Below are 144179 nucleotides of genomic sequence, written 5' to 3' on the forward strand. Positions count from 1 at the left end.
AAGAGAATTCGACTTCAGCCAACACGGGAACATGTTGGGTTTAGTAGCATGTTCCCCTCTTCTATTATCTTCAAATGATCTAAAAGCAGAAAAGGGGTCAGTCACCTTTTCTAGTTTCTCTTTAAAACAATCATCTGAAGGAATTTAATGAATTAATTTGTCTTAGACTTAAACTTGTTCTAACCAACTTTTACCACAAATTTTCACCCTTAAGGGTTATGTTCAGGCCAGTTGAGGCTAATGTCCTTCCCAGTGTGATTGGGAGACTCATGTTCCCAGGTTTCGGGAGCACTTTTGACTTCAAGGAATCACCATGTGGTGATCTGTCCTGGAAGACTTGATTGGGACATGAAGAGTTTTTTCCTTCCCCTTTGAATCTGTCAATCTCTTTTCTACTTCATTGGTAATCATACTGCACATCTGCATGGCACAATTTCATTGTTAAAGGCTTCACTCTATATTGTTACATTAGATCTTTATAACAACTCTGTAAGGAGTGGCCATTATTTATGCCCGAAATCAAGATGAGAAAACTGACTTCAGTGGCTTCCCTAAAGTCACAAGCTCATTCCTTTCAGTGGCACCCAGATCACCTACCCCAGGGACAGTATTCTTTCTGCTCTGGTAGACGAAGGTGAAAAGTGACCCCATAACCCAAAACTAAGCCTGAGAGCAATTGAGTGCAGGATTCTGGGGAAAATCCAGGAGAAATCCTGGTAAGACTTCAGCTCACAGCCTGGCCTGGCTTGGCTTCTAGAAGCAGAGGGGGCCTGAGAATGGAAGGAGAGGCCGAAAGGGAACAGGTCCTGCCTGGGAGGTGTGGGGTGTAGGGTGAGGAATTCAAAGGCTGGAGAGTGATGGGGAATATGCTTTTGTATAAAACTTGTCATTATCTTTAATGGGTCTGAAGTCTTTTCCAACTCTAATTTCTAAAGCATTGATAGACGTATGACTTCAGGGGAACATAAAAAAAATATATTATTAAAGGAACAGCCATGGACCTCCCAGCTACCTCTAGGATGGCATCAGACTTGAGCCCTACAGGAAGAAAATAGTCATTTAAAGGGTTCCTTTTTGCTGATTATACACCACAACCATAGACTCACAGACCTGATATATTTGCAAGTATACACACAGCACTGAATTTTTCATGCTCACATTTGTCTTAGCCGTTAAACTTAAAGCAGTTAGACACCAATCATAACACATGTGTCTCTCAGGCATTTCTTAAGTCCTTCCTGCAGACAGTGAGATGGTTGTCTAAAAGGTCAATAATTGCCCAGGGCCCGAATTGGCCCAATGTTCAAATAAACTTTTAATCACTGAATGGAAGAGGAAGAATATGTATGAAAGATGATGTAGTTCAATGCCATCAGTTTAAATTTATCAATTCAATTAATTTGACAAATATTTACTTATGTTCCTAACTGGAGCCCAAACAGGTTATGTGTCACTGACAAAGTCCTAGAGCCTGTGAAGCAGCAGAGCGTATATGTTGGGTGATATAGTTGCTGTTAAAGTCCCAAATCTCAGGGGCTTAACACATGGAAACTCATTTCTTCCTCACATCAAGTCCAAAATGGATGTTTCCACAGTGGATTATCACCAACAAAATTCAATTGTTGCTTCTATAGCTCCAACTTCTTCAGACTTTGTGACTGCAGCTAAATTGATCATCCACTTTTGAAGTATTCTGACTTGGACATGACTAATGCCTTTTTGTCAATCTATTTCTCACCTAGGATGGGGCAAGTAAAGGGACGAGCCTTTCTCCCTTCCAGGGGTGACTGCACTGATGACATTATGCTGATAGGCTCCAATGAAGAGCAGGTGGCAGCAATTTAGCAGTAGACTCTGACTCATCAGTCCCGAGGAGATCAGGGATCAGCCATCCAAGTCAATTCTTGGGAGTCCTGTGGGCTGAGGCTCAAAGGCTGATTCCTGAGACAGTAAAGGAAAAGTTACTCACCCTACAGACCCCACGACCAAAACAGGAAGCCCAGACCTAGTTGGACTCTTTGGGGATAGGAGATAATATGTGCCACATCCAGATACTTTGTTGAGCCCTGGGTACTAATTGACCAGAAAATCTGCCTAATTTACCTGTGGGTTGGGTAGCAGGTGTGCTAGAGGTAGTCTCCAGGCTACCTACCCTGGGGCCCTGTAAATCCCAAGGATCTTGGTGAAATCTCGTCTCCGAGTCTGAGAACTTCGCTGAGTGGAGCCTCTGGCAAAGGGAAGCAGCCTCTGCCCAGTCACCCCTTAGGGTATCAACTTCTTGCAGATGTGGCTCTCAGCTCTACTCCACTTGAGACACAGATGCTGGCCTGCTCTTGGGCCCTTGTGGAGACCAAGTGGTTTAGAGAGGACTGCCAGGTATCACTGTGTCCAGGTATCCCCACCCTGCATTGATCCCCTCAGATGCTAAAGATAGAGGTGGAAAGGCAAATAGATTTCTCATAAAAAATGGAAATGGAACAATCCAGAACACCAAGTCTGGTCCCACAGATGAGTACTCTTTACACAGTAAGGTTGAGGCCATATCCTTAGGGACCCATTGTATTTCCCTTAATTAATCACAGGGACAGCCTTTGTCTACTTGGAGATGGCTCCCAGGAAGCCCTGAGGATGCTCGGGTCTGGATTTCTGAAGGTTCATTCCAACTAAAAGCTGATGGAGTCCACTAGGTGACAGCAGCCTTCAGCCCCAGTGACAGCTCTAGAGGACCTACAGTGGTAGGAGCCCATGAGCAACTTGGCTCAATTGAAAGCTATCACCGTTGTCTTAGACAATACTCCTAAGGACAAGGCATCCCATTTCTCACCTGTTTTGGGGTTCTGGCTAGGAACCTAGCTAGTGGTTGACAATGAGAAGTATATTAAAGACACTTCTCTGTGGAGCTGTGCACTCTGGGAAGACTCTGCTGCAATCTGACGAAACATTTTTTGTACCCAATGTGAATGCTCACAGGAAGGGGCATGCCCAGATGAGACTGAATGGAACAATGTGGCTGATCAGGCCTGCACAGCCCAGGTAGCCAGCATCAGTACCTCCGTCCATTATTGGACTGGGTATGGTAATCCTGCCACTAACACAGTGGACAGTAAAGTTGGGCCTCCATCTGTATGTCAAGGAGACTGAGATGGCCTAACAGGACTATGGTACCTGTCAGCAGTTGATCTGTCTGAAGGTGAACAAAGACCCCTAGGTCTAGGATCAGACCTCGTCCATTTCTGGCGTATGGAACACACTTGTCCTCTACTGCCATCATGTGGCTACTTCTGGCATCTCTTGGCTTTTGCCACTTTACCCCTTAACTAGAGTTGACAATCTGTGCGAGTGGCAGATTTTGACTACCCCATAGTAGCACTAGAGATCAGGCTCTGCCATATTTCTGGACATCTCAATCATTTATGGTCCTATGCTGCTACACCGTTCATAGCAAAGGGGTCCCGACAGTGGGTTAATGAACATGACATTCAACAGGCATTTCATCCCCTTCTCATTCTCACACTGGTGGCATCATCAAGAGGTGGAAGGAATTTAAAAGACTTGACTGGAAAAGATTTCTGGATAGACTGTGTTATCAGCATTGTGCACTACCCACATAGCCAGACAGCGTGAGCACTAATGCAGCTGGACCTCAGTGGGAGTGTAACGATGGCTGCCCACTTCTGTGTCTGCACTTCTGTGATTAGAAGCAGCAATCAGCGATCAGAACACAGATCTCCAATATCTGAAGGACAGGGTCCTTATTGTCCGTCCTGGCACTCAAAGTCTATGTATAAGCTACTCCAGGAACATATGCACAGGTGCCTGACATCAGACTAGGGTGAATGATGGGTAAGGGCTGCAGAGCTAAGTGTTGAAATTGACTAAATTAACTACAATTTACCATCCAAGACTTCCCCTGGAATTTGCAAGCCTTCAATAGACTTCAGAGTTCCAAAATAGTTGAATCAGACAGATTCTGCCAGTGCAATTATTGTCTAGGTGCAAAGACAGATTCTGATGCTTCTTCCTCTGCCATCCTCCCTTTCTTTTCCTTTTTCAACTGAATGGAGATGCGTCCTCATGACATCTCATGGGTAGGTTGACTGGCCTTGCTTGAACCCCAGTGACAAAAAGTTCACTGCCTCACAGAGAAACTTGATCTGCAATTTATTGGAAGCTGACTGGGCAGGTGACATTGGCTCTCCTTTATTGAGTCCTACTCAGTGCCAGGCATCATGCTGACCATCACACCCACCCAATGAGGTGGGTGCAATCCCCTCCCCATTTAACTGAGAGGGAAATTAGGCTTAGGGAGCTTGTGTTGCTTCTCAAGGGAGAACCACATTTGAACCAAGGTCTTCTGAGTCCGATGTCCCTCCATACTGCCTTTAAAGGGCTGTAAGGAATCAAAGGAACTTAAGACATGGGCTTTGTGCACAAGTGTTTGAGATCTCGTTGGGAGAGAGAGTAATGAAATAAATGTTCATTTAGAAGAAGACAGGGAAGTGGTGGGAGTCAGGCATCTGACCTAGGGGATGATAGCAGTAGCTCAGGAAAGAATTGAGGGCATGCAGGAGCCCCTACATGGGGAAGACAGGAGTGGAGAGGGGCATTTCAGACTGACGGTGGGCTTCGGGTCTAGTGATTAGCTCTGTAAAACTCCCCCATGGACATATTCTCAGGACTGGCTCCACCTTCTCCCTTTTCTTGGATGGCAGTTTCAGAGGCACAGATGGCTTTGCCAACAATCTATAGTTTGCAATCAGGCTTAGCCACATTTCTTAGGGAAATTATTTTCTAAGACCTTTGCTTTTAGGGTGATTTGAAATATTGTTTGGCTAATTTTACTGTGCTTCGAACTCATCTGGAAAGCTTGTTAAAATACACATTTGTGTGCCTCACCCTCACAGACACTGGTTCAGTATGTCTGGGGTGGGGTCTAAGAATTAGCATTTCAGGAGCTCCCCAGTGATCCAGATGCTTCTGGTCCTCAGGCCACACTTTGAGTAGCACTGGTTTACATTGCATTTCATCATTAGAAAATATTACACAGCTATACAGTGGCATTAGTTTGAAATGTTGTTAGGAAATGGTCTGTGTTGAAACTCACCCTAGCCCATGATGTGTATGTACGGAGAGCCAAGAGCTGGAGAATCGGGGGATCTGGATCCTCTTCTGGCCCAAACACGTACGAGTTGTGTGATGTTGGATGACTCACCTCTCAAGCTTCAGGCCACTTAGTTTATAATTAGGAATAAAACTGCTGACCTCATAGGGATGTGGTGAGGATTAGAAGAGGGAACAAGCAAAAGGCACAGAGCCCTTATAAGAAACAAGTTTGATAAGTATGTCATAGTAGATGCTTGATGTATATGTACTTTTTAGAAACTCAACTGCAGCAAATCTCCCCTGACCCCACTGCCCTACAGCCATCTGTGTTGTCTCATACCCTCGTGAAACGTGTCGTCTTGGTTTCCACCACTGGTGCTGAGGTGGGACCAATCTGTTAGCTCACCTCTCCCCTATGCGGTGTCTTGCACAGTGCTCGAGACATAGTAGATCATAAATATTTGTTAGGTGTGAATGCCTTTAGAGGCTGTTAGTAGTTCTCAACCCAGGTTGCACAGGAGAATTACCTGGCATATATCCCAGAAATTCTGATTTAATTAATCTAGGGCAGTATTTGTCAACCTTGTCTGTACATTTGAATCACCTGAGTAAATTTAAAAATCCACATGCTCAAGCCACATCCCTAACCAACTACATCAGAATCCCTGGGGTGGAACCCAAGCATCAGTATTTTTAAAAAGTTTCCCTAAGTGAATCTGCTGTGTAGCAGGGGCTGGGCATCACTGAGTTAGACTGAGAGACAATTTATGTACACAGGCAATGGATGGTTAACATGTTCTCAGGTAAAGACAAACACAAAATTAAGGGGGGAGGGTGAGTCACTATTTTGCATATATCTAATAAAATTTTTTATTTTCTGTCCTTTCCGACTTTGTTAATTTAATTCAATTTCTGTGTGTATAGTGTTGCTCTCTTTCCAGTTCACTTTTCTAACTTGTTGGCTACTTGCTATTGCTGTTGGATGACTGTGTTGGGTTGAATAGTGTCCCCCCAAAATTCATGTCCACCTAGAACCTGTGAATGTTTGGAAATAGATTTTTTGCAGATGTGATGAAATTAAGATGAGGTCATTCTTGATTAGGATGGGCCCTGATCCAATGACTGGTGTCATAAGAAGAAGGACATTTGGACACAGACACACAAAGGAAAACTCCATGTGAAGACAGAGGCAGAGATTGGAGTGATAAATCTACAAGCCAGGGAATGCCATGGATTGCCAGCGATCATCAGCATCTAGGAGAGAGGCATGGAACAGTTTCCCTCAGGCCCTCGAGGAGGAACCAACTCTGCTGACATGTTGATTTCAGACTTCCAGCCTCCACAACTGCGAGAGAATAACTTTCTGTTGCTTTAAGCCACCTAGTTTGTGAAATTTGTTATAGCAGCCCTAACAAAATAGTACAGTACCTTAACTGATATCTATAGTATCTAGGTATATTTTTCAATAAGAAGATTAGAATCATATATCTGAAGTCATTCTTTTATTGTTCACACACATATCTGCCATCTGCTGAACGTTGTCTAACTACAAGTCTAAGTTCTTATGCAATAAAATGTGACAAAATTTATGTCTTGTTCCAAAGGGTAAACTGGAAATTAATGAATGTGTTACATATTTAAACTTTCTTAGAAGGTTCAGATGATTAAAGCAAAACTTGTAAAGATAAAAAATGGGTGTGCCTACTCTTCTCTCTTGGGCCCATGAGTCCGCGTTCCATATGATGTCAAGGAACTCTGTAAACTCCTGAAGGGAAAGTTTCTTTTCCAATATTTGGAGGTGCTGCGGATCAAGAACTCGTGCTGTTGGATCTGTTTAAAAACTTTTTTCATACAGTCGGGGTGAACTGATGTCTACGAAAACCAACATTACCATTTTCCATACTGAAACAAAAATAAATATATCAAAATCACCATGTCATCTCTAAGACGAAGTATTTACATCATGGATTACAAAGACAATGTAATGAGAAGTATCTGACAATTTGTTAAATCTACAAAGAAAGTTAAAGGTATATCTACATTTTGCTCCCTTTCAAAACCAAATACTGAAACAACCATTTTATTTATTAATAAATTTAACACATAAAATTTTCATTAATTCAACAAGTATTTCTTCAGCACCCTCCACGTGTCAGCCCTCATTTCAAGTGGCATCAGCATTTATTTTTATCTGGGCATATCTGTTGTTGCTATGTAATTTTAAGATGTTATAAATTTAGTTTAAAAAGTTTGTCATATAATAATAAAGGCCTCCCCAGTCCCATCTTATGAATAAGGTTTAAAAAAGAAAAGGCTTACTTTTTCACAGGTACAGTTTCAACACTATAAAATACAAAAAAAAGGAGATATACAATTATTTTTCTTTACTACTACAGCTCAACCGCTGCATCCCCCACATTTTTACTCTAATATGGATGCTGACTGCAAATTCAGGAGAAACACATATGGAGAAGGAGGTGAGTGAAGTAAAAATGAAGCATACAATTTCACCAGACAGAGCGAAGGGCAGATTACAGAGTCAAAATGAAAACTAGTCAAAACAGTTATAAAGTAAAGTGCCAAGTCCCCGACACAGAGGAGCTGCAAACGAGAAAGAAGAAGGCTGGTTAAGTTAGCTGAGAAGACTAAGCAAGAGGAAAAAATAGTTAAGACGAGCATAAGAAATTCAGTACAAAGAAAACACCTGAATAGGATGACCCACTACTCAAAAAAAAAAATCAAGCTCATCAGAGCTCATCTTCAGCAGCTCTTTGAAAGCAGCACCCCTGGGAAAATGATCCCCAGCCTCTGTGGAAACTCGCCTACTTACTCATCATACACATCCTCCGAGTCCATCCGACGATAGTACTTGGCCAACTTGACAGCAAATATGATCGCCGGAAGTAAAAATATGGTAGCTTCTCCTATGCCAAACCAAAACAAATTCTAGGGAAAAAAAGAAAATCAGGAGGATTAAATGCTTGAAGATGGGAAATGGAAAACAACAGTTGCTTGTGGGAAATAAATTTATTTTGCAATTTTTTTAATGAGTTCTAATTTTGTTTATTGAAACCATTTGTGGGCCGGCCCCGTGGCTTGGTGGTTGAGTGCGCGCGCTCCGCTGCTGGCGGCCCGGGTTCGGATCCCGGGGACGCACCGGTGCACTGCTTCTCCGGCCATGCTGGGGCCACGTCCCACATACAGCAACTAGAAGGATGTGCAACTATGACATACAACTATCTACTGGGGCTTTGGGGGGAAAAATAAATAAATAAATAAAATCTTTAAAAAAAAAACCATTTGTGAATTTAATATGAGCCAGCCACTGTGTGAGGTGTGACCTATTATTATAACTCATTAAATCTTTCTAAAAACCTTGTATAGATCCTATTATTATTATTATATTTATTTTACAAATGAGGAACAAAGGCAGCAGGTAGTGAAGCAAGGTCTGCATCTACGACACTCCAAAACAACCGCGAACCCCCCAACTAGATGGCCTTCCTTTGCTGCCAACCATAAGGGCATGGACGGCCAGCAGGCCCGAGCCCAAATCCCTTTGATGAGTTGTTTTGATGTTAGGGTGACTAATGAAACTTTCTGGCTTTGTTCTGCATTGAACAGTGGAACAGCAGCCTCCTTATCCCAGAACCTTATTGAGTGAAGGAGACGGAAGCAATGCTTAGTGCATACTGGGCTCTCAGCAATCGTTCCATGTTTAATTTAACCAATCTTCGAGGTAGATCATAGGCAGAACCCAATCCTGTTTTGTCTAAAAAGCAATGTTAAGGTACTTTTTTTAAATAGTTGCCAATATTCATGTCAGATTTCACATAGAAACCTGGATTTATGTCTTTTCTTGGAGAGTCTGGAGTTCGATGTCATAATGCTGAGCCCTAGTTCTCACAAGGCAACATCAACTGCAGCTCAGTGGGGGTTCTTCCTTCACGAGGGGCATCTGTCCTCAGTTTGCCACAAGCCACATCACTAGCTTTTGCAGGGGTAACATCCAACATTATTTAACCTTATCCACCCATGAGAACAGACAAAGCTGTGCACAATCAGCATGACCTTGTGGGTACCAGACGCTGGCCAGCATCTTACACTTGGCCTGGTTTGTAAATCTACAACCTGCCAGGTTGCTGTAGAAGTTCAAATCTGTGGCCTCTGCCTTAGGATAATGCTGTAAGTAACACTAGAGCAGCCCTCCCCACCCTACAGTGACAAAAGGTAGCTTGAATATAACAACAACCGCCCAGACCTCACGGTTCAGCCACTGCATTTCTGCTTTGCTCCTGGCCCGGTTTAGTGTTGAATGGGAGTGGCACCTCTTCACCCAGAATTTCCAGTAAATTTGTGATCCTTTCCCCTCACATTCTTTTATTGGTAGATTTCTATGCTTTCAACCTTGTTTTGAGACGCTTTAGAGCATTATGACAACTGTATCCTTTTACTGGAAGCTGCCTTAATCCTTCGGGGAACAATCAAGATAGAAAAGAACATGTTAGTCAGCCTGGAGTCTATTTTCCTGGCGAAGTCAATGCTCAGAGCTCTTCCTTACTATTTAAACCACCTACTATAATGCTCTAGCCTATAATCTTCCTGACAAGCCTCCAGGCCATCCCTCCATAGGTCCCTGATTATTTGTGGAGAGGCATCTGGTAATTGGGTGGTTTTATTGGCTGGGGGTAGGCAGTGAAGACTGGATGCAAGGGGATCAATTGAGAATCAACCAGGCTAACCTAGGACTTCCCTAACGAGGGATTCAACCAAAGCTATCAGCAGGGGCTCCACGCAGTAGGACAAAAGGGGTAAGAAGTTAGAAGAGGAGGGAAGCAGCCAGGAAGCCAAGGCTTGGGGTCTGTACGGCTGGAAAAGTGGCAGGATTGTTTCCTTTCAGGTACAAAAGTCCATCCCGCAGACAGATGGACATGTGGACATGGGACAGGGAGATGGACGGATAGAGCAATACCTGTTCACTGTGAAAGCTATCTGATTATCCTTTATTCATTCAGTTGCCTGTGCCAGGCAATATGCCAGATGACAGGGAAGCAACAGTGAACAATGTTGGCTCTGTGCTCATGGAGTTTAGAGTCTAATGTATGTCATGGGGAACCACACAAATGTATAATTCAAACAGCAATAACATCTCTAAAGGAAAAGCATTGAGTTCCATGGGAGTGTAGAAAAGGGAGCCCAATCTAGTTGAGAAGATCAGAAAAGATTTCCTAGAAAAAAAGATATGTTTGCGCTAAGACCTGAAAATTGAACAACAGCCAATAACAGCGAACATTTATTGAGTTATGTTAATGTACTGGGAATGATGTTAAGGGCTTTACATGTTAATCACTCACTGAATCATCAAAACAACCCATTTACATGATGAAGCTCAGAAAAGTTCAATAGTTGTTCAAAGTCATAGAGTTCAGAAAATGTAGAAGTGGGATTTGAATTTGAACTCAGAGTCTGTGTTCTCAACCACTATATTAGAGGAGGTAACTGAGCGGGGGTGTGGGTGCGGAGGGGAAGAATGAGAGAGAAGGAGGAAGAGCATGTGTCCAGAATAGAGCTGAGGAATAAACTTGATTAATTGTAACTTACCACCCCAATGGTAACATCTCAAAGGGCTTTTTTTTTTTTTTGTGAGGAAGATCAGCCCTGAGCTAACATCTGATGCCAATCCTCCTCTTTTTTCTGAGGAAGACTGGCCCTGGGCTAACTTCCGTGCCCATCTTCCTCTACTTTATACGGGACGCCGCCACAGCATGGCTTGACAAGCAGTGCGTCGGTGCGTGCCCGGGATCCGAACTGGCGAACGGTGGGCCGCCGCAGCGGAGCACGCACACTTAACTGCTTGCGCCACTGGGCTGGCCCCTCAAAGGGCTTTTAAATCAAAAATTAAATTAAGTTTGCTGTAACTTTGGGGTTATATATATACATATATATAGCTTCACTAAGAATCCTTTTGAATATTAGCAATCTACACACCAAGGACTGTTCCTTTCCAATTATTCTGGACAAACAGGAGTTTTCTTCATGAGGGCTTCCTGACTTCTGTCAATATAATTTCTAGTAAGGAATGAAGATATGCACCTAGGTCCTTGACTTTTCCAGTCTATTAGGTATCAGAACACATTCATCTATATTTTATTTGGGGTCTTGGATTCTACAACCATAACAGAGCCAAGCAAAAAACTATTTTATATTACCACGTGTACTACAATCTGGAAAAAAAAATCAAAGATGATGAGTTTATTGTGTCTCCTTATTTTGAAAGATAAAATTCTTACCACGGGGTCGATAATGTAGCTACACAGAAAGACGTCAACAGCAGAATCTAAAGCGGTGGCCACAGGTTTGCAGGCTGCAATGTGCTCAGTGATCTATGGGGGTAAGAAACAGGCAAACTTTGGCTGAGCCACACCCACAAAAATCCACAAGAATTAGACATGCCTTCTACCTTCGGCCCATTTTCACAAAACACATCTCGATACCCTCTAAGATAGGAGCTGAGAGCTGATTTCTGTGGACGAGTTCTACGATGTATAAGAGTATCTACTTGAAAGCAAGACCCTGATTCTCTCTGAGCCTCGGTTTCCAGTTCCGTCGTTTGTTATTTGGAACAATAAGACCCATCCTACTGGACTTGTGAGAGAATGAAAAAGTACACGTGTACAGCACAGTCTGGGTCTGAATTTCTTGCCTGACAACTTTGTGATCAAGAATGTAGAAAGAAAATGGAAAGTTAGTTAATTCATAAGTGTACATTTTAGAACAAGTGTTGGCAAACTTTTTCTATGAAGGGCCAAGAGTAAATATCTTAGACTTTGCAGGCCAGACTGAGACATGTCTGTCACACCTGCTCAACTCTGCCATGGTAGGGCGAACACATCCATAGAAGATATATAAACAAATAGGAGTGGCTGTGTGCCAATAAAGTTTTATTTACAGAAACAGCAGTACCTGCTGATCCCATTTTAGAAGACAGAAAACACTGTACTAATTAACAAGGTGAGAATAAACAAGATGATCCAATCCCATTGACTTAAGAAAGCTATATTCATGCAGTTAAGAACACTTTGAAGTACAATACGTAAGCTGGATGCTAGCTTTTTTGGGCTGGAGTGTGTCTTATTTCTTTTCCTTTATTGGTTGGCTCACCTTCCCCTTTTCTTCCACCAATACCTTATAAGGCAACTCATGTTAATAACCTTATGTTTCTCTAAGCTCAAACAACCCTATATATTCTCTTTATAGGCTTTTTCACTGTAAGTTTCACAAAAAGTGGGGCAGGGCTCATGTTCTGTATGTTTTTCTGCATCTTGCTTTTCTTTCTTGTCTATACCCTACGAAAATCTCTCTGAGTCCTGTGGTGTAGCTCTAATACATTTTTTACTAACGGCCACCTAATATTCCCATGGCGTGGCTCCTGTATGCCTTTACGGTTCCTGTCCAGATTGGCTTTGGTTCCAGGGAGTTTGTTTTGTATTCTGGGTATAAATGTGACTGAACTGTGGTCCTTGGTCTAGTGCAGGTAACTCACAGTGGCAATGGTGGTGATGATGATAACATATTTCCTCTGCCACTACTCACCCATGTAGGTACTTCTTGTGCTAGCCCCGAGAAGACCCTGAGGTCTTCACATCTGCAGAGTGGGAGGAGGTGTCAGCACAGACATTAGGAAGCTGGGCCTTGAAGGAGAACCAGGCACATGGCCCAGATGGTGGGGACTGGAGGTGCGAACTGGGGAGGAGGATACAACACAGAGGGGATCACACAGAGAAATGTAAGTTTCAGGGACTCAAGTAGTTGAGTGTGGCTGGAATATGGGGTGGGGCAGAAAAGAGGGATGAGATGGCCAGGCAGTTTAGGCTCCCACGGTGAAGGGCCAGGAATAGGAGTGGAGAAGTTCATGGCTGCTCAGGGGTAGCCTAAATTTTCCTGAGTCTAGTGAGGAAGCCCATCTTGGCTAGCTGTACCTACCCAAGTAACTCGGCTGCAGGCATCCCCTCCAATGGAATAATCCTCAGAGGGCAGCCAGCCCAGAGCCCAAAATGACAAAAGGCGTTTTCCAAGATACTATAATTCTCCATACGCTGGTTGTTGGGAGCAATGTGCTGCTTTAAAACCACTGAAAACTTCACTCGGCTCCTCCACTTTCTCTTCTGATACTTTCATGGAGACTCAACTGTCATGGATTGAATTGTGTCCCCAAAAGTTCATATGTTAAAGTCCTAACCCCAGTACCTCAGAATGTGACCACATTTGGAGATAGGGTCTTTGAAGAGGCAATTCAGTTAAAATGAGGTCGTTAAGGTGTGACCTAATCCAATATGACTGTTGTTTTCATAAAAGAAGAGGAAATTTGGACACAGACACCTACAGAAGGAAGACCATGTGAGGACACAGGGAGAAGGCGGCCATCTACAAGCCAAGGAGAGAGGCCTCAGAAGAAACCAACCCTGCTGACACCTTGATCTCAGACTTCCAGCCTCCAGAACTGTGATACAATAAATTTTTGTTGTCTAAGCCACCCCTAGTCGACTAATACACCAAAAATGTAGCAGGCTCGGTGCTGCCCAGGGCATGCCCTTATCTCCTACCAAATCACCAGGAATTTATTTTTATTTCCTCCTGATTTTATCCTAGAAAACGACTATCCTAACACATGGCCCCTTATGTTCACAAAAGACAAATTACTTACAGAGATCTTGACCCACTGCAGATAACGTTCAAAGTATCCTATTATTGTATTTGCATACTTCTTACTTTCCTGGAAAGAAATCAAAGAGTAGTAAAGACATTAAAATGACCATATGTTACTCTATTTAATCATGTAGTTATGGTCACACACACACTTATTGGCCTACTTATTTAAAAAAAGAAAACTTACTTCAACAATAACAGAGGAAGTATAGTTTGTGAGGAAGTCCTCAGCAGAATCCAAAGAGGAGAGGATCTTGTTCACTTTCACCTGGAAACAGAGCAACAATCATATGGTGTCAAGTGATAAAGGATTTCATTGGACAGTTTGCATATCAACACAAGTACTGTTAACACAACCCCACACCACAACTTGCTAGTTAAGAAGATGACAGGCCATCCCAGTCCTGTGAGGGCAGGGGGAAGGAGGCAAGCACATATCAAGCACTTCCTTTGTGCCAGACACTGGGCTAGGTCTTTTGTCTGAATCTCCTCATTGGATACTCACAAGGCCAAAAGGAAGTATTGTTAGGCCCCTTCACAGGTAAGGTAGCTGACTACCTTGGAGGTAGTCACCAAGCTGGATAGCATAAGACCTGGGATTTGCACCTAGTTTTGTTCACTCCCAAGTCCACACTCTTTGCACTGTCACACAAATGAGGACAAGGTCACTGCCAACCCACATGGCAGCTTAGTGCAAATTAGAAAAGGTGCACTTTCTGCCCAGAGACCTCAGAGCACACAGCCTGGCCAGGGGGTCAAGGGCTGATTTCTGCCCCCACTCACTGCCCACGGCTGGCCCTTGTGGAGGCAACGCATGACAGCACACTGGCACCCTGAATGTCAAGGTGCGGAGGAATAGCAAACAGTCAACAGTCTGTCACAGTCAACAGTCTGTTTCCAGGTTCCCTTGGCAGGGGACACACACTCGTGAAATGGCAACTGTGATCAGAGGTAGAGAAATGGTCCCGGAGCAGAGTAAACCTAATAGTCTTCAGAGGAACTAAGTCAGGAGCTTGGTACGCCAACAAAGTAACAGGCTCAGTGCCGCCAAGGGACTGCGAATGGACTCTAACTTAAGGAGCTCACGGTTCACTGGGGAAGACAGTCAAGTGTGGCAAGAATTCCTGTGACGAAAGTGAGCAAAGGGAGCTCTGAGAAAAGTGAAGGGAAGAATGTAGTTTTCTGTTGTGGGGTTGACAACCAACACCTCTCTTGGGCAGTCTATTCCACTCAATAAAGAAATGTTTTCTGAGTTGCCTGTTGGCGTTGCAGGTAGAAGATGAATACAACACAGCCTTGGAACTTGGTTTCTGTTGTGGGAATGTTTGCGGCCCAAGGAAGTCCCCTGTGGTCGACTGTATTAGCTGTTCATGATTAATGTGTGTGCTTTTATAACAAGACCCCGTGACAGAGAAAGAAAACAAATCCTTACCTCCAATTCGCTGCTTTTGTGCTGAAGTTCCTTGATGCTTTGGTATGCCATGTTCTGGTGAACAAACATACATAATATTTTCCAACTTGTTACATGAAGCAGCAAGATCACGTGCCTTATGACCCCCCTCCCTCTCCCAAGTCAGCCATCAAATCCGATTTTACTCTGTAATACTTTCATTCTAGAAAAAACAGATGCAAGTAACAGTGTGCACCTCACATAGCTCTGGTATGAGAAACCTGAAGAGAAAAATCAGGATTCATGTTCTAGAGCTTCAAAGAACAGCACATCACATACAAGGTATCCAAGAAACCCCTTTGACTCAGGTTTGCTCAAAGTGGCAGGCATTACTTAAAATAGAGCCCGCCCAACAAGAGTGGCTTCCTCTGCATGGTCTAGATCAGAGATTTGCAAACTTTATTGGTTAAGGGCCAGATAGTAAGTATTTTAGGCTTTGTGGGCCATACTCTTACCCAATTACTCAACTTTGCCCTTGTAGCCAAAAGCAGCCACAGATCATCTGTAAATAAGTGGGCGTGGCTGTGTTCCAGTAAAACTTTGTTTATAAAAACAGGCAATAGTCCAGATTTGGCCCATAGGCTATAGTTTTTGGGGTCGTAGTTTGTTATCCCCCAGTTTAGACTGTAGGTCACGTGTACAGAACGACTTGCTTATTTGTACACAGGTTGCCTCAGCTATGAAAAGGCCTAGGAACCCTGTCTACTTGAAAAAAAGCATTTAAAGAACATGCAAAAACCAGCTTAAAATATTAACAAATTTGAGCTAGACATAAACAAGTACAGCAGAGAATTGTCATGAGTACAGCACACAAATTAAGAAAATTCAATAGGAAGTAGGAGGACTTTATGAATACTGTAATGAATTAGAAAGTCAGGAGACCAAAAAAAAAGAAAAAAGGGGGGGGAGGGATGGTTAAAACTAGTTCTGGAAGGTTCTGAAGTTGGAGTCAAGTGAACTAAGATGCTTCTCCAAACTGGAGCAAGCTGACTGTGTGACCCACTTTCCATACAGTCTTCCCCTTGACAACTGCAAACATGACCCCCACACAAGCATAATAATAATTCCTCCTCTTTACAGAGTCCCTCGGGGACGTCAGATCCTTCTCCAGGAACCAGGTAACAGCCAGTAGGATTTGTTCCCACCATTTTTAATGAGGAAACTGAAAGCTACAAGACTTGGGAGAGGCAGAAGCAGGATTTGAAACCGGGTCTGCCTGACTCCAGAGCCCACGTTCTTTCTCTGCTACAAACTGCCCTGGGGGCATCAGGAAAGCCAGAAGGTGGGAAGAAGTAAAAGAAAGGAAAGTCAGACAACAGGGTGGAAGAGAGGAGAAAGGAAACACGCTCATCCGAACAGAGAACGGAGCTAAATGGAGGCAGACAGAAAAGGACTTACCCTGGCCTTCACATATTTCTTGGCAGGGTTTGGAGAAAAAGCGTTTGAGAATAAGTAAGAGTGAGTTCAGAGCAACAGCATCAGCACTTCAGCTAAGTGTGTGGCTTAGGGGGCCTGTTAAAGGTGACAAATCTCAAGTGAAGTGTGTCAGACAGCCACAGATTTAATCTAACTATTTACACTCAAATGGAAAAAGGCAAGGAAATAGGCAGAAAAGGAGTGATGCAATTGAAAGTTTGTCTTCTTTAAAGCCCAGCTACTATCATTTATTTTTAAAGTAGCTCAGTTTCTTAGCCCGAGGCCAATCAGATTTGGCCTTCGTGGAATGCAAATGTATCATTAGGCCCAAGGAAAGCCAGTTAGGGAAAATGGATGTTGCTCAGGTCACAGTGAGATACCAGAGGTTGTTGGTTGTTACCATTGATTGTTCCAAAGGAACGACTAGGCCACGGTGAATCGTTTGAATAGTTTCTGCATTACTTTTCAGGGACTCTTTCAAATTTCCTTGGGGCTACAAGGAGAATAAAATAAACAAAGATCAACACCATCTTCCAGACTCTGGAGCACGCTCTCTACCCACAGCAGCTCTCGGCAGGGCAGCCGTGACATCAGCATGAAGCCTTCCTCGTACCATGACGGCTGTGGGCATGGAGGCCGGCCGGGAGGGGCAGCACCATGACACCAAAAATCACAGAGCCGTGGACACTCAGCAATAACCCACTCATTAGCCCTTCCCGAGTGCCAGAGGCTACATTCTCTCTTTCTCTGGCCTCACCATGATAGAGCCACTGTTAAGTTGCTTTACAGTGGATGTACTCCATTTTACAGATGAGAAAAGCAAAGCTCAACTGAGAAATTTTTATTTAACCCACACTTAAATAATGTTTAGTATATTGATGTATAACAATCCTATTGACCCCATTTCACAGATGAGGAAACTAAGGCACAGAGGGGTGAAATATCTTTCCCAAGCTCCCACACTTAGGAATTAGCTGAGTGAGGATTTAAATCTCAATCTTCCTTGAGAGCCCAGGTCCCTCATCACGAGGCTCTGCTGCTTCTTTTCTTTTTTTTTTTTGGTGAGGAAGATCAGCCCTGAGCTAACATCCATGCCAATCCTCCTCTTTTTGCTGAGGAAGACTGGCCCTGGGCTAACATCTGTGCCCATGTTCCTCCACTTTATGTGGGACGCCGCCACAGCATGGCCTGACAAGCAGTGTGTCGGTGCGCACCCGGGATCTGAACCCAGGCTGCCAGCAGCGGAGCGCACGTACTTCACCGCTACACCACGGGGCCGGCCCCTCTGCTGCTTCTTGAAGGGGGCCAGTTACAGCTATTTAGTCACCAACCAGCAGAGGAGCTGATGAAGGGGAAGCTTACCTGGTGTCTTTGCCTTCCCTTAGTATTGGCGATGCAAAGCACCAAATGGAATCTCCCTCCCACGTCCTCAATTACCATTCCCTACACTGCAGGAAAAATGTGTGCATGTGTGTTTGGCAGTGGTGACATGTGTGGTTGACGGGGTGAAAGCAGATCCAGTGCTAAAGCAGTGAGAGCACCAGCACCAGGACCAGACGCTGGGAACAGCTGCGGGCACCCTGAAGCCGCCTGCAAACATTCACGGGCTCCCAGACTTTTGGGCCACACGGCAATCAATGGCTGCAGATAGGAACTTCTAACACGCACAAGAGAGGCATTTTTAAACAAGGGATGACTTGTGATGTAAGGAACCTCTTCCACACTTCCCTAAGAACAGTATTGACATTTGACATCTAGGATTACCACATTTAACTGCACTGTTTGAACTCACCAAATTGTTGGCTTTTTCTTCCAGATCATCTGCAAATACTAAAAGATTGACTTTTGTGGGAGTTTTACCAAACTACAAAAGAAGTGAAAAAAACTGTTTTAGATATGGGATTTTTCAACCTTAACAACATCTAATAGGCAACAGAGTGAACATGTTCCATAACCATAAAGTAAGGCTGGAAACTCTTCCATAGACGACAAAATCTACATTCTCTTTTCTACATATAAAACCATATTATTTTTATTTAACTATATTATTCAACCATAAAGAAAAATGAAGTACTGATACATGCTTTAGCATCGATGAATCTCAAAAACTTTAGGCTACATGAAAGGGGCCAGTGAAGGCCATCAGACACAAAAGGTCCCCTACTGTATGATTCCATTTATATGAAATATCCAGAATAGCTAAATTCATGGAAACAGAACATAGACTGGTGGTTGCCAGGGGCTGGCAGGGGGGAATGGGGAGCAACTGCTTAACGGGGACGGGGCTCTCTTTTGAGGTGATGAAGATTTGGAACTAGATAGAGGTGGGAGTTGTGCAACACTGTGATTATACTAAATGCTAGTGAATTGCTCACTTTAATCCAGTTAATTTTTTGTTACGTGAATCTCATCTCAATTAAAAAACAAAAAAAGAAACACCCATCCAATGCCCTAATTGCCCCCCAAAAGATCAAGCATGAATACATGGGTCATACCTCAGTCAAGTAGGCATCATAATCTATTTTGTCTATTCCCGAAGAACTGAAATTCAGAAGGTTGTTTCTTCCTGCTTCTTCCAGCAGAACGATATTGTCAATATTTATATTTGTACTTTCAAAATCATTGTTTATGTTTCCGGTATACTATGTGACAAAAAGAAAAGTTATAAATAAGCCTAGTCTTCTCCAAGAATGTCACATACTTAATGCTTTAAAAGAGTAATAACATTACACAGGACAAAAAAATCCACACACACTTGACACTTGACTGGCATTCCTTCCTGGTGGTCTGTCTCCCCTCCACTCCTTCTCTGTCTCCCTGCCTCCTTCCTTCTGCCCTCTACCAAGCACCAAGAGAGGAGCTGAGATGCAAAGCAAAATAATATTGCATCTCCACCCTCCAGGACCTCAAAGGGAAGAGGCAGTGTCATAATCAAGGCACATGAAGTGCATCAGGACCCCAGGGGAGGGGGAGAGCCTTCCAAGGGAGGGGACTGGAGAAGGCAACAGAAAGGAGGTGGCTTCTGCATGAGTCTTGACATGCAGAGATGCTGAAAGGGGCCAGGCAGGCTGCATCCCACAGGAAGGAGGCAGCACGCACGGACTTGGGTTGTAGGGAGACTCGAGATCACGGGCACACGGTTGGTGACTTGGGGTTGCCCTAAGAGCAGTCAGTAGTTTCAGGCAGCATGTAGTGCCTGAGGGTCCCAGGTGCTCCCAACCCTACTCATCATAGTGCACAGAGAAAATGACACATGGTATGTTGGGCAAATGAGTAGAGGGCATCTCCCTAGGGCTTGGTTACAAAATTAGATTTTATTTATGTATACACGCAAGGATTATTTAGGGAAGATAATCAATACAAAATTTGTATTCAGCTTTCAAATAAACCTCTCCACATTTGAAAACCATCAAGCCGTCATGGCCTCACGGTACCTCGGGAAGCCTTGTGTGATGCCTCAGTGGGCAAGTGGTGGCGTTTGGGGAGCAACCTCTTCCCTTTGCATCCCTTGGCATCTGCCTCCATTTTGGAAGCCCAGAAGAAAGAAGCCTTTTTAGATCTTTTCCTACACAGCCAAGACCAGAAAACATCCAGGCATGGGGGAGCGGGGACAGCCAAGTGGAGACAGGCACGCTGGGCCTGGGCAGCTCAAAACTTTCTTGTTCCTTCTTCCAGCCAGTGCACTCTGGAGTGGCCTCTCCTCAGATTCTTAAGACTCAAGACTCGGGTGTGGGCTCAGGCAAAGGAGGAGGGGAGGTCCTTCCATTCCATCCACTTCCATCCTTGTTGCCATGCTGTCTCTTGCCAAGGGCCAGGAGACCCCACCAGAGCCCACCCTGGAGTCCTGGGGTCACAGTCGTGATTCACAAAGAGTGACGATTGTGGGGGCCATAGTTCTTGGGGCCTCCTTCCCTCTTCAGGGACCTAACAGAAAAAGGTGGCCAGTCTTGGAGAGCCAACATCCCTGGGAAACAGGTGGAGTTCGTTCCTCTAGGAATGTCGATGCTCAGCAAGATAAAATCTTTCCCTGTGAAGTGTCTGCAGTGAGGCCCCTTCAGAGTATCTTGTGTAATCTACTAGAGAAACTCTTGCCTCAAGAAAGACAACTGGCTGGGAGATGACGAAAATGTTTTCGAATTAGATAGAGGTGAAGGTTGCACAACCTTGTGAATGTACTAAATGTCACTTTAAAACGGTTAATTTTATCTTACGTGAATTTCACTTCTAAAAAGAAAAGGAAAGACAATTGGATTTAGTAGAGAAATCTGTCAATTTCACGATTGGTTCTAATTACTTACGTCTTGAATGTTGAGATGTTCACTGATATTGTAGCTGTTCTCTAGCTTAAGTGTGGTATAAATGCCTTTGTTTTCTTTGCAGTCACTATGAGAATAAACAGAGAAATCATGATCCAGAAAGGCAGCTGTGGCTACCTCTGTCCACTGCTAAGGATGGAGAGAGAGATTAAGTGTTTATCTTTGTTTAATCTGTGAAGATAGAAGCGGCTTCTGGTGTTGACGCAGTAGGCAGTCCCCAGTGGCCACACAAATCACCCGGGCGCCCACCATTCCTGATGGCGTCTCCACTTACAAATGCCCTATTTTTGGAACAGATACAATAGGATTGGTAAATACGTCCTTCTATCTGTCTCCTCTGTGCTCCTTCCAGTGCTGTGAGGGATAATAAGTTTACAAATTGGGAAGAAATAAATTCCCATTTAAAAAAACCCAAAACAACACTTGATGGAAAGAAGTGTGTTACAAAGCATTTCATGGGCTTTATTAAAAGATTCTATCAAGCCCCTGCCAGACCTTCTCCCCCTATATTTCCAGGTTGAGTTTCACTTACTAAATGTATGGTTGGATGTACATGCTAATGGCAGGATGGAGATAGGGAGGGGCTACGAACGCCCAGACAGTCAGCACACTTTGGCTCTAAACCTAACTGGGACTCACCTCTCCGTGCTTCCCTAAAATGTGAAAAATGCCTCCTTGACTGAGCTAAGAAGGGTCGGCCTCATCTGATGCATATCCCTGCCACGAAGACAGCCACTTCGTGGGGGCGTCTCTTCCTTGTCCAGCAGCCAGAGCCCTCTGGTCCTGAGGGATGCCTGGGAGACGCAACGTTCCCACAGCCCTAGGAAGTGTGATACTCCTCTCTGGGGAACCCCAAGTAGGTTGGTGTTGTTGGAACAGGGAGTTTGATACAGTAACAGTCAGAGGTAAGACTGGGGAGTTCTGCAGGAGCCAGAATCACGAAGAGCTGACAGGTCAGGCCAAGAAGATGGCCTTGTCCTCTCAGCCTAGGGATGGTTTAATTGGCACAGAAACTACAATGGACTGATAATGTTTGCCTAGAACGTACTATTGAGAAATATCCTGAGATTCTCTGGGCTAAGTATAAGACCACAACTGATTACCGAGGTCTGCCATGAGGGCAAGGTGCAAGGGAGTGGACACGTGTACCGCATTTGCTGTCTCTGCCAAAGGCCATGGGGAGCCATTAAAAGTGTAGGTTCGGTTACTATTGTCATCACCTGTGTTGAACAGAGAGGACGTGGAACTGCCCAAGATCACAAAGCCCCCGGAAGCAGAGCCAGGACTGGAGCGCAGGCAGCCTGACTGCACAGCCCAGCCCTTTAGCTGCATCACTATCTGCCTGTCTGTGATTTGGACCTATCTGCTGAATTCTCGTTATACGGCATTTACTTGGGGCAGAGTGATTCTTGAACAAGAGTTCTCACAGGGTCCCATTAATGCATCTTAGGGTCACCGTAAGCAGTGAGTCCTAGTGATTACTGGACAGACAGACCTTCAGATATCACCATTCCAAGGTCTAGAAGACTTTAAGAGGAAAGATTATCTTTTTGGTCTTAATCCTACCATCTCTTTGATAAGACTAGAGAACAGCTTAATTCTGAAACTGGAAAGTCTTACCATTAAGGTTAAAGATGCTTTGAAACCAAAATTCTCATTCTGGAAAAACAACATCTTAAGTAGCAAAAAATGCATAATGCTGTTATTTATACCTGTAAACTTGTTCAAAAGTGAGATTAATATCTGGTTTGTTAAATATAATTCCAGAGAGATAGTATTCCCAATTCTCATCGAGTAGATATGGTGTGTCCAAAATCTAGAACAAATAAAAAAAGTTTTTTAAAAAAAGACAGTTTTCTACTAACGTACATACACATAATAAAATGAATATTCTGTTAAATATATTTTGGAGATTTTTGTACCATGATTTTCCTCATTGATTTTCAACTTAAACCTAGAAAATAATAGGGTGATTGGAATAAATTGATCGACCACTGGGTAGCATCGATAGGAATTATTGAAATTACTTTTTTGGAGAATACTTCCTTTTAGTAAAACAAACACATTAGAAGTGGGAGGAAAATAGACAATGTGATTCAGAACAGCCAATGGACAGCCAGGAAGCAGCATCTCTTCACTACTTCTCTCTAGACAGAACGAATTAAAACGGACACACTCTCTGATGTCACATCAAATATATTTAAGGGCTAATTAGTGCACGACCCATATATGCTTGAGGAGTGTAAATGGTTTCGAAATATCCCCTACTTTTTAAGAATTCCTTTTTAATGACAACACAGTACAGAAGATAATAAAGTCTGGCTTGATGTATTATTTTTGATCAAGAGATCAAATGGAGATAGTTTGACAAATTGATGCTCCCAATTTAATTTTCCTCAACCAACTGAATAATTAAAATACCGTGACAACGACTGGTTACTTTAGTAGTCATTCACCTGATTTCATAGCAGATTTGAGGTGGAAAAATATATACAACAAAACAGAAAAATAGAAATACATTTAAAAAATCAGAATCTGGAAAAAAACACTGGAAAGCCAGAGTGAGAAGACAGACACATAGACTAAAAACTTCCTCATTAATTAATGAAACTAAACAGTGAACTGGTCCCCTAGAATCTGTAGTAGATGGTATTAGAGGGAATTACATTCAATTCTTAACTGCCTCATAGGTTTTCCACTAGTAACGATCCTCTGCCATGAGGTATGTTATTTATCAGTCTCTTTCATCAAATTTAGGGCCTCAAACCATCTGTGTGGCAACTGTCATCTGGGAAACTCTTTAAAATGTCAGAAATCTCTTGGGGTGTCAGAGGAACCCAGGAATTTATCACCTGATGTTTTCAGCCACATTTGAGAACTACTGCAGAGGAGAATTTTATTCTTCCAACATGTTACAATCCACATTGATGAGCAGGCCTTAATTTTTGCTACTGGTTTCATTTACATTCAAAAATTAAGAATACTACCTTATTTTTTTGCTCTGACAAATAGAAGGAATCTCAACTTCTTGAATAAAAGCCAAACTCCTCCTCTTTTTGCACTGCTCTTGAAGAAACTCACAAGATATGGGAAATCAAAGTTTCTGCTCAAGCCCTTCCATCATGGGCACAAAAACCATAATTACCTGGAATAAATTCCTGTTTTGGTAAGGTTCACAGACCAGTTTTTCCACATTTCCACCGACAACAAAAGTAACAACCACGATGATCATCAATATCCAACAAAAGAGAAAACTTATGCCAACCCCGCTGGCAAAAAAAATAGAAATAAAGTTAATAATTCTACAAGGAATTATTTAATATTACCTGCCAGTACTTATGAATTCTACCTGTTTAATGTATTAAATGGACCTGTAGTCTTCAGCTTTTTGCAGGTTTAACAGGTCAGCCTCCCCAGGAGTGAAGACAAAAAGTGGTAAGCACTGTGATCTTTCAGTTCTAGGCACATATTTAGGAAACTCTTATGATTTAGTCCCTGGGCTACTTGCAGCCCAGCTCTGTGGTTCTGACATGAGTCAGTTCAGACTCTGGTTCATGGTTCATGACGCAGACTCTGGAGTCAGTGGAGAGAACAAATGTTTTCTGCAGAGGACACAGTGAGTGGGGAGGTTCTGGGGCAGGAAGTATACCCTTGAGAGTCTGAAAGGGGCTAACGTGGCCCTGCATCCACAGAGGTGGCCAAGAGAGGCGTGAATGGCAGCTTGTGAGGCAGGGAGGGGTGAACTGGATCGGGCCTAGCGGATCCAGGGAGGGGAAACTACGGAGAGACTTTAAGCACAGGAAGAACACAACCCAATTTATCCACCCAAGGGAAGAACACCCCTGGCAGAGTGTGAAGGATGCGATGGACAGGTGCACAAGTGGACAGGGATACCACTGAGGATGCTGTTATCTGGCCGGGGATCATGTCCTGAAGTGGCTGGTGGCAGTGGAGAGAAGTCAGCAGATGAAAGAGATATGACACAGGAGGCAGATGCAGTAGGATGTGGTGAAGTGTTGTGCACTAGAGGTGAAGGAAAAGAAGGGGCCAAGGGTGATGCCAGGGCTGTTAGCAGGGACAGGGAACACTGATGCTCTGGAAGGGAAGAGAAGATGGGATTTTGGTCATGTTGCTGTAGAGGAGTCAGCCATGTTTGGAACACAGACATCTGGGTTACAGGCCTGCATCAGGGAATCAGCAGCTTGGAAATGACCATTGATCACTGGGGCTGGGATTGGAGGGAGAAGCAGCCTAGGACTGGGCCTGGGAGACTTCACCACTTAAAGAACAGGTGGTGGAAGGACAGTCGGCAAACGAGACCAAGATGAAGAGTCAGAGAGGGAGGAAGAAAACCATTAGGGTATTGTGTCACTGAAGGGGAGACAAAAGAATGTTTGCAGAGGGAGGAGTCGTCAGCTGCTCCAAGCAGTGCTGAGAGGACACGTTTGAGAAGGAATAAAAGAAGTCCATTGTATTGGAGACATAGAGGTCACTGTAGACCTCGAAATGGAGAGACAAGAGAGGAAGTCAAAGTGGAGTGGGTTGAGGAGTAAGTCGGGGATAAGAAAACAGAGGCAGCAAACACAGATCTTGATTCTGAGGCGCCTGTGTGGAGAGGGGAGTTAGAGGGAAGAAGTGGTATTGGTACAGGTTTTCTGTTTTCATTTTTAAAGAGGCGAGAGAATAGAACATGTTTAAGTGTTGAGAGGAAAGTCTAGGAGAGGGGAAGAGAATGAAGACACAGGAGAGAGAAAGGATGATCCATCACATCCTCGGGACGGTGGGCAGGGATGGGATGGAGAACACAGCAGATGGGTGGGACGGGCCTAGATGGGAGACCCCTCTGCACCTGGCATTGCATGTGTGTGAAAGCAGGTGTGTTTGGAGGTTTGGTGGTGGGAAGCTGTATGATGGCTTTTATTTCCTCTGTGAAGAAGGAGGTAAAGCCATCTCCTAAAGGAGGGGGTAGATAAGGAGGATGGATGGATCAGAGTGGAAAAAGCCACTGCAAATTAAAGGAAGAAAGGAATAAAGAAAGGAAGGAAGGAAAGAAGGAAAGAATTTGCAAGGCTTTGGAGGGTCCATCTGAGGTGAGGGGTCATAATTTTGTAGGGGTACCAATGTGCCTTGTTGTGTGGCTCTTCTCCAGCAGTGCTCAGTTGCCCAGGTGTAGACACAGAGAGAACAAACTCTTAAATCAATCCAGGTGCAAGAGCCAAATCATCTACCATCACTGGCGCACACCAGGAATGATCCTCAGGAGTGATCTCAATAACAACAGCTCACCCTCCTAAGGGCATAATTCTCCCCAGTGCAAATACTCAAGGCATAATTACAAATATTTGCATAGCTCTGCTGAAATAGATAGCAAGATATATTCCCTGGAGGGGCCTTCTGTCAGCCTGACCTTCTCTGACCTACGAGGCTTTTGAGTTAGGGAGAGTGTAAAGACGGGAAATGTGTGTGAGGGCTATGCCAACCACCAGGGCTTTAACTGTGTGCATGAGCGTCTGTGTGTGTGTGTGTGTGTGTGTGCATTAGAGTTATAAAAATTATCAAAACCTATGATAGAACATTTCAAAGCAACACTACTTCTCTAAATAGTATACTGTTAACATTTCCAGCTTTGTTTTCTAAATATGCATATATTTAGATAAGAGGTGAGCGTACAACTGCCCAGGGCCTGTTTTTGTAAGGCCAGTGAGATAAGAATGGCTAAAGTGTTGTAAAGAAGGAGAAGGAAGAGAACACGAACAAGAAAAACAAGAACAAGAAGAAGGAGCCAAAGAAGATGAAAAAGAGCAAGAATAAGATCCAACAAAGACTGTACGTGACCAGTGGAAAGTAAATTATCCACTATCTGGACCTTTATAGAACAAGGTTTGCCGACTCCTGATCTACATGGATATGATAATCCACGCATAATTTTGTGAGCCCTGGTCAAATGTACTACCTTAGAAACTTTGACCAGCAATCCAGGATAGGCAACCTGGTTACCATTTCAGCGGCCACAGGACCTCCAGTCCTCAGTAGCTGAAATTCGTCATTTTCAGTGCCTCACTGATATAAGCAAAACTGCAAACACACGTCTCCGCTCATGATGCTTTGTCCATAGTTTGGTTATGTCCTTAAAATAGATTCCCTAAGATGGGAATGACTTGACCAAGGGGATTACGGTCTCTTTATGGCCCTGTGTCAGCCTGACGAACTGCTCTCTGAGATATCTACCACCTCTGAAACTGCCACCGGCCATACGTCAGTGTGCCCATTTTGTGACACCTGTGGCAACACTGGTATTAGTTTTTCTTCAAAGGTCTGGATAATCTGGGCATTGTTTTCAAGAGCTAAAACTGGAAGTTTTGTAATGGGCTTCAGTACGAGAGATTGTCTCCTGGCTGCCTCAGTTAGTCTCCTTATCTCTGGAGGAACTCTACGTCCCCACTGCATCCCATTCAGCCCCTAAAATGTTCCCCTGGACCCTCAGAAGACACAGGATCAGAGACGACCATGCTCTTGATTGGACAGTGTCAACGTTTTTAAAGAGCAGGTAGTGTTTTGGTGGCAGCTGAACTAAATATGCTCTTTCTTTTTTTCTACAAGCAAGTAAACAGTTTTAAAGAAGAAATTTCATTCTTCTAATTAATCTAATTAGACTGACTACACTTGTATCTTTTTCCCCTTTACAACTATCCCATTTTACCAGATGTCTCAAGAGCTGGAGAATTTGCCAAGCAAAGTGGAGCATGCCGTGGCGGGCTTCAACCACACAGAAAACATAGCCACCCTCAGTCTGCAGGCCACCTGAGATGCATCTGACAGCATCTTACAGTTACCAGCCTTCTCCCTACTGCTGAGATAAACCCTGTCACCCCCAAGCCATAGGCTTCCATGTGACTTTCTCTCTTAGAGATTCCATAGTCTGCAGCAGAAGTGAGAATTACATCCAAACTTAAGGAGATTTCAGCCTCCATCAATTTGTTCATACTCCCCTTTCTTTTTTCTTTAAAGCTACGTATCACATTTTTGGTTTCATCTCTAAAAATGTGTGAGTAGAATTTTATGAAAGGTGTACCTTTTCAGAGAAATTTACTCCTCCCTTCCGGCAGTTAAAAACATGCAATATATAAATTTACCATCAAAAGACTGACAAAACAGCCAAGTATCAGGATTATTAAATTCTTAACACTAAACTACTTTTCTATCTGTATCTGTGTACATTTAAACAAAAAAAGCAGAACACATATACTCTTCCTTGCTGGTTTAATTTGTTAAGTTTAGGCATGTGGGCAAATAAGCTTTTCCATGTGTCTGTTCAATTTTGTCCAATTCTGGCAAACTTCCAGGTCATTAGCTTTAAGGTTATTTTTAAGATTCTTTTGCCTGCATTCATGTTAATAAAGGCTTATACTACACTGGAGCCTAAAGGCTTATGGGAAAGGCCTTAGAATCACAGCTCATAAGAAGTCTGATTAATTATTGTAGTGACTCGATATATAAAAAGGCAAGTTAATGCATGTCACTTGCTCGCCAGCTTCTTCTAGCCTGGCACTAGTGACATAAAGAGAGAAATGAGAGCACGTGGCTGAGGTTTTGATTCTCCATTGCCCAAAACACTTGCTCCAGATCTTTACCTTTCCCCTCGAGCCCCATCACACTCTCTACTGCTGATTCTCGATGAGCTTATCAGAAAAGAGAATATCAACTTGGAACCCATACCTCTTCCTCTCTGGGGAACTTTTACCCCCATTTCTGGCTACATCTCCAGTCACACCCAGCTCATGCCCTCTATGCTTTGTCACATCTTGGTAGAGTAAAGGTTTTTTTCAAAAATATGAACTTGGATATGAATGTCCTTGAAACAGGGACAATTGCTCCAGTTTGCCTCAGGCTTGCCCCTTGCTGGTACTCACACCTGCTCTCATCACTAATTGAGGCTACTTGTCTAAATCCCAAGGGTGCTAGGTTGGCAATCTCTGTTCTAAACCAAGCTTCTAGAGTTTCAAAGTGAACAGGGTAGCTGACCATATAGAGCAGTGTCTGATACCAGGTCAGTCCTCAGCAAGTATCTGGTGAATGAATGAATGGACGGATGGATGGAAGGATGGAAGGATGGATGGATGGATGGATGGATGGATGGATGTAGGTAAAAAACAATGGGAATCGAGAAAGTAAACCTGGAAATAATTTCCATGATAGTTGCTTTAAAGAGGAGCTCACCATATATAAACAGTGTTTAAGCTTGTCTATCAAAGTATAACCAATTAGAATTTTCTTTTGCTTTTTATGCTTGATGGAATTTCCCAAACCAAGGTAAGTACAATTACAAAGACGTCTACTCCACTGGAACCCAGAGTGCTTGGCCCAGAGGCCCAGGGTCCACGTGACGCCAGAGCCACCTGCTCTCCTCCCTGCCCTGCCACTCCTGCATATGGCAAAGAAGAGCAAACACTCACACCATGAGGAAGACGCCTCCGGTGTTTGAGACGCAGCCTCGTCTGGTTGGGGTGGCATTCTGGTCATAGCCAAACGTGCCACACAGTAAGCCAAGGCAAAAAAAAATCACGATGAGAGTCAGCAAACAGCAGACAACCAAGCCACCCAGCCACCTGGTGAAGCAAGCACAGTGTTATTCCACATAAAAGAGGTGACACTGTCATAACACAAAAGCTGTAGGATCGGGGCTGGAGCAGTTGAGTAATACCTGCAATCAAACCTCAGACTTTTTCCTTTGTTAATTCCTCAGGGTGATACTGTCATGAAAAGAGCCCTTTCCACCCCTAGTCCTCCAATCCAAACAATAAAAAATTTTAATTTTTATCTTGGTTGTGAAGCGTTCTCACTCACTGGTCGTGAAATTATTTCTTCCTTTCTTTGCTTTACTCCCATGGGGCTCAAAAGCAGAGTTTAGTTAACTTCTCCAAGGCTATTGATAAAAATACCCCTTAAGACTTTTAAGTTCTTTCAAGGTTCCTGATGCTGTAAGTGCTTATCATAATGATGATGAGATGCGGCTAGATCGCGATAAGACGGCAGATAAAGAAATATTGAGTTCTTTTCCCTGGTCTTTCTCTAAAATATTTTGCAGTTCCAGGAATATTTGGGGGGCATTGTGTTCTTTACTGAACCAGACACTCCCTATGTGGCAAGTGCATTGAATATTTTAGAACTTTATGAGCATCCTAAATCAACTGCCTGCAGAATGCAAATCTCAATTTTGTAATGGTCCTGGGAGACATTTTAGGATAATGGATCCTCAATTAGGTCTTACTGGCATTCCCGGAATGTACAACGCCCTTTTCCAGCAGCTGAGGAGCATTCAAGGGCAGAAACACTTCCCAATCTTTAAAATACTAAAATATAAAGAATTTACTTCTACAACAAAAGCCACCACTAAAGCTTTTCATTCAATTAAGAGCAATCTCGATAATTATAATAATAGCCAACTGCACCCATTCTGTGGCGTTTTGTTCCAGATACTGGGGACACAAAATTAAATAAACCACAGAACCTGGGCTCAGAAATCTTTTATAGTTAATGCATACTTCGTCTGCTCAGTTAGATTTCTTTTTAAAATAAGCTTATGGAGCCAGAAAGAGAAAGACAAACATTGTATGCTCTCACTCATATGTGGAATATAAACCAACACATGGACAGAGAAAACTGTACTGTGATTACCAGGGGCAATGGGGCTGGGGGGTGGGCACAAGGGATGAAGGGAGACATATATATGGTGATGGACAAACAAAAATGTACAATCCCAAATTTCACAATGTTATAAACTATTAAAACATCAATTAAAAAAAAAAAGAAGATAAAATAAGCTTATGGTCTCAGGGCAGGGTGAAGTGAAAGGAAGGGGGAGCTGACGTAGACAGAAAATTATACCATTCTATCCGTTTGTGAAACTCTGACATCTAATGAGATTGTAAGTTCATTGAGAAAGGGTCTGTCTTATGTTTGTCCTTACACCTGCTGGTGTGGCTCCGTGGTGGGAAAATGGCTTGTTGATTACAGGGCAATAATTACAGGCATAGTCAGGTGGGGATTGAAAACCCACCTTTGCCGTGTTCTCACTGGTCTTAAGTAAGTCCCTTCACCTCCCCGAGCCTCAATTTCCTCGTCTATGAAACAGTTATAAGCAGAACACAACCCAGGGGATTTTTGAGTATTAAACGAGATGCCATGCATGCAGCACTCGGTGGGCACACTGTAACTGTTCCCTAAATGCTAGCATTTGGATAATATTCTTTTCTTCATTGGTTTATAAAATAAACATGGAGAGGTCAGTTCTTACAGAAAGAGCATCCTAGAAACTAGTACATTTTTCGAAGAGCTCAGGTAAGCAGCTGTTGTTCCCAGCTGTTGTCTCATTAGACAACATTTCTAATGTTGCCTCATTAGAAAATGCTGGGGGCCGGCCCCGTGGCTTAGCCGTTAAGTGCGCACGCTCTGCTGCTGGCGGCCCAGGTTCGGATCCCGGGCGTGCACCGACGCGCTGCTTCTCCGGCCATGCCGAGGCCACGTCCCACATACATGGGACAAGCAACTAGAAGGATGTGCAGCTATGACATACAACTATCTACTGGGGCTTTGGGGGGAAAATAAATAAATAAATAAAATTATAAAAAAAAAGAAAATGCTGGTGGTGGGTTTGGCCCTGGGAGATGATGGTGGACATCTCAGAGTGCCAGGGAGGAAAGGACTTAAGACTTGAGGTATTTAGAGGATCACGTGAGATGTAAGGAGCACTCTGCTCTCTGAAAGGCTCAGTACTATGACTTGCCTCTGGAACCGTTCTTACTGCCCAAATCCACGGAGACTCCCGAGACTTTCCTTCCTATTTGGGTTTTTATTATGCAAGAGCACAAGATAAATAATAAAATTATCCAAATGCCCTTCTTAATTACTTTTAAGCTTTAAAATCCTGTAACAAGCCTTAGATAATTATAACTAAGATTCAAGAAGCCACTAATAACATCAAAATTGCAAACTATTGAATATTTGGCTCAACAACTTCCAGTCTTCAAATAAAAAAAAAAACGGAATGCTTCACAAATTTGTGTGTCATCCTTGCACAGGGCCACGTTATTCTCTGTGTTGTTCTAATTTTAGTACATGTGCTGCCAAAGCGAACACTTCAACATTTTAAAAAAACATAAACTAGGGTTAACACATATCAGTTTATGGCCTCTTTGTTCAATTTGCTCTCAAAAGATTTGCTCTGGTTTATAATGTCAAATTTTTACCACGTTCCATAGCAAACTTCCTTCTCCTAGTTGACCGGCTCAAAGGAGGCTCTCACCTGTATGAATCATATTCTTCCAATGTAGGTAAGTTGCGGTAGATGTGAGTTTCAGTGATATTAACGTACTTCGTGAAATATGACAGCTTATCCTGAATAGGAATCTGTTGGCTTATATTACTGATATTTGAACCAATGGAATTCAAGCTACTTTTGATACCTGAAAACAAAGATACCTCAGTTATGCATTTTCAAACCTAGAGGAAACAGAAACTTTGTTTTGGAACCAAATTGAAAAGCTTGAACAACTTTATTTTTCCCATGTTATGTATGTGTTTAAATATGAAAATGTTCTACAACAAGCATGAACGTAGCCAAGACCATCAAAAAGCAATCACTTAATAAAACAGCAAGCTACGAGCGCTGACTTTAATGATATGGCGCTGAAATCAAGCCAGAGTTTTCTTCTACTTACTTCACTTAAAAAAAAAAAAAAAAAAATGGATCAGGTGATTGAAATGTATGGTGTGCCTACCATGGGCCAGGCACTTTTTAAAAGGTTAGCTCATTTATTCCACTGAGGTAGATATTCTTATTCTCATTTTACTAACAGTGACCTTGAGGCTCATAGAGGTTAAATTACTTGCCCCTACGTCTCTTTTTCAGAAAGCACTAGAAGTGGGATTGAAACTTGGGTTTATCTAACTCTAAAGCTTCTGTGAAATGATTTTGGTAAAAAATTTAATAATACAATAATTCCTCCATCTAAGAAATGGCATTCAGGAACACAGTAATTCTCCAGGACTAATTTTTTGAACGTGAACCCAGGTGATATTTTTGTTAAAATTTTATTTGACTCATAGAAATTGAGGCTTATTAAAAAAGTACATCTGTGTCTCTTATACACATAATAGTATTCCCAGTGGTTAAACAGTTTTTATTAATGTCCATCCTAATCTTTCAGAGAGGAGATAAGTTCCAGTTTTCTGGAAAGTGTCTGTGTATCATGACAGGTTCTGGGATCAAAGGTGCCTGGGGCGAGGGGTGTCACTTGGTCCAGTGCTCACACAGGTCTGAGGCTGGCTTTCCACAGTGACTCTTGACATGAACATTCTAAGAACATACTAATCAGTTAAACACCCATGAATGCTGAAAGGGAGATAAATGTCTTTGCAGCAGAAGAGACAAGATTAGCGGTTCTCACAGTTCGATCCCGGGGCTCCTGGTGAACTTCAAGAAGATGGTAGCGTGGTCCAAAACATAATTACATAAAAATGCTGGAAATCTTTTTCAAAGTGTGCTATTCACATAGATATGAAATCTTGAGAGCTCAAAGGAGGATACGGTTATTCTGCAGTGGCTCAACGCCTCCTCTATAAGGCTTGTGTGCTGAAGACCCCAGGATCCTCGACAAGGGACTCAGTGGCTCTCTTTTTTAATTCTGGGATTTCTGCGAGTTTGAGAGATGTGGTGTGTAGACTCCCCAGTCTCCTACGTACAGTTCCCTAAACTCAGAATCCAGCCCCTTCTGCTTCTCAGGCTGTCCTGCTCTCCCACACCACCCAGCTTTCCGCTCTTGCAGCTTTGGTGACTCTATGTGGCTGGTGCCCTCTCTCAGCGAATGCCTACTGCAGGCCTCAGATTAGATGTCACTTCCTCCAGGAAGCCTTCCACTACCCCCTTTCCACCTCAGTTCCCTTACATCTACCTTGTCACTTTACCAGTGTGTGGTAAATGGCATCTGTATACATGCCTAGATGAATGGTAGGCAGGGGTCATGCCTTATTCATCTCCCATCCCCAGAGCCCAACAGAGCCTGGCACACAGTAGGCACTCAAAATACGTGTGCAGGATAGGACCGAATCATCAAGACAGGGGAGCTAAGGGTTTTTATTTGTTTTGGAAGGACATGAAAAGAAACAGTTGATACTCAGGCTGATGGAGTGGCACTCGCCCAGACCTGGGAAAACTCTGGCTTGTGTTTAGGCAATGACACTGTGTGCAACGGGCCTTGCTCATGCATGCTGCACACCTCGCTCTGCTAGACTTACAAGGGAGGGCTGCACGTATTGGCAGAAGAAGTCCAGAAAGGAGAAACAAAGAGAGTAAACACAGAGATTAGTAAGCAGGTGGCTCTAAGGCATAAAGCGTGAGTTAGCCTTCAGGTGCCAGAATAGAAAAGCGTGAACTTTACCTTTAATACCTTAATATTTTAAAGTAGAATCTTAGATTAAATAAAAGAGAACCCACAAAACAGCTAAAGCACTGTGTAGTAGGATAAAATATTTTTTACCCCAAGTCTTAATGGGTTGAAAAAACACCATTAGGAAAAAAAAAATCAAATACCTCTAACAACATTTTAAAACCACTTGGTCAATAGATAAAAAGCACAGAAAAGTTGATTTTTTTTAAAAAAAAGAGAAGATCATCTTACATAGCTTCAGAGATTTCTTTTCTTAGCAAATAACTCAGTTTTATCCCCATTCCTGCACAAAGAGCTGTTTATGCTGCATTCTTTCATTCACCCCAAATGCCATAACCTGAATACAACGTGATTGAATCATTTAAGACCAGTAGAATTGTCTCAACATCAATTCTGTCTCTCCAAAACTGTAAGCAACCTAGAGGGCAGATGAACACCTTCCTAAAAAGACAAAATGAGTCCTTACACATAGTACTCTTTAAAAAAAATTAATGTTAAGTTCTTTTAGAAAATATGATAATCTACAGTTTTTCCCTCAGTGAAAAGAATCAGACTGTGGCCTTCCAAACTCTGGCTGTTGTGAGCTCTGACAGCTCACTACAAGGGCTCGTCTCCACAGTATGGCCCTCAACCACGCAGCTTCCGGCCAGCAGGATGATGTTTATCAGTGTTCAACAGGAGGATTACTATTTATTTAAATCTACATAGCCGTGTGAAGGTGGCACAATTGAAAAGCTCTGATATTCCTTAGTATTCAAGGTTTTAATGAGACAATATTTTTTAAGAGGGAAAATGAACAACAAAATTCTTAACAATACATTTCTTTGTACTAACCATCTAATTCTTAATAAGGAGAGATAAAAATTACTTAGAACTGTGAGTCTCACCTGATATCATGTCTGTGGTTTGGTTTTGCACCATCTCAGGTATATCATTAAAGGATTTATAGCCCTAAAAAATAGTTCAAAATAAATTATATACATAGTAAGTAGAAGGGCGGTTAGTTAACTAGTACTATTTTTCAGCTTAGTATGGAGTAGAGAAACAAAATAAAAATGTAACAATCACTTTAAGGCTGAAATTATTATATGGTTATTATAAATCTAAAAAAAAGAATTCCCCCTTTTTATTTATTTATTTATTCAGTGTGTGTGTGTGTGTGTGTGTGTGTGTGTGTGTGTGTGAGGAAGATCAGCCCTGAGCTAACATCCATGACAATCCTCCTCTTTTTGCTGAGGAAGACTGGCTCTGGGCTAACACCTGTGCCCATCTTCCTCCACTTTATGTGGAACACTGCCACAGCATGGCCTGACAAGCGGTGCGTCAGGTGTGTGCCCGGGATCCGAACCCGGGCCGCCAGCAGCCGAGCGCGCGCACTTAACCGCTACGCCATGGGGCCAGCCCCCAAGAATTCCCCTTTGGAGAGGAACTTCTTTAGATTATATCCATCAAAGATCATGTTAAAAGTTTTTAATTTTTAACTTTTAATTCATGTTAAAAGTTTACATGTATCTATACCAAAGTTTCTCAATTAGGGGCAATTTTGTCCCCCAGGGGACATTTGGCAACATCTGGAGACATTATCACAATTGTGGGAGTGCTACTGGCATTGTGTGGGCAGGGGCCAGGGATGCTGATAAATATCCTGCAATGCACAGGACAGCTCTAACAACAAAGAATTATACAGTCTAAACTGTCAGCAGTGCTGAGGATAAGAAACTCTGATCTGTACAACGTACTATGCGCAGTGAATTTCTAAAAACAGAATCACTTTCCAATGCAATTCCAAAATTATATTGGAGATCTAGTCTCACAGAAAACAATAATGTCCTAAAACACAGCTTATAGAGACTACAATTTGTAGGGAGGCTAAAACGAAAACAAAAAGAGCTATGGCAACCTATATTACTTTAGGGCTAAATTCAGGACAGGCAAATGTCATCGTTTCCGAGTAACTCAATGAAACATCTCGCCTTTCCTCTGGAAGGGGTTTAATTTGTGTTTCTTAACTCTCTGCTGGTGTATTTAACCATCTGCTAGGGAACACTATGGTGATTACAACCTGTTGTGAACTGAATGTCTGTGTCTGTGCATATGCTGAAATTCTAACCCCCAATGTGATGGTATCAGGAGGGGGGTCTTTGGGAGGTGATTAGGTCATGAGTGGAGTCCTCATGAATGGGATTAGGGCCTTATAAAAGGCAGCCCTGAGAGCTCTCTCCATTATGTGAGAATGTAATGAGAAAACAGCCTTCTGCAACCTGGAAGGGGTCTCTCACCAGACCCCGACCCTGCTGGCACCCTGATCTCCGACTACTATCCACCAGAACTGTGAGAAATAAATTTCTGTTGTTTATAAGACACCCAATCTATGATGTTCTTTTATAGCAGTCCAATCTAAGATACAAACTTTGTAAGATTTATGATGCCAGCAAGTTTCCACGTTAGCCTAGCAACACTGAAGCCATAAAAAGAACGTCCAGGGCTGGCCCCGTGGCCTAGCGGTTAAGTGCGCGTGCTCCGCTGCTGGCGGCCCGGGTTCAGATCTCGGGCGCGCACCGACGCACCACTTCTCCGGCCATGCTGAGGCTGCGTCCCACGTACAGCAACTAGAAGGATGTGCAGCTATGACGTACAACTATCTACTGGGGCTTTGGGGGAAAATAATAAAAGAAATTAAAAAAAAAAAAAAACGTCCATGACTTGCTTCCTCAAAGGCAACTCAGCTGCCCAGCACACTAGTGCTTGCATTGGTTTTCTGTACATCTGACCCCTCTACATTTATCTGCATTTGGACTTGTGGAGGTCACCCATCGTAAGAGGTTTTATGGCTGGAAGGGGACTAATAGATCTTCTGGTTCAATTCCTTCATTTAACAAACAAGGTGACACCAGAGTGCAAAGACCAAGAGTTTCTAATGCCTTGTTTAAGAGGACATTTACTTTGTCCGTATACGTAAATGAGTGTTTAATAGCTATTTGATGAATTTTTTACACCCATGCTAAAAGACATAAAGTCAAGAATAAAACTATTCTCTCCCTTTCCTACAGGCCCAGAGCATTCTTGCTGAATCATAATCTACAAAAAAATACTTATTGTGCACTCAATATATTAGTTGAATAAATAGCAACAATTGGCAGGCTATTGGGGAAATCATCAGTATTCTAGACTAATGTGGTCCCTGCCTTTTTTAGAGTTTACAGGCCAGTGAGACAATCGAGACTTTAAAACAATAATTATAGTTAATTGAAAATTAACAAAGACTCTAAGAATGTATTAAAAAGGATTTTGACCTGGTCAAGATGCCCAGGAAAGGCCTCATTAAGAAAGTGATATATAAAGCTCAAAGTAGCTAGTACTTAGTAGCCTAAATAGCTAAACTACGGAGAGGGAGAAAGAAGAGAGTGCCAGGCACAGGGCACAGCATGTGCAAATGCATAGACTTGGGAAGAAACAAAACCAACATGGCTGACTCATAGGCACAGTGGGAGAACATCTTAAACAGAATCAGTATGGAGTCCAGCACTACATCCATCAAATTTTGAGCCCAGGAAGGTGAGATCATGCTTTTGTTTTTATCTCTTATGGTCCTAGCCTGGTGCTTTGCACACAATAGATGCTTAATAAAAATGTCTTGTATTGAAATGAATGAAATTATCTGGCAGATAACAGTTACCGCCCATCTTGGCAACCCCTCTCCAGAATTTCACGGCTTTTTTGCTGTTACCCCTTTTCCTATGTACCACTCTACTCTTTAAAATGATGTAAAATAAGCTATTGTATTTTTTCTAAAAAAACATACCTGTTGGACCAGGCTGGACAAATTTGTCCGAAGAACGTCATTAACATTATCAATTTCCTTATCCAAAGACGGAAGCTGAAAATGTATAAAACAAAATATAAGGCAAGGTGGTTACTCACAAATTGTATCATAAAAAAGAATCATCTTATATCCAAGCCCCGAAGTCTCTATATTATATGATATAATCTAAATTTCTTTCGAATGATAAGAGTATTGTGGGGAAAACACATTGAGCCCAGAATGGCCTCTGCAAAAGCACTAATTTTTACATGTTTCAAGGTTTCGTGCTGCAGTCAGCTAAAAATGAAGGAAAGAAATTTAACACAGATTGAATATGTGTGAACTCACAATTTCAGGTACTGAATATTGTTGAATAAAGTAGTAAACAACTTTTTTAAAAACATATTTAAAGGTAATAGTCAGTGGTTATATTGGTGAGTGGTCTGGAATAATTTTTCATTTACAGCATTATACGTGGATTTAAAGTGTTCTGTCTCTTACCAACACTGGGACAAATATCATGGGTCTCCTGACACGATGTATCGAGAAGGACACAATATCACTTTTGTGATATTTCTGACAAACATGCATAACTCAAATCTAATCATGAGGGAACATCAGACAAACCTAAATTGAAGGTCTTTCTGTAAAATAAATGGCCTGTCGTCTTCAAAAATGTCAGTGTCACAAAAGAAAAAGACTGAGAAACTGTTCCAGATTAAAGGAACAAAGAGACATGACAACTAAAGACCATGTTTGATCCTGGAATAGACCTTAGATGGGAAAAAGAAATAACAGTTGTAGAAGGCATTTTTAGAAAAATCGGCAAAATCTGAATATAAACTGTGGATTAGATGGTAGCATTGGGTCAATGTTATATGACCTAATTTTGATAATTGCATCAAGATTATGTAAAGTTAGGAAATGCACTGAAATATTTAGGGGTAAAAGGGTATAATGTCTGCAACTTACCTACAAATGATTAAGAAAAGAACAAAATGCATAGTATTTTATGCACACATGATAATATAAATAGATGATAGATACATAAATAGATAAACAGATAAAATGATATGATTAAGCAAATGGAGCAAAATGCTGACAATTGGTGAATTTGGGTAAAGGGTGTAGACAGGGGTTCCTTGTACCAATCTTGCAAAATTTCTGCACGTTTAAAAGTACATAAAATAAAAAGTTACCCCAAAAGGGACTTGATCTCAAACAGTTTAAATGCAAGTATAGATTATAGGCTCTAAAAAACTGTTCAATGATGATAAAAGTGATTGTAGTAGACATGCAGACACAGACGTTGAATGTGAAATATTTAAATAAAATTGATTCATGGGGGCTGGCCCCGTGGCGTAGCGGTTAAGTTCCCAAGCTCTGCTTCAGTGGCCCGGGGTTCGCAGGTTTGGATCCCGGGCACGGACCAATGCACTGCTTGTCAAGCCATGCTGTGGTGGTGTCCCATATAAAGTAGAGGAAGATGGGGGCCAGCCCCGTGGCATAGCAGTTAAGTGCGCAAGCTTTGCTGCTGGCAGCCCAGGTTCGGATCCCGGGCGCGCACTGACGTACCGCTTGTCAGGCCATGCTGTGGCGGCCGTCCCACATAAAGTGGAGGAAGATAGGCACGGATGTTAGCCCAGGGCCAGTCTTCCTCAGCAAAAAGAGGAGGACTGTCATGGATGTTAGCTCAGGGCTGATCTTCCTCACAAAAAAATAAATAAATAAATAAAGTAGAGGAAGATGGGCACTGATGTTAGCCAAGGGCCAATCTTCTTCAGCAAAAAGAGAAGGGTTGGCATCAGATGTTAGCTCAGGGACAATCTTCCTCACCAAAAAAAAAAAAAAATTGATTCATGAAGTGTGAGAGTGAGAAAAATATAGCTATATTAAAATTTTGTTTTATATAAAATGTGGTGTGTATATATCACTATCTTGATAAATTAAAAATCATGAGTAGACATGATTATTTTATCTACATCCCATAACTTTGTATATTCAATTTGCTCCAAATTCTTTTTTTCTAATCTTCTCTTTGGGAATATAGGGAATTACCTTATATTGAGGCATATGTGGTTAATATACTAGGCATATAATTTTAAAATATATTTTAATTTTTAAAGGTCTACAAAAATGCATTCTGCTTCCTTTTTTCTTTTTAAAGCTTAATTCATTCTGAACCATCAAACCAATTGCAGAGAACTCTCAGGAAGGGGTTTCCCCTTGTTCCTTCTCTCCTGCTGGGGCCATTCCAATGTGGTGAATGGATAACCAGGAAGGCCGACAGAGACCCAGGCCACTGTGCCCCTGATAGGTGTACCCACACTTAGCCCTGCCCAGCTGTCCCAATGATGCTCCCCAGTAGCAAGGTCACCCTCCTCACCTGACCCAAGTTGGTATTGTCATCCAGCTGGCTTAGAGACATTCTGACGTTGTTGCAAGTGGTAGCTACCGGAGGTACAGAGCACATGGGGTCATTGAGTGATTGCTCCAGGTTCCTTTTAACGTCACTCAGGCTGGTGTTAAGTTGTGTGGTCGATTTTTTCAGCTGTCCTAAGGTATTGTTCACATTCATCAGGGCTTCTTTGGCCTCTTTGATTGCTGTAGGAACACAGGCTGCTTCAGAACAGACGCACCCACTAGGCTGGCAACGGCAAAATCCTTCTTGTCTACAAAATTGCCCTAAAGGAACTTGAGGTGAACTTGAGAAGGACTTTGGAAGGCAACCAGAGGGGTCTGCTGTGAGGGACATTCGGAGAAGGGAATAGAGGGACATTGCTGTCCTCCTCTGCCAGCTACTCCAACCAGCTCAGCTTTCCCACTAGAGGGCTCTTTCAGACAAGAAGTAGGGGGCAAGCACCAACCCAGGACTGTGACGGGGACACCTGGGCACAGCATTAACTGGCTGCCATTGGAGCAGCAGCCCCAGGAAAAGGTGTCGCAGGCCCAGCATTGCCCAGCCTTGAAGAGGCCAGACTAGACAAACTGGCATCTTCAATCCCAAGCGGTTTTAATCCACATAAAACTGGTCACACCCAGACATATTTTAGCTATGGATACTCAGAGAGCTGGAATTAAGCATACAGCAATGGTTAAGAGCACAGTTTTGGATTCAGGCAGGTCTATGTGCAGATCCTAGCTTCACTACTTGCTGTATGACTGGAAGTCAATTCCTAAACATTCTTTGGCAACTTTTTCATCTGGAAATGGTGAAACCATCACCACATTCATCAGAAAATGTGGGGATTAGAACCATCAGATTGAAACTCCTCAACAGCAGTGAGTCTATCTGTTTTATTTCGGGAGCCCCACAGCCTAGGACATTCTTATACTAGGAAATCTCTAATAATTGTTTGCTATCCTGATTTCTCTGGAGTATAAAGCTCTGTATTCATGACTAGGGAGGTAGCAAATTACAATTCTTTTCTACAGTGAGTTAAAGCCACAGCAGAAAAAGATGTGAAATTTAAATGAGAGGACATTGCTTTTCTTCTAAGCAAGTAAGTCTTCCGGGTCACAAAACAGATGGCGGAGCATCAAGTCACAATTGGATGTTGCTAGCAAAAATGTGAATGCCCTTAAAAATTGGTTCCCCCAACTTTTCCTGGCAACCACATAAAACTCGAATGCTAAAATTATACACACACACACACCCCCACACACACACACCCACTCTTTTATGCTTTCATGCTGTGGAATCTTACCATAAGTAGTCTGAGGTCTCAGCCTAGTTCCTCTACTGCCTTGTTATAGCACCTTTGGTAAATTCTTTTACTTCTCAGGACCTGGGTTTCTTCATCTGTAAATTAGGAAGCTGGTTGGGTCGTCTCCTGGTTACAAGGAGACTCTGTGACCTAGGCTGTGTCCTAGCAGGTTTGCTCTCAGGAGATGGCATCGCCTATGTTAACTAGATCTGATCTGGTAGCAGCTAGCCCTGTCATCCAAGATGGCGCCACAACTCAGCTGTGACAATTTACTCCGAGACCTGGAGAGGCTTCCAGGATTAGACTGTATGACCCGTGGTCCCAAATTCTATCACCTTATCTGAACAAATATCTAAAGTCTGCTTCAAACAATCTTTTCTCTTGAATTTTGGTCCAGTCATATCTTAACAATATTTGAGACTACAATGATATTTAAGACTTTATCAAAGAGTCACTCTGGGCCTCAGTTTCTCATCTTTTCCACCTACCTCCTAGGATTATCAGCAAAGCATGGAGCCTGTACCTGCCTCATGTTAGCAGCTCAATAAATATCTACCATAGCAAAACAAGAAACAAAGGACACGACTGCAACTAGAAACACACAACAGAATGCAGAAGAGCATGCCAAAATATTCTTAACAATACACAACACACACTTCACATTTTAATGTTGTGTAGTTTACTTCTTATAATCTTTTCCACTTTGACTTCAAGATAAGTTATTTTAAGGCAAGAAACAAACAACATAAATACACAAAATACACAAAATTACCATACACAAAAATACTATACACAAAAATTAACTCAAAGTGGATTAAAGACTTGAATGTAAGACCTGAAACCATGAAAATTCTAGAAGAAAACATAGGCAGTACACTCTGCAACATTGGTCTTAGCAGCATATTTTCAAATACCATGTCTCATCAGGCAAGGGAAACAACAGAAAAAATAAGCAAATGGGACTATATCAAACTAAAAATCTTCTGCACAGCAAAGGAAACCATCAACAAAATGAAAAGACAACCTAAGAATTGGGAGAAGATATTTGCAAACCATATATGTGATAAGGGGTTAATCTCCAAAATATATGAAGAACTCATACATCTCAACAACAAAAAAACTAACCCAATTAAAAAATGGGTGAAAGATCTGAACAGACATTTCTCCAAAGAAGATATACAGATGGCCAACAGGCACATGCAAAGATGTTCAACATAATAAATATCAGGGAAATGGAAATCAAAACTACAATGAGATATCACCTCATGCCCGTCAGAATGGCTATAATTAACAAGACAGGAAACAAGTGTTGGAGAGGATGTGGAGAGAAGGGAACTCTCATGCACTGCTTGTGGGAGTGCAAACTGGTGTAGCTGCTATGGAAAACAGTATGGAGATTCCTCAAAAAATTAAGACTAGAACTACCATGTGATCCAGCTATTCCACTGCTGCGTATTTATGCAAAGAACATGAAAACACCAATGTGTAAAGATACATGCACCCTTACGTTCATTGCAGCATTATTCGCAATAGCCAAGACTTGGAAGCAACCTAAGTGCCCATCCAGGGGCGAATGGATAAAGAAGATGCGGTATATATACACAATGGAATACTACTCAGCCATAAGAAACGATGAAATCCAGCCATTTGTGACAAAATGGATGGACCTTGAGGGTATTACACTAAGCAAAATAAGGCAGAGGGAGAAAGTCAAATACCACATGATTTCACTCATAAGTAGAAGATAAAAACAACAAAAAAACAAACACATAGAGACAGAGTTTGGATTGGTGGTTACCAGAGGAGAAGAGGGGACGGAAGGGGGCGAGAGGGATGATTAGACACAGGTGTGGTGATGGACTGTAATTAGTCTTTGGGCAGTGAACGTGATGTAATCTATACAGACATTGAAATATAATGATGTACATCTGAAATTTATATAAGGTTATAAACCAATGTTACTGCAATACAAAAAACAAACAAACAAAAAAGCAAGAAACAAACAAGAACAACAAAGAATGACAGATGATAAAATGAATTGATGGCCCAGAAAATGTGTACGTTTAGGCACTGTCTATAGACATTCTGGGTTATGGGTACCATTCTGTCATGTCCCAAGAAGGACTTAGAGGCAATAAATATATATTTTTTCCAAAGGCTTCAAAGCATTTTATGTCTATAAACTTTCTGCTGGGTTACAACTCTGAGAGTCATTCTAGACCTACCAAGATCATATATATTATGTATCTGAAGTCAGTGGAAAGATATTTCAGATTCTCAATTTTAGTTAATTAACATTTCACCAATTCATAGCACACAGTTCCTTTACAGGTCCTGACCTGAGCTCAAATGCGATTTGCACAAATCAGTTTTCATGTCTCTGCTCTCTCCAAAGGCCACTAAACACACAAGGTTGCAAAGAATTTTTAGCAAAAAATTTGCCATAGCGGTTTACTAAGAAGACTTTAAGAAGGTCTGGCAACACTAGAGGCTGAACTCTAACTTATTCAGGCTGACTTAAAAAAAAGAAAAAATAGAACTTTAGTACTAATACAGGAAGCACTGAAGAGAAAAATAAAATCTGGGTTTTAATTGCCTTTAATCCAAGGAGAATTACAATTCAAGCATTAAAAATTGGGCACACCACGGGACAAACTGCATTGTTCATATACTTTTGCACAGCTTTTACCTTTACAAAATTTGGGAGCTGGAAGAGATCTTGGAAGACCAATATTCCCAATGCACTGACTCAGGGGGATCTGGGGTGCAGGGGTGCCTGGCATCATCCTGTGGCCACACCAGCACTTGAACTCCAGATTCCTAACTCTTCCTCCAGAATTACACCTGCTGCTTGCCCTGGATGACAAGGAAGCACCCTACATCTTCACATTCTCAAATGTACCCAAATGCCATCCGGTATGGTCCAGGGTGCACAGGCTTTATAGTCAGTTTCATGAAACTCATGGACGAGTTTCATGATCTCTGAGCCTCATTGTCACGCGTTGGTAATATGAGGGTGACCATACCCACTCCACAGAGCTGTTGTGAGCATTGACTAATATGATGCAGGAAAAGCACCCGGTACATAGCATTGGCACATGGCAGGCCCTCAACATTCAATAGCTCTCTAAATACTAGTTCATGGCTAATCACTTCTACAAACACTTACAGCGAACTTTGCTGGTTGGCGTCTCAGAAGCCACGTCACCCCTCTCCCACCTTGCGGCAGACCTGTGTTTGGGTAGCATGGGTCCCACACCCAGCTTAAGGAGTGGGCCCTGACTGTCCATAGCCAGCCAATTTCCCCAGCATAGCACTGGTTCAGAAGTGGCCAAGGGACCTCGGATGGCCCAACAGGAGGGAAATCTGGTTGAGGATGAGGAACAATGTGGTTGGTGTTAGCCCTCTTTCAACTACAAGGTGAGTTCACATTAGAATGATGCAGACATTGTAGAGAACAGCTAGATGGAAAAAAATCTCGCCAGTAGATCTAGCCTCAACTGAAGCTGGTATCAGTTACATAAGCCAATAAATCACTTAGTTGAAAGCCAGAGATAGATAGATTTTTCTGTATGTATCAGGTAAACGACACATGATTACTTGAGATATTTACAAGAGAATGAGAGAGGTGACTGGAGAGATTTGATTGTAAAAAGTCACAGATCTAGCCCAAATCATTATTAATCCATTGGTGAAGTACAAACACTTGAAGCTGTAATGAGAGGATCTAGAGGGTGCTCAGTAAGAGCGATGTTGGAGACACGGAAAGTGAAGGTCGGCACGTTTACACGGTTATCGGGGACGAGCGACGAAGTCTCAAGGTGGAGGAATGAGGAGCCACCAGCCCCCCCTTTTCATAGTTCTCTTCCTGCCAATTAAGTAATATTTCCTGCTAAGACACAGGACGGGGCGAGGGCAGTGAGGGCGGGAGGAGGTGAACAATGGGAGGAAACCTCTCTGGGAAAAAGTCCCGGCTTCATTTTCATTTCTGCAGGAGAAATGCTCAAACAGCAAGGGACAAAATAATCACTCAAGACTATTCATTCAGCTCTAATGACAACCCAGAGCTCCTCTATTTCCCTATTTCCCATGTAATCTGATTACGTGGATCAACCTGAACTGGTTGAGGTGAAATCAGGGGTTCTTAAACCAGCGTCTGTGGATAGAATTCAAAGGGATCCGTGAGCTTGGACTGGAAAAACAAAACCACATCTTTACTTCCATTAGCCTCTACTTAAACTTTGATTCTATTAAGAAAGTAGACAGTGGACCTCTGTCAGTGCCTCTGTCACCAAAGAAATCACAAATATTTTCATTTAATATTCAGTTCTTGTGGATATCTGGCAATACTGTGTCTGCTCATCACTACTTTGAAATTCTGGTGGTGATCAGACCCTCCACCAGATGATATTAGTTGATGGGCTTAATAAAGAAGCACATGTTACTACATCGCAAATTCACTTTTTTAATATTTTGATATTTCAATCCACTTTGTCTCTTTTGTGATCTTATATCTTTTATGTTGTACATTTAAAAACATTCTGAGAAAAGGTCCAGAGAGTTCACCGTCCATAGTACCAAAAAGGTGAAGGACCATGATTTAGATCTCTATCAGGTATTAATCATGTGGGTGGTTTTCCTTAGGTAGTACAGAAAATATATGAATGGATGAATACATTATTCGCGCCATCACAGTGAGAGAAAAAAATTTCCCCAAATAACTCCTTGATGTTAAAGTGCAAATTCCAAGACACTTGGTCAATGAGAAGGCACCTTTTATTTCTTTTATTTAAAATGGACTAAGCTTATGAAGACTGAATTTTCAGCAGACCAGGCAAGACAGACCTGCCAACTTTGGGGTAAAATTTGTTCCTCTCAAAGGGCTCCTTCCGGCCTCACAGTGGCCTGAAGCACACTTATTTGGCCAAATGAATGAATGTGCCTAGAGCAGAAGAAAGCTCTCCAAAGTCAGTTCACCCCTGCTTTTGTGTTTCCCATGTCAGCAAGGGACACTGCCTGGTGAGACAAGACAGTGGGTTCTTTCTCTGTTTTTTTAAATCTCTATCTCTGGTTTGTGTTAAAGTAAAGAAATAACAGACATTTAGCAAGCACTGGAGAAAAAAGCACTGGATTTAACCAGAAAAGGTAGATTCCAAGCTCTGGGCATGTCACATGGCTTTTACTTGCAATATGGGGCTCACTATAGCCCCTCTGCCTGTCTCTCAGGGACACTATGATGATTACATGGAACATGGTATAGACTTTAAAAGATGTTTTAAAAGCTGCAAAATCCTATACAAATATCAAGCTTTATCTACCTACCTACAGATGGATTGTGAACAGACCATTAGCGGTGGAGGCCAAGTAACTTTGCATGGACAATAAAGTTGAGGAGTGGTTTTTCATCACCACTGGTTGGGGGAGTCATTTGGGAGGAAGCCTTACAGGAATGGGGACTCCTTGAGTACCAGCCTGTGACAACCACTCCCAGATGAAAAGAAATGTCAACACTCAAGGAACAAGAGTGCTTCGAAATCCTCACTAGAGATAAGGGTCAGAGCAAACCTGGGCACATACCTCTCTCTCTCTCTCTCTTAAATCCTTTTGTTTTGCTTTGTTTTAGTATAGATGCAAAACAGGCAAGAGGATTTAGGGAAGTGCACCTTTCCTAGGAGTGGAGGGCCACCTACCTCCCAGATCAGGGACATCCTGGCTTTAGTATAAAAATGAGCTACAACCGGGGAAGGTGGTTTTCACTGTTTCAAATATCTTTTCAAGTGAGAAAGATTCATCCTTTAATCTGTAAGTAGATCTGATGCTCTACCTATCAGGACCCTGCCAAGGTCCTTTGTTGGCTCATTTCATGACTTAAATGCCATTTAATTTTCAATAAAGGACAATAACACACGGTTCTTGGGCCATCTCTTGGCCATGATCATGAAGAGTTCATTTTGTGTGGTAAATGTGGTTACTGGAGGAAAGAAATGTAACACTCAGTTGTAAGAAAATGTACTAATTAAAGGAAAAAGAGGTTACACTCCTTATACACTGAGTTCTTTTTCTAAAACAATGCTTCTTAATAGTCTACTGTGCTATCATTTTTGTGCATTTATTCTTTCACTCATTATTTTTTGGCTCAATAGTGGGCCATCTTTCAGTTTTTAAAGATTACCGTATTTCTCTGATTCAGTGGTTCCTTTTACTTTTTTTTTTACATTTTAATTTTAGTAAAATGAAGATGCATGTTTAATCAATAGTGCATTTAATGTAATACTTTCCTCTTTTCCCAAAAAACATATTTAGTAAACCAATGGTCTTACCATACATGCGGCCTTAAAATCAAGAAGTATTATAAATCTGATAAGGAGTCACAATAACATAGTATATATCGACTAGGGGAATGAGAAGGTTTTAGTTCTCTTTCTCCATGTTAACTAGTCATTAATAGTTTAGGAAAATAATTGGCACTGTTGAATGCCTACTGTATCAGTTATCTATTGCTGCAGAATAAATTATTCCAAAAGTCAGCATCTTGAAACTATAAACATTTATTATCCCACACAGTACCCGAGGGTCAGGAATCTGAGATTGGCTTAGCTGGGTGGCTCTGTCTCAAGATCTCCCATGAGGTTGCACTCAAGCTGTCACTTGGGGCTGCATTCATCTGAAGCTTGGCTGGGGCTGGAGGATTGGCTTCCTAACTCAATGCCTGGTTGACAAGAGGCCTCAAGTCCTCGCCATGTGGGCCTCTCTATAGGGCTGCTCATGACATGGCAGCTGGCTTCCCAGGGTGAGTGATGAGTGAGAGAGAGAGACTGAGATGGAAGCTCAGAAGTGACACACCATCACCTTTGCCATTGTGTACTCAAGATGACTATGCGAGCTCCAGGTACATGTGACACACTCAGTGGGAACCAGGCCAATACACTAATGATGGCACAAGGGACAATGAAGATCAGGGGGCTCCCTGACAATGTTGTTGAACCCCTGAACCAACTAACCCTGAACTGCCTTACCTCTGATATCTTGTCTGTGTGTGATATGTTTCCTATTGTTTAAACCACTTAAAAGATCTTTGGCATTGATATCACATCAATGTCACCTTCAAAAGACCTCTAATTATATATAAGAATTGACTTCAAAATTCCCAAAGCAAATGAAAACAATTTTAATCTCATTTAGATAGTTGATAGATAGATAGATAGATAGATAGACAGACAGACAGATAGATAGACAGACAGATATATCGATCCACAGAGCACATTGAGGGCAACTAAAAAAACATGAAGTTACAAATAACTACTGACATCAAAAGTAAAAGGTCAGGAGGCTTGTAGACTCAAAAGGAGTTGCCTAGCAACTGAGGCAGGACTATGAAAGAATATAGTCCCTTTTCTAACAGTATTCTAAACTTCACTACAGTGAAGTTATAGTATTCTAAACTTAGAGAATTAATGTCAGGGTTGCAGGTGCTTAGAATATCCATTCATTTATTCATTCAAGAAATGATAATGTGCTCCAGGCCAGAGACCGCACTAGGTACAGGGAATAAAGAAGGGAACAAAATCAGCAGGGCTTGTCCTTAAGGAGCTCATCCTCTATTAAAGAGAGGCAATGCTGTCAATATAGCAGTTGAGCTGTATATTTAGGGTTGCAAAGTAAGTAGCAGCAATTTGGAGGTTGTCACACTCTATTATGGGGAAAAGAGGAGGCAGGATATGAGGAGAAGCTCTCAGAGGAGAGAACACTAGCTGTGGTTTGGTAACTAGAGAAGATGAGGTAGAGAAGGTTCTGAGGCATTTCAGGCAGAGGAAGCATATGCAGCACAGGGGTATGAGAGAATGAAACCTTAGGGACCTACACTAGAGTGAACACTGAGATTCATGGCCTGGAATGGGAGGTGGGGGGGTGGCGGTTCAAGACAGGAAGTGACTGGAATGATAGGCAGAGGTCAGGTGCGGAAGGAAGGAAAGAAGGAAGGAAGGAAGGAAGGAAGGAAGGAAGGAAGGAAGGAAGGAAGGAAGGAAGGAAGGAGCTGCATGTAGAAAGCTAGGAAAGGAAGGCAGGAGGCATGGGCCTTTGCAGCCACGTCCCTCCTCTGGGCCTGAGTTTCCTTGTATGAAAAGGAAATAGTTGGTGATGAACAGAATGAGCGTCTGGAGACACCCAAGGTGTCCATAGCAGAGGACACACCTTCAGATTGTAGCTGGACCCTTTGCAGGGTTCAAGGAGAAGGACAAGGAAAGACTTTCAATTAGTTAAGACTCATCTGAACAACTCCTGGCCTGTGCCACATGTCATCCTGTTTCAGACATTCGTCTGAGTCCTTGAACTCTAAGGAGGGAGGCGGAATGCCAAAAGCAATGGGCATAATTTTCCAACTTCCACACAATTCACTCTTGTATGGTCTATCTTCTCAGGAATACCACTTCATCAAAGTAAAATTCAAATTGGCAAAATGACAAATGTTTTATATAGATAAAATTGTCCTCTCATCAAATACTTAGCACATTTTCTCAACATTTGGAAGAGACTGGGGTATTCTTTGTTCCACTGAAGTTGAATATGCAGTTTAATAACATCAGTATATCACTGCTCACTTACATCATTGACTGTGGTGGCTTACAATATAAATGCATATTCCTACTTTCCAAAAGTTGTTCTTTCAGGGAGAAAAGGAAGGAGTAATCAATAGACCCCAAAAGATCTAAAATCCTGTAGCAGGAGTCGATAAGCTTTTTCTGTGAAGGACTGGATAGTAAATATTTTCGGCTTTGTGGGGCCATATGGTCCCTGTTGGCAACTATTCAACTCCGCCATCAGTGTGGAAGCAGCCACAGACGATACCTACACAGAGAAGCAGGCTGCGCTCCAACACCTTCATTTCCAAAAATGGGTGGCGGGCTCCTATCAAATTCTGCTACTATTATTTCAAAAGACTTTTAGATCATTGATACAATAGCTTTGGCACAATCTTTAAAAAAAAAAAAAACCCGTTGTGACACAGTGGGTCTTTACCGGGCCTGTTCGAATGACTACAGACTGTGGGCTCTCGCTCCAGCCGACATTCAGGGAAAACAAGGGAAAGGAGAGTGATCACAGGGAGCCTGAGGCTTCTGGGGGGAACATCCTTGGTCACTTCTGTCACTGCGCTTACCTTCTGCCATGGCCTTGATGTCATCAAGCACCGGGATCACTTTAGGCTTCAGTTGTTCATGAATTCCACCTCCTAGCAGTGATTTAATGTCTAAATTCAAAGAAACATAAGGGACTGTGAGGGTGGCCTCCACTTATCCTCCCCTCCTACCGCTCACTCTCCTCACAATGCAGGATTTCATTGCCTGGAAAACATCTTCAATCTCTCGTGCCGTGAAATCCCGTCTTTCCTTCTAGCCCCATGTTGACTCTTGTGTGGAGATTTCGTCACACTCTTCAAAGTCTCCTCACCGGCTGTGCCCCAGTGAAAAATTACCCACCACAGCCCAGTATTTAATTGTACTTGGAACACAGTGTTTATCGTCTTGAGCCACGACTGCTGTGCCCCTCGTCTCTTCAGCTAGACCAGGGGTTCTCAACCGTGGCACTAATGACATCTTGGGACAGATAATTCTCTGTCGGGGGGCTGGCCCGTGCGCTGCAGGATTTTTAGCCACATCCCTGGTCTCGACCAACAGATGCTGGTAGCACTGTCCCCCTACCCTCACTCTGTTGGGACAGGAAAACATGTCTCTAGATGTTGCCAAATGTTGTCTCGAGGGCAAAACAGCTCCAGGTTGGGAACCACTGTGTGTTAGGGCCCTGTGGGGACCAGCACTGCCCACCCCTCTACTTCTGCAGCCCACTGGATTCTCTGTGGGGCCCATTTCTGTCTTTCAGCGGACCTGACAGAGACCCATTTCCTCTCACGTGGGGAACGAAGAACAAGCGCTCGTCACGACAAGAAAGCAAAAACATTCTTACAATAAATGCTGGCTGTTCATCACTGAGTAACAAACTGCAAACTGTCAGTAACTCTAGGGAATTACTTTTCTGTTTTTCCCCGACCTTCACGCAGCAATTGTAGAAATAGCACACTTCATGTCTCTGCCTGTATTTTACGGGAGATGGCCATACCATCTTTTAGCCAAAACAAACAAACAGAAAAATTTGAGGCAACTTCTAATTTTACTCACTGTCCAGATCTGCGAATGCCCTTTCCTTCGTGGTGGTATACTGTCCCAGAATATAGTCGATTTGCTAAAAATAAATAAAAAAATAGAAAATAAATTACATGAAACCTCCTCTTCTAAGGTCCAAAGCCACAATAAAAAGAGATTTAATATACAAAAATTATTTTGAATCAGAACTTTTTAGAAGAAAGCAGGTTCTTAGAGATATTTATATTTTCTGACACTCAGACTTCTTAATAACACTCCAAAGCATATTGGCTTGAGAAACATGATTTCTCACGATTCTGTGGATTGGCTATGTGGCTCTTCTGTTCAGGCCAACTTGGCTGGGGACAAATAGACCCCTCTCTCTGTGTAGCCTCTCATCTTCCAAGTGGCCAGCCTGGGTGGTCCAGCATGGTGGTCCCAGCAGCAAGAGAAGAAGAGTGGATGCTGCAAGGCCTCTGGAAGCTTCAGCTCAGAACTGGCACAAGGTCATGTCCACTGCATTCATTTGGTCAAAGCAAGTCACAGGGACAGTCCAGGTTTGAGAGGCTGCAAACAGATCCACCTCTTGAAGGGAGGAACTCCAAAGAATTCGAGGCCATTTGTAATCTACCACACTAGGGCCATTTTATTTAGTGGCTATTACTGAACTGGCATCCAAAGGGGCTCCTTACCTTCCTCTTCCCCACACCCTCTGCAACACTGGTGTTACCATTTTTAAATAACTGTTGCCAATCTGCTCAGGGAAAATGTGCATCGTTAATTTTTTCATTTCTCCAATTACTAGAGTAAGGTTAAATTTCTTTATATGTTTGGGGCCTGTTATTATTTCCTCTGTAAATTGACTATTCACATTCTCTGCCTAATTTTTTATAGATTTAAGAGCTCTTCGCATATTTTGAACTAGATAAGTTTCCTCCACAGTCATAATGATTTACTATCCTTCCAAGTTTATCAAGGCAATGTCAAAGTTCACCAGCCATGATTGCTATGTATTGAATTTTGTCAACATTTTAAGGGAAAGGTTTCACTTTGGAGCCTTTAGAATGACTCATAAAAAATATTATGAATTTTTATTCACAGATTGGGAAAATGATACATTTTCCTCTCTGTACGGGCTGTAAAACTATGGATAAAATTAGCTTCTCTAATCTCAATATTAAAAAATGCCTGCACTCTTTGCTCTTTTAGTTCCAATCACGTTTTTAAAAACTAGTAGAATATTTAAAGTGTTAGTATTTTTTAGAATATAATAAACTAGGAAGAACACTATCACTATGTGAGGAGGCCCATGGATTCTGTTGGGCTCTTATTAGTGAATCCAATAGGAGGGCATCCTTCTCCCCATGGTGGTACCCAGGAGCTCAGCATCATATGTCTGGACTGGTTTCTGCTCAGACATTTTTAAAAACAATGTTCTGAATAGGCAAGACATCAACACGCTCCTGGGATACAGAAAAATGTGCCCTCAGGCCACCCAGTTCCCCTTCCCTAAAGACAACTTCTGTGTGTGTGTGTGTGTGTGTGCACGTGTGTGCGTGCATGCACACATGCGTGTGTACCCTTCTCAAGGAATTTCACACATTTATACAGATATTACAAATGGATGTTTAGAAAGCAGAAAGGTTTCATTACAAAGGCAACTTCATGTAAATGATGAGGTGTTAACTATATTGCCAAAAAGAAAGGATAATGGCACCCAAAGATTTTTTTAAGCACTTTTATAATATGTACTATAATTTTAAGTTATACTTTTAAATAAAATAAAAACACCAATTCTGAAATTATGCTTTTGTAGTCTTTTAGAAACCACTTAATGGGACTTTATTTCTTCATCTACAAAATTAAAAGATAACACCTATCTACATTGATTCACTGGATTCCTAGGAGGTCCAAATGAGATGCTAAATATATACAGGAACTCCAAAAGGCCCAAAACACAAAGCATCGTGGGATGTATAGATTGTGGTTTTTACCGCGGGAGTTCCGTTCAGGAGAGTTCTCAGGTCTTTGAAGTTGCTGTCGGCCAGTTGCCGACTCTTTTCGATCTGGGTCCTTAGGTGGTGGTTTGCCACAAAACCGAAGATGATACCAATGCTGCAGGAGAAGGAAAAGGGAAGGAACAGCATTTACTGTGTGACCGGTGGTCGTCTGGCCTGGTGCAGAGCAGCACCGCAGATGGGAGAGGACAGTTCCTCTCTGCAGAGCCCCTGGAAGGACAGGACCTTCCTCCCCAACCCTGGCCTCTCCCACTGCTACAGCCGTCCTGCCTACACCCCATAATCCACTGGCCACCAACATGTGGGCCACAAAACAGGAGTCAGTCCTCTCAGAGAAGACACACATCCATTCAAGATACATTTTTATAATGTGAATCTTATAAATGGAACAATGTTCACAATAAATTGTGGAGGAAATAGAAGTTACAAAGTTATATGGCAGTGTGTGTAATATAGTCCTATTCCTGTACAGACGGGGATGTAGGTACACACCCTCCAGCACAACGCACACACAAACACACCCCACACGCATATCTCTGCTCCCCACAAAGAAGACTATCAGGAAAATACCAAAATGATCCGAGTGGTTTGGGCTTTCTGATGTTTTTGGTTTCTCTAATTGTCTCTGTTAGTTTTGTATTATCCAGGTTGAAAAGAAACGAGTTACTTGAGCATTAAAATGCTGTATGAGAAGCCACAACAATAGCGTACTTGAAAAACATATTTTTCAAGCCATCTAAAACGTGTACATTTAATCACTTTAAGGGCTCTTAATGTTGACTAGTTACTATCAATCCCCTGACTTAAATTGACTTGACCAATTGGCTTGTTATTGTGCCAAATCCTTGGAAGATTAAAAAGTTCCACTTAAAATTGCTAATTGCCACGGCGCTTTTAGATTTGGCCACTAGATGGCAGCAAAGAATTACATAAACACAACACTCCCCAACATTTTACCTACAGAAGTCAAAAAAATTGTTTGTAACAAATTGTTAGTTTGTACTCATCCAATGGACGGTGTGGATATGTTTCTAGAACAAAGTTTTGCAAATAATAGGCAAACTTTGGGAAAAAATTCTGATGCAGAATATCAATACTTTGCTTCTTCGTCAAAAGCAACGTCTTAAGCTTTATACATTCATATATTTACAGGTAGGGTGGCCAAGTGTCTGTTTTTGGATCAAAAATTCCATGCTCCCAGGAAACCTCTCAGTCTTGGGTAAAGTGGGACTGTCATTCACCCTATTTACAGTCATGATTCGTTCCAAGGAGCATTGGTTCATTGCAGTCTCACTTAAAACATATTTTCCCATAGCAGTATCACACAGGTGCATTAGGTTTTCCAAATGAATCCAAAAAAGTCTATAACACAATGTTGAACAATATTTCATATGGTTAACAAGTTGTAACGGTATGTGTACTGGAGAAGGAACATGAGACTTGGGTTCTAGTCCCAGCACTGCTACTAACCCACACTGTGTGAGCTTGAGAAAGTCACTTTCCTTCTGTGAGCTTCAGTTGGTATCACAAAACAGAAAATTAGATTAGATAAGTGTTTCTCAGGCTGCAAAGGAGAGGGGTACTGAATGTTCACAAATTCTCTAAGATTTTTTTTTGCTTGGGTTCATGCTGATGAAATGACCACCTATAATCCGTTTTTGTCAGCCTCGAGTCTACATTGGTACTTATGAGGCAGACATTATGTCACAGCAATAATGGTTATTAAATGATGCGCTCATGCCAAATAAGGCCAAATGACCCAAAACAAGGACTTTGAGTAGTGCGAACAGGGAGGGGAAAAAAAGTTGAGTCATAGCAATGCGCCTGGAGCTTTATTTACCACACCAAATTTCAAACATCTATACAATGACCACCACCCGAATACATCTGCCCACCACAAGATCTCACACTGGGGGCCTTTGCTGTCTCTCCCCAGCATGTCCAAATTATCTGTCATTCACATGGTCTAGACCCATTTTGTCAATTAAGAAGTCAAAGTGAACTTGGGAAACAAACAGCAAGTTCAAGTCCACTTGGCTTTCACTGACCCCCCTGGACGGGAGAAGAAACTCCTTGCCTTGAACTCCCAGAATGATCTCCTGAAATTCTGATGGGGAATTTCTCATTTATACTCTATTTTGTCTTTATTTCTACTTATGTTTAATTTCTCTAAAAAGAAGTGGAAACTGCTTCTTTGTCAACTTGGCAGGATGTAGGGTCTCTTGTCCACGGCGGGTGTTCAATGAAGGTGGGTTTGAGGACTGGGCTTTGTTTCATTTGGCCCATTTAAAAGATTACCCATATGGTTGGAGTGTCTAAGTCAGAAACTGCATTGTTCCTTTATTGAATAAATGTCTTTACTCACAAGATCATCAGTCAGTAAGATGAATTGCAACACAACATTGCAATACAACAGTGAATTTCAATGTAACACATTTAGAAAGCCCCATAATTCTGTTAATAAATTATGGACCCAATTAAAATGAAAGCATTGATCATTATTTAAAAAACTGTATGTACTGAACAGAATTCTGAAATAGAATTCAGCAACTGTCAAAGCTGATTTTCAGACCCATAATACATTGTAAATTTTATATTCAAATTAAGGATCGCAAATTCAAATGCCTACATGGGCAGGCAGAAAGCATGAAGGGGAAAGTGTGGCATGGAGCTATGGGAGCTGAGAGATCAAAGACGGGGGTGGGGGCAGCTGCTCCGCAGTTCTAGCAAGTGTCACCATGATGGCAGACCTGGAAATCTGGATTCTTATGTAAAATCTCCCATTTTTAAATACTAGCAACTGATCAAAGGAAAAAAAAAACTGTAAATATTAGGCAAACCAATTGATGGTCTCCATTTGCAATCTCTAATTTAAAACTTCTATTTAAACACAAATAGAGAATGAAGAAGTTATGCTTTTTGTTGCTGTTGATTTAGAAATTCTTTATTATTCAATGTATTTTATAAGCCCCCGCCCCCAAAAAAAACACATGAATTAATGTTTTTGGTTTTTTTTAACAAACACTAGTCGACTATTAGGATTTCAGGATCCTGAAGGAAATTCACCTCACACAAAAAAGGAATAAAATTTGAATGACTGTCAGTACTCTAGCATTTCACATAAAAGCCTTTAAGCTTCCAAAAACATGTACTTGTATGCAGTACAACAAAATCTCTGGAAATTTTTAGCAGAAGATAGGAATTTTAATTTTTATGGTATATTGGCATTATATGCTCTATATTTTATCACGGACAGACCAATTTTCTCACAGGCATACTTTAAAAAGTAAATACTTAAAGCTTTTACAGATTAAGACTAAACTTTTAAAATTTGTAGCAATTTTTTCCTATCAATTTCTATTGATTTAATGAAATCAGCCAATAAAAGCCAAGTAAATGCTTTCAATCTGTAACTGATCTCTTAATTTCTTTAAGATAATTTTTTAAATTTAAATTCGGATTTTAAATAACTAGCCCTTTCATTTACTTTATGAACGTCTCATGATTTTCAGGCTTGCCAGCTCAATTTTTTCCCTAAAATCTTGTGGCCTCCAAGCCAGGAATTGACAATCATACCCTAATAAAAAATGAACTTTGAAAATAGCCATCTTCCTGAAGATGACTGAGATTCAATTTTTACCACGGTAATTGGCAAAAGCTGACTTATCATACTCGGAAACTTAGAGATGTACTAGAGGAATAAAGGCACGGTGGTTCCTTTTGTTGTCTATAACCTTTGTGAAATTCTAAAAAATGCAGTGATGACAAGTGCAAAGGAAAGAAGGGAGGAGAAATTTGGCTTTTTCAGGAGCGGGACACATCTGCCTCAACAGTCTACAGTGAGAGGTGGAAACTCCATCTTCTGCTGCATAAACACGTGTCAACGCCTGTGGAATTCTAACATTCCACAGCTGCCTTTGGAAAAGCTGAGAAAGAACATGACCACATCTATTCCGCATATACTAGGGGCTCTTTCTCCTTGACACCTATGCCTTTCTCAAAAAAAATAATAATAAATTTAAACTTTCTTAAATAAAAAAAGATGGATGAAAAATTAGAGTACTCAGCACTAATTTAAAAACCAACTTCATTTTTGATTGTAACACTTAGTATAGAGCACAAAATGGAACTGAGCCTGATAAAAGGCAAGTGGGCTATTCTGGGTTTCTGAAAGGGTTTTTAAAAAATCATATACAAAGGTTATTTATCAATAGTATCTGATCTCTGCTGAGGTCAACGTAAGCCAGGAGCTAACACCTCCTTTTCTTTCTCTTTCTGTCATCTAGTTTGTTGACATTCTTTCCCCTCCTATTTTATTTGATCTTCTGACTTTCTGGCCATACTTTCTTCTCCTCTCTATCTAATTATAATATAGAAATCTTTGCTTTCCCTTGGTCTTTAATCTTTTGGGCTGGTTTTGATTACTTGCAAACAACACATAGCTATTACTCAACTCACAATGTTGAAGATACCTGCAAACCAATAGGTGTTTCAAAAGGAAAACATCAAAATAGCTATTCTAAACAAAAAAAATTCAAGGCAAAGAAGTTTAAACTTTTAGTCTGAATTTAAAGTCAACAAAACAATCTCAAATACTACTTTTATTTAGATCTATTTATAATTCACATATAAATTCAATCTATTATGTGAAACAAATTAGTTTTCAATTTGTCACTTAGATCAACTTTGGTTTAATTATACCGAAATTTAAAATTGACTTTAAAATTAAAATTGACTTTAAGATTTTACTTGGGTGGGGAAAAAATATTTTAACTGAATGTGCAGGAGGTTATAGAATCATAGTATGTATTTTTTAAGAAGAACTTTCTAAACTAAAATATACTCAGGAGAAAAAACTTATCTAAATTTGTTTGATGGGTCTGAGTTCTCAAGAATAAAAGATTGTAGCATTTATTTTATATATAAATGAAAGCCAAGTTTATTTCTGACTTTGCAGCTTTGCTGTTTATATATTTTGGTATTTTAAACATAATGTAAATAATTCAATCAGTTCAAGGTGAACTATAATGTATATAACATTATATAGATGTATATATATGTACATATATGTATATAATTATATGTAATGCAAATAAAAGTCCAATTTGAAAATAGAAACTCAATACAGGAAATATGCTTCATTAAAAAAAACCTCTGAAAGCCCATAATTACATATGCAAACATTTATTTGGGTAAATGAGTAACTATATCCAATAAAGAATTTTCCTACAATTACATCATATGTATTTATATCAAGTGAAAACCATGAACTTGTTAAGTAGGTAATCACACTAAGAAAAAGCCCTAAGGGCCAGTATTTTCAAATGACACTTTGTCATCTGAGCCTCATCTTTGATGTCCAGGATGTACTGAGAGGAGAAGCACAGCTGTCCAAGTCTTTGGATGAATGAAGGATGTAGGTTTCAGGCTTACAGGAAATGCACAAGGATCTGGCCTGTCTTTGGGCTATAACTGACATTTTTCTGGTAGCGGGGCAGAAGGTAACTGTTCCCACAGCTGTAGAGTCTGTGCATTCCTGAAAATACTTCAGACGCGAAGCAGAGAGACAAGGACATCTGGAATTACCATTGACCAGATCCTAAGCTGCTTTGCAGAAATCAATGTGAAGAAACAGTTGGATTTGAATTATTTACAGAGAGACGGAGACAGAGACGGACAAGGAGACAGTAAAGAGAGAGTGAGAGATGCCCCCACCCCCAGCTTGCGGAGAAAACACAAACAACGATGCATGAGATTAGCTACCATGCTCACTGGGGTCCTGTTTACAAGTACATTGCTACGGTCTAGGACTTCACTATTTTTTCAGCAAACATATGTGTTTATTTTTAAAAATGACTGCCTTGGAAGAAGTTGTATTGCTTTGGCTTTTGTTTTTTTGTGGGAATTTTTTGGTTGTTCAAGTTTAACTTTTAGTGTAATTAATTCAGTATGTAATGCCTGAGTAGGGTAGATAATTTGAGAGACAAAAAGTCTGTCTGCAGTAAGAAGTGAGTTCCCTTTCTGCCCCTCCATAACCGCCAATTTCCTTCCCAGAGGCAACCTCCATCGCCAGAGTCCTGGCAATCCTTTCATATATATGCTATGCAAATATAACCAAGCGTTTGTGTCTCCTTCCCTTTTTGTTTGTATCAAGGATGGTGTGTCCTATGCATGGTCCGCAACCGGCTTCTCTCACTTCATCTGGCTGGGGGACTGTTCCTATCAGCACGTCTACAGCTGCCCAGTCCTTTCCAATGGGTATATTGCATTCAATCTATCCCAAAGTGTCTATCTTACCAGGCCCCTACTGATGGCCACACTTAAAGAACTTTTCTTCTTGAGTTTGCAGCTAGAACTTCAACTGGTAGGCCAGCTTAAATTCTTCTGTTAAATTTTGTTTAATTTCTCTTTAATTCTGTTTTCTGCTTAAATTTTGAAATATTAATTATTTAGCAAACCACTTGAAAAATCTTGCTCACAGCTACTGAGCAAATGCAGTGCTTAGAGATACATCAAGGAGGATACTGACTGCTAATGCTCATTGTCTCTGTGTCTCCTTGAGGCCTAGTATTATTCAGGCAGTAGATACTTTATTTCCGTCACTAAGTGACACAACTTCCAGTGGTTGAATGAATGAGGAAATGTGGAACAATGACCAAACATCACAAGCAGGGGGCCAGTGTTGTGAAGCACGTTCCTCAGCTGAAGAACTTGATTTGGACTCAACCAAAAATCATCGTCTTAAAAACAGTGTACTTCTGATCTGTCAGTCAATTGGAAAACTTTTAGCAGCAGCAGGAGCTTCAGAAAAAACATCCCAAATCATGAGGTGTGTTCCAGACCTCAAGAGGGGGTAGCAGCTTAATTGCAAATTCAAGGAAACTGGGCATATTATTAGAAAGTTAATTCCATTCTACAATATTCTCAAATTCTCAAATTCAAGGACTGTATCCATCATTCAAGATACCCCTTGGGTGAACAAATCAACTAGCAAATACTTGCTCTGCGCTGCCTATTTAAGAGGAAGGAGGGGCTATTCTGGGAGGCAAATGCTTTCTGTAGTGCAAGATTTATCAGGATGTCTTCAGGATGGAAAAATACCAAAGGGTTGGCTTATCGTGTGAGTTAGGGCAGCTTGATTACAATGTTAACTGCTGGTTATAGTGACATCTTTTTGAACCGACCTACAGAAACACTTTTTTCTCTTCTGTTTTTGGGTTTTGTTGTTGTTGCTGTTTTGTTTTAAACTCATGGGCTTAACAGTTAAAACATGAGACATTCCTCATTGACCTAAAATACAATCAGCTGTTGTCCATGATTCTACTTGCCTTATAAACACACAAATCACCAAGAGGGAGACTGCGAAATATTTCCTCAGGAAGGTCCCATTTTTCTTCTGTCGCTGGTGCATTTCTCCACCACACTTGTTGCAGCAACGACACAAACCGAAGCAAAACCCCACCAGAGGCATCAGAATAATGAAGAGCAGTCCCAGGACAGCACAAATAATAATCCCGATTTCATAGGAGATAATCTGCAAGTCAAACAAAAGAAACAGCATAGACTGTAACACAAAATAACAAGCAAAACATTCCACAACATACACGTTGCATTTTTTTAACCTATTTGCAACCATGAGTTGAATCTTAATGGGTGTGTGTGTGTATATCTACATTCCCATTGTGAAGCTCCTTGAAACAGAGGCAGCAGAGATTTGAGTTATCAGAATATGGCACCGAGCAGTTGCTATCCTCTTTCAACTCCCAGGAAAATGTCCAAATTCAGGGTCAAGTTGCAAATGGTTTAATTTCAACTCCAAAGGTATTTTGTTTGTTTTTACATGGGATGACAAATTTTGGCAGAAGTACTTGCGTAACGAACAATCTACATATAGGGTGATTTTCACCAGAAAGATAGGCCCAGTCGACTTTATTAAGGATTCAAAGCAGATTGGATTGGATCAATTAACGACAAATTCACAGTTAGTTACAAAAGAATCCGGAATATATCTAAATATAGGAAAAAGCTCAGACTTTCTGAGTCAGACATGGCCACTCACTTGGCTTCCCCATCCATATACTGGGAATGATAATATATACCTTGTAAGGTCATTGTGAAAATTACAGAAAATGTATGATTAGCGATAACAAGCCAAGTAAAATAATTGGCACAGAGTAGATGTTTACTAAGTGGCACCTCTCACGCCATGCCAGTGAGGCTGGGCTGGGCAGCCGGTGTCTCAGACAGTTGCTAGGTTCCTAGGAACTGGCACCACTTCTAGATAGAATCACGTGACCTAAGTATATTTACATAATCATTGCTGGCTTTATTTTGGGATAAATAAAAATTAATGCAACTAGATGACAAAACTTGAGCTCGGTCCAATTCATATATGCAGTTACTCACATTTCCATAAAGCAAGACATTTGTAAAGAATGGCAGAAAATTACAGGTTGACAGTTTGCAACTAACGGACCAGCTAGTTAGCAATAGATTCTGAAGCCACGCTGAGCAAAATAAAACAAAACACAAGTGTTGTTCTTAGGGGAAAATGTGATATCTTGGGAGAGAGCCCTGAACTTGGAGTCAGAAGACCTGCTTTAAACCCCAGCAGGGGGCTTCTAGGTCCCTAAACTGGAAAATGTTACATTAGCATTAACCTCATAAGCATATTGTAAGGGACATATAATTAAATGATTTAATGTGAAAACAACTAGCCAAGTGCCCAGCACACAGAAATATTCAATCAATATTAGTTAACTCTGTGAGCAAATGCTTAAGAGTATTAAGCCAGGTGCACATGGCACTTCACTATTACCTACTCCAATATTAAGGTTAAAATGCTAAAAAGAAAAAAAGGTGGTAGACTTTTGCTGCATTCATCAAGTACATGCTCCTGTTTAAACTAAGTCCCCCCGCCATGGCCATGAAGCGTCATTATCTGCTGGCACTTTTAACACTCCCTTGAGTTCTCACATCATTGGCCAATTGAGAAACCAGCCCCAGACACTCCAAACTCTTATACATTTTGCTATCATTTCTCAGAAAATATTCTAACTTATTTACTATTTTTAAAGGAATTTAAAATCCTTTGTGAATTCCAGGAGACGCTGAACCCAAACCCAGCAGAGAAGGTATATTGAAATGTTTTAAATGCACTATCTTTAGCTCCAAATACGATTTTTATATATAACCTTTCCAATGTTACTGACTAAATTTATGTCAGACAGATCAGGAACAAGATACATTATTCCAAGAGTTCACTTCTAGGCTGAAGTCTAGCCAAGGTCTGGCAAGGACCTAAGTTATTTTCTGACACAAGATGTCCAGAGTGCTTTGTGGGTTATGTTGAAGAGAAGATCAAGATTTAAATTTGCAAAGATGGGTCGCTGTTCTTTCGTGAACTACTAAAACTGTAAGAGAAGATTAAAGATGATGGTGGAAACAAACAGGAAACAAATAATTTAAAAACCATCACAATGGAGATGACAGTGAAGAACAGAAAGTTCTGGCAAGAGCATCACACTACTGTACTCACTGGCTTTAGACAGAGAACAACGAGAAACAGTGGACAAGGACTTTACCTTCAGAATCAAGACTATGGTTTCTGGCTGCGGAAGTCAAAGCAGTTGAGGAGTTTGCGAAAGGCAGAGGCAGCAGGCATAGAGAAAACAGAGAAAGTTCCGTGAGTGATTAACAAGTGAGAACATTAATATCCCACACCGAGAAAATCAAGTGAGAGAAGGATCAACACCAGACAGGAATATGAAAGTTGAGTGTTTATTAGAGAAATAGTGTTTTGGGTAGAGTCAAGTTTTGGAATTTACATTTGAATTTACATTTGGATTTCTTGAAAGATTCTTAATCAGTATGCTAATCAGTATGGACAGGGGAATTAGAGTGAAAGTCACCAGTGCTTAACACACTAACCCTGTGATATTCGTAACACAGAATCAGCAGATGCCTGGAACCCCAGAGCCAAAGGCAACATCTTCCAAAGTGACCTTTCTAAAATGACAATCTGATGATACCATTTGCTTGTGAACCTCTTAACATGGTCCTATATTATTTAATCCTGGCTTCCTGTCCCCATTCTCCCTGACCATTCTAGACCCCAGAAAGCATTATGCTCTCTCTCTCCTTCCTCACTCTGGGCTTCCTCATGCTGCCTGCTTGCCCAGAACATTATTCCCATCACTCTTCCTCTGATGAAACTCAAGTCTAAGTTTGGATGTTGCTTCTTCCAGGAAGCCTGTCTTGATAATCAGGTTTGGGTTTGCTGTATATCCCTCCTTCATGCTGCCATGGAGTCCTAACTTGCCATGTCACAGTACTTACTCCACTCAGAGTGACTGGCTCCCATGTGACCATTTCCTGAGCCACACTATACGTTCCAGAAGAGCAAGAACGATGGCAGTCACACTCACCATTCTCCCCCAGGCACCCAGCCCGGGACCTGGCATACAACAGTTGCCTAATCAGAATCAGACAACTGAGGAGTTGAGGGAGTAGAAGCCACTGCCTTAGACCAATGACTCCTAAACAGTGGTCCAGAGACGGGGGCTGGTCAGTGAGGGGGACCAATCTCAGCAAAGTAGAAAAATAAAGACAATGCAATGAGTTTCCCATAAAGCAAAATTTTCTCAATTTATAAGGCTGTCCTTTTTTTGGGAGAGCGAGGTGATATGTGTACGAAGCAGACAAAGTTATTTTTGTTGTTACGGTTGACTTTAAATGTCTTTATGTGGCAAAATAAAATGAGGTGGCTCTATTTCATTCCCCAGATTACCTTTCTGAAATTGTCTGGTCCAGGAAAGTTTGGAAACTATTGCCTTAGATGGCAGATTTTCACAGATGTGAAAGAATAATGTTCGTGATATTAATAACTTTTAAATGAGGCATCCAAAATGTGGGGGTAGGCAGTTCAGATACACCTGCCCCTTGGGTCACACGGGGCATCTTGAAAGACCTCAGCCTTCCTTCTTGGGAGTGAGCCCCACAGGCTTGTCACCTCTCCAACTCGCCAACCATAAGCACCTCTCAGGGCATATGAGACTGACTTCAGGCTCCTCCCTGGAGCGGGTGTTAGGAGATTGGGGTAAGACCGGGAATCTGACTTTAAAACGGGCCCATGTCATGGTGATGATTAGGTGCGTTTGGGAAACCTGCTCGTGGCTCCAAGGGCTGATCACATGGGCTGTGGCCAGGGCAGAATCACCAGTAAGCCACAAGTCAGCTTTTGTGTTTCATTTTCCCACCCAAGCGTCAGCCTGGTCTGATGTGGTTAATAGGACACCAGCAAACCATTCACTGGCAGGAACTCACTGCCCTCCCCGTACTTTGCCCTCACACCTCCTGGGCACATTGCCAGACACCTTTGTTGTGCTGGCCATTAAAGAATGCCCACCCATATGTGTGTTTTCACTGTCGTCTTGATAACCACCTTCGTACCAGGAAAGGAGAAAACAGGGTGCCTGACCCTGCAGGACTAAGAGCCTGACAAAGAGATTCAACTGCTTTTTATTATCCTAACCTTCAATTCAACAAACATTTGTTTGTTTGTTTCACTGGCAAACTACTTTCCTCATAAACAAAAATCAAAAGAACACATTCTCTGTTTAGGTAGTCAACCATCGATGCAAACAGAGTGATCTGGCAGCACCTTGGTGTTAGGTAGAGACGTGCAAGGTGACACGACACTTCCTGAAAATACTGTCCACTCGTCTTAGCGAGGCGTCCAAGGCCTTCCGGCGATCTGGCCCCAGCTCACGTCTCCTTCCTCTCCCTCCTTGCCCACCGGCCCCATCCAAGGGCCTCCTTCTTTCACACCTTGTCCTCTTTGCTCACATGGTCTCCACAGCCTGGAATGCCAGCAAAGCCACCTCCCTACCTGTTCCAGGCCTGCTTACCCCTTTTACAACAAGCCCCAAGGTCAGCTCCTCACGGAAGAGCTTTTGGTCAGAATTAATTATTGTTCCTCTTCATTCCTCTGCCTGTTACTTATAAATCTACTGATTTCCTTCTTCTCCTTCCTCAAATATGTAATTAGGTACTGTCTCTGCTGTCTGCCTCTTAGCCTCTTGAGACCAAGGGCTGTCTTCCTCATCTCCATCTCCCTTCCAATCCTAGCTAAGTTCACACACAGAGTGCTCAGTAAACATTGTTCAAATGGGAAGCTACTTTCTAACAAACTATATTTTAAAACAAAGTATGTATGTGTCCCTGTTTGTAGGGATGTTCAAACAATTCTACTTAGTTAGAGAGTTCTCCTCTCTTAGTTAAAAAAGTAGCATAATACTTCCTTTAAGGAAATTTTAGTTTTTAAATAACATACAGCTTGACAGGGGAATGCTTCTTCAAACGCTACTTTTGAACTCTCTGCTGTCCTTCAAAGGAGATTTATAAGGTGTTTCAATATTCCATAAAAGTTCTTAGACAAAAAAGGTTACTAAATTCACAAATTAACTGGTTGTTTAAAGATTTACTTTCAAGTCAGCCAGACTTTTGCTCATGCTTATTTTTAATAACAAATACATCAATAAAAATTACCTTCTCATATTCAAGTGAAAGGTCAAACTTCTTTTGTAGAATTTTTCTTACAGTATCTGGGGAAAAAAGCCACAAAATAATAACAAGATTACTTTTTCAGTAAAAATTATAAAATGCATATTTATAAAATGAAGGTCTATATATGCTCACAAATTATTGTACCTCTATATAATATTCTTATAATTTTATTCCTGTTTTTTAGTGTAGGTAAATAATTGAGCTAATGAGGCTCTAGCCAGAAGCAAAGAATGGAGGACAAATATTTTTGACTTACTATTTTGCCAGTGGCAGAATTAGAGGGTTGCCATTTTTAAGAGTTTTTAGTTTCTCACAATACACTTTAATATTTACCAGCAAACCACATACACCTCATTAATAATTACTGATAAAATATTACATTGAAATTGATAATTATTTGGAACCACAAATGAAATTCATTAATAATTCCACATACATAATTTTTCACAAATGAAAAGAATCTTACAATTAACCTAATCCAAGAGTTCTTAACATGAGACATCCCTCCCTTCCCACCCCCAAGCAGTGCATGAAAAACCCTGAAATGCCATGCAAAATCGGATTTCTCCGTGTTTGTTCATTTTGGGTGTTTTCAAATTCTCACACAGGTTAGGAGCCACCTCTCGCTCTGATCCACCATTCTAGTAATAGTACAGCACAACTGATGCCCAGACAGGAGAGTGACTCGTATACAGTCAGTGATTCGTGAGGAGGTCAGACCAGGGCCCACATCTTCCCTCCCCTGGTGCGGGGTCCTTCCCACACTGCACACTGTCTCTCGCCCCAGAGACAAGCTTCTGAAGTTCTAGGATGGCATCCTGCATCGATTGCTTCTAAAGTGAACTACTAGTGGACAAGGAGACCCAGGGTGAATCCTCTTTGAAAGGAAAGAAGTTCAGATTTATAGGTCAGAAAGCAAAGCAAGCCACTTCTCTCCCTACAGGGCTTTCTGGAAAATGACTCACCTCCACCCTCCCACACAGAGCAGATCTTTAAAGAGTATACTGCAGGAACAGGGAGGTTCAAACTGGTAGGTTTGGAACCCCTCACCTAATCCTAGGGTACTGGGAACCATAGTAGTTCCTCCAAGGTTCCACGAGGGTGACCCAAGGACGGGGGAGAACCTGAGGCTGCCCAGCCCCACAGGTCTCCTCCCCCTAGAACCAGTCGCTTTACTTTGATCTGTTTTACAGATTAGCTTCTGTTTAAGATTTCATTGGATGAAAGGGTCCACCGTTGACTTAAAAGAAAAAAGATTGAAAATCATCCATTTATTAAAATATATTTAATGGCTCAGGTGATGTTCATAATATGTTGAAATTTGGGATCTTGATTTAGTTAAGAGTTGGGTTGGAGGCCAGGCTCTGCCACTTTCTGGGTCTCTAAGGTTGGGTGAAGAGTTAACTGCCACGAGCATCCTCATCTGCAAAAGGGCATGATGTAAGTCTCCACCCTCGGAGGACTGCTTAGGGTTAAGTGAGACAATATACATAAAGAAAATAGTACAGGGCCTGGCACACAGCAGCACGCGGTACACAACGTCATTACTACTCTCTGAAGGAATTTAGAAAATGTAGGTTATAGAGCAGTGTGCGTGATAAATATAGTATGGAAGGCTGTTACTTTGGCCAGGCAGTATTCATTACTTTTCTTGTCATTAAAAACCAAAACAAACAAATCCAAACAAAACCCTTTGAATTTCTTTGGGGGAAGTGCCCCTTCCTCCCTTCTCAGTTCACAGGACTGGGTAAGCGGTGAGCCTAGCCCCATAAAGATGGATCCTCACTGGCCTCAGCCATTGGGTCTCCAAGTGTGGTCTGTGAACCCCTTGGAATCCCCAAGATATGTTCAGGGTGCCCGCAAGGTTGAAAGACCTCTGCACTAGGAGTGCAAAGTGATGATGGCTAAGACTGCCGGTGATCTAGCATGAACTAAAGCAGTGACTAACATTTACTATATTCTTCACTGCCATGAACTCGTGGAAAATAAAAAGCCAGTTGCACTTAAGAATATTCTTGAAGCATTAAAAATCATTCTTCCCTTAAATCTCAACCTGTGAGTAAACATCTTTTCATTATTCTGTGTAAGAAAACCGAAGTACACATAAGCACGTCTCTGCACACCGAAGTATGGCGGCTCTCTCCATAATCAGCACTTGGTAACTGTTTTGAGTTGTGGGCTAAACTAGCTACGTTTTCGTGGAACAGCATTTTTACTTGAAAGAAAGAGACAAACCATGGTTATTCAGACTTGGGTATCTAGTAGACATTTTCTCTAAAATGAAGGAAGTGAAGGCTGCAACTTCAGAAAGCAACTGACAGGACTTGTTGCCAATGATAACATTTAAGAGAAAATTAGAATTTTGCAAAGTTTGTGTCCATGAGGTTGACAGATGTGGGATTTTATCACATCTTTCTCACTACATTTTAACAGGGTTCCGTCAATGACACATGTAACAGGTGTTTCTCCAGCAGAGCTTTGTGGAGGGGAGCAGATATGGGAGAACATGAACCGTGCCGATGGCAGCCTCAGTGAAACCTTCCTCCAGTGTCAAACAGACTCTCCCGGCAGGACCCTCAGCCCCTCCCAAGTTCTTCTGGGATCCTGGTGGTCCTGGGTGTCCCAGAAACAGTCCCAGCTACATCTAATGACACTACTCACTGGCATCTGACCCAAGGCTGATCCTTGCTGAAAAGCCATCCAAGGCTTTGGAGCAGGGATCTTCTCCCTTCCTGTGGTTTAGAGCAGCGCATATTGAGAGCCACGTAAGTGATTTCACATTTCCTGGTAGCCACGTTAAGAAAGTGAAAAGAAACAGGTAATTATATTAATTCATTTAAAATTAAATTAATTTTAGTGATATGTTTTCCTTTCTCCAGATATACACAAAATATTATCATTTCAATATGTAATCACTATAAAAATATTAATAGGCTATGTTACAGTCTTATTTTCATACTAAGTGTTCAAGATCTGGTGCAGGTGCACTTCAGTGCATCTCAGTGTGGAAAGGCTACAATTCAAGTGCTCGATGTGCAGCTTGTGGCTTCTGTACTGGACAGCACAGGTTGCAGGTCATCCTGCCCATGCCACCCTGGAACGATGCCGCTTCACCCAAAGCACCAAGGCCTCTGTCCATTTCTTTATCCCCCCTCCCTCCCACTATACCCTGTCACGAGAACACAATGAGCACCCTTCGTGCTCAAGGCCACAACACCCATTTTTCCTCTGGCTTCCCTGTGCATCTCTAATTAAATGGCTCTTAATCAGGGTAAATGAACATCAGAAGTGCCTGGGGTACACAGCCCAAGCATCTTGATTTGTAAAGCCCCGGCATTAACTCTGCTGCTCACACCTCATTCGGGAACTCAAGGGACCCCACACTAGCAAATTCTTTCTCAGTGTAACATGTTCGTTGCTGGTGAGAACTTTGAATCGATTATGGTCCATCTCAGAAAGCATGTGGAAGAACTGGGGTCCCACTTCTGCACCCGCATCCCCCACCCGCGCCCGCCACTGCTTGGTGGTTCACAAGTGTTGCACTCACTCTGCTGCACTGCAATCCTCTGTGTTTGTATTTGTCTTTGTCTGTCCTGGCCAGCTCATAAAAGGCTTCCAGTGGGAACTATCTCAACCTCTAGATCGCCTGTGTCCCCAGCAAGTTCCGGGGCTCCAGAACTGTTGGTAGTATTGATGTTGCATAAACACAACATCACTCAACCAAAAAAACAAGTGTTGCTTCCCCTCCATAGATGAGATGGGATCCCTGAATTCTGTGACTAGTTCCTCACACCGCCTGGTAAGCAAGGGAGCCCTTAGCATGTGGGTAACCACAGTGTTATTCTGCCTTCCATGAGACCTCAGTGTGGATCATAGTGACCGCCTTGTCCTTCCTGAGCTGAGGGGGGGTCTGCTGAGATGGGGCCTGACAGGCACTTAGTACCGGGCCAGACAACTCCAAGAGGCCAGTGAGTTCTCCCTGCCCTGAACTTGAGGCACTGTCTGGCCACTGTTCTCATGCGACAATTCATCTTCCACTATACCAGTTCCGTGCTCTGAAGATATAGCAGTGGGAGGGAAACATTTAAGCTGGTGGATGAGGAAGTTATTTTCATGATAAAGGATTGTTTCTCAGTACCTGATCTCCTGGAGGGGCTCTGTGGGTCTTTCTGGAATGATAGTGACTGTCAGACTCTCTTCGTTCAACTCCTAGGTTTTCCAATGTCTTCTCATCTGGGACTTACTTTAAATGTCATGTGATGATGGAAACTAAGATATGGAGCAGCAAGGGCTAATTCTGTCCCCCTGTGTTACACCATCAAGTTAGAAAGTAGGTTGACTTTGTTTTGTTTGTTTTTTGCTCTGTATGTGTGTGTGTAATATCTCTGGGAGTTTTAATGTCTGAAACCACACAAGCAAGACAAACTAAGAAAAGTGCCTTGTGCAGGATCCACATACAACGTATCCATCTTCCCTATCTTTTTTTTTATTGTGGTAACATTGGTTTATAACATTATATAAATTTCAGGTATACAGCAATATATTTTGATTACTGTGTAGATGATATAATGTTCACCACCCAAAGACTAATTACAATCCATCACTGCACATGTCATCTTCCCTATCTTGGGCAAAACTCATCTTTGACTAAGATATTTCTGTCTCCTAACTGGCTTCTTTTCACACATATGTAGGCTCTGGCCCAAGTTGGGCAAAGTGAAATTCCACTCTTGAGATGTTCTCTTGTAAAATGGATAGAGAACTTAAGTCCTGTGTGGTTGGCGGTGGATTTATCAGATTTGCAACAAACTTAACTGCTCTTGGGAAGATTTTGCTGACAATAGCTATGTGACAAGACCTACCTGGTGGGTCTCTAATTAAAAGATATAACACCTATCATCTTCTAAATTGTGTTCCTGTCATTTAGCGGGAATAGAATCTCCCAAAAGTGCTAAACTATGTTAAAAAGATTTTTATAAAGAGATTTTTATGTCTGATATAAATAAGCATTTAGTATGTTGCAAATTATTCTAATATATGTAAAATAATATTATTGTAATGCAGTTCTTGATAAAATATTATGTAAATGTTAATTTTGTTCATAGCTGCTAACTTCTTCTGCCAAAAGTATTCTAATTTTAGGTGTTTTGTTTTAAAGACTTTTAAAAAAGTCTTTTAATAAAGTTTTATATTCAAGTCATTTTAATTAGTCTCTTGCTTTTTTTCTACTTGATGTTTTCTAGTCTCTTTAACCAGATGCAACAAGACAGAATTATTAAAATTAAACCTAAATTTAAGTTATAGACTTAGAAGCATTATGGTGTTAAATACTAAAATTGGAGATTAAAATGTACAGAATAGGTTCTCTTTTATGAACAAACTTGAGAGAGTGAATCATTTTTTTTCTAAATGTCAAGTTAAATTTGTTATTTGTACTCAGAACTCTTATTAATAAAAATTAAACACACAGACACACAGTCAGCCCTCTCAGGCACTTAAAGTGTTTACTTGGAAATGTGATTAATTAAGAGCATAAATAGTATTAAGTGTCCCTCTCTGACTTTCAGTGGCGCAGCCTTAAACTCACGTGGTATGGGGGTCTCTGTACTAAGAATGACTTAATCTGTTCATTTGTGCATAAATCAACTGTGATAAAAGTGAAAGAGACTACTCACATTTTTACCAAAAGTATTAGCTGTGTAAATAGAATAAAATGATATTCAAGTTCAATCTAGAGGCTTACAAAAACTAGGTCTGTAAATGTATAACTTTAGTAAATTAAATATTAATTAAAACACAGCTCTAGTTGTTCCTTTCCGGGCACAAAAGACTTTCCGTAGGCACTTAAGAATAAATTTGACAACTTCCCTCTGTCTAGACCAAATCCCTGAGGGGACAAGAGGCAGGTAGGCAAACCAAGTGGAGCGTCGGACAAGTCCAGATAAAGCACAAACCTGGACAGTTCAAAAAGTGTCAGCTTCCTGGATGTGCTGGCCTTACTCGGGGTGTGGAAGAGCGAGAGGCATCCTGCCCCAAGGAAAGGGTCTAGGGCAGTGCTTGGTACATGATATACTAACAGGAAACTGTTAGCCTCTTTCACCTCCACTCTGGTACCGCACACCCTTCAACATTCTGCCCTTTCCAGTCCTTCAGCTTGTGGCACAGAACGTGAGTGCTCAGCCGAACCCATGTGTCCCCTCATTCTCCTTGGCCCACTGCTCGATTCCCCAGTCCCCCTGCAGTTAGATGGGACCACATGACTTGAGATCTGGCCACTGGAATGAGGGCAGATGTGCATGCACACCACTTCCAGGCCCGGCCTCTAAAACCTCCCACCAGACCCTGCAAGCTGGCCCTCTTTACCCATCTCCCAGTCAAATATGCAGGATCCAGTGGTGAAATCTGAAGCCCAAGGGGATGGTGGAACCATTAGATAGAGGAGCCGGAGTCCCCAGCCCTCTCCACTCCATCACTTCTAAACTGGACTGAGCCATGAGACATAAGCATTTTTCACTGAAATTTGGTCTTGTTTGTTGCCACAAATGGTGTCACTTACCCTGACTAAACAAGCCTTGGCCAGTTAAGACCCTCAACATTTTCCTGCTGCATATGTCCTCTCCTGCCAGCTTAGACCAAACAATGTTAACTCATTTTTCTCAGGAGAGGGTATACATACACCTAACACAGCAGACCGAGACTTGGTGAAGCCAATGGGTTGGCACTAACGTAAACTGAGATTTTAAAAGGCATCGCCGTTAAAAGATTGAAATTTCTGTATTCATAAAAGAAAATACATGAAAAGGCATTTGAACCCAGAAAAATCACCACAAAATGCAATGCAGTATAGCTCAGATAAAACCCTCTTCCTGCCTGCTTCTCAGGCACGGGTCTACAAAGCGTGGGTAGTCATCCACAAGCCTGACTCAAGTGTCCATAAGCCTTTCAAAAGCTTTATCACCAACTGAACTTTCCTAATCTACAAAACGCATGTTCATCACCAGTTTAAATCACAGATTCAAGCATGTCTCTACTGCCAAAACATTAAATACTCTCAGGTAACAGTGTTATTCTGGGAAAAGTGCATCAGATAGGGGTTAAGACTAAATTGGCTTAAGGTCTTGGCACCATCTCCAAGAGTTATGTGCACAAAATGGCTGGTGAGATGGGTTGGGAGCACCAGCTTCCAGGTACAGGCTGGTCTTTCCGGAGAAGAAAGCAGGTTTAAATCAAGATGCAAAGTTAGTTGATGAAAATGTAAACGTTTCTGTGGTTTGCATGTGGTCCCAAGCACTCTCTCCAGCACTCCTATACGGAAGGGATCTTAGAGGACAGACAGAGGTACTTCACTGCAGTGGAGTCTCATCTTCCCTCCTCAGTCCAGGCTTGCTGGGGTTTGTTTTCATGCTTTAGAACTTCCTGATTCAGATTTCTAAAACAAAAATTTGTTTCTTCTCTTGACAGGAAAATATCTCATTAATTCAAATAAATTCAGAAATTTATGGTCAGTTTACCTTTTATCAAGAAAAAAGTGTTTAAGGAGCCAACTTATTGCATGAAAATGTTTAAATCTATATTAAATCAGCCAAGTGGACATGATCAGTTGTGATAGGTGAAGGGTTAGTTGAAAAAGAAAAAGTAGGGAATCATGCCTTAGACATTTTATCTTAGGGCATATAAATGCCCATCATTCGATCTGAAGCCAAGGTCCAGTTTTGAGTACGAGTCCTCTGGCTAGAAGGGAGGTGAGTTAAGACAGCATCTATGGTAAAAGAAAGCTCCTCACTTATTTAAAGGTACATTGTGCCTACCACCCCATCTCCAAACCACAAGCTTAGAGTAGATGAAAATGACGTCATCAGCTCACAAAGTCACACCATCTACACACAGTGTGGGTACTTTAGAGAAAGCACTCAGTGATCCTAGACTCTGCCTCAAGATACAGAGGGACCTGGCTTATTTGATTGTTCAGTGATTGGAATGGGGAGAGGACGAGGCTTTCCCTCAACTACACACTCCTCCTCATCCTAGTCCCCAAACTTTGGGAATACTGCCTGTGTCAGTCAGGTTCTCCAAAGAAACAGAACCAATAAGAGATGAGAGAGAGAGAGAGAGAGAGATTGATTGATTTTAAGGAATTGTAGGGCCTAGCCAGTTTGAAATCTTTAGGGAAGGCTGGAAACTCAGGCAGGAGTTCATGTTACAGTCTTGAAGCAGAATTCATTCTTCCTGTGGACATCTCAATTGCTCTTATGACCTTTCAGCCGATTAGATGAGGCCCACTTACACTATTGAGGGTAATCTCCTTCACATAAAGTCAACTTACTGTAAGTGTTAACCACATTTACAAATACTTTCACAGCAACACCAAGATTAGTGTTACATTAAATCACTGGGTACAACAGCCTAGCACGGAAGGCTAACCATGACCCTGCCCAAGCCAGCTATGTTACCCATGGAATGGTTATGCCCTGTAAGTGTGTTGGAACAGAACACATCTGAGCAGCCCTGTAACAGAGCAGGTAGACTCACCATCTTAATGGCAACTCCTGACAACCTGAGACTCCTACCAAGCAAAGGGCTGCAATCAGGGCCTGGTTAGTGCATGGGCAGGGGACCACACACAGTCTCTGAGGACAACTGATCTTGAATGATAGCCTTTAACCACCCCCAAAAGTTGGTGTGCACTGAACTAAAAGGCAGGCAAATAAACGCCTTTTGAAAAGATTTCCATTGAAAATGACAGAATTAAGTTAGTTTGTCACTTGCAAGGTTAAGCGTCGCTTCTCTGAAGAAAGTACTTAGCAAGCCCACCTTCTAGCAGCCAGTTTGGTCAAACGTGTTCATTGTCCTTTGTCATTGGGATGAACACCATCCGCCTACTCCTCGGCTCACATTTTCTGGTGGCTGGAGTGAGTGAGGCTGAGCACAAAGAAGAGAATTTGGGGACCCAGACAATGCAGCTGCCTCGGGTCCTGGAGTTCACCAAAGTCCTGGAGTTAAGCACATTTCCTTCTGGAGTGGCTGTGATGAGTCTGTCTGAATTTAGTACTTGAGTGATATGCATGTCAGTTTCACGGAGCACTTCATTATACCGTTCAAATCTTCCGTCAACACGACTGAACGCTTTGGTTTGGTTTGTAATAAGGGGCTTGACACATTAGACACTTAGATGCCAAGCCAGGTTTATTAGAACTTGTCAAATGAATTCCTCCTGCCTCCAAGTATATGCCGCATCTGGAGGGTGAGCCCCCTTTCCTTTATTTAAAATACAATCCGAGCAGCCTTGGTGTGCTTTTCTCCTTCATTACAGCTGTCCACACGTGACTGTGCGGTTCTCCTTTCATTGACGGGAGCAGCTTCTCCCCGAAGGACTGACTCACGGCAGCTTGTGCTAGAATCAATGATGGCACCAACTGCTCGCTGGGAAAAAACGCCGCACGGGAAGCTTTTCTTATGAAAACATCTGGGGCCAGTCTGACCCTTGTAGCTTTCTCCCGGCCGTGTGTTCACACCGATCCGTGCCATGGATTGTATTTTGCCTTTATACAGCGCACAGCCAGCCTGTTAGTGGGGAGGCCTGCCCTTAAGTCATTTGGAATTCCTTTAGAGGAAGCTGGCGCTCAGGTTGCACAGGCAAAGGGAGACTTCTGAGGTCTCCTGGAGCTGAGAGTCCTTGACAAAGCTGCACGTCACATAAGGGCTCAGGGCCCAGTGGCCTCCCTAATGATGGGAGGGGGCTGGGAAGGGGCCTCTGGACCTGGGACAGGCCTGGCAGCTGTGTTGCCACCACTGGTGAATCGGAGGGCGAGGTGGAGGGAGGCCAGGGAACACAGCCAAAATATCTGTGGAGTCCCAGGGTATTTGTTTCGTTTCGGACATTCCTGGAAAGCGTACTTCCATCTACAGCCTTTGTCTCTGCTGTTCACTGGGGAAGGTTTGCCTTGAGGATCTTTGAAAGGAACGCAGTGTAAACCACATTTTTCCGTCTGCACCGAGGTCCATAAGATCTCACATACATTCCTGTGAGAACGTGAATCAACTAAACCCCACTTGGTTCTGCCATGTGACAGAAGGTTCAGCTATTGACAGAGGCCTCCCCTGAACCAAGGACAGAGAGTGGGGCTAGGAGCAGAGTGAACAGGGACTTTTCTTCCCTGTGTATCCTTTGAGATCACTTGAATTTTTAGAAGAATATTTAAAATTTTTTTAAACAAAGTACTTTTATTGACATACTCTTCTACCCCCCAAAAAAAAACATAAAAAGAGACATAGTTCTTAGCACTATCAAGTTAAAAATTCTAGTTTCTGTAAATGTAAACAAGATTTTACAGCATCTTGTGTAAGATATGTAACCTGGAGCCATTTTTACAGTATTTCAGCAAGTAGTATTTGTCACTAAAAAAACAAAAAAAAACCTAGAAAGAAATGAGGCTGAAATCTGCAAAAATTTAAATGCTGCCTGATAAATAATCATGAGAAAAGAAATTATTAAATATTCAAGATCTAGAAAAGTACAGTTTTGTCCCAACGAGTGTTTGGTCCAGTCAGAATATGCTCTTCTAGTGTTTTGTTAACACAGCAGAACCAGCTTTATTGTGGTCATGTGTCCATCCCTTCCGCCCATGCCAGCTGGGCTGCATGCCCTCCAAGAGTTTGTCCCAAACCACTTTATGCTAGTTGTCCTTGTTGATGCAATTACATAATTTAGTTAAATATTATGTAAACAGATAAAACATGACTACAAAAAGCAAATGTCGCTGTTCATATATATTCTAAGTTGGATGTTTTTAAAAATTCAGTAAAGAGGAGTTGTTTTAAAAAGAAAAAGAGCTGTTGAATTCAGTGTAGGGGAGGCAACTTTAAAAGCTCAGAGAGAAAACTAGTAAAAATCTGGAAAAAAAAATCAGCACTGAGTTTACGCCACAAATTCTTGATACTTGAATAAAACCCAAACTGGAAATCATAAAAGCTGTGCTGCTGGGGAAATTCTTATCAGGAGACCCACACTCACCTGACATTAAAATTGTTCAATGGGGAATCAGGAAGTAGGAATCTGCAAAACAGCCTCCCTCCCCCCAGCAAGGAGAACTAGCCAGATAATAGACACCATCGTTTCTCTTGGGCCCACCAGACAGCTGAGCCTACAAAGCAATCAGTTACAAAGAGCGCCATCCCTCTGAGGAGAGACAAGGGACACAAGCTGTTTCCCCTTTGAAGCACGAAGCAGGTAAGAAGAAATCACTGTAAAGGTTCACGAGCTCTTAAAGGCCAAACATGGACTAGCATGTCCGTGTGGAATACCTGGAAGGCCTGGAAACAGCAAGATTTTGCATTGGCTTGCAAGCCTCCACTGTGTGCTCATGGGACAGACTGGGGCACGGCAGGTGACTGGAGAAAGTCCTCCTGCTGGCATAGGTATGCAGGAGGTGACGAGCTGCAGCTGAGGGACAGGCGCGAGCCCCATCTACTTCCCTAGGCCGTTCTTTCAGACAAAGCAAAAGTCTTAAAGCCACTAGGAGTGGGGCAGCGAACTCTCTCAGCCCCATGGCCAAGGCTAAACTCCATTGCTTCAAGGATGGAGATAAAAGCAAAAGGCATCTGCCTATGGGGAAGAGGTTGGAAAACCCTCTGCTGGAGGACTGGGTAGAAGCAAAACCCCTCTGCTCCTGGAGAGGAAACCACTCTTAGGCATGCTACCACTGGGGTCAGGGCAGAAAACGCGCTCCTTCCCAAGATCAACCCAGATTCCAGGTAAGAGTTTGGCTGCCATGGGGAGGAAGTATAGGAACACTGAGTAAGCCCCACGCCCACTCCCCAGGCTCAGCAGCACAGGACCTGTCTAAGCCTGAGACTGGACCAGGACAACAGAGACCCCCCGCTGCCTCCCCCATGAGCCTGGCACCAAGTAACAAGCACCATCACCATGAGGGAAGGAGCAAGAGCATGGGAGGGGCCCTCAGTGACACAGCTGAGTAGGGACTATTAAACGCTGAGGGTGGAGCGGTAACACTGAGTAAAATCCTCTGGCGTGCCAGGCCCACACTGCACACAGGGAACAGCAGTCTATTGCTGGAGGAATTTAAAGCCTGTGGTACCCTGAAGGTGATGACAGCAACAGCGGACTCAACCCAGCTCAACCACTAACCAGAAGGCCTCAAACTCCCAGACTAAGAGCCAGATAGGAGAGGAGGCATGTCCACATCCAGGTGTAAGGACTATTTACCCCAGTTTCTACAATTCTACACATAGTGTCTAGCAGTCAATAAAAAATTGCAAGACATACAAAAAAAGAAAGAAAAAAATGACCTATTGTCAAGAAAGAATCAGATCCAGAGATAATCCAGATGTTAGAGAACTTACAGACAGGAACTTAAAACAAAAGATTGTTGAGGAAATTTACAGTATCATTCCTATACCCGAATGAGGAAGCTAGGGCTCAGGAAGGTTGACTAAGTTGCACGAGATCACTGAGTTAATAAATGGGGGGGAAGGAATTCAAACTCAGGATCATTTTGATGCTGAAGCCCATGCTCTTTCTACTACACAACCCTATGTGGAATCCTCTTCCAGGTTCAGCCTTGCTGCCTACGGGTAAGTAGAGTGACTTGCACCATTGACTTGAAATCTCTAAAATCTCTATGCTTCCATTTCTTCATATGTAAAATGAGGTAATATTACCTACCTCACAAGATTATTCTAAGGAATGTAAATAATACATTTTAAGCACCTAGAACAGTACCTGACACAAAATAAATGACCCTAAATCATGTTGGTGGAGGCGGTAGTGGTGATAGTGGTGGTGGTGGTGGTGATGGTGGTGGTGGTGATGATGGTGGTGGTGATGATGGTGGGGTGGTGGTGGTGGTGGTGATGGTGAAGGCAGTGATGGTGGTGATGGTGAAGGTATTGATGGTGGTGATGGTGCTGGTGGTGGAGGTAGTGATGGTGGTGATGGTGCTGGTGGTGGTGATGGTGAAAGTATTGATGGTGGTGATGGTGCTGGTGGTGAAGGCAGTGATGGTGGTGCTGATGGTGATGGTGCTGGTGGTGGTGATGGTGAAGGTATTGATGGTGGTGATGGTGCTGGTGGTGAAGGCAGTGAGGGTGGTGCTGGTGGTGGTGATGGTAAAGGTATTGATGGTGGTGATGGTGCTGGTGGTGGAGGTAGTGATGATGGTGATGGTGGTGGTGGTGGTGGTGCCGGCAGAGGTACTGATGGTAATGTTATTGGTGGTGGTGATGGTGGAGGTGGTGATTGTGGAGGTTGTGATGGTGGAGGTGGTGATGGTGATGGTGATGATGATTGTAACTGTAGTGGTAGTTTATGAAAAGATAGATCTCTGGGCTTTTCAATCCAAGATAAATACTGGTAAAACATCTATTAATGGCAGGTAAGCAGATAAGACTGGGAGATGAGAGACTTTGGTCTTAGTCATGGTTCTCCATTTACTGGCTCCATTATATTTGGTAAGTCCCTTACCCTCCTGGGGCCTAAGTTTTCTCATATGTATAACGACACGGTCAGACTACACTTGCAAAAATTCTTTTTGTTTTGTGAGGAAGATCAGCCCTGAGCCAACATCTGACGCCAACCCTCCTCCTTTTTTTTTTTTGCTGAGGAAGATTGGCCCTGGGCTAACATCCATGCCCATCTTCCTCTACTTTATATGGGACACCGCCACAGCATGGCTTGACAAGCGGCGTCAGTGCACGCCCGGGATCCCAACCTGCGAACCCTGGGCCGGCACAGCAGAGCGCGCGCACTTAACCTCTACGCCACCGGGCGGGACCCCCAAAAATTCTTAATAGGCACGAGTTTGTCCCAGACTTTGTACTGGGTGCTAAGGATACAGAGATGAAAAGATTCAATCCACGCTGTTAATGGGCTCACGGTCTACTGGGAAGACGGATAAGTAAATAAAACGAAGTAGGTGTGCTGTGTGGGAAGGTGCGGTCATAGAAGGTTCAACGTCAGTGGGCTAGGTTGGGGGCATTGTGGGGAGTAAGGAAAGACTTACCAGGGCAGATGATATTTGAGCTGTGTCTTCAAAGAGTAATAGAAATGTTTTAAGTGAAAGGAAGGAACTTCAGAGAGAGGGGACAAAGCTGGGACCCCACTCCTGTTTAGTAAGCATGGAATTTAACACAGCCTTCCCGTTATTCCTCGTGGCAGGGATTAGAGCAGAGTTAGAAACTCAGAATGAGACTGGAATTAGCAGGAGCCCGGTGGGCCCTGAATACAACTTCCCAAACCCCAGTGCAAACGCGACATCTGCTTATTTGCTTTGAATCTTTCCTACATAAACTTCCTAAGTGTCAGAAAACAAAACCCTAAATGAAGAGGGAGTGAAATGCCCAAAGTCCACCTTCTTTCAATTTAAACACAAAACAAACCAATTTCTGTGGGATCTACGTCTATGCCTGTTTATCAGCTATGGGATCAGAACCCCTGCAGCCAGTGTGGAGATGAAAGGGAATGCTTTATGCCAGCTGAGCCTGGACACTGGTGAGCACCCACTGAGAGTGCCTGGCCTAAACAAAACCTCCTCAGCAACAGAGGAAGCATGCTGCGTCTCCTCCTCTGCTGTTTCTACAACTGAGTGTAGAAGCACACATTCACTGTACTCCCACAGGATCCAAATCACCACTCACAAAACCACCAGTGAGTCCTCAGGAAATACTAGACTATGCGAGTTTCCCCAAATCCTGTAACATGGCACCAGAATGCTCCTGATACAGCAGAATGTCCACTAACGAATGGAAAAGAAAAGACAGAACACTACCATTTTACAACCACCATAGTGATGATTTATTATGGCAAGAATAATCTATGAATGCTAAAAGTACTAAGCAAATGATTGTTGGTGAACAGGATAGGCTATGGAAAAATCTGGAAGACATCACCTTAACCAAATAATCAAACTTAATCTCACCAATAATGGAACAAATTCACGTCAGTACCTCCTGATGTGATCCACTGAGGGGATACAGCATTTGTGTAGTACCCCTGACAAAATATTTAATTTGAATCTAGTCATAAGAAATCAAGATAAATTCAAAATTGAGGGGCATTTTGGGGGAAAAATGGCTTAGGGTCTTCAAAAATATTTGTATGTTGTAAAGACAAAGAAAAGGCTAGGGAACTGTTCTGGAGGAAACTAAATCAACACAGGCAAAGCGGGATTCTTGACTGAACATTGGATCTAGGGAATAAAAACTATAAAGAACATTAATAGGAAAGTTCAAGAAGTGTAATATGGACTGTATATTAGATAAAAGTGTTATCGTAATATTAAGTGTCTTGAGCACCATACCTACACGTGTTTATGTAGCAGAACAACTTATTCTTATGAGATGGATGCTGAAGCGTTTAGGGTGTGGCAAAATAGTGACAATTGATGAATCTAGGTAAAGGATATACAGGTGTTCATTTGTACTATTCTTCTAACATTTCTAAAGGTTTGAAATTATTCAGAATAAAAATCTGGAAGGAAAAAAGTTCCTGGATCTCTTCCCATCTTTCTTAGTAATTACTTTCCCTTTTCCAAATACTGTCTCCAATACCTAGTTAGCCAACTAACCTATTTTATTGTTTATTATGCTCAAAAATTTTGGATTCAGTTTTGCAGAGCCACAATGTTTTATGGTTTCTTCCTTCCTTGCTGGGATTCTGATTCAAAGGAAGAAAGGAATCAGTAAAAAGATAACTAGGAAAATGTGGAAATTAAACTTAATAATGAGAGTTAACAGTAAAAAATTAGAGTTCTTACTGATTCTGGTAGGTTGGTAACGACATTGTGGATAGTGAGAAATGTCCAGGTTCCTTGTAAATGCACAGTGAAGAGGAAGGTGAAACGGTATTATGTCTGAGTTTGTTTTAAATGTTCTGGCAAAGGAAAATATCAAGAAAAAAGAAAGAAAAGAGGATAGATGAAACAAATATGATAAAATCAGATAATTATTTCATCTAGGCAAATAATACAATAGGGATTCATTGTATTATTCTTTCCCGTTTGGGGTAGGTTTGAAATTTTTCATTATAAACAGTTTATAGGAAATCTTACGTCCTTTGCACTCCATCATCCAATTCAGATCTTCATGACATCTAACCTGCTTTTAATGAAGTCACCTACTAATTATTCCTTTGGCCTCTCTCATCTCCTCTACTCCATTCCTTTCTATACAGTGCTGTCAGATTAATGATTCTATAACCCTTTTTACACGGCCTCCATCAATTATCTTTAAAGCTATCTGCAATGTGCCCCTATCCTTCCAACTGAAATCAAAGCGAGCCAGGCTTTGGAGTCAGGTGACCAAACATATATCTTGGTTTGCCCAGACAGCCCTGGTTCATACCTGCTGTCCTGGCCTAATCATTACCAGGTTCCCTTGTACTCTTAAAATGTCCTGGTTGAGGTAAATTATATGGTCATGCTAAATCAGGTGGTCTTGTGTTCAAATTCCAGATCTGACACTTAATGCTGCATGACCTAGGTGATCTACTTAACGTCCCTGGGCCTCAATTTTCTCCTCTGTAAAATGGAAGTAATAATACCCATGGTTTAGAAGTAATACACGAAAAGCCCTGAACAAGATGTCCAGCACATATTAAGCAATCAGTAGGCAGTTACTATAATTATATCTCCCTCCAAACAAGACCCCTCCAATCCAGCCAGATCTCTTCCCTGGTCCCTGACACAAACACACCTTACCCATGACCCCTCTGAGGCTTGCCGATGCTATTTCCCCACCCATCAAAGCCCTCCTTATGTCCTTCAAAATCAAAATTTGAGGTCCTCAGCCGACTTCTCTCATCACTAAATACCTACAACTCATCATTCGGTGTGACATTAATGATCTACTGGCTTACACGCTCCCTGGACTATTTCTTCTCTGTAAATACATTGTGTTTCCTCCACTAGAGACTGTTCATTCCCTAAAGTAGGAAATATTCTCTCTCCCATGTAAATCTTGTGATCCCTAACCCAGGGCTATGCACCTGTTCAGTAACACTTGCATGTCCTAAAGAAGACACCTAAATGAGATCTAAGACACTAACATTCTTCCAGGCAAGAATATTTCCCTTGAAAAAATAATCTAGAAATACAATCATGGTACTATTCTTAAGGAGTTTTGTTTTGTTTTAAGAAGTTCCTGCATGTCTTTCACCTCAGCTTCTTTATGAAGCCCAAAAGGCATTGGGATTGAGAAATCAAAGATTTCTGGCAAACTAAAACACAATTCCAATTCACCATCATTGCTAAACTTTAAAACCCCAGTCGTTCCAATGGTACATTAAACATCAGACAAAATCTGATTTCCCTACAGCTTTAAGTCCTTAATTCAATCTGGTTTTTAAATGTGCAACCTATTTTTTTTAAGTCTCATTTATCATAATAAAAAATCATTAAACCCTCAAGCACAGTCAGTTCTAGATAATTTGCATACACAAGAGACCAGTGGGTAAATGGTTCAAAACCAATGACCTAACTATCTTCTTGTTTTTCTTTTAGGTCGTACCTCTATGCTTATGTTCTGTATGAGGATGTAGTGTGATTTCAGTTATATAAAAAGAATACCAAGAACAACAACCTTTGCCTAGAAAATAATGTGTGAAAATAGACCAAAATGTAAACAGAGGTTACCTTTGGGTGGAGAATGGACATTTCTTAATTTCTGTTTCTGTGTTTTTTCGCACGAACATACATTACTTGTAAAATGGAAATAAATAAAGGTATGTCTGTTGTGTTTGCAATGAATGACCTTACAAAAAACGATGGAACAGTTCACTTCCCTAGTCAACAAAAGCACATTCATTCAACAAAAACTCCTACTATACTTCAAGCTCTAGGAATCCAATTTTGAACAAAGGAGGCTCTGCTTCCCTGTGTGCTGAGAAACCTCCTAGGCAGCACTCCCCTGGTCCTGTTTCCCACTTGCTGATCCCACCAGCTTTCATTGGGCTGTATGGTCTTAAGCAAGCTTCCTATCTCTGGGCCTTAGTGTTCTCATTTATAAAATAGAAGTATGGAATTGGACAATTATTTCTACCAGATGATTTTCCCTAAATGACAAATTCCCTAAAACCAAATGGCCTAATGCCAATTCACAGTAAACAGATTAGGCAACGGGTTTCTGTATAAAGAGCTGCTGTCAAGGACTCAACACTAAAAAGACTAAAACTCTGCTACCTAACTAGGCAAAAGGCATTTCACAGACAAACTCCTCAAAAAGGAAACTAACAGACGGGAAAACAATCAACCTCACTAATAATCAGAAATACATATTAAAGTACGGAAGTGTTCTGTCCCTTGCAATTAATTCAGTTTGTAAAATGCCCAACACATTACTGGTGTGGCATAAACCATTACAGACCTTCAGATATATTGATAACTCTTTTAAAAACTTTGAAAATGATCATATCTTTTGACTAATAACTCTACCCAAGGAAAAGAATTCTAAATGCATGAATAACCGTAGTAAAAAACTGGAAATAAACATAGGGAGGAATGAGTCAGTTTCCATGTGATTCTGGCCATTTTCTCCGTGAAGCATGAGGTCACTGGCTGGCGGAGAAAGGTTCGTGGTAGAAATTTGAGAAGAGAAGAGAAAGACTGGCTAGTAACAAGTGGGAAAGGGGATTTACTGAGAAATGTGTTCAGGATGGTCAGGAGTGTGCGTGTCCTTGGAGATCTGTGGATATAGATTGAAAGTGAGGCCAGTAGGCATGGTTACAACTTTTTCCAGGAGCAGTCAGTTGCTCCGATACAGAGATGAGAAAATGGACTAACCAGAAAATGGTACAACCAGATTTAGGATTTTGTCAGAAGAGAATCACAGTCAGAGAAGAAGGCAAGAGATGTTTATAACAGAGGACTATGGGTGCTCACAAAGTGAAGATGAGGGGGGCTCATCTTTCACTGAAAATGAAATCAGGGGGTGCTGATTTGGAGAACAATAAGTGAGGAGGTGGCTTGCTATGTTTTCTCAGAGAAGGCCACCACTGGAGCAGGAAACAGCAGAGATTTGAAAGATACAAAGGAATCGGCCACCCACTAAGAGGATGCAGAACATTGACATGGAAGGCACAGCACGTGCAAAGGCTCCAGTGTCAGGAAGGAGCTTGGAGAGTTTCTAGGAACTCAAAGGCCAGCGTGACTGCAGCACAGTGAGCAAGGGGAGTGTACAAGAGTGTATCCACTTGTGCACACAACAAATGTTTACGAGCACGTGATACATTCTAGGCACCGAGGATACAGTGTTGAAGAGGTAAACAAAATAGATCCCCACTCCTCAAATGTTTAGAGTCTAATAAGCAAGATAAACAAATATTTACTATAATACCCTGATACGTGTTACAAAGAAAAATGAAGCAAGGTAAGGGGTGGGGAGAGGGGCCCTAAATTAGTGTGGCCAGAGACGATCTCTCTGAGGAGGTGACATTTGAGCCAAGACCCGAATGACATGAGAAACAAGCCATGCAGAATAATGGTCCAAGCAAAGGGAACAGTCAGATGCTAAGGGTCTGGGGCCCGACATCGTGGGGCATGTTCCAGGAGGCGCAGGTGTGACTATTATGGCCATTAGGACGTTACTATGTACACTCTTCCCCACTGTCTGTATAAGTTAGGAGGCCTCTGCAATGGTCCAGGTGCTGGGCAGCCTCAGCTCGGGAGAGGACAGTCCCAATGAAGAAAAGTGGACAGATTGGATGTACATGCTCACAGTAGAACATCTGGATTTACCTGCGAGCAAATTAGTCTTTAGGAAGACTGGCCTGTTCCCTGCTATTGCAATGCAATACTTGGGAAGCACTCATTTCTGAAGTCACCTATTAATTTGAATTTCAGGGTAGATATTTATTTCTACTCAGCTTTATTTCTATTGCACAAGTTATATTTCGAATGGCTCTTTAAAGAAATGCAATTGCTTGCAACGCAGGCATCCCGGTATTCAGTCATTTTACACCCCCATAGACTTGGCTGCATTAAAAGCAGCATGTCACAATTAATCGCCCTCCGAGAAGCCTGCTGTTCAAATCTCATTAGGCTGAGTTTCTGGGTCAGCCAATTTCCAAGAGGATATTAAAACATATACTTCTTCCTCCTCCCCAGGATACAAGGCTGTTTACTTCCAATCAAGAAAAGAGCCTTCATCTCAATTAATAAACATGTCCTATTGACTCAGTGGCACCATCAAATTAAAATATTTTAAAATTATAATTCAAGAATGTATAGATTCCTGCATGAGGTAATGAATGCTAAAGAAATGTCAAACACGAATCGACAGTTATGTCACTACCTTTTGTCTCTCAACGTTGACTAAGAAGTTTCCTCCCCACAGAAATACTAACCAGAAGCCTTGTTTCTCAAGCTGCCTTCCGTAAACTGCCCACCACTCTCCTCCCAAGGCTGAAGAGAGTCCTTTCACCCAGGCTGCTGTTCTGAGATTCTTCTCCACGTCCCCTCCTCTAGTTTTACGTTATTTAGTTCCTTTTTTTCAATCCTGCTTAATAAAAATTTGGCTTTAGGATTTTAAATCTACCTAGGCTTACAGGGGTATGTATAAAATTAAGATAATCTGAATAAGAAGAAAGGAAAAAGAGAAGCAAGCCCAGGGACACCGGAAGAAACTCCTAAGCTCCACGCAGGTGAGACGGTCTGACCCGTGTTCCATCCCTCACAGCAGGCACTCCATGCGCGCTTGGCATTTGTGGAAAAGGAACCTATGTAGCAAGGGGCACACCAGAGAGTCCTATACCTGTGGCTAAAGGGTGAGCCCCTGTTCTTAAATTCCCCAGAAGCCCCTAGAATTGTTCAGGCAATTGTTCAGAAAGAACTTAAGATGAGAAAGAAGGCTTGTTCCCATGTGCTCTCACCAAAGGGAACTCTGAGACAGAATCAACAACTTCTTCAACACTGTCCTAACGGCAGCCAGAGGAACACGTTTCATTGTGCAATACGGAAAGCGATGTGGAAAGATGCAGGACAGGAGCACTCATCAGGCACCGCTCTAGCTATACAGATCAAGCTCCGGACACGGCCCTGGCGGGTGGCAGAATATACAGTTGAAGACATGAAAATTTTTAAATAAATGGACTAAAATAACTCATGCTTGGTCTTTGTCATTTATTCCTTTTCAAAAAGGTAAAATTTATTCGATTGACATTAGTCAAACTGGGTAAAAGAGTAAATCAAAATTGGAATTATGAACTATTAGAAATTAAAAATGAGAACATCACATTTCAAAATGTACAGGATAAAGCCAATACTGTTCTCAGGAGAAATTTTATAGACTTAAATGCATTTATTAGGAAATAAGAATAAAAATGAAATAACCAAATTTTGAACTCAAAAAGTTAAAAAAAATAAAATTAAATAAACTTCCAAATGTAGAATGAAAGAATTAAAAGGCACATTAGAGCCGGGAAAGGCCAGCCCCAATTCTGGAGTCTACTCCTGCTGCAGCAGAGACGACCTACTCGGAAAACAAGCACTATAACATCTAAAAGGGCAACGGTCTAAAATCCACTGAGGAATAACTAGATGGAACCTTTATATCAAAAGTTTAAAGTCACTCTACTTGTTTTCCTTTCTAGAGTTCTAGGAAGTAGTAAAACTTACAAAACATTTCCATGAGGTACACAGTTCAATCCCACTAAAAGGTATTGTGCAATAGCCTAGTCTAAGGGCATAACAAAAAGAGTAAGATTCTGAAATCAGATAGCTCTGAGCTCCTGCTCTGCCCACTCACAAGCTGTGTGACGCAGGCTGAGTGTGTTCCTCTCTCTGAGCCTCTATTTCCATGTACATAACATAGACATGATGTCCACCTCACATGATACTGGACAAAATTCAGTGAGATTTTTCTGCACTGCTCATGTAGGATGAAATTGGTTCAACTTTTATGGAGAACAATTAGGCAATACTGATGAAAAATGTAAATTCACAAAACTATAAATTAACCTAGCAATTCTATTTCCAGAAATTGAACCTACTTACCTACTTACACATTTTTGAAATAACTGAAGTTATTTATAACAGTGTTTGTAACAAGAAAATGGTGGAAACAAGTTAATAAGTAATGAACTACTTTGCAGCAATAAAAAAAAAAAAGAATGAGGAAGCTCTTCATGTACTAATATAAAATGATGACCAAGCTGTAGAAAGCAAGGGGCTAAATAATATTTACAATATGTTATAATTTGTGGAAGAAGACCACACACACAAATTTGCTTGTATATGGAGAAAATATATCTGAAAAGACACAGACATACATCACACACACAAAACCTGATAACAGTGGTTTCCTGTAAAGAAGCCAGCTGGGTGGCTGGGAATAAAGAATGGGATAGAAACTTCACATTGCATACCCTTCTGTACTTTCAAATTTAGAGCAATGTAAATATGTTACTTAATCAGGAAATTAAGTATTTTTAAAATTCAGTGAAATACCGGAACAAACCAAAGTGGAAAATACCAATAATTCAATTGAAAAATGAGCAAAGTCAAGAGCAGGAAGTCCTTTGAAAAAAGAAATATAAATGTATAGAAGGATATGACTCACCAGTGATTAAAGACACACAAATTAAAATATGATTGTTTTTCATAACACACCAGACTGGCAATGATAAAAAGTCTTAAAAATAACCAGGGTTGGGAAAAGCGTTGAGAAACAGGCATTTTCATGTACTAGTCCTGGGAGTACAAATTGGTGTATGAATTAGAGAACAATTCAGTAATATCAAAATTTTAAATGCTCATGCCATTTGCCACAGTAATTCCTTCTCCAGGGATTCCTTCTATTGGTTTTACGTGCCCAAGTATGCAAAGCTATACATTCGAGTGGTCTTTGTAGCAGTGTTTGAAAGAGCAAAAAACTAGAAACCCAAATATCCATCAATAACAGTGAAACGCATTGTCTGATCAATGGAGCACTATGTAGCAGTTATAAAGATGAGGAGAAAGATCTAAATACCATCACTAGGGAAGAGGATAAACACACTGTGGCTTTCTCATGCAACAGGACATCAGGGCGAAGCTCAAATGAATGGATTAGAATCCATGGGTTTCAACATGGATAGAAACCAAAAACATAGCAGTGACTAAAGATAAGCAGACACAAAACAATACTCACACACAAAACAATACTTTCTCGATACGTAGTGAGTGCATAAAAACATGCATGGAGAGGATATGATTTTCTGCGGAGAAGGAAAGGAGGGGAACAGGATCATGGATGGTATGAAATGGGGATTCCAATTTTGTCAATAATGTCTTCTCTCATTTCTTTAAAACAATCTGACTACATATTCATTCTGAGATGATGAGAAAACTACCAATGTTTTACGAAATTTTTCTCTGTATGTCTCTGCATTTTGTGAAATTAAAGAGAAATGAAATGGATGTCTAGTTTTTAAGTTTTAAAAGCAAGACGCAAAAGGGCATGTCAAATAATTCTTTTTGAAAAAAAAAATGTACGTTTGCCTATAAAACATTTTGTGAATGGTTATCCCCCAGAGCCTAGGACAGAGCCTGGCACTTGTAAGCACTCACTAAGCATCCACTGAATGAATGAATGAATGGTTACATACAAAACTTGTTAGCAATCATTACCTTTAAATGTTATTTGCTTTCAATGTACACATATTGCTTTTATATTTAAAAATAAATTTAGTTTTAAATTATTTTAATAAATATTGAGCATGAAAGCAATGTATATAATTGGACTCCTTTGATGATTTGGATTTAATTCAATACTTATTCTTTCTCAGTTCATGTATCTTCAGGACTCCTTGTCACCTTTGGTCTGAATCACACATGATGTTCCTCACACCACAGCTGTTCCTTGCCCTTGAGCTTTTCACAGATATTTAAGTACTGTTAAGTTTGGGAATCTCGTTGGCTAAAAAATTATGAACTTGAGTTATCCTATAAAAGCAAAAAAAGCAATAATCTTTGAAATAAAGTTTTAAATCTCTGAAACATAAACAGCTATCACAAAGACCACACACTTTGATTCCTATAGGAAAAATGGAGCCACCCATTGCAACTCACCCAGACAGTTGCATACAGTGAAGTGTATAAAGTGAAGCATTAGGATTTGAAGAAAGCAGAGATGTGTTAACAGCTGACAATAGAGAAACAAAAAGAAAAAAATTGAAAACCTGACAGTCAAGGAAGTTCTAGAAAACAATTTAAAAGCAGAGCTACACACTTTAGAAAGGATCATGGCCCTGAGGGTTTTACTGTACGATGGCTCAGTGGTATCATGACACCAGTATTTCACGAAAGTAGGCATAGCAAATACTTAACCTTTGCTGAGAGAGAAAGAAATTTGGTGGGGAGGAAAAAGTACAATCTTTTTAAAAGTTCAAAAGTACCAAAATAAGAGCAAGAGATTATGAAGGATTTCTGAGATGCCAGGCACTGCTGACATCAATAAGTTTATAATCTAAGACTACAAACTATTAAAAGATAGTGTTAAACAGGCAATAGTAAAAGTGTGTAAATGATACAGATATAGTACAGACAAAACAATGAGAAGAGAGGGATCAGATTTCCAGAATAGGTATCACGTGAGGAAAGTTTTAAAGAAACAACAGCAGTTTGTCAGGAGGCTAGTGGAGGACAGGAGGTGACAGAATCAGATGTCTGATCTTGCGGGGGGTTACGCCCTCACATCAGGCAGGCCCGCAGTGAACAAAGAGCAGGTAGACAGGAATTGTCTATGAAAATCCCTTAAATCTCTCATCCCAAGCAAGCAGGGGCAGTTTTTCTTTTGGAGGTGGCGGTTTTTTCAGGTGAATGCTACATGATGCGATTGTAGAACAGTGGGAAGACTCATTTGTACTGTTAATTTCTCTTTTTTTCTTTTTCAGCACACAGAGTTGAATCCTCATGAATTAACTGTGTGGATGATGTGACTCTGATGTAAGTATAAATGTACAGTAGAGACTCAGGGAGCGAACCCCAATTTCCAGCTGACCAGATTACCTAGCCATCGGTCCCTTCTCTCAGAAAACATGGCTGTGTGCTGTCCCCCACCATGAAGCGACCACGTCTGCTGGTACCCTCGGATCTCTGCAAACACCCGTTCACTTGTCCGCTTACTAGACAGATTAGTTGCTAGAGCTGTTCTAACGAAGTACCACAAATGGAGTGGCTTAAACAACAGAAATTTATTGTTTCACAGTTCTGGGGGCTGGAAGTCCAAGATCAAGGTGTTGACAGGGCCATGCTCTGTCTGAAGGCTCTAGGGAAGGATCTGTTCTAGATCTCTCCTAGCTTCTGGTAGTTCCTTGGTTTGTGGCAGCATAACTCCCATCTTCACACGGTGTCCTCCCTGTGTCTGTCTCTGTCTCCAAATTTTCCTTTATAAGGACACTAGTCATGTTGGATTAGGGGCCCAGCCTACTCCAGCATGATCTCATCTTAACTAATTGCATCTGCAACAACCTTGTCTCCAAATAAGGTCACAAGCTGAGGTACTGGGGGTTAGGACTTCAACATATGAATTTTGGGGGGAAACAATTCAACCCATAACACTCAGTTTGCTCTCAAGCTTCTTTCTGCCTCTTTATGTATAATAAGAATAATGTGTAATTAAATATTACAGAAACTGGGGAAATATGAACATAAAAAGGACAAACATTGAAAACTAAGTCAAATGTTCTATAAAAATTGAATAAATGCCAGTCAATTGGATGAAATTACATGTGAGTAAACGACAAAACTGTGAGGAGGAAAAAAGAAACTAGAAACCTAGAACTCTGAACTCTAAGTGTTTTGCTCCAATTCAAAGAATTCAAAACAAAGAAACCAAAAATTATAGAGGATGCATTTTGGGTGCTTATATCAGAAATCCTAATGGTGAAACTTCAAACAATTAACTCATGATAAAAACATTTTCAGTCTTGGCCCTACATCAAAATGTTGGTGAATGAATATTTTAAGTTCCTTGCTTAAAAGTCCTTTTACTTTTAGGCAACACACTAATAGGAACAGATGTGGACAGATGTCCATGAAACACAGTTAAGTGAAAAATTCAAGTTACAGAATATGCAAAGTATCCCATTTTTTTCTTAAGAGTTTCAACATATTTGAGAGCATGTTTGCAAATGATTTTGAAAGGATTGGACTGTTACGAATGTTCAGGTCTAGACGGTGACCATCAGTGCTGCTAATATCACAAAATCAGAGAGAGCCAGACATTATCCGTCTCCTGAGGCAAATGTACAATACCATCTATAAATTGCTTTTGCCTCAAAAACTTGGTATCTGATCTTTATAAGTACTAGTTCATAGAAAATGCGGAGGACAGAGGAACATACCAAGAACACTGTGAAAATGGAATCAGCAAAGTTTAGTCTATGGGAAATACTATAGGAAAAGTAACTAGGTTCTTCAACAAATAAATTGCAGGGGGGAAAAAGACATGGAGGGGCATCTTATAAATTAAAAAGAGACATAAGGAGACATATCAACCAATTGCAACAACTGTTTAAAAATTGCATTTATAAGACAATCAAGAAATCTGAACACTTCTTGAATATTTGATTATATTGAAGAACTATTGCTAACCTACCACAGTATGATAGTATTGTGTCTTTATTTTTAGAGACACATACTGAAATATTTGCAGGTGAAATGATAGAAAGACTAAGATTTGCTTCAAAATGAAGAGGGTGAATAGGAGGAGTGGGTCGAGGTAGAAATAGAACAAGATTGGTCATGCATGAGCTGAAGGTTGTTGAAACTTGGGTGATGGGTAAGTGAGGGCTCATCAGACTTCTAGTTTTGTACATACTTTAAATTCTCCATAACAAAAATTAAAGGAGCTGGCCCCGTGGCATGGCAGTTAAGTTCTCGCACTCCGCTTCGGCGGCCTGGGGTTGACAGGTTCAGATCCCGGGCGCAGAACGATGCACAGCTTGTCAAGCCATGCTTTGGCGGCATCTCATATAAAGTAGAGGAAGATGGGCACGGATGTTAGCCCAGGGCCAATCTTCCTCAGCAAAAAGAGGAAGATTGGCATTGGATGTTAGCTCAGGGCTAGTCCTCCTCATAAAAAAAAAAAATTAAAAAGAAAAGGATTCGATTGGTATATTCGCTTTGGAAAACTGTTTGGTAGTGTTACTAAAAGTGAAAGAGGGGCTGGCCCGTGGCATAGCGGTTAAGTGCGCGTGCTCCGCTGCTGGCGGCCTGGGTTCAGATCCCAGGCGTGCACTGAGGCACTGCTTATCAGGCCATGCTGTGGCGGCGTCCCACATAAAGTGGAGGAAGATCAGCACAGATGTTAGCCCAGGGCCAGTCTTCCTCAGCAAAAAAAGAGGAGGATTGGCATGGATGTTAGCTCAGGGCTGATCTTCCTCACAATAAATAAATAAATAAATAAACAGTGAAAGAATGTATACCCCATGGCCCAGCAATTCACTTCTCGGTATATACTCAACAGAAAAGGGAATATAAAGTCACCAAAAGGCACAGACAAAAATCATCATAGCAGCACTAAGTGTAATGGCCCTGCCATGGACTGAAGGCTTGTGTCCCCCCCAAATTCACATATCAAAGCCAGTGTGATGGTATTTGGAGGTGGGAGCCTTGGGAGGTAATTAGGTTCGGAAGAAGTTGTGAGAGTGGAGCCCTCATGATGAGATTAGTGGCCTAATAAGAAGAGGAAGAGATCAGAGCCCTCTCTCTCTCTGCCACATCAGGATACAGGACGTGAGCCATCTGCAAACCAAGAAGAGGACCCTCACCAGACACCAAATCTCCTGCACCTTGATCTTGGACTTCCAATCTCCAGAACTGTGAGAAATACATTTCTGTTGTTTAAGCCACACAGTCTGTAGTATTTTGTTATAGCAGCCCAAGCCAACTAAAACAGGCCCCAAGTGGAAACCTCTAAAATGCCAATCCAGCAGGATGGATAAATAAATTATGGTATATTCACGTGACAGAACAGTATACAATAATGATAATGAATATTTACAACTAAATGCAACAATATGGATGAATCTCACAAATAATACGTCGAGCAAAAGAAGCCAGAAATCAAAGGGTGCATACTGTGTGCCACCAGGCATAACTAATCTATACCATTGAACGTCAGGAGAGGGTTGCCCTTGGGATGAGTTGGGGACAGTGAGCAGGAAACAAGAGAAGGTTCTTCTGGGGGCTTGTTCTTTTTCTTGATCTGGGAGCTAGTTACACAGATGTGCACAGTGTGTGAAAAGTCATCAAGCTGTAGACTTGGGGGCATTTTGCTGTATGCATGTTATGTGCTTCAACATAAAAATTTTTTAATATTTTTTAAATTAGAAAAAGATTCTGATTTAGTAGTTCTGTGGCGGGACCTAAGAATGTACATTTTTAACAAGCTCCCAGGCGATGCTGATGCTGTTGGTCCTAGGGCCACACCTGGAGTAGCACTGAGCTAGGCCACTAGTGTCCAAGCGTGCATGAGAATTTCCAGGAACAGGCCCGGTGGACAATGTCCACTCCACATGGCCTCCTTCCTGTAGCTCTGCTCAGGGTTACGGGTTTACTGAGTGAAGCCCACTCTTCACTGTCTGTGGAACCCCATGCAGACGTGTTGGCACGACATTCCAGAGCCCGTCTTCCACTTGCCTACAAGCTACTCCCCAGGCTCATGGCCTGACAACCTCCTAGACACACAGTGCTCTAGCCTCACTGCTCTCTAGGTCATATCCTACGAGCCCCTGTCTCATTGTGCATCACTCAGGCCTCTACTTGTGCACCTGGAATGCTCCACGGGAATGCTCTCCTCTGCTTCTCAGACTCTTCTACACCCTCAGGGCTAGTTCAAATGCTACTTCCTCTGGAAGCCTTCTCTGATTGCCCCATCATGACTAATCCCGCCTCTGGACAGCCACGAGCACACTACTCACATCTGACAGTGAGCATGGACCAGCCTGCCCTGCATCACAGCCCACTGTGGAGATGGAGGTCTCCTCACTCAACATTAGCCTTTTAAGAACACGGAAACCCAGTCAACGCTGTCCTCCGCCAAACAGCACCAGGCTTGGCACCCAGTGGAGCTCACTACATAGTGACATCCACAGGACTGAAATGCGAGCACTTAGAGTCAGTCAGGTTTGAATCTGGTTCCATCATTTTTCAGATATATGACCTTGGGCACATTACTTAATATCTCTGAGTTGTTGGGGAGAACTAAAGCAGTATGTAATAGGTGAGGTGGGCTGAGCAGTGGTCCGCAAAAAGATATGTCCAAGTCCTGACCCCAGGAACCTGTGAATGTGACCTTATTTGGAAAAAAGGTCTTTGCAAATGTAATTAAGTTAAGGATCTTGAGATGAAATCATCCTGGACGTATCATCCTAAACCCAATGACAGGTGTCCTTACAGGATAATGGCAGAGGGAGATTTGAGCCAGAGACACGGAAGGCGGCCTTGTGAAGACAGGCAGAGATTAGAACACCTGGAGCCACCAGGAGCCAGTAGCAGCAAGGAAGGACTCTCCCCTAGAGCCTTCAGAGGGAGCGCGGCCCTGCCAACACCTTGGCCATGGACTTCTGGCCCCCAGAACTGTGAGGGAATAAATTTCTGTTGGTTTAGCCCCCCAGTTTGTGATGATTTGTTACAGCAGTCCTAGGAAAGCAACACAGTGGGGGTCAAATAAAGACTTGTTCTTTTGTCCCTGTGACCACCAATTAAAAGCTTTTAATGAATATGGATTTTATACATTCTATTTTATTTGAGAAACACTTATACAGTACGTAGTATACATCAGCTGCTATTCTAATTGCTTTATAAATATTATTTACTTAAATATTGTGACAACTCAAAAGTACTATTAGTATTATCACGTCCATGTTACAGAGGGGAAACTAAAGAACAGAGAGGTTAAGTAACTTGCCCAAGGTCACAGAGCTTGTGAACATCCCAGCCAGGATTCACACTCAGGCAGTGGCTCCAGAACGTGAGCTCTTCACCAGCACTCATGTGTTGGGCTCATTTCCAAATCTAGTTCCCAGCCAAGCAGAGGGTATGTGGCAGCCCTGCCTGGGACCATCTCTCCTGGGAATGTCCATCCTGCTCTATGGTTCTCACCCAGCACTGCCCTGTACAGACCACACTCTACAGCTGCTGCTCCAAGCACAAATTTTAGGACTTTTCTTCCGTTCAACCCCAACAGACAAGCAATGTTTAATATCATGTTGGCTTCATCCAGCAGCTGCCGGGGTGGCCTGTCTGTATTTACATTCATACTTAATCTCTCGTTTCCTACACATATTTGAAGGACATCATCGCTGGAAACCAGGAGAGCAGGAAGATCCTCTTGTGTCTTTCGCGGGACCAGCACACATTGCCCAGAAGCACACAGCCCACCTCTACTGGTTACTTATGGAGAGACAGGAGCACATTTCAGCAGGACTTGGTAGACACGGTTATGGGAATACAGTCGACAGGACTAGTTTTTCAGTTTAGCTGCAAAAGCTGTACTATGAAGCAGAAGACACACAGATGGATTAGAGGAGTTCCTGTTACAGTCTGTGGACGCGTCACGTCCCGTTCATCCTGCCCCACACTTACAGGTCCCTGGGGACATAGAAACCCAATCAGTACAGCAGATCTCCTCCACGGAGGAACGTGGCGCAGCATTGGAGGCTGGGTGTCACGGGCCCTGGGTCCAACCCCGGCTCGGCCACATAGCCATCAGTGTGTGTGACCTTGGGACAGCCCATTAATCTCCCTGAGTCTCACTTTTCTTATCAGCAAAATAAAAGCAGCAACTATGAGTCTGGACTCTAAAGCCGACCTGCCTGGATTCACACCCTCCCTCTGCCATTGATTAGTGCGCGACCCTGGTCATGTTAGCTCTTGGGCCTCAGCTCCCTCTTCTGAGAAATGAGAACAACAGTACCTAGCTCACTGGGTGGTTGAGTTGATCAAATCACCGAAAGCGGCACATAAGAGCTGTTTGCTGTTAGAATTGTTAGGACAAGAAGAGGTGACAACTATAGACTGCCCAGCACAAGGAGTGGCACTGGGGAGGGAGGACCAACAGATATTAGTGCTTCCCCTCCGTGACCTTTATTTATGGCCAGGCACACTGCCAGTATGAGTCACATGATCTACAGGAGACAGTGCTGGCTTTGTCTGAATTAAGTAAGAACACGCAGGTGTTGGATATAACATAACATCCTGATTCCACGTGGATATCGGCATAGACACACCTACTGGGCTGTCCGCCTAGCCGCCCCTTTCCTGGGAGGCACCTCCTTGTCTGTGATGCCATGAGGACAGTGACAGCCCACAGTGCCAGGCCCAGGAGGCTTGACCCTGGCCAGAGGTACTCAATGGGCCCATGGTTGGTGATTGGCCTGGGTGGGACTCAAATTGGGACTTGGGACTGAACAACCAGCCACCATCCAGGAAGCTAGCATGAAACCTATAATGTTGGCAAACAGTTCTCCACCCTGAGGACTGCGGGAGTGGAGGAACCCTGACGGGGGGATGGGGAGGAGGAGGAATGAAGGGGCTCCATGCAGAGAGGAGCCAAGATGGGAGGCAGAGAGCGAGGTCTAGTCCCCGGTGGCTGACCCCTCACCGGGTGCCATGAGATGACCTGGAGTCCTGATGATAAACTCCTTTTCTTGATTCCCTTACCTAATAGGTTTCTGTTAGCTGCAACAGAGAGAGCTCTCACTTAACACGTTGATGGCATCTCAGATTCCACGGAAACCAAGCTGCACTCTTCCCTCTGCCCACGGCCACTGACCCAGCCCCACCCCCACCCCCACCAAATCTCAGGAGAAAACCAGATTAGCCTAAAACACTCTTAGAAATAGGTCAACCATCCTAAAATCTAATTTAAAAATATACCAAAATAGGGCAAGAATAATTTTAGAGAATTTCTATCAAAATAAAAGCAGAGGAGACATTTTTTGCTTGCTCCATTAGAATGGCTCTGATCAGGATCATGATTTGTGCCAAATCCATTACAGACACATAAAATTGAAAAAGGCAGTGCTCACCAGCCAAACCAGATAATCTTCCACAACTCACGCTTTTAATGTGCAAAAATTACTATTTTTCATGATAGCCCACGGTGATTGTAAAAGCACTCCGATAAAATAAAAGGGAAATAAATTACCCACAAGGTAAGCTGTGGAATATAGGAGAAATAACCAGTCCTGAAACAGGGGTTTCTCAATCTGCCACTGGCTAGTTGTGTGTTTTGAACACACAATCTCATTCTGACTTAGTTTTCTAATCTGTAAAAGGGAGTATAATAAATAGAAATTAGACCACCATCTACCGCCACCATTTACCTCCCCAGGTTGCTGGGAGAATCAAATGATCTGATACTTAGCAAAGCATGCTTCACAGCAGATACTGGGGACAGCAGGAGAGAACAAAGCAACAGAAAAACAAGAGTTCATTAGATGTAGATATTTTTGTGGAGGAGTAAAGACCGCTCAGTAAACCAGCATTACATCCAAGCGCTGCCTTCTCCACCCAGTTCTGCTACTGGGGGCCTTGCACGGAGACACAGCCCACTTAACTTCAAAAGAAATGCAAGTGTTTCTTAGGCGCCAACTCCATGTAGAATGTTCCAGAGGGAGCAGCAGCAAGGACATTTTAATGATCCCTCCTGGAGTCACCTTCTTTTTCCTACGTCCCCTCCTGATACCAATGTTGGCATCAAATTTGGTCACTTCTTACTCTCAAATAATGATATTAATAGCAGCCACATTTATTGAGGATTTTTCTCTGTGCCTTTCGGGGATAGTTTTAAACATAGGCTTTACAAACATCATCTCATTTAAGCTTCACAGATAAAAGCTATAAAGTGAATTATGATTAGAGTCATAATACATCTACCAGACCACAGGCTCTGAAAATTAAGCAATCTGTCCAAGTCCCCCAGCAAGTGATAGGCAAGAGCTAGGATTTGAACCAAGTCCTTTGAAATGAAATCCATAAAACGGACCCTGCCTCCGTTTCCTCCCATTACCTCTGCCTCGTTCTAAGTAAGGTCATTACCACCTCCCTCTGGGCCACTGCAGGACCCTCCACCTCCCTGCGACCTCTCCTACCAGCTGCTGCCAGATTCTTTTCCTAACACTCCATTCCACTTCCACCCTGGCTCACAGCACCCAGCAAGGTGCGCCACAGAAAGCAGGGCCCTTCAATAAATGTTTGTCGAATGCACTAAACCTGTGCTCATGCTGCCTCAGCTTCCTTCCCTCTACAAAACTCCCAGGCCTGCCAGTCAGGGGTCTCCAGCTCCGGCTCCCTGACCTGGGCAGACTTGAATAGCCACCTCATGGGCCCACCATGAACCACCGCCTCCTCCAGTCCTCGGACACGCCATTCCCTCTGCCTGAAACACCCTTCCCTCAACTCTCCCTGGTCATGCTGCCATCAATGCCCTTTCTAAGTTGAACAAATGGACAAACGACTCCTCCCAAACGTAAGCCGTGGCTCCCGTCTTAGTGAGCGCAGGCCCAGCACACTGCATTGCTCTTGCAGCTCCAGACCAGGGTGGGTGTTCGTGAAGTACCCACACCAGGATCTAGAGCACGTTCTGCCGCAGCGCACAGTTACCTGGTCTGATCTAAGCTAATCTTTTCTTGTGCCCAGGAAGTAGGCCTTTGTCTGAAGTCCCAGCTATACAAGACCTTTCCATCTTGTACTTATGAGGACACAGCATGGGCTTCTCTTTAGAGAGTTCCAAATGCAAAATTTAGTATACCATTTTGGTTGGACACAGGATGTAAAAGTGGAAAACTCCCAAGTCCGGTGGCATGGAAAGAGGGAGCCCAGGCTTCAGGCCCTCCCTGCTCTCCCGCTCCTGCACTGGGACTTTGTATTCAAAACATTTCTACCCTTTGACATGAAAGAATATCCCTACGAGATAATATCTTCTGTGAAGATGTTACTTCATAGAGGACTCACCCTGAAGTCGTCTGCTTTAGTTAACGTACTTAGTTAAGCTAACGAATAGGAATCCATCTCTTTTTTTTTTTGCATCTTCAATTATGAAGACATCTGCCTATGGTTTGGTGCTCATGAAATGCACTGGCCCTAAATGGAAAAACCATGATTGTCTCGCATGTGTCCTTTATGTTGCAAAGCACCTAATGGGCACTGAGAATATTATGAAATCTAGTGACTGGATGAAAGCATATAAATAATGGGATGGTGGAGGAAAACCAACACTCCAAGACGTCACCTGCTAAATTTAATATTATATTCTTTAAGCAACCTAGCAATCTATTTTAAAGGGGTAGTGCTGGTCTGCTCTGGTCTACTGCTGGAACTTGCGGGCATCTCTTTCTCTGAAGTAATAAGTATGGATGAAGGTCAAGGAACAAGCAAGGCTAACACCCTCAGATTACATCAGGATTTAAATTCTTCAGACGCCTCCTTCTAGGCTAAAGATGACGTTGGAATTCAAAACCTTAGAATGCACTGGAAGTAGGATGTCTTTACCTGATCATTTGAATGAAGACTTTTAAAAATAATAGCTTTCCCTTGTAAAATAAGTATGAGGATGCCTTCCTCTGAAATCTAGAGGAAGCAAAATTAAACAACATATGGAAAGAGATTATAGGATTAACTAATTACATGAGATGCCTAGAATGACACACGGATGCTTCACAATCTTTTTGAAGAAGCCATCATAAATTCATATTAAAAACTGAATTTTATGCCTTTTACATAAAAAAAGAAGCCAACACTAATAGAAACACTAGTAGGTATTTGTTTATGCAACAATATTTACATCAAGTCTACAAATAAATGAAGATGTGTCTATCGAGAACAGTGAATTTGTACTCAACATTAATAAATAAACTGAGCTTATTTTCTACTTCTGCCCTTTGGATTTCCAAATTTAGTCTTTTAAGCAATGACACAGGCAGTAAGCAGTATCTGTTTGGGACTCTCTTCAATGACAATAGGGCTCAGAGGGATTTATTTCACTGAATTGAAATTTAAACTAATAGAAAATTGAGAACTACACTTCAAACTGTTTCAGTTGCTTAATCTAAGACAAATAAATGTAAAAATAATTTCAATATAAATGTTATTTTAATGAAAAGCTATAAATTTCCCATAATATAAACAAGTGCTGACGTTCACTAAATACATTCTTTCTCTCTGTCTCTCTGTTACACACACACACGCACACACACACAAATAAGCCTCTTATGAATAAGAGCTGACCAGCTAAGAAACATGATAAAGATTACCACAGATTTTATAATTTTTGGTAATCAATGATAGTATTCAAATCGTTTTGGTTTAAAGAACAAGCCTAGGATAGATCTAACATTAAGCCAATAAAAATTTAGACTGCCAAGCCCTAGCAGCAGACACTTACCACAGACCATTTTAATTGCCATAATCTGGTTCCTGAAAACACATACCCTGAAGACTCCGGAGTACAGATGAGAAGGATCAACAATGGTAAGAAGGCTGTAGCAGCCAAGTAGTGTATGTAGAAAGAATAATAGCAGGATGCCATGGAAGTTCCGACAAGGGGCCATCCCTCCTTTGCTCACACTCAAACTCTTAGAACTGCAGCAAAAGCAGTCACTCAGGGGAACAAGTTTGGTCAGGCCTGTCCTTGCCCTCAGCAATTTTCAAAGTTGCATTTTGTGGTGGGTGGAAGAGAGTCAAATTTTTAAGTGCTAGCATAGCCATGAGAGGTAATTATTAACTTCTCATTTGATAACAGAGAATTTTCATTTTTACCCTAATTTTTACCTTTGGTGTGTGCCTGCGAATAATTTATTGCTCTAACCAAAAAAAAAAAAAAAAAGAGGGAGGGAAGAAGGATAAAGAATTGGAAAACATAGCAACATAGTTTGATTTCATGTCTTACAGTCACATCCCTGACTACCTATTTAACCTGGTACAAGTTTTCTTAACTTCTATCTAAACACTTTCTGCCCCTGGGCAGTTGAATCACTTTGAACTTCATACTTTAAAATACTGAGTATACTATATATTGATTGTATTGTCATTAACAAACAATATTGTGCGCATGCACATGAGTGTGTTTGGAGACAAATTCTAGCTTTTCCCACAATCAGCACTTACCTTCAGGGAAAGGATTCGGCTGCACTACGTGGAGAAAGACATTCACCATTTGAAAGAGAACGCCAGTGGGTCCAGCTTCATAAGAGTCTTTGGTCTCATAGTTCATCGCAGGCAATTCAAATTCCAAAACATTGGGGCTCTTTGTGGTTGATGGGGGTTCCTCTGAAATGGTATTCCCACACAGCCCCAGCAGCAGCAGGAAGCAGAGTAGAAGGGCCATAGCTAGCAAGATCCCCCAAACATGAGGTAGCACTGGGGGCCTCCGCCTCAGAGCTTCTGGAAGCCTTGGGTAAGAGGAGCGAGTGTTTCTGTGCAGAAGAGGCGCGGGCAGGACCGGGGCTGCTGAGTTCTGTCTTCTGGCCCGGCCGGCATGCGGCGAAGGGTGTCAAAGAGCTTTCTCCAGGCGGGTCCACGGCTCAAGGCACAGCATCCCTGGCAAGGAGAGAAGGGGCAGCGGTCACTCACGCATGCAGCCTGCATGCCCCAGGAGCTTCCCTGGAGAGGAGCCTGCAGAGCTTTCGAGCAAGCTCTTCAGCCTAATCCAGCAGGTGGGAAGCAAACACAGAGCCTGCTTCAGAGTGGCAAGGGCGTGACAGTGAGAAGGTCCCTCCACAAGGGGCTGGACTCAGAACGCAGACCCTGCGTGGATTCAGGAAACACCCTTATGGTGTAGAGAAAGCTGTGTGGTCTTAGAAACTAGCATCTATTAAGCACTTACTGTTCTCTAGACACTGTTCTACATGCTGTACAGGTAGGACCCTGTTTAAGGCATTACCCCATTTTACAGATGAGGAAACTGATGCAGAGAGGATTTCGGTGACTTGCCCAAGATCACTGGGCTAGAATTCAAGCCCAGTGGTTTGCTTTCAGATTCCAAGTTCTAACCACGACACCAAGACACTCTCCCTGCAGAGTCCTCCCTCTCAGGCTCCAGGCAGAGGCTCAGAAGCCCCCAGCAATAGACTACACGGTTATTTTTTCTCCAAGTTTGTATTGTTGTCCCTGTCTCTGGAGATATGTCTTCCTCGGCCTTTTATTCTACTTGTTTGCTCACTGACCTTATTTCAGACATCCCCTTCCCCACTCACCCCCAGCCCAAGCTAGAAGAGCATGGCCTCAAGCAGGGACTAAACTCTTCAAGGCCGGTGACCCTGGAATCTGTCTTTCTAACTCGCTCACCAGGTAATCCTGGCGGAAACCTTGGCCCCCAAGGCACCACCTGGACAACTAGGAGTCGCAGCGATGATTGGCAGGGCAGAGGAAGACTCCTGCCCACCCCTGGGGAGAAGGAGAAAGAAACAGCAATCCTAAAAGCAGCTACCAACCCAGTGTCCAGTGAGGGCAAGGGACCAAGACCACCTCCAAGGTGGACCCTGTCCTCCTCATGTTTCTATCCCCAGAACTGGACACGAGGCTGGGCACGCAGTCAGGGCTCAGGAAGTGCTGCTGAATATACAACTGAATAAGCCAAAGTACCTGCTTTGCTTATGCCACTGCATAGCACTGGATGAATCAAAACAGAACCTACCAGAGGAACTGGGACGCTCCATCTGGCCTCTCTGTTCCCGGGTCAGGAACATCCTGATTTTATTTTGCACATTAGATACACCCTTGCTAACTTTCAAAATCAGGACAGGGTGCTCCTGAAACACATTATGAGGTGGGGCAGGGGGGATCCTCAAGAAAGTGACACATTGTACAAGGGGCCAGAGGACCCTCTACCCACATTCCACCAAGTCAAAGAAAGCTCCAGACAAGAGGTGGGACTGCATGAGCTCTTTGAATGAAGATGTTAATTCATCTCTAATCCCCTTAGATATTGCCTCATCTTCTAAGTCCCGTCCCACTCCAATTACCTCTGCACCTAGCTACCAACAGAATGACCCTACACTCTCCCTTTATCAAATCATGGGCTGCTTGGATCCCCAATGGCCCCCAGTGCCAACCTCGTTAACCCCCAGATTCCAGGTCGGCTCTCCATCTCACCCACAGATACACCAGGACCCTGGTATGTGTTTCCAAAGGGTGATCTCCCTGCCAAGCGTGGCTGCTGCAAACACCCTGTCCTCAGGCTCTGAAGTGCTCTAGTCTGTCACTGGTTCTAACAGGAATCACCATTGCGCACATTCAAACATAGGCCCACTCTGCTCAGTCTTCATACCGCTCCCAGAGAGAACAAATGAGAAGGAAACAAAGCCAGTTAGCTTCTGCAAGGACCCTCTCTGGAAGTCTCCATGGCTGCACAGGGTAGGAGGAAGACATGAAAGGAGATGGTGTGCGGTTATTCAGGTAGGATAGGACCACTCTCCTTTCAGCAGGCAGAGAGGCATGCACACGCACATCACACACAACACACACACACTAACATATACCACACACCACACATACACACAACACACACTAACATGTGTACATATACACCACACACTGACATACACTACACATACTAGCACCCACCACACACACTCACACCACACATATGCACACCACACACATATTACATTAACACATGCCATGTACATATGTACCACACACTGACACTATACATACACACACCACACGCACTAACCCACCACACATACACACACCACACATACGTACAACACACACTACACATGTACATATACACCAAACTGCCACACTACACATACACACACCACAAACACTAACACACACCACACACACACACCACATGCATACAACACACACTAACACATGCTATGTACATATATACCACACACTGACACACTACACATATACATACCATACATACACACACCACCCACACTCACACACACCATGCATACACACAACACCTACACACACCACACTCACATCTTGTCTTGTTTTCTGCTAACAGGCAGGCAGGGAGCACAGCAGCTGGAGGGATTAAAGGCTCAGCTGCTAAGAAAGGCTGACTTCCTGGTAATGCCACCAGCCTCAGCCAGGGATAGAGAGAAACACAGCAGGGGAGAAACGGCAGGAGGCCCCTGGCAGAGCTGGGATAAACAGACCTCCAAACTCCCTCAGCGAGAAGGCGAGGAAGGGAAATCCCAAATGAAAGGCAGCGCTACTTCTCACTGCTGCGGAAATGAAGTGTCCGCCGAGTTAGCGCTTGGAGCTGCTGTCTGGATTTCTTTACATCTTGCTCCAAAGTGTAGGTCCCTCATAAATTTTAGAGTAAATTTTAAAAAAACATTAAAATCTCACTACTTATGAAAACTAGACAATTGATAAGTCAAAAAGGAGTTTTTCATCTCAGTTTTAATTGGCTGTGCCAAAAGAAAAGGTCTAGGCCCTTATGTCTGAAACCCCACTGGGGAGCAAGAGGGACTGAGAGCCGCTCCCAGAACTGCCAGCATAGAACCCAGGAAAGCCTTCCCAGACCAACAGCTGCATCAACATAAAATGGGGTGTTTACTCAAAATGCAGATTATCGGACCTAATTTCTGGGGATGAGGCCCATTAACCTGCATTTTTAACACTCTCCCTCCCATTACTGATTCTTAAGACAACTGAAGTTTGAGAGCCAGCATTGTTTCTGAGTACCCACCCGCCTGGCTAAATCAGCCACCTTCCAAAAGCACATTCGGCTTCCCAAACACAACTGCAGGACAACAGACATAACGAAAAGCCCCCCAAATACCTTTCTTATATTGCATTGAACTGATCTATTCCAGCCGCTGTGTGAGGTCTCTGATTAACTCATGTCTGTACCCCTAGAGCCTGGCAGACAGTAGGCAAGCAATAAAGATTGCTGAAATCAAACGGTGGGGGGTAGAGGGAGGGCTGACACAAAATAGTCATTTTTACCTATTTCAAAATTGTGTCAGCATCTATTAGCAGTCCTATAGCCTCCAGAAGGGAGGTGTTGGATTGCTCATAGCTGTTTCCTCCAACACAAGCAGCAGACTGTCTTCCAGATTTACCCACCGCGGAACAACTGGTCAACCATTCTGGGGGCCATACCTTCTGCCGGGACCCTCAACTTTGCAGGCTTTGGAAAATGCTCCCTCAAGGGCTATCTCTTTACACAGGCACTAGACTAATCAATAAGATTGTCACACCATTTTTCTGGTTTATGGGGCACAGATTCCTGGTTTCCACTCCAAATGCACTGAATTCAAACTGGGAAAGGGGCCAAAGAGATTGAATTTTAATCAAATACCTCACATGATTCTGAGCCTGGAATCCAGAGAATAGCACTTCCACCAACAGTGGTTTAAAAGCAAATACGGTGACCATCCAGCTTCATCTCTTCTCGTCTTTTGATGGAACTTCTTTTAAAGAGATCTTTGTAGTGATGTTTGTCATCTGGGCTATTCTTGGGGGGAGAAGGGGCGTGATGGGAGCTGCCCAATTTCTGAGCTACCTTTGTGAGGCCTGTGGACTGCGGCCCTGCCTCTCATTTTGAGGCCAGCTACGGTGCCCAAACTGTGCCCTGGGGGGTGAGCCAAGCTCAGCCAATCAGATGCTTACTCCCGGGCTTGAGCATGGAGTGACACTGGAGCAGAGGCAATTTCCAATTCATTCTAGCAATGATGGCGGCAGTGCCAGCAACCACATCCAGAGTCGCACAGTGGCAACCATGGCCATGCACCAACCAGGGGTCCTGTTGCAGATCCTGAGTCCCGCTCCCCTGGGCTCCTGATCCTGGCTTCCCAGGCTTCCTGTCACTTCTCTAAGCCACCCAGTACCCAGTCCCTTTCTGACGAAATTACCCAGAGTTGGCTTCTGGCATTGTAACAAAGCATCCTGACCCTTAACATATCTCAGAGGTAGCTCTTGGCCCCCTGGAAACCTATTTCTTTCATATTTTAAACAGTACCAACAAAACAATATTTGGTTTAAAGTTTTCTTATTTTCAACCTGTTGTTTGATGCACTTATTTACTTCACTGCACTAGGACTCACAGGAATAGTCCAGGATGGAAATCAAGGAAGTTCATTAAAAAAAGTATGAGACATTAAGAAAACAAAACTAAAGGGCACTGCTGAAGTGACAACATTCCAGGCTTTGAGACAGGGCAGAGTGTCTAGTCCCATTTATTAACTCAGTGACAGTGAGCAGTTGCTTCCACTCTCCCCCCTTCCTTTGGTCATCGGTAAACTGGGGTTTCCAATCGCGCTGGAGGGTTAGAGATCGGATAGGTACAGCACGTAGCACACAGCTGGTGGTCGATAAAGGGTCTGTCCCGCCACTGCAGTATCAATACTCTAAACTCCACCGTGGCCCCTAGGCTCAACTGACAGACAGGACTGCTCCGAGGATGTTGAAAGAGGAAACTCACGAATGAGTGAGAAAAGAAAGAGAAGTGATAACTTCACACAAGCTGTATCATAAAAAGTTGCCCATATTCCAGTCTTTGAGCCACAAAAACGGCAATTTCATATGGTTCAATCTAACATACCCGCAGCTGTTTGAGTCTCCAGTGGGTCTCTGTTGGGGCGAGGGGGTGGGGGTACGGAGGCGTTCAAGGACCCCAACCACACACCTGCTTATCCAGGAGACCTTTCTCGAGCAGCGGCAGAAGAAGGGTTAGTAGCTGCCACGGGCTACAGGCGCAACCTGTTGCTGCAGGAAGCTTGGGCGCCGGCTTCCCCTAGCCTGTCCCTCCAACCCACCGCCAGGCCGGCCCCTCCTGCCCTCGCTGCCTCCTCGGCAGGAGCCTCTCCCGGGCTGCGGAACACAAAAGAATGGGCGGCGGGGCGGGCGCAGGAAGCCTGGAGACTCGAGGAATCCGCCGCCGCCTGGGGGAGGAGGTTGCCGGAGTAACTTGGCTGCCCAGAGCGTGTCGGCGCGGGTTCCCCGCCGCGGGCCGTGTGGACGTGGTTCGGGGGCCGCAAGGGAGAAGGGGGTCCAGAGTGGTGTCTTCCCGCCGATCCGATCCCCTGCCCCTCTGGGCGCGGGCTTTCGGGGAAACTGACCTCGGGCCCCGACTCTCCTGAACCGCGAAACTCTTCCTCTGTCCACGCTTCCCTTTGTTGTCCTGGCTGGCGCCGTACTGGCGGGTGCGCCCCGAGCACCCAGTTCTTGATCCAGCAATCGCGGAAGGTCCCTGCGCTGTGCACCCAAAGGGGGCAAGGAGATGCTTCGAGCCAGGAGTGCGTGCGCTCCCCCATGGACTCAGGGAGACGGTCTCCCATTGCACCCCCAGGGCGCCCCTCCTGCTGTGATTGGTTGCGCCGCCTACTCCATTTCGCAAACCAGGTGACCCCTTTCCATACTCAGCTGGGGTGGCTCGGTGCTCTGCGCCCCAGGTGCCACTCCAGCACTCTCCTCACCGCAGAACAGTTCCCAAGCCCCTGACGAACCTCCCCTCGGTCCGCCGCTCTCCCAGAGAGAGAGCCTGTGGCCTCGGGGGTCCGGGTACCGTTCTCCTCCCACCGTCTGCTCGCACCCTCGAAGCCTGGCGAGACACAGCCGTCGGCTCCCCCCCAGTGGATGGAAAGAAGACCCACCAAGAGGCCACCAGGCAGCCGGCGAAGTTTGCGCCCGTCCCCGCCCTGCCCGGAACTCCCGCTGGCGGGGCGCCCGGACCACCTCGCCCGCCCTGCGGCCCCTCCGGCCTCCTCGCCGATCTCCGGGCTTGTACCACCTGCCGCGGGGCCGGGGAGGAGACACCGAGGGTTGGAAGGAGAGGGGCGCAGATCGAGCCCCTCCATTCCCCATTTCCCTCTCCCAGCTTTCTGAAAGGGGGTGCGCTCAGTCCCCCGCCGGGTCCGCAGTCGCCTCCCGGGCTCCGGGATGAGGACGCGGCTACTCACCGCGCGCTGGGCTCCAGCTCCCGCCTCGACCCTTGCCGCCGCCGCCCCCTCCTCTCGCAGCCCCTCTCCCCGGGCCCCGGCTCATGAATGATTTATGAGCTGGCTTCGGGGACCACCGGGACGGCTTCCGGAGAGAGGCCGCCCCCTGCCCCGCGCCGGCCAGACTCCGGGACGCGGCGGGCCAGGAGTGGCGCCAGCCCTGGAGGCGCGCGATCAGGGCCCCGGGTGCCCGCGGAACCTGTTGCGGCCTCCCCTGCTCCCCGGCCGCGACTTGCGGATGGAGCCGCGGGAATGGCAGCGCTTCCTTGAACCTGCTTACCCGCAGCAGCCGAGCCGAGCGCGCGGCCAGGCGCCTGGTGGCGTCCGGCTCGGTATTTTACCTATAGCTAAGCCTGGGGTTCTGGACGCTCTCCCGATTGGGCCAGCAGAGCAGCCTCGCCACGATGCCCCCGGACACCCAGCGCGGGACCTGGAGTGCACCCATTTCCTGCTGCAGGAGTCCTGCTCACCTGAACCCGCCCTTCTCGCAGCACCCACCCTCCTTTACCCAGGCAGAGCCTCCGCTTGCAAATACCGCTACCCATCTGAAAACTTCTCCCCTCTCTCCTTCCAACTCAGACGTGCTTCGGTTGACTCCCCCCGGTCGCTTTAGACGCTTCTATTGCTACTTCCAACAGACTTCTCTTTTTAATTTACCAAAACAAAACCCGAATCATTTGGTTCCTTGGTGTGTCCCAGTCACCATGCTAGTGGCTGGAGCTATATAAACGGCATAAAGCAGTCACTGCTCTCATATATGCATACAGGCGTGCTCTAGAGCATCAAGCACCCTGCACTTCATGCGTGTCATTTCATGTCCCTCTCAAGGCTGGGAGTTGCCTTCACTCCGCAGTTTTCACCCCGCTGCTAAGCTGAGTGGTGGAACCTTCTGCCAGAAGTGTTTCCTCTTCTAACTGCACCCACCAATGCGCACCTCTTGCCTCACTCACCACTTCCTATTTCCTCTTCTAACCGCACCCACCAATGTGTACCTGAGGCCTCACTCACCACTCACAATTCTTGAATTGAGAACACTGAGAAAATAAGGTGTAAGGAAGAAAAGCACCTTCAAGTTGATGTCTAGCACATAGCAGGTATCTGATGTGTGTGATATGGATGGATAGATGGATGGATGGATGGACGGACAGACAGACAATGGAATGATGGACAGGAACATTAGCTCGATAGCTCTTTCACTTATCCCATAATCTAGCACAAAACAGGTGCTGGGAAGAGTATTGTTTGTTTGATCTAAAGTTTCAGTTGATCTTGAATGTGCATATTTCCAGGACAACAAATGCTAGTTCAGAAGACTGCTGAGAATTATGCCACAGGCGTGGCAAGGTTGGGTGCTACTCCTCCAAGGCTTCTAATCAGACCTGACTTTCCCCCTCTAAAGCCTCTGCCGCTCAGGGGCCTCGGCTTGAACTCCTCCAGGAGCCCCAGCACTCCTGCTGAAGGCAGCCCTTTCTTCTGGGGCCCAGAGGTGAGTTCTTCCTCCTGAGAGCAGCCAGCTCTGACCTGCCTCAAATTTTGATCCTGCCCCTTTTTATCACTGTCACTTTGGCTGCTTAATCTCCCTGAGCCTCAGATTCCTTGTGTGCAAAATGAAGATAATTATGCCTCACGGGGCTCCTTTTTATCCCTAATAATAATAATAATAATAATAATGACACCAGTAGTAGTGGTGAGCTCTAACACTTAATGAGCGTTCACTATGAATGAGGCAGGATGCCAAGTGCTTTAAGTGCTTTATTTTATGTAACCTTAGCAACAACAACAGCAGTGTGGGATGGTGGTATTAGCTCCATCTAAAAGATAAGGCTAAAACAGATTCAGTAATTTGCCCAAGGTCACAGAGCTAGTAAGTGAAGCACTGAATATGAGCCCAGAGCTGGCCTCCAGAGCCCATGATCACCCTAACCACCCCATGCACTGAAAGATAACCTGAAACTCTCTTGGGCCTGTGCCCCCCGGAAACAACGTAGTGCAGAAGGCCAGCATTGGACTGAAGTGGTTGGCCATCTGTCCTCCTTGTAGGCGCTGAACGCTTCAACTGTTTTTATCCATTTTCATTACACCCCCGACCTCCCGCCAACACCTACTCTACCTGGACCATCATAGGTGTTCAGCAAGTGAATGAATAAATAATAAACATAGAACACAATATTAAGATCTGTTCTGAGCAGCCTGAGGCTGACAGTGACAGGACCTAATGATTTGTTCTGTTGATTTCTGCTCGGAGCCCACATCCTGCAGTCCCGCTATTTAGCATAACTGAATTTCTATGCAAGGCCAGAGAGAGTAACGTTATTCCCATACACACACTCAGTCATTAGATGCAAAAATTACGTCTCCCTTTCTGAAATCGCTCATTTTTCCCACCCAAATGAAATCTAAACATGAGGCAGCATGGCATCCTAGAAAGAGCTGGGCGATTCATTCAGGTTCTGTCACTAACTGCCAATGTGGTCCCTTGTAAGTCACGTAACCCCCTGGGCTTCACATTCCTCATCAGTGCAATAGCTGTGCTCAATGACCACCTGGGGCTAGAGGCCACCATTTTGGACAGCGCAGATACAGGACATTTCCATCATGGCAGAAAGGTCGTTGGATAGCTGGGTTAAATAGTGAATCTTAACAAAGGAAGAATTACATCAGGACTGGGATAAGAAACTTAAGTTTCAATGAAAATTACCAGGGTTTTCTGGCATTAGAAATGAAGTGTTAATTGAGATTGCTTAATATTAAGAGTATACAACACTTGGTCATTCAACAATCCTCAATCTTTGATAAGATGTTTCTTATGAAGGACTTTGGATATTAGTTTCTGAGTCATTAAGACTAAAACAAAACAGGTTTGTGAGTATATTATTCTAGTTAATCTGATGGTTTCTACCATGAATAACTATGTTCCAAAAAAATAATGTATTTGCATGACCAACAAACATGGCAGCATATGACCCTGAAGACAAATATGGTGGTGTCCTCTCAATACCTCCTGCCCTGCCTTCTTAGGACTGAAATTTGTGTAAGAGACAGCCAGGAGAGGAGAAGGAGAAAGAGAGACAGACAGAGACAGAGAGATTGTTCTGAATAGAAATTCCACTAGTTTTGAAAGGAATGGCTTCCTGAAAGCCAGGGTTCTCCTATAAACGTTTTATAGCATGACTTCCTCTTCATTTTGCTCTTATCTCACTTGCGTCTGGGCTTAGATACCAAAAATAGCGCCACTGGTGTTTAATCACCAAAAGCCAAGAAAACATTCTTCTTGTGCTTCAAGAAGCTTCAGGTAAGATTTGTAACTCTTTCATCCAGCCCATTGCATGCTAATCCAAAGGCAGAGGAAAAAAACTTCAATCCAGTTTGGACAAAGGGGAGAGGAGAGAGGAGACCAGACCAAGGCCAGTGCCTCAGAGCTTCTGAACCTGAAACCTGCGGAGAAGTTGGAAATCTCCATCCACTTTACTGGGGGCAGGCGTGGGGTAGGTTTGCATTTTACATGCTGAATTTGTCTTCTGATAACCATTTCAAATAAATGCCGCATCTTTAGGGCTGGCTTTCATCTGTGCCTTTCCCTCTGACATCATTTTTAACATGCACTGACTCAAATGGGGCTTTACATTTCACCTTTAGTAACCATATGGAAAAAATGAGGGCAGCAGAAGGGCAGAGAATTATAAGGTATTAGGATACTCACTTTCTCAAGAAAGACGAGGTTTCTTCCATCTAAATGCTATTGAGAGATTGCTAGAGGAGGTAGGCAGGAAAATTCCATGATTTCTGATTCTATAGTTGCTGGCTTTTTATCATATCCCATGAAAGGTTCACCAGGAACTTGTAATTTATACAACAGCAAAACTTATATTTATGCTATGCAGTGTTTTACCCCTCTGAAAATAATTACTATTATTATTTTCCTCTAAAGAACTTCTAATTTGCACTTATCTTCATCATCATCTGAAAGTACTTATTAGGCATCAGTTAGGCAGTCAGTCAGTTATATTTACTCAGCATCTACTATAGGTCAGGAGCTAAAGACTCCAGTGACTCTAACCCAGAACACACTTATGAAAAAACAACTTTTATCCAATACTATCTTTCCTTTTATTTACTCTTTGCATATTTCCCTCATTGTGCGACTTTTTAAAAAAGGCTTCTCTGCAAAATTCTCTTTTGCTTCATACTTTATCTGCTACCTAAGCTGTAATCAGATGTTTATTTTAAACTCACTAAACTTTCTGCTAATTCAAACACTCTTCATATCTGCCAGAGCAATTAAAGAGTTAAATTATAGTTGCATCCAGCTACTTATACCACAGAGTGAAAAAGGAACAGCTATTTTCTGTGGTATAGTGGGGAAAGCATGGGATGGGAGGTTGACCAGACCTGGGAATGAGTCCTAGCTCTGCTCATTCGTTCATTCATTCACTCACTCATTCATTCACATGTACTTGTATTCAGCAAATGTTGACTGAGCACCTTCTGTGGGCCAGACTGAGCAAAGAGATACTGCAAAGAATAAAACAGAAGAGACCTTGCCCTCCAGAGCTTACCCCCTTATAGAGGAGGACATGAAACATGAAAGCCACCAAATTAATAAGCATGTTCACTGGATACCCTTCAGTTAGTTACTTAACCTCTCTGAACTTCAGTTTCCTCCCCTACAAAATAGAGGTTTTGCAAAGATTAAGTGAGATAATATATGCAACATGGCTGGCCCTCAGTAGGCAATAAATGGCAGCTACTATTTCTGCTCTTTCTATTTCCCTGTGAAACTCTCTTTGACCCCTAACTTCCCCCACGCTGTTTTTTATTTCCAATTTCATAAATTAGGAGTGTAGGGTTATTGGATCCACAAGCTAAATGTTCATCCCAGAAATATTTGCATAATATGTCTCAAGGATTTATAGGGCTCCAAGCCAGGAGGGCCTAAGGAGCTGGACATATTCTGATGTCTGCCCTGCAGAAGAAATTGTCTAAAACTTGGAAATGGGCAAAGGAGATGACTGGGCTTCCTTTCAGTTGATTGCAGAGCATGATCTAAGGGACCTTCTGGGAATTATTGGATTCTACAGAGGTGTGTATTTGATTGTATTTCTATTGACTAAGCTATAACTCTGTAAGGGTAGAAGTTAAATTGTTAAATTAAAGAAAACTGATAGTGCAAATGAATGTTCTCTAGTAGAGACCATTTCATTTCTACCCTATAGAAAAGATGATCCCAACCTACCATTTTATTGCCCTATGGATAGTGACAAGTTTTGCAACGAGTAGCAAATATTCATTTCAGCATTCCCGATTGCCTACATATATGTCTGTTCTTCAAAGTATCCTTTGAACCAGTCATAACCTCTTACTAGTTCCCCCATTAATTAATGAGTTGAGTAAAATCTTTGACATGAGTTCACTATATATTTGTGTGGGAGTCATATTTTTATTTCCTTGAAAATTATAATTTAGAAGACCTAATGGAGTTTATGAACTCTAGGGAGACAAATATCAAATTTTAAACATTAATTAACTTTTTGATTAAAATGTGAATAATTGCTAGAAATGTGAAATGCAGAGTTACCGCTAATGTTTGTGAATAGACTCTAATACTGTGATAACAGCCTCTCTCTGGGCCAGAGATGCTGCAAGCCTCACACCAGAGCTTCCTGTCATCCTTTCTTTCAGTCCCCTCCCTACAACAATCCCATTCAGAGCAATCTTTGACTCAAGGTGCCAAGAAACTGCTAGAGACAAAAGGAAATATTTAAAAAGTTAGATTACAATAAACTCCTTTTGCCTGCTGAGAAAACACAATGAGTTATTGTTTTTTAATTAAGAGGCTTGAGGTTCTTAAAGTTCAGGGAAAGTGGCTGGGAAGCCACTTCAAATGTTTAAAAAAGGCAATTCTCCCTCCATCCTCAGAATTTCAGTGGCATTAGCTCACCCAGGAGAGATCAGGGAGCATCGAAGAAGGTTGGCTGGGCGGAGAATATGTGCACAAACTACTCGGAGATGGGATAAAACAGTGAGACTGCCTAATCCCTTCCAATAATCTAGGTAAAATCTCAGGGAGATTTCCAGAACAGTTTTCATTATGGCAGGAAGAGAATTACAAACGAAGTGAAAAAATTGTTCTAGATCAGGGTTTTTTAACCTCAACACTCTTGACATTTTGGGCTGGGTAATCCCTTGTTGTGGGGCTGTCCTGTGCATTGCAGAATGTTCAACAGCATCCCTGACTTCTACCCACCAGATGTAAGTAGTAACCCCTCTCCCAAGCTGTGACATCCAAAGATGTTCAAAACCTAGAGTTTGATTTTGTTTTAAAAAGTCACAGGAGAAATTGTTGAGCTTGATCAGAATTTTATCAGATACATTAAACAAAGAGTCCATGGTATCAATTTTGGCACTGAAACATATCCGTGCACCCAAGCCACAGGAGCCATTTACGTTCCCTACTCGGCCCTGGCGAGTCAGCCCTAATGTTGATTGCACATCACCGGCAATGACAGCCTGCCCTGGAAGAATTGCGAAGTGAGTTACTTGGGGAATGTAGCTGACCTTCTTGTATTCCCCCACTGGGACCTTCACAAACTTCCCGTGCTGGCTGCTTGTTCTGAGTACAGCCTAACACTTGGAGAAACTCAACATTTTACTTATAAGTTTGAGTGTGGACGCATTCAGAAAAATGTATACGAGGACCGTTAGTGATATTTCCCATGGCCTGATGAGAAAGTGCCCGGCACGTTATAGGGCTTCAACAAACCTCAGAAGAAGACAAGGAGAATAAAGTGACCCTATAAGCTCATAAGAAGACAAATAAATGTAGTAACAGCGAGAAAGTGCTAAAAGATAGAGGAAGTACCTCCACAGGGCAGTTTGCGTGCTTGTTGCTACCTTTAACTATCTACTAGTAGTAGTAGTAGTAGTAGATTAACTATCTACTATCTGTCATGCACTGAGCAAAGTACTTTACATACATTCTCTTATTTAATTAAACTGTCCTAGGGGGCATTGTTAGCCCCATTTTCCGGAGAAGGAAACTGAGGTTTACAGACCCGGGCTGCACTTTCTTAGTTCTGTAACAATAACAACAGTTACCATTTATCAAGGTAACCAGTATTCTAAATATTTCGTTTAATATTTGAGAGAATCCTAGGAAGCAAGAATTATCCAAGCAAATCAAACAACAATTTATCGAGCATCTGTCATGTGCCAGGATGGTGCCAGGCAGTGGGGACACAGCTGCAGACAGTCCCTGCCCTCATGGACTGCATAGTCTAGCAGGGAAAGTAAACACTAACTTATAAGAGGGATGATTTGTTTCAAAATCCCACCTTCTGCCTCCAGTTGGAAGTTCTTATCCCAAGAATACAGATGGCAGCCTTCAGACTTAGGACTGGAAGTAAGACACTTTCTCAGTGGGCTTTTCAGGAGCACCTCACCTGTGCAAGGTGGGCCCTGTCCCTGGCACTTAGGGACACAATGAGAAACTCCGCTTGGACCTAGCTGCCCATACACTGTAGCTGCTCAATTAAACTCTATTAAAAGGCAAATAACAATGGTGGTAAAAATTAATTTAACAAGAATAAGTAACAGGAGCAACAACAACAGCAACAAAAAATCCTGGATCTGCTGGAATGCGACAAAGCAAGGACCATAAACCTGAGGAAGGAAGGTCCTGGAAAAACTGAGCTGACGTTAGAGGATTCTAGAGATTAACTGGGACAAAAACAGAATTGTAGACTTGTGGAAGAAAATATTTGTATGCACGTCATCATGCAAAACATTTAACGATGTGTAAAAGTGCTAAAGTGCATAAACTCAAAAAGAGGATTTGTTGTTTTTAGAGGTACCTAATTTGAAGGATGCCAGAGGAGGAAAGTAAAATTAAGGTTGAATTCTAAGAAAAAATCCCCTGGTAAGGAGACCTGGAGATGCAAGGAATACTAATGAACATTGGGAAGTGTGCATTGAAGTCAAATTTAAGTCAGTAAAATTATTGAAGCCAGGTAATAGGTATCAGGGGTTCTATTTTGTGCCAGTTTGAAATTTTCCATTATAAAAAGGCAAAAAAAAAAAAAAAAAAAGAAAGTCCATGACTGGAATATTTGGAAATGGGAGGTGGCACTAGGCCTATCCTTGAGCTGCACTGAGGGTGTGATGGCTGCTGGGGTAGAGGCCTAAAGGCTGAGCTGAATGTGGGATGAAAGACCAGAGTTAGCAAGCAAGGAGAGAGACCTGTCGTCAGTCTATTCTTGGCTATCTTTCTCACATTAGTTCTCACGGAAAGAAAATGCCAAATGCCTCAAAAGTTGAATAAATAAGAACCAGCGGTGGATATAAAGTTACTCCCTCACAGTTGTGGGCCAGAGAGTAACACGGACGCTGCAATAGACCAACCTGGCTTTGAATCTGACTCTATGTGTCATCTTGGACATGGTAGCTAACTCCTGAGAGCCTCAGTTTCCTCACCTGTAAAATGGAATTAACACTGGTAGTACTGCTGGGTTTTGAGAGCATTAAATGAGGTAAGGCGTATATGGCACCTGCACACAGAGGGTTCCAGTAAGAGCTGGTTCTCTCCTTCTCACCACTCTACCTCTGATTGTATTTAGACTCCTGCCTTGCACTCTCCCATCCTGCAGGTCTGTGGCTGGTTGGATAAGCTGGATAAAATGGTGTCATAAAGACACTGTTGCTACAGGTTATAGGACGGCTCTGATGCCCCCCAACCCTACCCTAAGAAGGCAGCTCTTTGGCAGAACTGTGCTGGAAGGCAAAAGAGGGTCATATCATCTCTACAGCTTATCACCACCATGAAAAACAAGCCAAATGTGTCCAAGTGGCCTTCTCATGTGATAGAACCAGAACACGTCTGAACGTGAAACCAATTTAGTATTTTTCCTTTTGCCATTTTCCAAAAAATACAGGTTTGTTCCTTCTCCAGAGTTCTCCATCTTAATTAATCACTCTAAGCAGTCTCCAAAGAGAGAAATCAACCTTACCTATATTAAGTATTTGCCACGTGTTGAGTTGTCCAACATGTAACCTCGTTTCTAGCTGGGACAAGCTCCCCCTTGGTGGGGAGTAATAGTGGGTTACAGTCTGGCACCTTCCACCATGGAAGCCAGAAGATTATCCTCCCATTCACCTGTCACACCCAAGGCATGGCCCTACCCAGGCCCAGCCAAGTGGCCACTCCTGCCTGGGACTTTGACCCTGGAGTGTGTGAGGCAGTCAATAAGGCCAGAGGAGTGACAGTGATGGTGGCATAGGCAGCACCAGGTGCCAGCACCTGTGTCCTAACCAGGCTGTGCCCACTGCCCTTGGTTCTGATTCTGTTCTTCACCCTTCTAAGTCCAGGAGCCATCCAATACCCTTCCAGCACATTCCTTTTCTGACTAAGATTAGCCAGAGTTGCTTTCTGCTGATGCCTGATTGATAGATACACCATCTTCCCCACCTCCCTCACCGTCACTTAACTTTCTAATCCTTGCCCTCTCTCCAGGCTCATGGTGGCAGTGCCAACTCAGCAACTCAGCATGTGCTGTTGGGAGTCACCTCCTCTGAGCAAATTGCTTAGGGCTAGGACTAGGGGTTGGTGAGTGAGGAGAGTCATGCAAGTGCAGGATTAGATCCCATCTTTATTTATCATTTTGAGATTTGTCCGTCATGGAGTTTTGAGCATAAATATGAATTTAAAAAACATTTCATTAAAATATTACTTATCTTGGGGCCAGCCCGGTGGTGTAGTGGTTGGGTTCACGTCCTCCGCTTTGGCGGCCCAGGACTCGCAGGTTTGGATCCCGGGCGTGGACCTACATACCGCTCATCAAGTCACGCTGTGGCGGTGTCCCATATAAAGTAGAGGAAGATGGGCGTGGATGTTAGCCCAGGGCCAATCTTCCTCAGCAAAAAAGAGAAGGCTTGGCAACAGATGTTATCTCAGGGCTAATCTTCCTCACACATACAAAAAATTACATATCTTAATTAATGAGCTTTTGGGGCACCTCCTTAAATTTTGTGCTGGCCCTTGTGTGACTCTATGCAATACTGGTCAGGACCAGAGCTCATGCACACATTTCTCTTTGTTCTCTAAACAAGTTCTGTAGAGTGTCACTCTGCACTTGACTATCCTAGGCTCTGAGCATGCAGAGATGATTAACACCAAGTCTAGTCCTCAAGAATGTCACCATCCAGCGGGGGAAACAAATAAAGGCCACTCTGATCTCTAGATGCACCAATAAAGGGAGAGGACAAAGTAAGTGTGGGCATGAAGATGGGAAGGAATGCTCAGTTCAACTCCGGGTGGATCCGAAAAAGCTTCCCAGGGGCTATGGTGCTCAAGCTAACTCTTTGGAAAGAGAAGTTTCACCAGACAGAGGACAGGAGAAGGACATTCTGAGTAGAGGAGTCAGCATACCCAGGTGCATTCATATTCAGTCAATGATCTCGTGGGGCTGGATTGTAATGTGCCTGGAACATAATATTGGAGACGATGAATAAGGAGAGATAAATCTAGAGAGACAGGTTGGAAGGGGTCAGGTTGTGAAGGCGCTCATACTCTGTGCTAAAGAATTGGGACCATCTAAAGGCAATGTGGGAGCCATCAAAGGTTACAAAGTAGAGGAGTGATGGCGTGATATTAGTTTTAGGAAGACCATTCCAAACGAGGGCTTGTGGGGAGAAAGGTGTGCGAGGAGAGGATCCTGAGAGGAGACTACCCAGGGTGGGTACTCAGGGGCTGGTGCATGAGGGCTTTGGTGTCCTATCAAGGACTCTAGCCTTTCTCTTTTGAAGGGCTCTGGCCTTTGGAATAATCTATTAGATTTAACCCCTCTTTGTGTTGTCTCTCTTCTCCCAATTGCTGGAAGAAAAGGGCAATTATTGTATGTGAGCAATGTCTGCTGGCCTTGACATCCTGGGTCTACAAAATAAGGTCTCATTTACACTTATGTCCCAATTAGAACGACTCCATGCTCCACCCCACCTCCACCTACATAAGTAGGAAATTGGATGCCTCTTAGAGTACCTATGAGGTATTTCTGGGAGTGGCCAAAGATGTGCTTCCTACCCAGCCTGTCACCTCCATCACCCACCACTCAGAGCCCAACATGCTCTTCAGCTCCTGCTCTGGCACCCACAGCCCACAAAACCACCTGAGGAAGCCCTTCTGCTGCTTGGTCTGACAGAGCCCATCATGAGACACCAACATCCTTGCCACCACCATCTCCAAATTCTTCCAGAGCCCTCAAAACGTGGAGCTCCAGGGGCACTGCATAGATCTGGGGTATATGGCCTCCTCTCCAAATATGGGCTATAATTTGGAACTCAAAACAGCTATGAATGTTCCTAGGGGTTCATGAATCTTGTGAACTGTTCCATCAGCATCCAGATCTTACCCTTCTAATAAGAAGGGCTCAAACCCCCAAACCGCCCATGGAGGCAGCCAGGGAAGAGGCTCCATGTCACCTCTTCCACTGTCCTCCAGGCCACTAGTTCCCTGCTTCAGATGGTGAAGCATGAGACAGGGATGGTATGGAGCTCAGCCCAAGATGGCAGCCTTGGGAGGTCTACCTCCTGCGTATTTTGAGTCAGGTCCTTCTGCCCTTTCCTCTGTTACACATTACTGAAATTTTAGATTCTCACAGACTGTAAGTTCTGCAAGGGCAAGGGTTGTTATCTGCTTTGTGCACTAGAATATCCCACAAGCCTAGAACTGTGCCTGGCACAGAGGAGGAGCTCAGTAAATGTGCAGTGAATGATTCAATACAGGGTAAGCTCCCTTCCCCCGGTGCATGAGTCAGTATAGACTCATCACTTTACCTCTCTGCACCTACGTTTCCTCATTGGAAATGGCCCTTCAGTACTTATAGCTGCCTCTAGGAACTTCAGAAATAAAGTGAGGTATAAAGTAATACAAAAAAAATGAAATGTGACCATATAGAGTCCTTGGCACAGAGTAGGTGCTAATTTCTTTTCCTTCCTTTTTCTCTCTCTTCCTCCCTCCCACCCTTTCTTCTACATATATTTATTAAATGTCTTCTCCACGCACCAGGCATTGCCCCAAGTGTCCAGGACACACCAGGGACCAGGACAGAGGAGGGCCTGTGCTTACTGTCTGGTTTGAGAGATAGACAGAAAAATCTGTAAACGAATCAACCCAGCAGATCACTTCAGATGGTGCTAAGAGCCATGCAGAAAATCAAACTGAACAGAGTAGATGACAGGGAAGATAGGGGTGGGGTTCTTCTGAGGCCCTGTTGAGATTTTAATTGCAGTGGAAACTTCTGCTCCGGCTCTGTGGGCCAATGCTACGTGCTAACTGGGGTCAGGAGCTGGAAGTCCTAGACCGCACTTCGCCTCTGGCCAGACATATAGACCTAGGGAGCCATCTGACACCTCCGGGCCTGTTTCCCATCCAACTGTGGAAGCTCTGAGGTTCTTCCCGCAGTCCGACGGACTGTGAGTCATTCTTTCCCCCAAGGTCAGCACGATGTCTGATCAAGTTTGTGATACGTAGGGAGCTTCATATTTTAATTTGGGAAATGACCATTGGAGCACTTGTTAATAGACTTGCTGTCGGGCTGCTCTGCAGTTTCGTCTGTCAACCCACCCTGAGTCTTAAATGAAAGCCAGGACCCCTGTGCTGTCGCTCAGCGTTAATGTCTGGATGTCATGAAGAGGTTCCTAAGAGCTTACATTACGCTTCCCGGCTCCCCTTCCTCACGTGTCAGCTTCTATGCTGCTCCCACTTTCTGGATGCCCCTCAGAGCAACCCACACTAGAGATGACTTTGATCGTGGTGTTTCAAAGACATTTTCAGTACTTGTGCACTCTCGGAGGCACTGCCCTGCAGCAGCAGGTTCTAGAAGCCCTTTTTTGATATGACAAGTATGTTCTCTGCAGGGTCAGTTCTAGGGGAAAATGTGAAGTTGGTATAGGAGGAAGAACTTGGGATTTGGAGCCAAACAGACTTAGGCCCAAAGCCCACAGCTATAGCGCATTGTGTGATCAGGCGTGTTGTCTGATCTGTTAGAATTTCAGTTTTACCTTCCTTGAAATGGGAATAACAATGCCTGTTTTACAGAGTTATGATGAGGACTTGATGAAAGGACCCGGTTAGTGCTCATGAGTATTTCCTCCCGGCGTCCTCTCAGGAGCTGCACTCCTGTGTTGTTCTCCGGGTTCTGACCCCGATCCGCTTTCTCCACTCTTGCCCCAGGTTTGCACTGTCTGCCTCCTCCTCACTTTCCTTTTCCAACATGGGCCCTGGAGGTGTTCAGAGACTCCGGGGCACCTCCTTCTCCTTGGTGATTCCCTCTGTTAAAGGGATATAACCACTAATGTGGGTTAATTTTCTCAAAATTGATTTGTTCAGGTTTCAGAAGGCTCATGGCATCTGGCTGTGTCTCCCTGACTCGCCCTGTATGGTCCTTGCCCCGCTCCCCATCCAGACCCTCTGGAGACCCCCTGGGGGCAGGAGTCTGGTCAGCACCTGGCACATCGGCCACTTCCTCCCCTTCTGCTCTCAGTGAGGCTGGGCTGGCAGGGAGCTGCCTGCCTCACCGCATCGCTGGCTTTTCCTGGGTCAGATGATCATTTTCTACACACTTTAAGGTGTTCAGAGACATGGGGAACGCCTCTCCTTGATGTCGCTCTCTGTTAAAGGGACACCAAACTAGTACTGCCCATCCTTCTCCTGAGGGCACTTTGGTGAAATGCTCATTGTTTTTACCCACCACTGCCCCTCTCTGGAGAACACAGGCACAAGGCCACAGGGAACTGGGCAGGACCAAATGACTAGGTGAAGACACCACACTGATCATAGAACTGCCACTCCAACCCATGTCTGGGGCTTTGCTGCTCAGCCCAGCTTGTCTGTGGTCACTGTCTGCCCCCAGGATGAGTTCTCTCCAGGGGGCCTCTGGACCCTCCAGCCATGGCCTTCCAGGGACATGCCCACCACTTCACCAGCACGCCTGCATTTGCATTTGCCCAGCGTTGCAAATGACTTAAACTCAAGCTGCCCCCATCCCAATGGGCCACCCACAAGACGAGGAAACAGTCTCCAAGAGATTGTGTGTATTCAGCCTTTCCCATCAGAGGGGTTCAAAGCATGCGTGCTGGAGGCATTTACTTGCCATGCCCCCGGGATGTGTTATCTGCCTTCTCTGTGCTTCACAGTTTCCTCGTCTGTAAATTGTGGCTGCTATTAGCACCTAAAACTGGCATAAGATTGTGAGGATTCGATGAGTTAATACATAAAAAGAGCATTGCACAGGGCCTGACAGATGTTATTATTCAGCAAGTATTTACTGAGCGTGCTGGCTGGTGGCCTCCCTAATGTCACAGTGTCAGTCAGCGGCGGACAGTGATTAAACCTCAGATCTCTCTGACTCAAAACCACTGCTTTGCCTAGGACTCATGTGTGTCCGTCCTTTCAGGCAGGAGGAAGAAAGGAAGACTGCAAACACATCAAGCACGCCCTCCCTCCTCTCGGGGCCAGCACTGAGCTCCGGTGTGGCTGCTCCTGTTTCCCGGATGTACAATAGTTTAAAGAAGCCCTCTGCCTCTGACTTCAGAGTCGAGTGGAAGCCCGGAGGCTGACAGACAGTCCTCCTCCACAAAGGGTTCCCTGCTGTGTGCTCCTGGGCACCCCATTGCTCAGGAGAGAGGAAGTTAAGGTCACAGGACTCTTGGAGAGTGCCTGGCCCAGTGGCTCTCAAACTCCAGCCCACCCATCACTGAGAGCTGGACCGAAGGATTCCCCACTAAACCCAGTGTACCTCAACTAAGCCTGGGTCTCCTTGCCGCTTAAGGCCTGCCTTGACACGTTGTGGCATTCCAGGCACAACGCCCACTTGATCTGCCTCCAAAGCGCCCTGTGTGATGATTGTGGCCGTCTCCTGAGGGCCGCTGAGGAGACCCTCCCAGCACAGGGCCTGCGGCACTGCCTGGTACAGCCCTGCCCTTCCAACCCGGCGCCACTCAGATCCCCCCCGCCCCCCCCCCCCCCCGGATCTCTTCTTTCCTCAAACTCCCCACTCACTTGGCCCTTGATGCTGGCGGCAGAAGCAGCAGGATTCAGTAGACTATAGCTAGAGATTACTGAAGACGGGTACTGAGGGTTCCGGATTCCTAAGCTTAGGAATTTTTCCTTCATCTCATGATAGGGAAAAATAGAATATTGGAAAAAGCCCAGACTAGACCCCTTCATCCTGGAATGGGAGACAGCATGGGGGACGGAATATGTGGGCATTTGGTTCTAGAATCTTGGACAAGTGATTTGCTCTGTGAGCCTCAGTTTCTGCTCCGTAAAACAAAGAGCACAAGAGGAATGTGTATCTCACAAGCTAATACTTGATAAAAGCCTGTTTACCCTTCATTACCAGAAGCTCTCCCTCCAAGGGCTTGCGGTCAGAGAGTGTGGGTTTCTAACTGTGGTGCAGGGAGCCCTAGATTGGCGCAGGGTGCGGTCTAGGCTCCCAGCCCCGTTTCAAGGAGAGCAAATGCCCGGATGTCAGTTCCATATGTTAGGTTACTAAGTAAGATTTTCAATTCAGAAAAAAGCATTCTATTTTTCACCCCAACTCAACATGGAAAAACGAGTGATCTAAGAAAAGCCCTGAGCTTAACCAGTTCAAGCAGCACGCAGATGATAAGGATGTGGCCAGGACTGCTCATTACCCACAGTATCCATTCTTCCTTCTTCTCCTACTCAGAAACCTCGAACTAAGCAGCATGCATGGCCTCCTCAGTAAAGATCACATTTCCGAGCCTTCCTTGGTGCTAGGTGTGCCCGTCTGACTAACTTCTGGTCAAGCAGAATTCAGCAGGAGCAGTGTGTGCAGTCTCTGGGGAATGTCCTGAGAGGGTGTGTTGGCCGAGGGTCTCCGGAGAACAGACCCAGCAGGATATCCAGTGCATGGAGATTTATTACTAGGAATCACTCAATTGGTGACTATGGAGGCTGAGAACTTCCATAATCTGCCATCTGCAAGCTGGAGACCCAGGAAAGTCAGTGACGTAGTTCAGTCTGAGTCCAAGGGCCTGAGAAGCAGGGGAGCCGATAATGTCAATCCCAGACCAAGGGCAAGAGAAGATGAAATGAGATATCCCAGCACAAGCAATGAGGCAGGAAAAAAAGAGGCGAGTTCTTCCTTCCTCAGCCTTTTGCTCTATTCAGGCCTTTCCCAGATTGGACGATGCCCAACCACATTGGGGAGGGCAATCTACTTTACTGAGTCCACTGAATCAAAAGTTGATCTCATCTGGAAACATTCTTACAGACACACCCACATACAATGTTTAATCTGGGCACCTGTGGCCAGTCAAATCGACACATACAATTAACCATCACAGAGGGAGAGGGTGCCTCCTCCTCATCTCTTCCTCCTACCTGCTGGCCAGAATTTGGATTGATAGCTGGAGCTCACGCAGCTGTCTTGGGCCATGAGATGACCCTGAAAATAGAAGCTATATGCAGTTGAGCAACAACATGCAAGGAACATGCACCACTAGAGCACCACTCCAGCCTTGCACTGGCTTCCTTTCGCCACTGTGATCATAAGTGACAAATAAACCTCTATGGGGTTTATGCTACTGTTGTTTTAGGTTTTTCCATTCCTTGTAGCTAAACTTCTCATAACTAATAAAATGCCGAAATATCATATTCAATGGAAGATGGTTCTGTGGGGGCTTCTTTGTCATTCGCTTCTGCCTTTATTGCTATAGTGTGTTTGGACTTACACTGTCCCCCCCAACCACAGACTCTTCATTCAGGAACTATCCGGCTACAGTTGCTGCACACTTGTTAGAGCAAGAGGCTGGGAAGAGGAGGACAAATTCCAGATCCAGGGCAGAACAAACGGCTTCCTCTCCCCATTCATTTGGCTGTTCTTTCATTTAACCAATGCTGACTGGTTCTGTGCCGCCTACTACGCAGTATCTCACCTAATCCTCACCAACAACACAATAATGGAGGCATCTTCCCCATTTTCCAGATGAGGAAACTGAGGTTCCAAGGGGTAAAGAAATGGCCGAGGGAGAATCAGTCTGCCTCCCTTGATCCTGTGTTGATTACAGTCATCTGCCGCTTAACGGCGGGGACACGTTCTGAGAAATATGTCCTTAGGCGACTTCCTCATTGTACGAACATCCTAGAATGTACTTACACAAACCTAGATGGTGTAGCCTACTACACACCTAGGTTATATGGTACTCATCTTATGGGGCCACCGTCATAGATGCAGTCCGTCATTGACGGAAACGTTGTTATGCAGCATGTGACTGTATTTTTCAATCATCAAACATATTTCTGTTTGACTGTGGGAACTTGTCTTAGGTGTTCCATAGATTCACTCCAACAAGGCAGAGAATGAAATAATCTGAAATGTGCCCTGTTCCCTGATCAGGGTAAGAGGATGCCACTGGTCAGTCAGTTAACCCTTATCCATTGGGTGCCTCCTCTGTGCCATGCTCTGTTCTTGGTGGGGTCATCACTCATGTGATGTTTATGGGGCATCTTTTGCTCTGAGGTGTGGGCATCACAGCTTTCTGTGCAGAACCCACATTGCCCTGGCACACTCCGGTGGTTCAGGAGGAAAAATACCAGCCACGGGCGCAGAAAGCTGGGTCTGCTTCCATTGCTACCGCCTCCTAGCTGTGCACCTTCAGATAAGCTGATGAACCTCTCTGGGCTTCTGCCTCTCCTTTCAGAGCTGATGAGTTTCCCGCCTTTGCTTGTGGTCCTTTTGAGTGTTTCTTGATTTAGACTTGGTCAGAGCTCGTCAGGGCAGTGCTATTTAGAGTTGTCCAGGAAATCATTCTCTCAGTGGAAATTCAGGAACCTTCTGTTAGGCCCCAAAATAATTCATGTAAGTAAATATCAGGCTTCAGTTGCAGTTTCTTCTTATAAAAGAGAGGAGACATTTAAGAAGAAACCACTGTTGGTTGAAATAGTCATTGCGATCGTGCTTTCACCACGCCCTCCCCTTTTTCTTTCGGAAACCTCCTCTGAGCAGGAGTCCCTTTGAAATGTGTTTCCAAAACTTATTTGGTGATAAGAATCACCTGGGGCTCTTGACTAAACTAACAAACAAACAGAACCAGGAAGTCGATCTTGGAGTTGTGATTCTGCGGGTTGGAGTGAGGCCAGGAATAAGTATTCTGGAAGTGCCTGGGACCTGGGAGTTTCTTGGGGTCAGAAGAATTTGGGGAGCACCTGTAAGGCAAGTAAACTCTGGAAAGACACTCAGTGTCTGGCCTTCTCTTTTTATCATGAGAAAACCGAGGCCAACAAAAATGAAATGGCTCATTCACAAGCCATCGTGAGCTGAGACTAAATAAACCAAGACTTGAGTTGCAGTCCTGAGGCTACAAGAAGTTGGAATCAGAAGTTTGAAGCCTGGTCTTCCTGCTGGTGAGCTGTGTGATCTTGGGCAAGTGTTCTACTCAACTCACAAAGTATTGATTATCAAGGGTCCATACATGTGCCAGAGCACACGCCTGGCTTAAGTGCTGACAGGTGAACAAGAGAGAAGACAACCTGCCTATGGATGTTCCAGAGCCCAGAGGGGAGACTAACAAAAAGTGGGGACTCCCAAATGTGAGGAATGCCACCAAAGCAGAGGGGACCCTACAGAGGGACCTAGCACACCTGGCTTGGTCTGCAGGGGGCAGCAGTTACTTCCCTGAGAAAAAGATGGTTAAGGACTCCAAGGATGACTGGGACTGGGCCAGGTGAACAAGTGGGAGTCAGGCATGGCAGGTGTCAGGACAAATGCACAAAGGCCAGGTAGGTACCTGAACGCTGGCCTCTTGAGGAGTCAGGAGAGAAGTCCAAAGGCGACGGGGTAGCCAGAGAACTTGGGGAGGGAGGCTGAGGAAGACTACGCAGGATCTTGTCTGCGCACACGTGCTCTACCCTGAAGGCAAAGGGAAGTTACTCAAAGATTCGGGATGGTCGTGGTGCCATCAGATTTTTTTTTTTTTTTTGTGAGGAAGATCAGCCCTGAGCTAACATCCATGCTAATTCTCCTCTTTTTGCTGAGGAAGACCGGCTCTGAGCTGACATCTATTGCCAATCCTCCTCCTCCCCCCCCCCTCAAAGCCCCAGTAGATAGTTGTATGTCATAGTTGCACATCCTTCTAGTTGCTGTATGTGGGACGCATCCTCAGCTTGGCCGGAGAAGCAGTGCGTCGGTGCGTGCCTGGGATCCGAACCTGGGCCGCCAGTAGCGGAGCGCGGGCACTTAACCGCTAAGCCACGGGGCCGGCCCGCCATCAGATTTTTGAGGCATGTTTCTGAGCCTCCAAATCTTCATCTGTAAGTGAGGGGTCATAATTTGCACCCCCTGCCCTCTATCTCGCCCACCTGTGGTCTCCTCCACCCAGGGGCTGGAACGATGCTTTGACAATGGAAGCCAGATCCTATCACTCTTTTGCTTAAAAGACCCTTCTGGTCCCCATCTCAACCCCCACTCAGAACAACATCCAAAGTGCCCAATGTGGCTTGTAATAATCTGCCACAACCTCCCTGGCCCTCCCTGTGGGCCCCCAGACACGCCGAGCACACTTCCAGACACCCACACAGCTCCCAAGGCCTTCCCTGACTACCTCCCTCGTTGTCCCTTCAGGTAGCTCAGTTTTTCTTTGGGGGCACTTTCCTCTGTCATCTCACATACTTATTTGGCCAATTTTTTCTTGTCTGCTCCCCCATTAGAAGAGGAGCTCCATGCAAGCAGGGGCTCGGTGTCTGTCAGCTGCTGTCTTCACAGGGTCTGCTGCAGAGCCTCCAACCCATAAAATTTGTTGGGTAAATAGCTGAGCAACCCTATCTCGCATGTTTGTTGAGAAGCTCTAATAACAGATTTACTGGGTTCAATAAGTACTTAGTAAGCAGAAGCTTCCTTATTTCCTTCTGCCCCTTTCCCCCTTCTTCCAGACTCCCAATTTGAAGTCCTTCCCAAGGCACCTGGGGCCCCAACTGCCCCAGTAGACCCTCTGCTTGTCAGCCCCCACCTTTGTCCCCAACTGACCTTCCTGTTCCTCACTGCCCCGGTGCTGGCGTAGCTGTGTCCTCAGAGGACGGGATGGTGCGTGCTGCAGTTACCACACACTGTGGCTGAGAGGGTTTGGAGGGTGGCCACTCTTGGGTCTAGTCATTGTCCTGTGGCCTCTGGACCCCGTGTAGTCAGGGCTTGGGTGTGGCCATCACGCCCAGGTGGCACCAAATGCATGCCACAGCATGTAATGAATCAGGACCATTTTGCAGAGCAGAAAAAACAAAACACTTCCTCAAGCCTTGACTGGTGGCTTTTTTTCTCTTGACTCCCAAACAAAGATTAAAAACTATTTTAATCTGAGTGTCCCCAGCAGTGTGGACCGGGGATCATGTGCAGAAAGCCTGTTGACCTTCCTCTTCCTACAGCCTGACTGCAAGATTCACAGAGATGACAGAGCAGCCTGTGGTGGGGAAACCCAGGCGATGGTCTGGGAAGGCTCAGAACTCCCAGGGAATGAAATAATAAACGGGGCATGTGGCAGCCTCTTGGAGAAGGCAGAGTTGTAAACTGCCAAGGGGTCTTTAAAACCACCTAGTTCAGGGGTGTTGAACCTGAGGCTCCTGGCTGGCTAAGGGGTTTGGACATGGCTGATGAACTTGTCTGCAAGGTGTTGTGGGTCTCTGTGCAGTTTTGTGGACAGAGGGTTCGTTGCTTTTTCAAATTTTCAGAACTGACGTGTGTAAACGGACCTGTGCCCAGAGAAATAACTCACCTGTGACCACAGCGGGGACGGCAGCTCCTCCTCCTGCAGCCCCCATCAGCTTCATTTGCCAGGTCACTGGCACTGTTTAGAACAAAATGAGGGGCAGATAAATAACAGCAAACACAGAAACAATAAAAACCAAGCTTAGGAAAAAACAAACAAAGCAAAAGGAAACACACCAACATGTTAGCCACGATTGTCTCTGGGAGTACGGGACGAGTCTTTTTCTTTTCTATTCTTTTAAAAATTTTGTCTGTGTTTTCTACAAAAAAGCATTTGCTCCTTTATCGTTAAAAGAAGAAATCTTTTTTTAAAGGTAAACAATGGTAATTGTATAAAAGTATCTCCATCCAGCCCCTCTTCTCTTATTTTTTTAGGTTTTTAAAAGTTTTTGCATTGTTCAAATTGGTAGTTGATGCATTTGGTAACCAACTTTTCTGGGGAAAATCATGAAAGTTTAAAGACCCACTAGTTTTCATTCTGGAAGTATTTAGTTTACGGAGTTCATGGAAATGCTTTAAAGGACAATATTCATGTTCTGGTAAGTTCCATTAAATGGTAGAGTGCATTATTTGGAAAGGTGCTTTTTTACGGATAGTTTTTTATTTCATTTAAACTGTTGTAAAGTTTTATCTCTTCAGGGACTGAGCTAAATTCAGCGAGCTAAATGTGCCCTGAGATTCCAACTTCAGGACAACCCTCTTATTTTTCTATTCTTAGGTTCAAAGAAAGTCTTAACAATACAAATTTTAGGGGCTGGCTGGGTGGCCTAGCAGTTAAGTTCTCGCGCTCCGCTTGGCCGCCCGGGGTTTGCAGGTTCAAATCCCAGGCACAGACCGATGCACCGCTCATCAAGCCGTGTGGCAGCGTCCCACATACAACATAGAGAAAGATGGGCAAGATGTTAGCTCAGAGCCAATCTTCCTCAGCAAAAAGAAGAGGATTGGCATCAGACATTAGCTCAGAGCCCATCTTCCTCACACACAAAAAATAAATAAATAAAGTAAAATAAATTTTGAACTGTGGCTTCAGCTGATGAGCCCAACACGACAGCTACTGAACTTGGTAATTTCCAGATTTCCTAGAATAAATTTCATTGGCATGCAAATACTTACAATCAGCTGTTATTGCTGCTATAAATACCTCTCGACTTCACGCCCTGGGTGAGCTACACTAGCAGTTTCAGCCTCCAGAAAAATGTAAATTAGGCATCACCAATTTATAGGACCTCATCATAGCCAATTGTTTTGACTCATCTGGGGCAGATGTCTGTGTAGTTCAGAGTCTCCTCAGACAAAAAGACAATGTAAAGTTGTTCTCATCATTATGGAAAAAGGACACTATTTTTATTTACCTTTTGGCATGTCAGAATCAGGTTTACAAATCCATGCCTGTTTGTATCTAGCTATGTCATCTTCTAGAATTCCATACTGAATTTATAGCAATAAAAATAATTTAATTGAATATAATCCATTTAACTGAATATAAGCCATTTTGTCTTTAAATATAGAAGTGTGACTTTAAACACGGGTCTGCCTCTTACTAGCTGTGTGACCCTGGGCAGCTCACGTAACTTCTCTGACCCTCATTCATAATACACAGATGGTAATATATATCCCATAAAATTGCTATTTTTTGCAAATAAGGGTTTTGGGAAACAAAGACTGTGACAGCATTATTAGCAGTGTGTGGCACACAGTGCACGTTTAAATTCATTTCTTTTCCCCAGCCGATTCTCAGAGAGTAAAGTCAATTTTATTCAATCACGCAAACATTAACTGAGCACTAATTATATGCAAAGTCCTAGAGATACCAGCCCTCCATCTGTGCCTTTAAGCCTCTCACCATCTTCTAAGTAGGGCAGAGCCCTGTTACGTCCCAATTACCCCAGATTGTGAAGACTGCTTCAAGTGAGGTATAAAGAGAGTGCTCTGGGTGCCAAGGGAAAGGAATATTAGTTTCGCCTGGTATGAAAAGGTTTCTACGAAAAGGTTTAAGAGCCTCAAGGTAGCCCTTGAAGGATGAATAGTTCTGGCCTGGAAGAGGAACAAGATTTTGGAAAGCAGAGAATGAAGAAAAACCACTGTAAGTGAGGGAAGGCAAGACAGTGAACACGTGTGGTGGAGGAGTACAGCAGAGGACTGGGTCTCCTCAGAGGAAATAGCCACGAAACAGAGAGAGAGATGGAGAGACAGTCGTGTAGAGAGGGCTAGGTAGAAATAACTGGCTCGTCCACACTGCCTCTGCCACCTTCCCAGCCCTTGAGCCAGCCCGACACTCTGTAAAGGCTGGTCTGGGAGCTCTCGTAGAAGCACAGTAGACATCCACCGCCTTTCATCATTCACTCCACCAATATTATTGAGTATCTACTACGTGCCAGGCCCTGTCTGACACCCTGGGGAGTCAGTCGTGAGTAAAACCCAGGTCCTGCCTTCATGGGGCTTACATGCTACTGGGGCAAACAGACAATAATAGGATAAACAAATAAATGAACTGTAGAATATAATTGTAGGGAGCAAGTGCTGTGAAGTAAGAGAAAACGTAGGGGATAGACAACATACCTTACTGTCCATAGGGTGGTCAGAGACATCTCTCTGAGGTGATCCTTGGGCAGAGACTGAATGAAGTGAATATCTGTGGGAAGAGGGTGCCAGGGGGAAGTATGGCAAGTGCAAAGGCCCTGATGCGGGGCTGCTTCATGTGCTCATGGAACTGCAAGGAGCCTGGGTGGTTCTGGTGCAGTGGTAGGGAATGAGGTCAAAGAGGTTTGAAGATATAGATGAAGGTTTCTAAACCCTAAATTCTGTAACCCACTTCCCAATCCTGCTCTGACCCTCCGACCCTGGTGCTCCTGGAGTTTGAACTTGGGCCTTCCAGGACAGGTTCTCTTGGCCCTCTACTGGCTCCCTTTGCCCTTACAGGAACCCCCAATCCAGACGCAGCCCCAATCTGGATACAGCCCACAGCACACAATCCTGGACACCAGTCTTCGGGCAGGAAACCCACGGAGAAGGAATTTGGTTGCTTGGGTGGCTGTGCCTCCCCCACCAGTGTCCTCACTTCTCACCTTGATTCTCGAGGGTCGGCAGCATGTAGGGACGTTCTCCTCCATGAGAGGGCCATGCCAGTCCTGCCTCTGAGGCTCCTCTTTCCCTCCAGGTCTCCCTGGTGTCATCACACCCCTGGCGTCACAAGGCCCTGCCTGTCCTTTATGCTCTCGGACCTAACCCAGAACACAGGCCCTCCCCTCACTTTGCCCCAGCCCAGCTGAGACTGGGCTGGACTGTTTAGCAAGACTTTATAGGAGCTTGGAGGCGCCAAAGGGACGTAAACAGAATAATGGATAACTGCCACTGACATGACTGCTCTCAGAACCCTCAAGGCTGTCCATGGCTGTCCTCTGCCTGGCTCAGCCTCCTCCCGGGCAGTGGCCACCACCCTGCAGCACTGGGCACACGTCCTCGCTACCCTCAGGGTTCAGATCCCCACAGGGGGGCCCACAGAGAGGAAGGTGGCAACTCCTCCCCAGTTTAAGGCCCGCCTTCCAAGCTACTTCCTGTCCCAGCATCCTCCTCTTCCTGCCTGATTGACATCAGGAATATCCACTCTCATCAGGGAGGCCCTGTCCAGCACCCTGGGGGCTTGGAGCCCCAGCTTAGTCACATCAGAGCACTGCCCTCTCAGTGTCATTCAGAAGTCCCAGGTACTCCTGTGGGAGGGTTCCTCATAGCCCCACCTGGTGCACCTGGACTCTATCTGCCCCCACCCTGAGCTGCCTCAGGCAGCAACTCCCACCTGATCTGGCCCCTCGATGCTCATCTCTGCATACCAGCCCCAAAGTGGGGAAGCCCGGAGCCTGGCAAGGCTGGCTTCTTGCCCCACAGTCTGCCTGCACTGCTGAGCCCTCCTAGGGCAGAAGCTGGGTCTTTGGCTCAAGGGGCACGGTGGGGACGTGGCTTCTTTTATCCATCATGCCTTGGGCTGAGGAACTCTTACCCTGTTTACAAGATAGATAGTAAAGCAAATGGAGCAGAGCAGTTGTCCAAATTCAAATGGGACACAAAAGGAGCAGAGCCTGGATGAGCTTCCAGGGGGACAGAGACAGAGAGGGGACACGCCATATAACATAGATATATATACCGACACTGAAAATATGTAAACTTGATAGATTCGATTCAATATCATAACTATGCTCCAGACACAAAGTATGCCATTCATCTTCTTGATTCCCAAGGTGAAGAGGCTTGGCAAAGTGCCATTGCCAAGGAATAGAGGTGGGAGATTGGATGTAGATTGGTCTGACTCTGGGCCTGGGATTTTGGCTACACTAGAAGACTTGCTAAGCAAAGAGGCCTAAAGCTTGAGGAAGAGAAAACAAGGTCTGGAAAAATTCATCAAACCAGGTTTCTGGGCCACTATGACGTTTTATGCTGAGCTCATGGCCCATGTCCATCACAGAGTACACAGTGGAATCTTCTGGAGTATGATAGGGAACCACCCAAAAAGAGTCCTATAAGAGTTGCTTCTACTGCCCAGGCAAGATGAGGACAATAGATATGTCCCCAAGAGGAAGTCTCCCCCTGCCTCCAGGAGAGTAAAGGGGACACATTTATGAATGCTTCCTCATCCCTGATCCCCTATCTTCATCAGATCCACCTGCTATGGGTTGAATTGTGTCCCCCCAAAATTCATGTTGAAGTCTTTACCCCTAGTACCTCACAATGTGACGTTATTTGGCGATAGGGTCTTCACAGAGGTAGTGAGTTAAGATGAGGTCATTAGGGTGGGTCCTAATCCAGTATGACTGCTGTCCTCATAGAAAGAGGACATTTGGGTACAAAGACACAAACACAGAGGGAAGACCATGTGAAGAGACACAGGGAGAAGATGGCCATCAGCAAGCCAAGGAGACAGGCCTGGGGCTGTTCCTTCCCTAACAGCCCTCGGATGGAACCAACCCTGCCAACACCTTCATTTTGGAGCTCCAGCCTCCAGAACTGTGAGACAGTAAATTTCTGTTGGCTAAGCCACCAGTCTGTGTACTTTGTTACAGCAGCTTTAGCAAACTCATCCACACATGAGGCTGGAGCTATTATCTCTATTTTACAGATGAGGAAAATGAGGCTCAGAGAGGTTGCGTGTCCCCCTCAAGGGTCCTCACATTCAGTAAGAGGCAGAGAGTTTGGCTTCCAAGCTTTTTGCGGCTGCGTGGACCGTTCGGGAGCTCTGGGGTTTCCCCACACCCGGAACAAGCTGCACCCTTATGCTGTAAACAGAGGAGGCTCTGACTGGAATTGTGGCAGTTATCTCTGGGTGCTCACATGGGACCACGCTCCCTCCCCTCCTCCGGAGCGATCTGATTCCCGGCAGCCAGGAGGAAGAAAGGCCCACAGCACATTTCCTTATTTACATTATGACATGAATAAAGCCCAGTTGGGAGGCCCCAGCTCTGTAAACCCAGGGAGTTTAACCTGGGGAAAGTAAATAACGTGACCGCAGGAAAGTTTTGAAAGCGAAAATGGTATTTTTTGGGGTTGTTTTTTTTTTTAGATTCTACATATGAGTGAAATCATACGGTTTTTGTCTTTCTCCATCTGACTTATTTAACTTACCATAATACAAAAAAAAAAAAACAACAAGAAACGAACAAACAAGATGAAAATAAACTCACTGACACAGAGAATAGATTGGGGGGGGTGAGATGAGTGAAGGGGGTCAATCACACGGTGATGGATGGTAACTAGACTTGTGGTGGTGATCACTTTGTAGTGTAGACAGATGTTGAATTATAATGTTGCACACCTGAAACTTATATAATGTTATATACCAATTTTACCCCAATTAAAAAAAAACAAAGGGAAAGTATGTGGCTCTGGGTAGCTGCCCCCTTTCCCCCACTGGTGTCACCACGTCGTCTCTCTGGGTTAACTGAGCCCTCCGAGGGGCCTGCTGGCCTGCTTGCATTCACCCACCCCAGCCTCTTCATGCCTTGGGAGGTAGGGGCTGCTCTTGAGGGAACCCAAGCTCAAGGCAGCAGAGAAACTAGCCCAAGTCACCCAGCTGTTTAGTGGCAGAGCTGAGATTCAAACACAGCCTTTTGTTGTCTCTCCATAGAATTCATCTGGAGACCGTTACTGAGTGCTTGCTGTTTGTTTGAGGGAAGAAAGGGAAGAACGGAAACATGGGCCAGCCCTTCTAGACTGTCTAGAGTCTGCCTCTGAGCTCTTTCTGGTTAAGGGCTGCCTCACCAACTTGGTTTCTCAAGTGTTCCGGAAATCAAGAATTGGGATAGTCCTGCAACCGAGGCCCCGAGACCACAAAGCAGGTCCAACATAACCACCACTCCGGTTTTGTGGAACAGGCTTCTCCTGAGAGGCAGCAGGGAGAAAATTCCAGATCATAAGATTGCTCAGGGCTTCTAAATTCTATCACCACATTTGCATCTCGTTAATCTGGTGAGATTAGCTTTCCAGTTTTGAGCTCAGGGAGATTCAGAGGGTCAGATTCTAAGGAAGGAAAGGGTTGAAGGGGGAAAATGACTCACCTTGAAGGTCCCCATCACAGGTAAAGAACAATGGTTAGGTCCAGAAAAGGGGGCAGCATTGACTCAACCGCGGCACTCCCTGGGCTGTACCAGGGGGAACCAGGATGGCGCTGTGGAGCAGAGCGAACTAGGGGGACAGGCTTGTCATCCAGAAAAGGCCCTCAAGGCTCCCAGGGCCTGACAAATGCCTCCTTCTCATCAGAGGTGGTGGGCCCACAGTAGACGGGACTGGTCTGTCCCCGAGGGGCCAGGCAAAGCTTTAGGAGGAGGAGTTCTCCACTGAAGCTTCTGCTTTGAGGAGGAGGGGAGGGAGGGTCACCCCAAGAGATGGAGCCATCGGACAGGAGTAAGCTACAGGTATGATCCCACTCTCCTTTTTTTTTTTTAAATTGAGGTTCAGTTCACATAACATAAAATTCACCATTTTAAAGGGAGCAATTCACTGGCATTTAGTACTTTCATAGTCTTGCACAACTACCACCTCTATCTAGTTCTAAAGCATCTTCAGCTCCCCAAAGAAAGCCCCGTTCCCGTTAAGCAATTGCTCCCCATTCCCCGCTCTAGCTCCCGGCAACCAACAGTCTGCATCTGTCTCTGTGGATTTGCCTGTTCTGGATATTTCATATAAGGATCTTAATGGCCTACAGAGCATCAGACTGAGAAGGGCTGAACTGTGTTTTTCGTTTTGATATAGTTTAACCTTTGTTGAGACATTCTTGTGTGGGATAATGAAAGTTACATATTTCAGGGTAGAAAATTTGGAAATAGAGAAAAGCCCAAAAAAGACACTTGAAATTGCTTCTGCTCTCATCCCTCAGAATAACTATGCTAATATTTTGGAGACAAACCTTCCATTTCTCCCCCCTTGCAAATGTTGATGAGCGTCTGGCCCGCTCAGCAGGCTGTGTGACTTGGGCTGGTTTCTTAACCTCTCTGTGTCTCATTTCCTTACCTATAAAATGGAAATGACAATAGTACCTACTTCTCTGGTTTACTGAGAGTATAAAATGAGTGAATCATACACGTGAAGGACTGAAAATGGAGTGAGCCACAGAAGAAATGTTCAGTCAGTGCATACACGTCAGCTATTATGTTTTTCCCCACAACTCAGTGACATGGGGATTATTGTATCTGCACAGGAAGAAACTGAAAAGGTCGGAGATCAAGTAACTTGCCAAAAGGAAAAAGGAAGCAAATATTCCTTTTTGAGTACCTGTATGTGCTAGGTCATTATCATTGCCGCATTTTACAAAGGTGAAGTGTGTCCAGGGTCACACAGCTCATTAAAGGCAGGCCTTGTGTGTTCCTCTGGCCTGCCCCATTGCCTCCTCCCATGTCACAGGGGCTCCTAATCTGGGGTTTCGAATTACATGGCAGGACCTCTCACCTCCATGTGGTTCCAAGCATCTGATTCTGCCTTCCTGCTTTCCCAGGGCTGTTGTTTGCTTCCTCCCTGGCTTCTGGCTCTGGTCATCTCCCGGCTGTAGCTGAGTCGCTCGTGCAGTGCTTCCATGGAGCAGAGCAGAGCAAACACGCCGTGGAAGCAGGCTTGTCGGTCCCTGGGTTTCTGCCACTGGAGCCACTTGGAGACCACAAGGGGCCCGCTGGCGACGCCGTGCCAGGAAACACTGTCTGCTGCCAGCTTGGTGCCAGACGCCGGGCCTACTCCTTACAGATGCCATCTCATTTAATCTCCCAAGCCTGCCCTGGAGAAGGGTAAGCCTCTGAAACAAGGGGCAACACCTCAGGCCCGGTAAAGTGTGACAGATTTCTCGGGCCTAGCTTCTCGTCCAGCGGCGCTACCAGCTCACGGTTGTCAGTATTTGATCCTGTTACCAAAACAATTCAATAGGCCTACAGAGCTTTCTCTGGGATTCCACAGGAGGGCTGCGAGGCTGCTGCCTTTTCCCAGGATTCTAATTAAAAACACGATCCGACCAATACAGCATCATAAATAATTCAACTTGGAGGACCACAGGGACCCAGGGTTCACGCTGCTGCTCAAATCCCTCCAGAGCATGCTTGCCCTTGCAGTTCTCAGTCTTTCTGGAGATCTCCCAGAGATGAGAGTACATCCCATAGGAGCTGTTCCCTATTACCGGGAAACCTGGACTAGAGGCCCACACAGCTGCCTTGGTCCTGGCAGCCCATGGGACATAGCGACACCCGCTGACCAAGCCCCATCTGGGGAGTGCTGCCCGCCCGACCTGTAGATGAGGCATTGTAGCTTGTCAGATGGGAGTTGAGTCTGAAAGCAGGATGCTCTGCCCCTCAATGAAGTTCTCAAGTGTCCTCCAGCCTCGGGCTTGGCCTGGACTCATGCAGGCCTTTTGGTTTCTGAGATCCCAGAGGGTCCGCAGGTGAACCCTATGACACCAGCCTCCCGTTGTCACCATGTCTCTTTAGCAGAAGGAAACCCAGTGGCCTGGTTGGCATTGCCACCAGACTGCAGGCCCCAGCTTCCCCCGAGGCTGAACCGGATGGGCTGCCATCACATGCCTTGGGATCATGAGTCTTGACATGTCCTGGAGAGAGGTGCCAGAGAACCATCTTAACACTATTCTGCATTCTCCACCATCATCACCTTCACCATCACCCCAGGTAAAATTTATTCAGCACCATGCTGTGCCTGGCACTCCCCTGAGCTCTTTCTAAGCAACACAGTATTTCATTCTTCACATGCTTGTGAGGTACGCACTCTCGTGATCCCCATCCCACAGAGACCACCGGGGTTTCACAGAGGTTATGAGGGCTGCCCAAGGTCACACAGGGGGGTTAGTGGTGGGGCTGAGGTCAAGTTCAGGCAGGCTGACTCCAGAGCCCGCAGTCATGACCAGGACCAAGGATGCTAAGATCTATCCATCACAGGATGGTTTATGGGATTAATACTTTGTGGTAGGAAGAAGAAAGAAGAGGACTCAGGAGGAGACAAGGATGTTCAGTTCCAAAACAAAAGCCACATCAACTGAAAAGAAGAAAGCAAAGGAGTCACAGCAGACGACAGCAGAATCTGTGGGTAAAATGACGCCAGGGCTCAGCTTCCCGCATGAGCTTCTTAGATGTGGAGGGGTTGAGCGGTGACTTGCTACCCACACTTAGCACTCTCTCCTGGGCCCCGCTCCTGCCTCTTCCTCACCCCAGACTCGACATACAGTAGATCCTTGAGTCCACAGATCTAACAATTCATGTGTTAACTTGCTGTTTTTTCTGAACTAAGAATTTGAATTGTGGATAGTGATGAGAGAAATCAGCTTCCAACGAAAATAGTTTTATGTCACAGTGAACAAGTACCGTGACTCCTGCCTTGTCAAACGTGTGTCTGGTTCTTCTTTCTTTCCCTGCTTACTGTGTATCTCCCCTTTTTGAAAGTGTGTATTTGAAACTCTTTTCAGATGTGTATTTTACCTGCTTACTATTATTCCTCCTGTTTTCAGTATATACTCACAGCACTTGTCTAACGTAAGCAATAAGTTTATTTACTTGTAACGTACCAGGTCCTTCCTCTGGATGCATTCCAAAATACAAAACAACAAAAACCTTTCTGGAAAGGTGTATGTGTACGGTAGGGTAGGGGGAATCTTGAGTTCTACTCTTGTGTAAAACAAAATCTGTAAAACTGAGGAGAAGCAGTCACTCGGCTTCTGGCTGCTGGCTAACGCCCTCACTTGTTCTTGTAGGCAGAATTTTTATGAGACAGCTAAAGTCTTACTTCAAAACTTTCCATATCTGTGATCTTATTTCCACAACAACTCCCTGAGGCTGTTGTGCAGAATCATTGACTAGTGAGTGAGCCAAACTGCCTGCGCAGCACCCACATCTCACCTTAGGTGTTTACTCCTCGTCATAACTGTCATCATTGATGTGAAATACACTTGGTGCATTTTATGGGGGAATTTACATGCTCCAGTGGTACTCATAAACTTAGAAGTTACAAATGCCTTGGAACCTATCCCTTAGGAATGTCAGGCACCCACTAGGTGATGAGATGACTGAGCATGTGTGTAACTCTTAGGCTCTGCTGCACTGATAAGGGAACACTGTTGGTGTAATACGTGTGGCCTTGACACTGGGGAAGGCTTGGAAAGTCCACACCAGATGGACCTGTAGGACATGTGCTGCCTCAGGTGGCCTCTGCCCATCCAACCTCTTTCTTTGGCTTTTCTGAGCTAACAAAACACTCACTTGACAAACCTTGAAAAATCTCCATCATCTTTGACCCACTGATGAAGTTCCAAAGACATGAGAAAGTTCTCAGTACTTGGACTTTACTTTAATTGAGGGATCAGAGTGACAGAGCAACACAATTGCTCCATACACTAGACTGTACTCCTATTATACGTGTGGCAGACCCTCCTTGTTGTATTCCATAGCTGTCCCTATCCTCTTCCCTTGCTGGCAAAGCCCTGACCAGGTCTGGGTATTCACTCGCCCACGTGCTCAGGGGAGCTGGCCCCTCTGCAGCCACAGGTGGTGAAAGTGGCTTAGTCTAAGCCAGTTGTGGTCACTTCATTCCCTGTGTCCACGATCGTTTAGGCACAGGCATGGGATGCAACCCTAACTTCTGAGGAGAAAGAAGAGGTTCTTCGGGCATTCGGGGGAAGGATTTCCTCCCAGATGAAAAGGATATGTGAGGAGAAATTGCCCCTCCTGTTCTTGGACACGATTCTATGAAGATACGCCATTGGAGGCTAAGGCCACCATATTGCAACCGTGAGACAAACCTGAAGACAAAAGCCAGTGAACCAAGCAGCAGAGTAGAAAGCATCCAGGCCCTTGAGGAAAGGAAATTAAACAATCTGCTCCCAGCTACCTTTGTACTGCTTGTTATATGAGATAACAAATCCTTCATTGCTGAAGCCGTTGATGCACGAGGATCACACAGGGAGCTGGTTATAATACAGAGGTTCTGACTCAGTGGAGCTGGAGTGAGGCTCATGAATTTGCATTTCTAACAAACTTCCAGATGATACTGATGCAGATGCTGGTACAGGGACCACACTGAGTAGCTGTGGCTTAAACTAGTTTTCATTGCATGTTCTATTTATTGCAACCAAAAGCATCCTAGTTGATGATTGCTTTCAGAGGGTATGTGCCAATGAATAATTTTACTTCATACTTACAAAACTCTGATGCAATATTAGTTCATTTGCTCCTCACAACCAGCCTAGGAGGTAGCTTATTTTGCATAAGAGGAAACTGCAACTTAGAAAATTTACCAGAACTCTTTTGTTTGCAAGTGATAGAAACCTGGCTCCAAAGGAGTTTAAGAACAAAAGGGAAGTTGTTGACTTAGGTATCTAGAAAGAATAGGGGGAAAAGTAGGCACAACTAAATCCAGTGACTCAAATTATGTTGCCAGGACTTTGTTCATTTTATTCTTCTTCTTTATTCAACTGCTGGCCAGCTTTCTGCAAATTGCTGAGAACCTGACCACTAGCACCCCAAGGCTCTCATTCTGTCACACAGGATTGGGACTCCAGAGGAGAAGGTGTCTCTCACTCATTGTCCACGTATGAACCCCCCTGAACCACTTGAGGAGGGCATGAATGGAAACAGAGAGAAGCTTTAGGAAGAGACCACAATAGCCATGCATGAGATGATACGGCTCACGTCAGGGTGGGAGGAATGGAGGTTGTGAAAAACAGTTGGAAGTGTTTAAATTTGGATACATTTGTAAGATTTTCATTTAAACATATATAAAAATCAGAAAATAATAACTTTATCAGAATTCTTGTTTCAGGGCTTGATTCTGAAATATCCCCATGGTTGCAGCTCTTATTTGACCCTACAGCTTGTAAATGTTAATTATTACCTCCTCTACTAGATTTAGGTGCCCTGACAACAGGAAACATTTTGTTCATTCATTTCCTCAACAAATATTTGTTGGCCCTGTTGTGTGCCTGGTTCAGGGAATGTCACTGATAATGTTGAGTCTGTTCTAATTAGGGGATGGCATCTGGACAGTCCGTCTCCCTGTGGACCAGGTGTCCTGGGAGGGGTAGCCTTGTGGCAGAAAGAACCACTTCATCACACTCTGCTGAAACAGAAATTTATATGACCGCAATTTTGGTAAATACACACGCGCGTGCGCGCGCACACACACACACCAGCTAAGAATGAGTTTAACTGCAAATATTAGAAAATCCTGGCACAGGGCTTAAACAGGTAATAAGAAGGAAGGAAGTAGGGGAGAAAGGATGCTGAGACGTGAAAGTGGGGACATACCATTATTTTTACATGCAAGAAGATGTCTTCCTATTGCTCTAAAGCAGACTTTATCTTTTGACAAAGATTGCACACTGATTTTGTGAAGACCCTGTGATAAAACTCCTGTAATCTGACAAAAAAAGGCCAGAACCTCTTCTAAATGGAAGAAATTCTGAGCAAGCTGTTATAGACTACAGGTTTCAAAATGACGTGGATGGATGTGGTCATTGAAGGCAGAATTGCATTTTTTTGGAGATCAGGTTTGATCCCTCCCTTTGGGTTTAAGACTAAAGATCCCTTGATCAACAGGGAGAAATGGCAAAAGGCTGTCATCCTGTTTTGGAGACTAAGTTGGTAAGAAGTATAATCCTTCAAGCGGTCCTTCAAGGTGGGCTTGGCCTCTGGATCTGGTGAGGCATAATATTTTTTTATCCTGTTTAATTGTTTCCTTTTCTGTTTTTCCTTGCCTCTTGAGAATGTTGCCTACAGGAATATTTTATTAACTCAGCCTTGTCTCAGCTGTGGTCTGGAGATTAGGGAGGAAGGAGCCATGCTTGGGAAAGTAGCAATTATGAAACGGTAAGGGGACTTCTCCAGGAAATGACTGAGATGTGGAGAGAGGTTGTTGTTGAAGTGACAAGAAACATGTAGGACAGATTTTGGAACATGCTTGTCTCCCTCTGGGACCCCTGGAAGGGAACCTGTTAAAACCCTGTATTTCCAATGGAATACTACTCAGCCATAAAAAAAGACAAAATCGTCCCATTTGCAACAACATGGATGGGCCTGGAGCGTATTATGTTAAGTGAAATAAGCCAGAAAGAGAAAGACAAACACTGTATGATCTCACTCATATGTGGAATATAAACCAACACATGGACAGAGAAAACTGGACTGTGGTTACCCGGGAAGAGGGGGTGGGGGGTGGGCACAAGGGGTGAAGGGAGTCATATATGGGGTGATGGACAAACAAAAATGTACAACCCAAAATTTCACAATGTTAGAAACCATTAAAATATCAATAAAAAAAATAAAATAAAAAAAATAAAAAATAAAAAAACCCTGTATTTCCTGATAATTAAGTGG

General features: G+C 43.6%; 1 protein-coding gene and 1 non-coding gene across 4 annotated transcripts; both read right to left on the bottom strand.

The window, feature by feature from the left end:
• Positions 1 to 6590: 6590 nt before the first annotated feature.
• Positions 6591 to 110027, bottom strand: PROM1 (prominin 1). 3 transcript variants are annotated; one of them, XM_058546775.1, is made up of 25 exons: positions 109854 to 110027; positions 102768 to 103199; positions 66649 to 66704; positions 61428 to 61633; positions 54076 to 54196; positions 52118 to 52181; positions 51103 to 51192; positions 40625 to 40842; positions 38239 to 38313; positions 35324 to 35387; positions 32294 to 32453; positions 29445 to 29597; positions 24137 to 24260; positions 22704 to 22807; positions 20974 to 21058; positions 19171 to 19317; positions 18468 to 18539; positions 17076 to 17168; positions 15242 to 15295; positions 13997 to 14077; positions 13808 to 13876; positions 11394 to 11486; positions 7934 to 8049; positions 7423 to 7446; positions 6591 to 7005 (listed from the first exon to the last, which is right to left on the bottom strand). In XM_058546775.1, exons 2-25 carry the CDS (start codon positions 102985 to 102987, stop codon positions 6951 to 6953), a joined length of 2544 nt encoding a protein of 847 aa, XP_058402758.1. In that variant the 5' UTR covers positions 102988 to 103199; positions 109854 to 110027; the 3' UTR covers positions 6591 to 6950. The 3 variants fall into 3 exon arrangements, with proteins under 3 accessions (XP_058402758.1, XP_058402759.1, XP_058402760.1); XM_058546776.1 differs by lacking the exon at positions 109854 to 110027 and adding an exon at positions 108695 to 108896; XM_058546777.1 differs by lacking the exon at positions 109854 to 110027 and adding an exon at positions 108262 to 108321.
• LOC131409868 (U6 spliceosomal RNA) lies at positions 32025 to 32127 on the bottom strand. Its single transcript, XR_009221057.1, has one exon. It is a non-coding gene; the product is annotated as a U6 spliceosomal RNA (small nuclear RNA).
• Positions 110028 to 144179: the final 34152 nt, after the last annotated feature.

This window comes from Diceros bicornis, chromosome 8 (assembly GCF_020826845.1).
Source record: "Diceros bicornis minor isolate mBicDic1 chromosome 8, mDicBic1.mat.cur, whole genome shotgun sequence".
NCBI classification, from domain to species: domain Eukaryota; kingdom Metazoa; phylum Chordata; class Mammalia; order Perissodactyla; family Rhinocerotidae; genus Diceros; species Diceros bicornis.

Bases quoted from the DNA above. Each gene is read 5' to 3' on its own strand.
- PROM1 (XM_058546775.1), bottom strand. From the start codon at position 102,987: ATGGCCCTTCTACTCTGCTTCCTGCTGCTGCTGGGGCTGTGTGGGAAT. The intron at 51,193-52,117 runs GTGAGTAAAATT...CTTTGAATTTAG, and splicing joins GGCATTCGCAGATCTGGACA to ACATTAAATCACTGCTAGGA. The intron at 24,261-29,444 runs GTGAGTGTTTGC...TTTTTTTGCCAG, and splicing joins GGAGGCGTCTTCCTCATGGT to CGGGGTTGGCATAAGTTTTC.